At 41.9% G+C, this 144179-nt stretch overlaps 1 protein-coding gene across 1 annotated transcript; it reads left to right on the top strand.

The window, feature by feature from the left end:
- The first annotated feature begins 51108 nt into the window (after positions 1-51108).
- Positions 51109-124681, top strand: LOC117208632 (homeobox protein homothorax-like). The gene is made up of 6 exons (XM_033449892.1): positions 51109-53302; positions 65755-66014; positions 75532-75673; positions 84509-84559; positions 108543-108593; positions 117667-124681. The coding sequence occupies exons 1-6, from the start codon at positions 53288-53290 to the stop codon at positions 118279-118281; spliced, it is 1134 nt and encodes a 377-aa protein (XP_033305783.1). The 5' UTR covers positions 51109-53287; the 3' UTR covers positions 118282-124681.
- Positions 124682-144179: the final 19498 nt, after the last annotated feature.

Below are 144179 nucleotides of genomic sequence, written 5' to 3'. Positions count from 1 at the left end.
TTTCAAGTTGCTTGAGTTCGGATAATTTGAGTAATCTGAACAAAACTTAGTGATAGGCACTTTTATACAGAACTATAAAATGGGGATAGAATTTTCACGTAGGTATAATCCGTAAATATTTTTCCATCATTTTATTTAAGTACCTATACCTGCTTGCGTTAAAATCGTATTTAATCATTGTGAAGATCGCAGAACAGCATTCGAACGATCGTCCTACAATTCAACCGTCTTTTCCGGTGGAAAACGCGGCGTCCGGCATGCGGATCCCCGGTGTTTGCGTAACCCGACAAAATATACAGATCGAATTCGGAGTGATTTGTTTTCTTTGCCGTTAGAAATTTTGTTCGGCCGTCCTAGATGGCTACCGGGTGAAAATAAACATTTTTCCGGGCTTTTTTGCCGGTGCACACACGCACACGTTATTCGCGTAGCGTCGACGCGCGCGTCAAATAGTTGGAAACGGCCGAGCATTCATCTTCCAACTATTATCTCCAACATAACTCATCTGTTTTCCCCATCAGCCAAATTGCCGTTCTCTCTCGAAATCGACCAATCTCCTCCCTTTCATCCTGTTCTCTCTCTATTCTGTCAAACACTGCCCGCTTTTACATCGGTGACTTACGATTCGCGAAAAAGTATCAACCTGAAATCCCATCCAGTTTTGTGATTTACTGAAAAAGACAAATTTTCACCTAGATGTATGGTACAAAAATTCGAAAGTTGTTGCGGAAATCAAACCTATTCGGAGAAAAGTCTATCGTTATTTTTGACTGGCGATCAATGTAGTTTCAGTCTGAATAATTCTATGATCGTTAGATTTCGGATATTTATGTGCAATCATATTGTTCATCTATTACATATTGTAACTAATATCATACTTTACTTTGGATATTTTATAGATCTGTTTTTAAATTTCCTATAAATGCCTAAGAATGCACAGTGCAATTATCATCCCTCAATTTTGTCAGGCTTCTAGCGTCTGCCCTAGGTATCTGGGACAGCGATTTAACGATATCGCGTTATTTCACGTTACTACTTGACTTTCTTCCATTGGGGCATCGAATTTCAGGGTTCTGGGGGTTCTAGAAGCCAGGACATCCCGCGGACGAGACCTAGCTATCCACGGGGGTCAGAAACGTAGAAAGATAGATAGATAGAGAGAGAAAGAGAGAGAGAGAGAGAGAGAGAGAGAGAGAGAGAGATCGTGCTCGATCCGTTCTCGGCGGGGATGCTCCGAATTCCGAAAACGAGACCGTGCTCCTCTCGTGGGCGGATCGTGGCCCATAAATACTTGCGGTGTAAACACGAGTCGCCGAATGTTTGGCCAGCCCGAGCTCGGCCAACCGTGCCACGGATTCGATCGTCTGATGTAAACCCTTTGGTTAAATAAACCGGCCGGCAGCGTACGAGCCACGTTTCGTACGCACACATCCAACGATCGTTGTCTGACGGTGTTAGTGAGCAATAACGCGAGTGAATTAATTATTAATTCCACCCCTGGCCTGGCTATCCTTGCCTGGACCGAATGGCCTGGTACTGCGTTGAAACCAGACGAGATTTGCGACGATCTTCGGTTAGAAGAAACGTGTTTACGATACATAGAAAATATCGGTTTTATGGAGTATCGAAATTCGTAACATAAGGGAAGGAAATTTAATCGGTCGAAGTAAGATCCGCGTCTCGAGGAGCGAGGATTTTATCTTCACAATCGCGAGCTCTTATCTGATTCGGCAAAATACCGTCGGAGGAAGCAATAAATCATTTTGCCCCGGGAACAATCGAAATTCAGGTATTGTCACGTGACGGTCATGAGATCCGTCGTTGCGACATAGAGCTCGAACGTTCGATCTACGTTTCATGCACCGATTTCTCGGAAACTTGAAACACTCGTATCATAATATGATCGTAACCGAGATATTTTTATACCTCTGAATAATTTTGTAACATCATGGCATGCAGCTACGTGATATAAGGCACTATTTACAGAAGTAGCAAATATTGTAGATAACGTATGGTTAATTAATTAAAATATTTAACAAATTGTACATACATATATTTGAGAGTTTATAAGTATTTGGTCATGCACGAAAAAATATACCTGCCATTGCATTGTATCGATATAAAACGAGGATTTTATTAAGAAATACTATATCCTTGTCATCTTATCTATGCAATTATTTAACACAAAGTACGGTTTGCTTCTCTTTTTTAACAAATTTATCGCGTCTTTAAATAAAATAAATGAGATTGATATATATTTCGACGCCGATCTCTATTAGCCGCAAGCCTCAACGAAAACCGTGTATTTACAGTAGTAGCACCAAAATTAACCTCATTTGCGTCACCAAAAATTATCTCGCTCTTACTTTAAACACCCATATTTTTGCAAAATCGAAAACCTATAAACTCATCGATGAAAGTAATAAAAACTTCTACCAATACGTTAGCAATAAATATACCTAACCATTATAATGTGAAATAATGTGAAAAAGAAAAAATCTCGACTCGACCCATCAATTAAATCGTCCAACAAAATAAAAAACAGCAATTGATCCTCAACCCACCGGGAGAGCAGGCATTCCACCCGAATACCTCGTTCGTAAACGCGAATATTACAGAACTACCCTCAAACGGACGTGTTGCGTACGCGCCGATATACGAGCGAGTATTAAAACGCGTTATCGCGGCAAATAGCCGTCGTTTTTCGACGTGGGTAACAGGGAAAGAAGGGTCGCGAGTTTCGTCGTCAAGGCTTATTCATAACGCGCGCGAATGGACGCGCGAGTAGTGCACGTGTAGCCGCGAGGCGAGAGGCGCGTTTATCGCGCGATGCAACGTGCAATGTGCGTCGGGTGGGCTGCGCCACGGGGGTCTCTCGTCCTGGACGTGTATTTATGGCCGAAAAAATATTTTATCATAATAATACGGAGATACGTAGCCACGGTAGACTCTACCTTTCTCTCTTTCTCCTTCTGCTTCTCCTTTTCCTTCTCCTTATCCCTCGTTCGTGGGATCGTGGTGCAAATGAGCAGCTCGCGTATCCACCGTATAAAAGAGAACTCGAATCTCCACCGTGTTCTCTCAATGTTGCCTCGTTTCCTCGTAAGGACTCGAAGGTAGTAGATACGTGGTACGTAACCGACGCGATAGGTTCGCGCGATTACCAGAAAAGTTATTAGGATATCGATCGGGATCGAGGATTTTTCGTTGGTTTTTACGCCACTTTGTCCGTGCACGGGGCACGGGGGTGCCACCGTGTGCTGCTGGAACCGGTGTCGGCTTGCATGGCGAAACCGAGCCGCGCTATAATGCACGCTAACGAAGCATAAAATGTGAGAACGAGCGGAACGTATTACACTCCCTAGTACACCGTTCGTTTTGCTTGCTTCGTACGCGCGAGTGCACTCAAGAGTGGTCGAGAGGCTCGTCGTTATTACGCTCGATGGGGGTGGCGGGTGGAAAAAGAGGAGAAAAACGAGCCAGCGCGAACTCCGCGATACGTTACATGCATCGCGACGATCTCGCCGCCGGTGGATCGTCACTGGGGTTCAAAGGGTCGAAGTTTCGCGGGCTCCGACGTTCTCACGACCCTCGATTCACGTCGGGTGCTTCTTAATCGTCTCTAAATCTCGGAGGTGTTTCTCGATGTCCGAGCAAGCTTCATCAGAGTCAACTAAATCGATGATAAAAGCGCACGCTTCCTCTCCCGCTGGCTGGCCTGACTCGCGCGTACAACCACTTAACACATTAGCCGAGGCGTATACGCGGGGTGCAAAGTATCCTCGTTTAAAGAAAGTCCTGGAGAAATCGTGGTATCGTGTTCGGTTGGTTACTCGCTGCGACGTATGTTCAGACGAGTTACGAGGCGGCCGCGCGAGCAGTTGCAGCTGCGACTCTAATTGCACTACCGACTCGTATTTGCATACGCGAAAAATATCCTCTGCTTCGTAGCTATGATTATTATTAACTTCTCGACGGCGGGATACTGGTATTATTGAACCTTCGTTGCGCAGCTGAATTTTGTGACGGCCATTTTACCGTCGTTGTTATTATTGTTTTGTGTTTATTGCGCGTCATAATCGACTCATTATGATCGACTCGACGAGGGAAGAGAAAATATGTAGGTAGTTGAATAACATATATTGGGTGCGGGAAAGAATTTTGTATACTTTATAATTTTAGTTTTACGGTCCATAACGTTACTTCAAATTGAGATATCTTGTTGCTTTTTGCCGTGTCTATGGAGGTGATATTGGAGTTTTTAGATAGCGTTTACCATTCTGTTTGGAATATAAATTGAAAAAATAGCCGTAAATGTATGAAAAGTATATTCAATAGATGTTATGTTTTCGTTATGCATTAAGTTAATAAAAATGTTGCTTAAGTTACGGAAATGATTTATTCTGCTTTTGATAAAAATCAACATCAAGATCGTGTAAAAGATTTTAATTTTAAAAGCTCGATGAGACGTACATCGAAATTATATCCATTGTTAAAAACAAAGATACATTTTATTCAGAAGAATACAGAATACGATGTTATTCAATGGTTTTTGTAACTTTTTATCATGATGTTTAAAATACTATGCAATATATTCACGAATCATCGATGTATATATCTCTTCTGTTATATATTTGTATATATATAGATGTAGTAACACTTATCTATATGGGTAAGTAATGCAGACAGTTGGGTAGGTTCGTAATAACAATATACAAGTGGTTAAAATAATGACTAAAAGCAATATTTATCATTTTATAAGATCAACAGATTATAAATTCGTGTAGTTTATTTAAAAACTTACCAACAGTATATTGGAATTAAATAGACAATTCATTGACGTGTTCACAGGCTTGAAACGTCACTGTTTATTAATCAAACATGATAGCATTTCTCTCTTCCTATGGTATACAACGATTTAGTACATCCGATCCGTAATGTAGAAACAAAACAATCCGAGGATAAAGAACTTTTGGAACAACATAATTGTTATATAACGTTTGGTACTTATAGATTTTATTATTGCATATTAGTTTTCGAGAATCAGGTTTATTACGTGGTATAATAGCTGTAATAGTAAAAAAGGATAAAATCGTCACTAGTATGTTTACTTGTAGCTTCCTGTAATTACATCTCATCGTGTTAAAAATAAATAACATAATTGCAATGGCAATATAGTAAAAAATAATAGTAATAGTAAAAAAAGATAAAATCGTCACTAGTATGTTTACTTGTAGCTTCCTGTAATTAAATCTCATCGTGTTAAAAATAAGTAACAAGTATAACATAACAAAATAAGTAACAGTAATTGCAATGGCAATATATGCGCATGTATGTATGAGGATAACATAATCATAACATAATAATAAGTAACATAATCGCAATGGCAATATATGCGCATGTATGTATGAGGATAATTTATGAACTTAATGCTAGTAACTGCTGCAACAGTTAACATCAACAACTAAAATTAACGAAGGATATAATAGCCGACGAGTAGAACGCTAGATGCAATTTTTCTAATCAGTCTTTCATCAAACGAATTATATATGTAACATTTTGTGTTGCGTTCATGTTACATAAATGCATAGAGTTTATCGTTAACCTAGACGCTAGACCTACTAAATTCGTTAAAATGATGTTCCAGACCTTTGGTCTTTACGATTATTAAAAACATGTATTATACAAGTATTTCTAATTTTTAATGTAGAACCATGATTCTATCTATTCATTTTCATTCATAATTTTAGTTATAATAGTTTGTGTGTTACTTATTGTAGTACATTATAAGTCAGAAGTTTTAGCGTTAAAGAATACAATTGCTTAATTATTAGTTCTCGCAGTCTATTTCACAAATGTTTCCCATTCATCTTAAGCTCATCACTGGACTCCAAATATTATCGATCGTAATAACACGACGATCGCAGTCGGCAATTTCTAACGACGACTTTTTGACAGGAGTCGCGGGTACATCGTAAGCAGCCCCGCTGGCGATCGTTAAACTTCCATTTATAACCCAGCAAGTAGTTTACAGTTTGGCGAAACGCGATGAATAGAGTTGTTTGGGCTGATCCTCGAGGATCCGATGACACGGCACTGCCCGCTGAATCGTGGGTGTATCATTAATCATCGTTCAGTGAAAAAAACAGATCGCGTCGCTTCGATGACGTCACAAGTTTCGCGGATTGCCAGGTCACGTATCATCATCGCTGAGTTTCTTATTGTTTTTTCTAGATTAAAATAGCTTGAAGAAAGTATTTTTATAGCTGTATTATGATCAGTAGAATGACTACGTTAAATATAATAAGTGGACTGTTAAGAAGAAACGCTCAATTGGTGTCTAGCACGTGGGACTTTGAAATAGGTATCGATGATCTTAAAAATCAATAAAATCTTTCGAATAAGTAATTCAATTATTCTAGTTATGAACTCTGACTATGAGATTAGATGGTAATTGAATTATCCATCCCAGTCAATCATACTTGGAGAATTTACATTGATATAAATTGACACAACTACTTTATATACTTTTCCTGGTATATATTCTACAAAACAGATACAGTTAGATAATTATTTTTCCTACAACTAATGCCAACAACACCAGCGTTCCTTATACCACAATGATTCTCAGCGCACCAATTCTCTCAAAACCTTTAAATCCACATTACAGATCTAATAGAATCGTTAGCGAGAAAATTCAGTTCTATCCTTCGTGTCTCCACAATATTTTCTTTATCAACTTTACACATTATGCCAGGCTATTGCAAGTAAATACATACTCGTACTTATATTCATTGTCACGAGATCAGCTTAGTAGCCGAGGGAAAATACTACGAGTTTCGAGCTCTTAACCGGTACATCTGACGCAGGCAGCGAATGGAGAGTGAGAAAGAGAATTTCGAAAGAATCGGTGAAACCCAAGGGCTACAGGGGAAATTTCACCCTGACAGCAGGTGAAACGCCCGCCGCGTCCGCCCACATTTGACGGCTGCGGGTTACCTCTGGGCACTTAAACTGAAATCTTGACCGTTCCCCGCCCTTCGCTTCCCCTCTAAACTGGTGGAGATCGGTCGTCCGGGTCGGTCGATCTCGCGCGCTTTTAAAAAGCGTGGCAAGGGGTGGCCCACCGCATTTTGCCGGGCATTATTCGTCCCTGCGGGTGATCCCCACGGCGCGCTGCTTTCTCTTCTCCTGACCCTTCCATCTTTTCTTTCTGGCCCCGCGAAGCTTTTTGTTTCTTTTTCTTTCCCTTTTGTCTCCCCTCCATTCGCCCAACTTTTTCCTTCTCGTAGGTCGCATTGTATCCTTTTATGAAGTCGTGCGCCCGTCTCGGATCGGCTGGACGCGATCTTTCGACGTATCGGTGTATCTCTGCCTCTCGTACCTTTCCCTCGTACCTTCTATTTGACGCGACTCTGCTCGAAAATAGTTTCTACTTTAGATGGATTTTTGTAGCTGGAGTAATCGAAACGGCTATTCGCAATCTCTCATAGGAATTTTATGGATTTGTAATGTTCTTTATATCTTTAGTTTCGTGATATGATATTGCACACTTTATATTTAGGTAATAATTTCACGTGTTGTTTAATTAAAAAATATAGTAACCAAACGTGTTATTTACGTTAGATGAAAGATTCTTTAGTACTATGAAATTGCAAATGTTTGTGATCCAAGGCTTAAAAATTTATCTATGGTCATTCTGAACTCTTCTTCGATATAAAATTGCAGAGTTGGAAGAGTTAAAATGGTAAATGATACAGGTGTCGAAAAAGTAAAAAATTATTCTTTTAATGAAGGGGAATTTAGCGAAAGTAAAAGGTTATAAGTGCTAGAATAATCTGCTTTAACTTTTAAGTCTAAGTATTCCAAGATGGTACGTACTAGAATCGTGCCTGGATTTTGCGTAGATTGTCGTCGAAACAGACAAAAATACATATAATGTATAAATACATAAATTTAACCAAACCGATATTTTCTTTTTTTATCATTTACTCAGAAGAGTTTTAAAAGAATTAAATGGATAAACAAGTAGTAAAAATCCATATCGTTCATGAATGATAGCTATAAATACGATAATTAACAGAATTGCATTTTTCGTTTCCATCAGAAGCCTTAAGTTCGAACACAACCGTTTACCATTCCAATCTGCAATTCAATTCTCTCGATATCGATTCATCGTTTCGAGATACCTACACGAATGAAGCGAGCCGATTCTAAACTTCTGTATGTCGGCTCGGTCTGTGGAATCCGTGAAACGATTGAAAATCTAAAAACGAGTCGTATAATAAGATAAGTCGGAACGATCGGACGGCTCCGGGGATCCTCATTTCGAACAGAGTCCGAAGGAAACCTATAATTACCGATTACTTTAACCGAGACTTCATAATTCCACGGCCGACGAACCAGGCACACCTGTTGAAAACACATCGTCGCGGTGTCTAGGAATTCCTCGAGTTTCAACTGGCGGAAACGGGTACCTGGCCGAGAGAGAGAGAGAGAGACCAACAAATTATATTCGGCCAGTCACGGCGAAAAATTAATGCAGCAGTCCGATCACGACGCGTAAACAACCGTAGTTCCACGCCAGTTATCGAGGATATCAGCAATTTCCATATGTAATTTCGAGAACTATTAATTACAATGGATAGAAAATAACGAGGGAGATCAATAATCGACAGAGAAATTTCGTTTGGAGAAACAAAAATCGATTAATCCGGAGGTAACTTCTGCGTTTAACGAAATCTGTGCAAAACTATGATTTATATACCATATTTATTTCCATAATTCATTCAAAAGCCCGACGAGATCATTTGATAGTTGCTTTCAAACATATTGACGTATCTATTAATAAAAATTCGTTATAAGAAAATGTTTTAATGAATTATCGAATTTATTTTGTTCTGAAATGTTCGTGTCATTGCCGGTCAATATATTGGTGGAAAATATTGCTGGTCATTTTCCTGCTCCTGCATAGTTGAAAACTGTGATATGGTTGCAAAAGTCAAATCTGTACATGCCAGGATACATTAGTATGGGGTAGTAAAACTGGCATATGAAAGGTTATATCCTGGACACTACTGTCTATAAATTATTGTCTAATTTTTTAGCAAATAACAATTATAAAATAATGCATTTATGCAATAAGCATAAAACAAACGAACTGAGAAAAAGTAGATAACAATGAAAATGACGTTTGTTGTATATTTTCACGAACAATATGTTTTGAATTCATTGAATTCAATAAGTGCAAAGTGCAAAATGTGCTAGATAGATATACAAATTTAAATGACACTGTTTTCAGTTCAGATTAAGATCAATGCGGGAAAATTAGAAATACGAAAAATTTTATAATTCGAGTATTATATTTAATCTCTGGAATTTTATTTCCTTCATATCGATTATGAAATCACTTAATATGTAAATATAATCCTAAATGCACAATTTATTTTCTAAATGAAACAGTTATAAGATCCAGAAGCTTAAGTATTCGGTTACATTATAACATTCCATTCTCCCGAAGCGCATTCCTTGTTAATATTTCTTACATTACGACAGTCCTCCTAGATTCATAGTCTGTCATGTTCTGAGCGACGGCACATGTTTCATCGATTGTTGAAATTCGTCAAAGATAGCCAGAGGCAAAGAGAACGATTTGAATTTCGGCATCCTGTGAATTTGAGAATGAAATAAATAGCAGGAGGGGCAGAGGTTAGTATTTGTAAACGGTAGGTAAAGTTACATTTTGTCCCAGGTAAATCCTTGTAAATCCTTGATTTTATGTCAGGGATGGTTAGCCTTTTCCCTGGACCAGGTAAAAGTGTCGGAAGCGAAAGTTTGCAATAAGAGGAGAATTGTGCGTTTACAATAGCCAGTGATACTGTGATGAAGGAGTTTAAAGCGATTAATAGTACCATGTAATCAAATTCATAATCCAAATTGCAAACCGCATAATCCTTTTATAAAGCCGCATTTTCGAGGGACCTGGATACGTTTTTTTTTTTATTTAGTTGTTTACATTCACAATTTGTCCGATTTGGACATTTGGTAGAATTTTGGATACGTGTCACCTGGACATTGAATCCGGGTTACGCTTCGGTATATCGCGGGAATATTGGAATTCCTTTCCATGTATTGTCCCTATGCTTCCCAAGCAATCGATCATTTTCAGCAATTATTACTGTCTTGAAGTGCTTTCCAACCATTTTGTTTCAGAATTTCATTTTTTAAGATTTATATAAATTAAATCATGTGAAATAGTAAGTAAATAATGAGTAATATTTTGTCGAAATTGAATCTTTTAAATTGATCACGATACTAATGCAAAGACGGGGACGTATTGAAGATTTTCTTACTATTATTACGCTTCTACTTCTATTCATTTTCATTCAAGTTACATGTAGGTATTACTTGAAATATTTATATCTCGTGTTTACACATTGCAATATATATAATATATACTTATATTACAATATAATAATTATCTTATACAAGGTGGTAATTTTGGCGTGTCTTCGTTATTAAAATCTTCTTGAGTAATCAATTGTATACGAATTATTGCATGAAACTATCGAATATTTAATTCAATTCGTATTTCAAGTATTCAATTCAACTGCAGCGACCCATACCTCACTATTCACGAATCTGGTGATTCACTTCGTTGAAATAAAATATTTCGACGAGGGTTGTCGAATGACTTTTTCATTATTGAACGAGCCGATACACAGTGTGTTTAGTTGTGCACACGTTGCTATATTCGGAGCCCTTGGGTTTCGGGGATCGGAAGAAAAAACGCTTTCGCCATTACTCATTCTTGCTCTTGTTTAAAAATACCATGCGCGTGAAACATGGACCGAATTGAAAGTCTTCCGTAGTGGAGGACAAGGAAAGCAGGCTAGGAGGGGTTCTCGTGTTTAAAAGAGAAAAGAAGGAGAGGGAAAGGAAAAAGGAGAAGAGTAAGCAACCCCTGGCGTACGAGTCATGCCTCGGCTAACAGGGAGAGCTCCTGTAGACGCATGACCCCCAGAATATTTGAAGACAATTAATCATAAGATAGCTGGGAGAAACGCGCGTGAGAAATACGAGACAGGGATGTCGCTTCTTGTATCTAGTCTATCAGCTGCGTGCCACGCTTCTCCAAGAGCCGATACGGCGACTAAAAATAGTAATCAAGTTTTGCGACGATTTATAAAAGGATAATTAAAATGTTGTTGATCTAGTCGTCATTACATTATAATTTACCTATCGATTGATAATATCGGCAAATCGAGAAGTTACAATCTGTACGTTATAGAAACATGTTTTTTACAATTGTATAATTTTATATCAAATGTAAAGATTCTGCAATTTATAAAATTTATTTAGAAAGATCCGTTTATTTTTTATCGCGAAATTTGTTACTGTTACATAAGAGAATTTAGTACTGGTAACTTATAACTTGTGATTCATAAGATTGAATCAATAATAATTCTATTTTTCTGATTCAATTGCGCAAGAGCTTTTTACGGTATTCTTTGGTTTGTTAGCTTTTGACTCGAGAAAAGTTCTATCCTTTTTCAGCTTCAAAGAAAACATACATTTCAACAACTGTACAAAATTCTAGTACGTAAATCTCACATTCGTACTAGTATATTTTCATTCTAAGCACCTGCCATTTAGTCCAAACTAACTATTCCGGGAGTGCTCGATTAAACGCGCGAAATCCGCGCGGAGAATTCAGCGGCTGTCAAGAAAAGCGTGGAACGCCATGTATCTCGAGAGCAGGATTTCCTCTCAGAATTGATTAGTCGCACCGTAGTCTCCATCCCCTTTTTTTAACTTGGTAATCTGAGCACCGAGTACCGGAAACGAATCTTATCTGCGGAAGGCGAAAGAGCAAACAACAGAATCGGCGAACGCGTTTCCCTCTACCGTCCAAACAAACCAGGTTTCTCCGTGCTCTAGTGTCATGAATAATCGGGGATCCACAACGTGGCTCTCCTTTTCTCCTTTTCGTTAGCTCCTTCTACCAAGGACCAACTTTAATCCCGTATGAATATGTAGAAGACCCAGACCTCGACCTGGTCTGTCCCTTTTTCCCTCGAATACCTCCCTTGCCTTTTCGTCGGTGCAATGTCGGTGACTCTTTGGCACCGATCACTAGCCGACACTCCTTTATCTGTGATTTGTAATTAACATAAATTCGAACCAGACATTCCAGGACAGAGTGCCGGTTATGCGAAAATAAGAAACTCGGTGAAACTTTGTTGAAATTTGGATTTATTGTATGGTTCTAAAAATGTCTTTATATTGTGTCTAGTGGGAATGATTTACAAGCGTTACGAATGCAAGTGAAAAGGTACTAGGAGCTACTTAGTTTCTTTCATATTGTAAAAACATTTGTGTACGAAGTTGGATCATCCAGCTAAATATCCATTACGGATCATATTTTCTATAATACCTTCGTATAGCATATTTGACTTTCACTGTAAAATGTAAGTGTTTCAGATTTGTTCTTCTGTTAATACATCAGTTGTATATTCATTTATTTCGTAATTGAATGTTACAATTGAATTACTTCGTAAAATAAAATATAAATCGATCTTAAAGTATAATATACATAGTAGCAAATGTTTAACAGATCAATGCCATTATTACTTATATAATATCGTTAGATCAATGTTTATCCGTTTACGATAAATTAATACGAGAATATATATGTCGGGTTATCATTAGGATTTAAGTCGCGTAATGTTTCTTCATTTGAATTAGCCATTGTTTTACAAAACAGAGAATATATTTACACGAATAAACAAGATTTTACAAAATATTATGAATAATGAATTTTATAAATGATATGATTAATTAACAAATGATAAGTTAAATTATTAATTAGATTAAAGAATAATAAGTTTTATCGAACAATAAGAGGAACGAATAATATATCTTACGAATAACAAATTTAACGAATAATGAAAATTAACGATTGATAAATTTTACAAATAATGAATTTAATTTACGCTATTAACAATGATCCGGGGTTCAAACGAATCCACGGTCAACGGGATAACTTTAAATAATTTTATAACACAAAAATACGTTTGCTGAATCACTCGGTAAATTACTTGATGTATCACTTTCCAAGGCGATCACACGAATGAATATCTGATTAAAATCTTTTTCGTTATACGACTGCATTTGTTTGTTATATTCTCGCTGGAGACATCGAGAAGGTTCCAATCGTTGTTGCTAGGCAATATCTGTCAAAAGTTTGTTGTATACTCTTTGGAAACATCGAGAAAGATCCAAACGCCGATACTAGGCAATTTCTGTCTGGAGATTGATTCCAAATACAACGTGTCCCATTATATCAGCATCTCTAAAGTACAATTCTATGTGATTTCTAGGGAGAACAATACAACCGATCCACACCTTCATCAAGCAAAACGTATATCCCGTGACCGTGGCTACGTTCAGCGACCAATTGTCACCTCGAACCCATTTTTGCTTTTTCACAAATGTCAAACAATTACAGATAACAATTGCTTAATTACAGTTATGATAAAATCTAGGCTAAAGCATTAGAAGGCTTCCTCAAAATTGCATAGGGAAGGCTCCGGTTTTCATTTCATCTCCGACATATATATATATAACAAAATAATGTAATATACAAAAATATTCAAAATATTCAACCTAAAGTACACGTTACACCATCAGAGGGTTAGGCACAATATTCAGGTCCATGAAAAACATAAATCTGCATAAATATCCAGACTCCAAACATCGCTTCTATCATAAAAGTAACTGAATCAACCACAGCGTATAGTTCATTCGTCAAAGCATAGAAAGGCATTTATACTTTTGCTCCTCGAGCAAGTTTTCGAGCAAGCATCAGGTGATGCTCACAGTGTTCCCCGAATCGCAAATCAATTTACCGTTTCCTTGTGAGGAAGCGCGCGTACTCGTACGTATCCCCTGTTCCTTCTTCGCGTTCTAATACGAAATGTGTTGCATGCGGCACAAAGAGAGCAAGAGTCGATCCTCGGCTCGGGGGCAAAATTTATGGACGCGTGGTCCCTTAATAGAGACTTTGAAAGTCAGGTCGGTGCTGTGCGGTGGAGCTTTCGTCGTAATGGGAGGTATAAGCAGGCATTATGCACTTAGCGAACCGCTATAGTCACGCGTAAATACACGAACGTGGCGATCTCTACGTGGCACGAACCGGCGTAACGAAAGAGAAGTGACGCGAAACGGTTTCGAACGGTGCGTCGGTTCCTGGCGTTGTGTCATAAAAGGGTTGACGGTTGTATATCACTTCCAGAAGACGGAGAGACAGTATAGACAGATAGAAAGAGAGAAAGAATACGAACCATCGTGGTCGTGTTCGACGAGGATCAGTGGCGCGATTTCTCATGTCTCGAATGCTACAGGTGTACCTGCGGGGACAAGATAATAATTAGTCCCGATGTCGGGACACCGATACTCCTTTCTGCCCTTCTTCCTCCCTCTTTCTTCTTCCTTCTGCCAGTTTTTTCACTCCTACTCTCTGGTCTTTTCCTTCTCCAACCAACGAACGGGGATAATAAAGCGGAACAACTATGCGCAGTCCATAAATAATTCGGACCACGCATTTCAGTGGTTGCCGCGCGCGATAGCCCGCGCTCGATAATTGTTTTTATTCGTTGAACCGGCTAATTTCACGTGGCCCGTTATCGTTTCCATTAGCTGGCCATTTTTTACAGGCTGCGTTTATCCGCGACGAAAATCTGGGATAAATCGTTTAGGTATACTCGAATTGGAGGGGTTTGTTACGTTTTCTGGTTGCGGTTCGTGCGCAACATTCTGTCCTCGTAGAACATAGAGCAGAGGAGAGGGATCGACATCTACTGACCGATGTATCTACTTATTAATCGGACGGAATCGATTGAAAAAGCTCGCTGCATCTGGACAACTGATCTTTCAATTTCCGACTGGAAGCTTGGCTGCTTTATTAACTTTATTGATTCGCGTCTACGTTGGCTATGCGTTGTGTTCGACTTGCTTCCACTACTATGCTACTCGTCCCAGTGGCAGATCCAACTGTGGTACAAGATAATTCATGAATGTAAATAAGTTGGAAGTATACGTGTGCGAAGTTTGAAGTTGTCGGTAATTTCAGTGATTTTATGAACATCGTTTTACATATTATTCGAGAAATGCGTTTTTATGACCCTAAAGAATACAGGATGTAAAATAATTTTTGTCACTTGGCTACAGATGATTCTACGCCTTGAACTTGTTATGGCGTACTTTTGTAAAAGTTATTATTGTGTATAATAAAACACAGAAACTTACGAATCGAATTTTTCAATTCCACTAGATGCCCTCTTGCAGAAACTTGAAAGCTTTCGAGCATTAAAATATCTCCATAACAGTTGAGTTGCTCAGAAGCCATATATTGATTAACACCGTAAATTGAAAAATAAAAAGAAGTATGCTAACGTTACAGTTTTTTGATATTTAGCTTTACTTGCAGTTTTTCTTGCAGCAAAAAAAAACATATACAAGGAAATAGTTTATTTCTTCGAGAACATGTGCAGATAATGAAATTAGAAAACTTACAAGAAGTGGAGTTGATCAGTTCGCATTTTTAGAGGCTCGTTCACAAAATTTCGTATTTCCAATATACTTTCACCAGCAAGAAGTACCTTTTTGACGAATGACTCGAACAAAGGCGGACGCCAATTACCTCCAGCTGTATCCAATATTGTCACCAGGTGAAGAAATGCCGCCGTTTACGATCACGGTGACAGAAGTCCAGAATTGCAGACACTTAGGGTTGCATCTTGTCGGCTTTATGTTTGGTCGAAGGCATTCGGCCGGTCGTGTCTTCGCCTGTGTCCGTGACGAGATATTGCACTACCTGAAAGAGTGACAAAAGTGTGTAGTTCGGTTTTATTGCACTAACGACGGACGAAGGTTAAGGAGGAGGTGCCGTTTTTATAGAGGTCTACCATTTTACAATGTTTGCATACAAGATTTGTCACGGCTATTGCAACATCGTAAATTATCACAGCCAACAATCCGCTGTCAGAATACAGTGGAAAAGCAGCGCAGAAAAGGGGTAATTTTCCTCTCTTGTGACGTACCATTGCATCCTTGTCCCTTCGCAATTCGATTTCTGACCTTTCCGTTCCGTTTCGTTCAACATATCATAACGTATTCTAATCTTTTTCACTTTCGAATTTTGTGGTATCTATTATGTATATGCAGATCGAGGCATGGAAAAATCGTTCGAACAAATTAGATTAAAGAGTTGTCTTTCTCTCTTATACAATAATTTATTAATTAATAATGTTAGTAATTCATAAGCGACGGTAGTATAATATGATTGATAATAAATATTCTTTAGATTTCTATTTATTTTAAATAGACTATCCAGTCGATTTAAAAAGTACTCGTAAAATTCTATTAATAAAACTATTAATAAAATTTACATGTAAAACCAGTTTTATTATCAAACTTGTTACTACATGTGATGTAAGCAAAGACTTTAGTAATATGCAACTTGGTAGCATGCAGGTTATAACTCACAGGTTTGGGTAAATTGTAGACTGTGTAACTTGCAAAATTCTATCAATAACATTAGTTCAATGTTGCATGAAGGAACAGTAACTTGATTTTATCTGGTTAATATATCTTGATCAATTTAAATTATCTCGTAACTATCGTTTTAGAAACTAATACTTTGCATACTTGAAAATTATTTGAAGTAACACTATAGAGGTAGAATCGCAAACATTTGCAACGTAGTAATACTCCAAAAATCCCATTTTTCCTCTTTCCCTACGTAATGGCCTAAATCACGTGTCTTGTACTCAAACTGTCCGTTATTTAATCGTTCATCGATATTGCTACGGTTGTCAAGGCAATTAAAATAAAGACATATTTCCTTGAAAATATATATCTATGTAAATCCGTGCAAAATTGTAGTCCGCGGTTGAATTCATTAGAATAAACTCCGCCGTCGCGTTCAGTCCTGCGCAGAGCCTGGTAAAATAGTGTTTCAGATAGGAAAGACCAGAAAGTTTATCTCGACCGTACTCCAGCCTCTATAAATAATATTCTGTTGCAACGTATACGTGCCGGCGAAATAAATCCCCGGAAATATTTGCTACTTACTATTTAAAACTATATTCATGATTCTACTTCACTGCTCGCGAAACCTTGAATCGACGGTTCTCACGTAATCCCGTGAAAAAATTTATTTCATTTGCAACTTTTTTCAGCCAATTTACATTATCGAATTTTGCTTTTTAACATTGCCATTTTTAAAGGAAACTCTCATATTTTGCTGAATATTTCCTCTTTAATCTTCTTACATTCTACATTTTTATGAAATTTGAAGAAACATAGTATCTAATAACGTTATGTTTCGTACCATTTCACTATTCGACTTCTAATGACTCAACTTAACATTCATCACAACGTAATTATCCGAGATCCGTCAGAAAAGAATCGAAAGAGAGAATACGGCGATCGTAACGTTTAACGATTAATAAAGATTGTTTCTGGCTACAAATAAAAAGGATGGAAGAGATCCAAGGGAAAAGGTTCCCCCTTTTAATTCTTCGATCGAAAAGAAAAGGAAAAAAGGTACAGAAAAAGAAGACATTGGCCCGTGTCCCTGCAACAATGGCGTGAAAGATTTGAATATCGAGAGACCGACCGGGTAGCATCAAGTTTCCAACGGCACAACTATTCGAAGAATATGTAAATGCCTTTTTTATCTAGACATCGTCCTTTCGCGATCCGTTCGACGGGTTAAGCCGTTCGTCGCGTCCTACGCATCGCGTCGTTTATCCTGTTCCTGATAAAAAAGAAGGAACAAACAGGAGATCCGTGAGGCGCGTGAAAAAACGATGTCGCGACAATACAGCGGAGTTACCAGAGTCCTCTGCCCCCAAACTTTTTCCCCATCGTTTGGTATCCATAGACTCTCGTAACGAAACGAAATTTCAAAAGTAGACTTTCTCGAGAAAGAGAGAAAATTCAAGAGAACAGTGAGACGAATAAGAAGGCAACTCGAACGAACGGCAGAAAGAAAGCCGAAAAGCAAAGGAAATCTAAATGGAAAGGAAATCTAGGGGGAGAGGTACGAGAGGATAGCCTTATGGGCAACTACGGAACGCCATGGGTATGGGATCGCACGCATGCGTCTCGTCCAACCCAGCGGGTGGTGGTGCGTGCTCCTTTTTTTCTTTTCCCTCCTTTCTCTCCTTCTTTCCGCTCTTATCCCTCTTACGGACTGGAACCGATCTCTCCTCTCTTCGGCTTGCTGCTTCCCCTGGTACCTCGCTGCCAGTCAGAAAACTCCTCGTTTTGCCTCCACGAGGCCCTTCTTCCTCCAGTTGGTTCCCCGCTCGCGCACACACGGCTTCGTCCTTCGTTTCGTCTCGTTTCGCCTTTGGATTTCGGCCTCCCCTTTAAATAATTGTCCGCCACGGGGAAGACGAGACGCGCGGCTTCGAACCAGAGGCCATCCTCCACTCCGGGGGGATTCAGAGATGCATCGGGAGATGCATGCGATGTAGTCCTCTTCCACGAACATGTGGATCGCGTTTTGGCCCCCGTGGAACACGCCGATCGCATAAGTTCCTTGGAATTCCTTCACCGTTGCGATGTATTTCACTAGAAGTCGCCTAACATTTTTACTGTTATCGGAATCTCGGTTTTCTTCCCTAGCAAGGGATGATTTTTCAATCTGAAATTATTTGTACGAAATATGTCATATACCTGTCGTTGCCAATATAATAATCTTCTATTAAGTAAAAACACGAGAGGAATAAAGTAGCTTGATCGAAGTTTAAAATTAATGATTGCAATGTTTCCATGTTCCAATAATTTCTAAATTCTGTTTCTATCAAACATTCTCTACTGAAGAAAACAAACTTGAAAGTCAATGCTTATACCGAAACAAGGATTATTACCAAAACATCGAAGATGATGGGAAGCGTCGCGCCATCAAGTCGCGGTCCATATTTATCGCTTGAAATACCACGATCATCGCCGTTGCTCCTTCACTGATTTCCAAAAATATTCGACCGTTAACTCGAACGATACCGAAGAAGGAGCATCGAAGATCGACGAGGCGCATTCTTCGGAAACGAATCGAGAACGGACGGATCGAAACATGGAAGACGTAGGAAGAATGGTGACCCGAATGGTCCCGGGTGCGAGGGCTGACAAAGGCGAAAGAGGCTAGCAGCTCGCGCGATTCACTGGAAGCGGCGGAATAGACGAGGACAAACATAATTCAGAATTATCCCGCGAGGCGGTCCCGTCTCACATATTTCATTTCTGGAAAGGGGTTTTGTCGGGGCCAAGGGGTGGAGACGCAGAGATCCCCGAGATCCCGCGGGCCGGCCGCTCTCCCGCGTGTATACTGCTGTACACACACGGCCGTGCGTAATCTCGTGATTGTCGAGCATGCAACGAGCGCGTTACGCGCGTGTACGCGATCAGTTCGAGCCAGAGTAAACTTTCGTTGGAGCAGAAAAGCGCTGGCCAGTGTAAATACGCTGGCGATTCGCGTGCGCGTTCGACCTGTCCGGATCTGGATTTCTCGCCATGAGGCACCGGACCCGCGTAATTTATCGAGCAAACTCGCGGCACGTTGGTAACGCGAGCTGCGGCGTCGTAAAAAGCCTATAAATTTGTGCCACCATCTATGGAAAATATTCGCTTTCGTTCTTTGGTCGTGTTGATCAAGTTCATCGAGGTGTTCACCGTGAAACATGATCAGTTGGAATCATCGTTCGATTCGATCAATCTTACCGAGCAAAATTAATTAAAGGAAACACTTTCGGTAGTAAGGAATGTGTCGCCCCCAGCTAGATTATGATACCGATAGCACACACATAGAATGCAAACACGACTTATCATTGCATGCGACTTCTTTAGGTAGGTCGACGTCGATCGATGGGTGGCGCGTCTTAAATCCTGGCAGGTGTCGCTCGCACCTGTCACCCGGCTACGTTGTCTCTGATGTCCCCTCGCGACAACATCCACTTTGACCTTTTCGCCCATTTTTTTCGCCTCGACGCGCAGCTGACCTTCGTTGACTGACGATCAGATACACGCTCGGTGCAGTAACATTGTGCCGGACGTACGGCCGAGATAAAAGATCCGCTGTATGTCCGACTCCAAAAGGGCATAGGGTTTATACGTTTCCCCTTGCACGAATTCGACTTCGTTCCCAAGGAGTTAACGACGACGATAACGCGATTCATTCGTTTCGCTAGAACGTATTAACCTCGTCTGTGCTCCGATCACGATCATGGAGTTTCACCTGTGAGGATACCGATGTTAAAGAGGCGTGTTGGTTTCGAGTTGAAACAGCTCGTTTTTACAAATGACACATACTCGTCGTGGCCGCGCACCATCTGCATTCGAGGCGTAGGCGGCCACGCCAATGTTTGCCTTCGACAGACGTGTCGACGTGGCTCAACCCTTGCGCCACACGTCTATTTTCTTTGCTTCTTAATTGTGTTTTCTCAGTTGTGAAATAACCTTCTAGCTCTCGTCCACTGATATACTTTTATGCCATGGCTTTAGCGTCGAACCTGCTCGCGAGCTCTGATCGCGAAAAACGAAACCGCTAGTGCGAGGTACGCGACGTTGATATCATCTATCGAGTTTAACATGTTTCATGACCTGTGGAGTTTTGGTACAAAGAGATAAAACGATAGATAGAGACGAAACTCTCGTCGAGGAAATGAAGATACAGAGTTCTTGCCATACTGTTTTGAAGATTGATGTTATTATATCTTAAAATATACACTTCCCTTCGTGAATTTAGATTTGCCCTAAAGTGTTTATACGTTAGGTTGTCTCATGTAAAACAACCGATTTTAGAACCACTTAAAATATTTCCGAATTTATAGTAATTAAACATGCAAACTAACTTAATACAATACGATTTGTATTTCGTGAATTGTTTTATTATAAAATTGCGAGACTGTGTATACATTACTCAAACCGAACCATGCATCAACGTCTAATTTGATTACTTTTCTTATATGAATTTCAACACGAGCATAATGCGAGGAAATCTGTTCGCAATGTTAATACAGCTTTTGGAGAATAAATAACCTGTCGTTTGTGTGAAAAATTTCGATCGAAAATTATGAAGATAAAACAATAAACCATGTAGTTAAATAGTACCAATAACGATCAACTAAAAATACTAATCTGAACGACGACTTTGTTTTACAATAGCTAGGGTCTATTGCACCTGACCATGCTTTGATTAATATTGTTTCATTGATTGTAATCAGGAACTCGATCATTTCGCCCGTAACAACCTGATATTCTCCTCGATCAATGGACTCGTTAACCGAAGCTTCACACAGTACATTGAAAACAATATTCTAAACTGCATCAGAGAACAGTCGATTAATCTAGGTTGTAGATTCTAGAACGTCGCTGGTTAATTAGATAAAACAGAATTATTGAGCACAGTCGTCCGCGTTAACGACAAACGTTTATACGAATAAAACCGGAGAGCAGCGCGTATAGGTGTCGAGGTTCGTAACTGCTCTCCGTATAAAATCTAGAATCTTAACGGCAGATAAAGGTGCAGTAAAATTTACAGATGGAACAAACAAGGTTTCAAAGGCCGGGCTATCTGTAGGGCAGCTGAGACGGTGTACCTGAAAAGATACTATCCAGGATGTAAACGTTGATTCAGAGCTCGAACGAGCTCGTTCAACGATGTGGCTTAAGCAGGGCGCGAGTTTAAATACGGCAGCGGAGTTCGCGACAGCTTTACCGCTCGCTGTAAAACAAATCCTAATCTCTTGACGTTGCTACCGTGCCACTATCTGCTCCACTTGTTTGCGCTGTGCCGAGGCAGACGATGGCGCGTATAGGCACACGCGTGAACTCACGAGGTTTTCGAGCGACTTTGATAAAAACGATCCGCGCGCTTCGTACCCGTTACAACGGGGCGATGTTTAATCTTCGCGGTGGAAGCGAGGTGGGCGGGCGAAACGATGAAAGGAATCGAAAGAAGGCTGGCAAACAGTCTCGAAACAGGTATCAAGTGGGCGAACTCTTTGGAAAAGCTATCTTGAATATACGGAATTCGTCATCCTCTCTTCGTTTACAAGTGGAGTGACTCGGCCTCGATATCGGGAGGATTCTCTTGAACGAATTTGGATTGAAGTTTGAAACTGAAAATAGAATATCGAATTAAGGTTTAATTGGCCAAAACTTTGGTTTTTGATTGATTTGTCCCTTGTTTTGTTGGAATGGAGTTCAATCGCGTTAGACAAGCTATCTCGAATATCTATGATATTCATCACGAGGTATTCAAATATTTGCAAAAATCTTTTATAAATATATCGTGTGTGCTATACGGGACATTTTCAAATTTCATTAACACTATAATGAGATTGATTTATGATTTATGATTCTCGGCTTATCGTATAAATATATATAAGAATCTATTAAACCTATATAGAACTTCCTTACGTTTGCTGAACTGAAGCAATAAAATCGGTCATGGTCCTTTCCTTATGGTATCGAGTCACATTTGTGGTAAATACCGTTGCTCAACAAAGACTCCTAACAAAACTTAATTTCGATTCTAATTTAAATTTCAGTCCTTCGATAGAGATCACCAACTTCAAGTTACATACAATATTTCAATACTGTGTGTCTGATATGACGTTACAGTAGCGAATACATAACGTTCGAGTAATTAGATATTTAAAAAATTATAGAATAAGAGATTGAAGCGTTAAAAATTGAATAAACGTAATAGGAAGATCAATTCGATCCAGCCATATTTCAAAGTCGCTTTCGCAAACTCCTCAGAAGAATCGATCGTTGTGTAGGAGAATATATCGAGGTTTAGACGAGTCGAACCGACAAAGAGCCGGCTAGTTGCATCGGATGGACTCATGCAGATGAGCATAAGCGATGCCTGAAACAGCGTGCACGAGCTCGAACAGGAGAATGGGAGGGGCCATTCTCTTGTTCCAAGTTCCCTTCCACGTTGCATCGGCTACCAAGATGTTTATGTAGATGAGCGAACCTGGTTGCCGAGCCGTCCTCGTCGTCGACGACGAGACGTGGATTCTGGGCGCGAATCGGCGAACCGATGGAAGAAAAAGAAAAAAGGAAAAAGGAACACACGGTGCCCGTTTCGCATAAATATCGAAAGGGCCGAGAAACGAAACGTTGGCGAACGAGGAAAGAAGATTAAACCCAGGCGGAAATTAACGTTCGATTCCAGCGGATGTCTTTAAACGCGAATAATTTCGTAAATCAACGAAATCGGCCAAGAAATCGAGGTATCGTGGGTTTACAATCGTCCGTGAAATTAGTAGAGCAACGTTATCGTATTTTTTCGTCGCGATAACGGCTGCGTTTTCAAGCACACACTTTAGGAATTATATTGTGTTTACGACTTCGGTTTCGTCGTGTTCTTTCGATCGTATAGCCTTTTCGTTTCGTTACGGTCGTTCATGGAAAAGGATGCGAGAACATGGTTGAGAACATTCGTTTTTCGAAAGTAGCCTCTCTATGGCCGCGTTGAGCAGCTATAGTGCAATAATCGTCATGGTAGACATTGTAGAGTTTTTGAGTTATTCGACGAGACTTAGTTATCCTTCAGAATCGAATCGTTTGTAAGAAATATAAAATCGAGATTTTTTTAGAAATCGAGTGGTTCGCGTTCCGATGATGCTTAATGTTAACGAGTTAACACTTATCCCATAATATTTATTGTACGCGCAAAATACAAAATCTATTATTTACTGGATTGTGAGTTGTAGTGTAAATTTCGATTTCTAGAGACTCTTCGTCTGTGACGTTCATTTTAAATGGGAACGGTGTATAATTTAATGTCATCTATCTATTCACTAATTCGGAATATATTTATTCGGAATATTATTTATTAATAATTCATTGAAAGTTTCTATTCCTTTATAAATTGCGTAGTGTGTTTACCAACTGTAAACGACATATCTATTTATTGCAATTACATTCCTCGTTAAAGAGATAGCCCATGTGAGCTATCTTTCATTTCTCAATGACACGTGTAAAGTTTTTCGTCTGCAACGTATTAGGTGAAGTAAAAAGTTCTGAGCGCTTTTTCGCTTTATTTCGACGATGAAATTAACATAGTCAAGATTATTCGATTTAGATTAAATATGCGCCGTTTTGTTCGATTACTTTTGTCCATTTTGAAGGCAATTTCATAATTCCGCGGTTGAAGAAGTCCTCGTCCCTATTGGTAAAAAACTTGACCAGCTCATTTTCACAAGCCTCTCTTGAGGCCAGTTTTGTACCATCAAGAAAATTTTGCAAAAACTTAAAAAGGTGATAATCGCTTGGTGCCAGGTCTGGACTGTACGGCGGATGCGATAGAACCTCCCAGCCAAGCTCTCGGAGCTTCTGACGCGTCGTTAAAGATGTGTGCGGCCTGGCGTTGTCTTGATGGAACACAACACCTTTCCTATTGGCCAATTCTGGCCGCTTCTGGTCGATCGCCTGCTTCAGTCTGGTCAGTTGTTGACAATAGAGGTCCGAATTAAGTGTTTGCCCCGATGGGAGCAGCTCATAATGGATGATTCCCTTCCAATCCCACCAAACACACAATAAAACCTTCTTGGCCGTTAATCCACGCTTGGCGATCGTTTGGGCCGGCCCACCGCGATTGGACCACGATCTTTTTCGGCTGTTGTTCTCGTATGTGACCCATTTTTCATCGCCAGTCACCATCCGCTTCAAAAATGGGTCGATTTCGTTACGTCTCAACAAAGAATCGCAGGCATCAATTCGGTCCAAAAGGTTCTTTTGCGTCAATTCATGTGGCACCCATACGTCGAGCTTCTTCTTGAGACCAGCCTTATGCAAATGGTTCCAAACGGTTTTCTGGCTAATCTTCAGTTCCTGGGCAATGGAATAAGTGCTCACATGCCGGTCCGACTCGACGATTTCCATGATTTTATCCACATTTTCGACGATTGGCCTACCAGAGCGTGCCTCATCTTCGACGTCCATATTACCAGAACGGAATCGTTGGAACCACCGCTTTGCTGTTGCATTCGATACTGTACTGGGTCCATAAACAGCACAAATTTTTTTGGCCGCCTGCTCCGCCTTTTCACCTTGGTCGTAGTGGTACTGAAGAATGTATCGAATTTTCTCTTTTTTTATCTCCATTTTCGAACGCTGTAACACACAACTGGCTTCACCGAACACAAAACTGACAAAGAACCTTTTTGATGCGTAATATCACCTTGAAATCGGTGTATACTATGACTCGATGCGATGTGCACATCGTGAGATATGGCTCACTAAAGACATCTAGCGAAAAACGCTCAGAACTTTTTACTTAACCTAATATAATATCAAAACACTAGCTCAGGATATGCGGTTCGTTGAAAATAATTAAAAATATTATGAGATTTAGTGTGTAACAAAAAAAATTATTTTATTTTAAGAACGAAATGATAGCACATGTACAATAAGAAAATAATAATCAACATAAATTGTAACTAACAATAATTACTTATCAAACGTATATACTTATTTAATAATGGGTACATCCCCCTTATTTTCTATTACTCCTATTGTACGATTTGGTATCGATTTATATAGTTTCTGGATGTAATTTTGACTTAACGTATCCCATTCGCGTACAATTGCATTTTTTAATTGTTGTACGTATTGATACTGCTTTCCACTCGAGTAACTAAACATATTAATAGAGTGTGCTATCATTTCGACCTTAGATTGGAATAGTTTTTCTTGGTTGTATAAAAACATCTACGGCATTGTGACTTATTTCCAGCAAGCCGCATGTTCTGAGTTCATAATGTTTTGATATTATACGTTACAGACGAAAAACTTTACACGCGTCATTGAGAAATTAAAGATAGTTCACATGGGCTATCCCTTTGACGAGGAGTGTATATTTAATTATATTAATTTACGTTACAGATCAATAATTCTGATGCTCATTCATAAAGATAATAGCAATCTTTCAGAAATTTCTATTCCCTTATTAAATGCATACACATTCAACGTCACTAGGAGAAATCTTGTAAATTTCATATTTTTCCATCAAAGAAAATATTCTTGATCTTTCTTGATCAATTTACAATATGAAATTTACAAGATTTCTCCTAGTGACGTTGAATGTGTATGCATTTAATAAGGGAATAGAAATTTCTGAAAGATTGTTATTATCTTTATCTACCATCTTCTAAATAATATTTTCACCGGCTACCATTCAATAAAATCAGCAAGTAGATATAGATTCTTACACTTGTCAATGAAAGGGACCACCAGGCGATCCGCATGCTCGGCATCGTGCCTTACACCCGTCGACCGACCCCGTTAAGTGATTCGGCTAATTGCGTCGTCCCAGTGACTCGATCCCTCGCCCTTAATCACCCTAATCGCCGTCCGCTAATTATTCGCGGCGCGATTGAAGAAGCCAACGTGGTCTACGGGCTGTGTGTAGGTCGGCCGTCGCGGTGTTTTGCTCGAATTTAAAACACAGGGACATAGGTTTCTTTGTTTTCATCCGATCGCACCTTTTTTCAAAATTTCACTGCTCGTTAAAACACAGTCGCTGTAAGATAGAATAAGATAGGATTATTTGAACCAGCTAAATTCAATCTTGAACTTTGCACAGGATAATAAATTTTATAATATACGTATTATAAAACGTTATTGGTCTAATAAGAGAGGAATGAGAAAATATCGTGTACTTTAGATTCGACGAGATAAAATATTGAAAATGAGAAAATGATTCTACGATAGGATTATTTCAGACCATGAGGAGTTTAGGCGAATGAAGTAAGAATTTCAGGCTTAAATGAAAAACGAATAAACGAAGATAAAAGTATTGACAAAACAATAAAAATAATATGATAATAATATTACGTTAACTCTGCACAACTCGATTCTTTCAAACTTTGTTTCTCCGAACTCTTCCTACAATCGATCTCTATCCCCTTTTTCAAAATAAATCGTTTAATCACGCGAAATAAACAAGCGTTGATGGTTCAAGTTGTTAAATTTAAATCGTGGACCGGGGAGATCGCTCGTAATTTCACCGTAAAGAGATGGATGAACTAATTGCAGGAATTTCGTTCCTACGTCGAGATACACGGGGAAGCAGGCAATTAGGAACAATAACGAGTGCCGTTGTTCCATGCATGAGCGGTACGTAGCCCTATAAATCGTGCTACGAGGCGTGTCTTATTTTTAATCGGCTTTTAATTTGTCCGTGGCGAACCTTTGTGTTCGCCGACACCAAGTGTTATCTTACTGCTAGTTCCTGGTGTCTGAAAATTTTCTATATTAATCGTATCACGTAATTATATTAATTTTAACGAATGCAAATCCGTCGCGCTTTCTAAAATATTTTCTATGGCCGCGATACTTTCAATTCTTTCATGCAACACGACAGCAGAAAGTCAAGAAGGAAGCGATGAACACGGATAAATAACTCCTACGGAGCAATGAAGAGATTGAATTGCAAAGGTTTAATTTATCTTCATGAATTATAGATAGTATAGAATTAAAATAGAATTTTCTTAATTCAATCGTGCGATCGAAAGTTATGAATTTACAATTGCTCCTCAACCGTATAGAATCTCCAATGCACTGACCCCACCGATAGTAAGTATGATATTGAAGCAACACACGAAATACTATCACGCATTCCTTCGAAGTTTACTTACCTACTTACTTAAAAATCTACCTTAGAGATTTTACTAATTCGTCTCTTATGCTCACGGGCAGGGGATTAACGCGTTTTTCGTTGCACGTCCAACGATCCAGCTACGATGCGAGGATCCTTGAACGACGAGACTGGATCCTTCGGTGATATCGCAAAATCGCGTGAGAGATCAGCCAAGGGGGATATTTGAAAAACAAAAATCTTGACGGGCGAGTGTCAACGGAACGATAGCCTTCATCGTAGGCGCGAACAGGATACGATTAGCATTTTCCATTTGCATATTGACGGGATTTCGAAAAGTTATGAATATTTTACGACCCTCGTTGCCGCAAAGCGGGCCACGACGTCGACGACAATGTCGACGACGTGTGTACGCTCGTTGGTCCATTGATAACGTTATCGTACGATCGCGTGATGAGTTTAACGAGATGTGGATACGTCAGGATGATCGTGTGATTCACGGAAGTCGAGGAACGTCTAGAGTGAATTATAATCGAGTACCTATCGTTGGATTCGCGTATCGTTGGTGGATGAAGGTTGTAACGAAGAGCAGTCGCCCCGTGATGGACGTACGATAAGGTTGAATTCTAAGCGAGGAACGATGACCTTAGAACAGTTTGAGCTGATAAGGGTACTGGAAGTATCGGCCGAGTGTGAATAGTTACGCTCTTGGTCGAGAGGTGGCAGCGCTTGGCCCTTTGCACTCTTCATCGAACAGAAATTATCTGATTCTTAATACAATATGATTTTGATTGTAGGAGTAAGATAATATTTTGAGGTGTAATCAATACTGAAATGGTTTAATGTCGGAATAGTATTTCTGAATATCCTAAATTATTGAACAAGCGGTAGTTAGAAATTATTTGTCTTCTAATTAAATATCAGTTCCATTATGAAAGTTAATAATAATATATTAATATAGTTAACGAGTTATATAATATAATAAACTTAATAAGTAATAAATAGTAAAATGATAAGTTAAAGTTAATAAAATATCTCAATGTTAAAATTTTAATATCAATTCGTTAATACTATATGCTGTAGAGGAAGAGAAGGAACTTTTGCTTATGAATTAAATATTCCATTTATTGGAAAATAAATCGTTATATAATAATCGAAAGTATATAACGAATGTATAGAAAATTATTATATAAAAATATGATTTATATGTAAAAATAATAACCAGAGTATCGTACGAAACGATCGGCGATGGGGTATTTTCGATAAATATGACATTAATTCATACAATATTGATCATAATACCTATCGTAATGTAATCGTAATATTTTGCAACGTCGATCTTTCTAGGAAACAGAAGGGTTACAAATCACTTCGATGTCTACAGAACATCAGTTTCATTGCGGAAATTGTGTAATTTTTAAGATACTATCGACGATGCAATATTTTCTTGTCAAAATACTGTTATTTAAATACTATATTCTAGGTATTATTGGATTGGTAATTACGTAATTGTTGAACACTTAGTTTCCAACCCTATAAATTAGCTCAAATTTGTCTAGTTTGTAATTAATCATTGATATTGCTGAAAAAATTATATAATATTTTAGGGTGTAATCAAAGGAAAAGTTGTTTCGTGATTAAATATCATGATATTATAACTTTTACGTCTAACTATTGCATCATAGAAAATAAAAATTCAAAATGTGAAACTTCAAAAAAAAAAAAAAAAAAAAGGAAAGAAAATTTCCAAAAAGGAATCTCTCTGGGAAAACTATGTTTGAATTGAAATTGATAATTATAACGACTCCGAAAGAACATCTCGTCTCGTGTATCTACGGACGAAATAAAAATGTCACAGTAGCTAATTCAATTATTTGAGTAAGAAACACATTCGATACCTCTTTATTTTTCCAGGAATGCTGTTTCAATAATCGGCTATCTAAAATATAGTACACATTGTACTATTTAATAGCGGAAATAAATCTTCGAATAAGTTTTATTACTTCAGTTATGTTCATAAATCTATGAATTTGTATAAACATGCGCAGTCTGTTAGAAGACTTTTTAGCTTCCATTTCTTCTAGAACCTCTTTGCTCACAAAAAGAACAGACATTTACAATATCTATTTCTCCAAATCGAACCAACAATATCATATTCGTCGTATCACGTATCTACCCCTAGAATTTGCCATACCATCCGCAATACCTTTGTGACACGGCCGCGCGTATCCGTGGAACCGAACTAGCTCGTTAGTCAGAGAGCAAGTTCAGTCGAACCGTATAAAATTCTGATTTCGTCGCGACGGAATTCGAGCTATTTGAAATTGACATTGAACCGCTTGCAGGTACGCGTTTCGCTTCCGGTACATAAGTTACGCGGCAGCAGTCGTGACTGCCACCAATCAATGTCCCGATTATCGATAGTTTCGGAATTTCATTATCACCGAGCATAAAACGGTCGTTATTTAGAAAACTTCCGAGCGATGTGACAAATAGAGACGCGAGAAGACGTAGAATATTTTTGCGAACCACTGCGCGCGGTTGAATCACGAAGAACGATATAATAAGGTAGGATTATCTGAGACAGCCAGGCCTTAACATGTAAAAAGTCGATCTTGAATTTTATACAGAGTAATTAAACTTCCTGTACACTATGAGCAGACCACTGACTTTTATGTAAATTTACATTTTTATGAATATGCATTAGTATAGTTATAGAGTTTAAAGAGAGGGACCTGTTTCAAATACTAAAAATTATAACAAGTGCTGTACATTGTACACTTGATATTTCACGTACTTTTGCAAATTATATATGTATATGCATTCTATGAGCATTCGCGTTTTTAAATTTTGTATAAATGTATAAAAATCCGCGGCTTAATTACGTGGCATCACTAGTCTTTAAAGTAATAACGGAGGAGTGAAGAAACTTTAGGCGTGCTTTAGGCCTAGCGAAAAGAAAAACTGCAAAACAAAACGAGAAAATGATTCGAAGAACTCTAAGGTAGAGTTATTTATGACAACGATAAGGTATTATGTATATAAGCTCTGATTAAATAAACAATAAAACAACTTTGTCACTAATAACCAGGAACCTACATAGTATATTTTCAAATCTATGCTGCTTAAAAATTATTCATAACCAAATTAGATAAATTACAAGAAAAATTACTTAACTTGGCTTACATATTCCAGTGACTCAACGACCCTATCTTATCTTAATAATTAATGGAAACTTGACCGGTGGTTGATACGTATCTGGCACGTGGTTCTGGCGATAACGATTCATCATTTCGGACGCGTCGGGATGAATTTACTCGGTCGATGTATCGGTCCATTGGTTCGAATCGTCACCAAGAGGAGAGGAACAACGATTTAATAAGGCGTTATCAACGGAACTCGTTGAAAATAGGCTTTTCAATTGGCAGCCGACGGAAATGACCGGGTGATCGATGGCGCTAGCAATGTTTTCGCGCACGGTGAAAAGAAGTCGCAAGACACATCAAAATAATCTCCTCTTCTCTCACTGGCTCTTTCTTGAATTAAAAGATAACCTGAACAAATCCGAATCGCCTAGCCACGACGTCGAAAAGGATGTCGCTCCAAAACAAGCGATTTATCTTTTCCAGTGACTCATAGCGAGAAGATATCGCGTTGAATATCGTCGAGAGAAAGGTCCAGAACGTGTGGGAAAAAGTCGTGGAATAGTGGATGACTGACTCTAATCGAAGAAACCAAAGCAGCCACGAATGGACCGTGAGGTGCTGCCTTCTGGTAGGGAGACCCGACGTAGATCCAATCACGACGAGTCCTTGAACTTTGACTTTTTCCAACGAGAGCGAACCGGTACGTGTTATGCAACCCGTCTTGGAAGCTACTGTCCGATCGTTGATGCGACACGAGTCGGTTTCAACGAAAAACAGCGCGTAATTGGTAGCTATAGCGCCAGCGATAAATTTTCGTTTCGTGTTACTCTTCCACGAGAGTTCACCCTGGGTGCCTCGTCACTTCGTCGATTCCTCGCGTCTTCTGCCTTCGCACAAGGCACCGGCGATAAGATCGTGCCATCCAGATAGAGGGATTTTACTCATTGGAGCGGTGCGGAGCTCGTCATATTCTTCTCGATTAACCGCGATAATGTCGCCTAACTAAGGAACGCGCGCGACAAATCAGCGCGTAACCAGAAACCCGATGTAAAAGTCAACGACGAGCGCGGTCGGACGAGAGCCTGCAAACCCGTTTCCCCGAAAATAATTCCCAAGACGCGGTGTGTCCCCATGGTGTTCGTAACCCGTCCCGGTCTCGGGACAGTCGGTTGATTCTCATCCAGGAATTCCTCAGGTAGAAGAGAGACAGGTCATGAGAGGAGCACGAGTTGCAGCCTGGCTGCATAGGGCTCCTTTTTTCTCTTCTGGGGCGGAGCACTGTCCATCTACCTGCCCGCGACCGGAGCACAAACGCGCATTCTAATAATAATCTATGGGAACCCTGCTCAAAGGCACGCTCTGAAGGGAGAGAGGCGAGGGCAAGCGCACGGGATGGAAGGAGCAAGAGGAACAGAGATCAGAGGTTAGAGGAGGACCGACGAGGACGATACAACGCGAGGATACGGTCAGGTGAAGGTACGCGGTGGGACGGGAGGGGGGGGGGAGAAGCGAGGTATTAGAGGAGCTTAGCTTCGTAGAGCCTATTATGAACGCAGCGGGTGTGGGTGGACACGGATTGCGGTGGATGCGACTGAACCTCGATCCATGGAGGGGAACCCAGAATGGATTCAGGCATTTTTCTCCTGATTTCGCTGCTCGTCTCTCTGCTGAAAGCCGGCTGTCGATATTTAATGCGATAATGTCCCGTCGCGTGTGACCAAACGTCCCCGTTGACTGACTGTTCGACCGACTGACTGACTGACTGATGTCCCGACTTTCGTGCTCACGGCCGTCGACATGGCCGACTTGTCTTCGAGAAACCCTCCCTTGGGCTTCCGGGACGAGCAGCTTCTCTTTCGCTGTTCAGCGCCCCGTTTTTCTGGACCAACCTCTCCGCTCTTCCGTTCACGGCCCACGTCTCCTCTCTTCCTTCTGCCGCGGTCTATTTCTTTCGTCGTACGTCCGACGGTTTAACGATTTTATTACCGTTGCGATTAGATTTCGTGCGGTTTTTGCGGGGCACGGGGCTCGACGAAAGAGTAACGGGGTCTTATTGTTGCTTTGTTTCGCCGGATTTATGAACCGGCGGCTTTTTCGTTGGTCCTTCGTTGGCTCGAATTGTTCAATGAACTAGCCACGATCTTTGATCGATGATCACATTATCTGCAATTAATTCTTCATTGGACTACTACACTTTCTATTGCACAAGGAATCCAAATCGATCACCCTGCTTCCATTATTCACACTTTCGCTGTCAATGCGCTATTAAGACATAAGGAACCTGTCTAGATCTTTTGATTCACCGAAGTACGTCGTTTCGGTCGAGAGTAAACAAGAACGATACGACTTCGATGGGAGTAAAATAGTTTCGGCCGATATCTCTAACGGAGGGTGGCGTCAGTAGTTCATCTTCCAGGAGTTCGTGGAGGCGTTTTTACTGGCCGAGGTGGGCCGTGGTTGCAACGAAAGGGCTGCACGAGATGTGTGCGGGATTCTAAAGAATGGTTTCCCGCGGCGCATCACTCTTCCCCGCCGGTTAAGGCTCCGGATCTCTCTTCGTCGTTTTATCGGCTGTGTTTACACCGGGACTCGAATGGATCTTTTTCGGGAAGAGAACTTCCGCGACGTGTCCGTGTCCAAGAAGAACGATCGTCCTACAGCGGCAGATAACTCACTTGTCCGACCGCGTCAAAACAAAGGATCGTGTCACAGGATCCACCGAGGCCTGGCAAAAAATTCCGTTTTCAACAGCTCCCTCGGCCTCGTGCGTACGTCACAACGAAGCAGGATTTCGCGCAAATCACCGTGTCCCAAACTCGGTTACCTTCTATCCCCAAGGACGCTTGAAGACACTCCGATGGAGTGGTTCCCTGGCTGTGTCCTAAATTTCAATACGTGAAATTGCTTGCGACTTTTTCTCACACTCACTGATCGATTCAAAATTTATCGCGCGAATGTTCCATACGACTTCTTTTTATATCCATTCATTATATGTACGTGTAATAAAATTTCAGTAGGTACACTTTAAAGGTCACTAAAAGTCACGTCAAATCTATCTGGATGGTATGCATAGTAATTTAAAAAGATTGTCAAATGTCGTTTAAGGTAACTTGAAAAAAATCAAGGTTACACTAAGATCATTTAAAGGTCATTGAGAGTATGTCAAGGTAGTTTGAAGATAAATCAAATTTGAGGAAATGCGGTTTATTGGTAATTCAGAAATAAATTGAAGCCTTGCAAGAACTTATCGAGTTATTGAAGAACATTCAAGGATCGATCAAGGACTGAATTATTGAAAGATTATCTGAAGTCGAATAAAGATTATTGAAGGTTTGAGATAAATCGTTTACAATTATCCATCGAAGATCGTGCAATATAAGACCATTTAAAAATCATTGGTTATGTCAAAGTCTTTCATCATCAGGGTTACATTTTGGTTTGTGCATTCTAGTTTTTGCAGAAGTATATTGAATTTTTCTAATAGCAGTGTCGAGAAGAATATCAAATTTTGGTGAACCTAATCTTTCTCGAAATTTAAAATACAGAGGCTTTAAATGCGTTCCAATGTTTATCCTTTCCCTGGTCGAAGCGATGTTATCCTCCAGTGTCATCTACTGGAAAGGTATCCTCCGTTCCCCGGGTCGCGAAGTAACCACGGCAGTCTTACCGCCATAACTCACCCTCGCGTAATTACAGGGTGTCTATCGCACTCCTCCCCCTTTTCTCTTCATTCTTTCTCTCTCTCTCTCTTTCTCTCCCTCGCTCGTTTTCTTTCTATTTCGCTTCGTTTCACGTTCGGCAGTGGTCAGTGAAGCGTGGCTGCGAGGCCGTTTACCCGGTACAGGTATGGGACGCGTGTCACCTGTTCCGAGACATCTCGTAAATAACTGAAATAACATCTTAAGTCTGCTACGCGATGCCGATCCTTATTGCGAACATCGGTGTTTGTAAACACGCTCGATGTTACTCTGTCTCGATCGACTGTGCAACGGCTACGCCAGCGATCAAACGAGCAACGTCGCCACCAGCGATTTACGACGTTAGTATGTATTTTGCGTTACCAGAACAAGCACGATACCGCTTCTTAATTTTTGCCTTCGAGGGATACTACCTATCGAGCGAGAAATAAAAGAAAAGCGTTGCGTGAATGCGGCGCTCTATAATCCGATCTGATGATACGTTATCGGTTCGACCAAGTGTTAGGTATTCCGTAACTGATTATCATCTCGTGAAGTGGTAGGTAAGTATAACTTTGTGAAACGATAGCCAGTATACGATCTATGACACGCGTCGTGTATAAGATCATACACATACATACATGCTTTCCATCGTTCAACATCTCCGTTGAAATTACCTATCGCAGATAGTCCCCGATTTCCTTTGCTCGAAGAATTCGATGCAATGCTTCTCTCGTCAATGTCAACGCGAGTCACAAGCGACAGCAGCGCGTGTACTCTTTTCACAGTAATTTACGCGATTAATAACGAGACGTTGTCGCGCGTCGAATGCGTCGAATAAATTTTCGCGACGAGCGCAGTTCGAGCAGAAATGATAAATAGGTCCTGGCGAATACTGTGGCGCGAGTCGTTCGGTGAAACCGCTCCTCGAGTACACACAGCGTTGACAAGTCGACTGGAACTGCAGTCGAGAAGGATAGAATTGGCGCGGGGCGACAATTGAGTCGTTATTATTATTGATTTCTCAATGGATAATTAATAACGTCCGTAGAGGCGGAGCGCACGGGTCGATTGAAACATTGTGAAGTCTCACCTACGCGGATCTCTGATCTCTCCGACGTCGAACGACAGTGTCAGATCGATGGATCTGTAAATGCCGCGTCGGATTGTCTAGGAGAGAATCGGACTGGTCTCAATAACCATGGCAGCATACTAGTCAGGATGAGTCCGCGCTTTCGAGACGCTCGAGCGGAGCGTTAAGTGGTTGTCGAATGGGGATCGAACATTTCCAAATAAAAGGGGTACCATGGATCATCCGGAGAGTTCGTTCTCGGTGGATCGTGATCTCGAATCGCAGCCACGCTCTGACATCGCAATTTTTTCGTCGGGGTGCACGCATCGTTCATCTTAATTATTCGTTCCTATATCTCTGTCCGTTCTTCGATCTTATTATTCGTATGGAACCGCTTCTTTTCTTCCTACATTATTCTTTATTCGTTATATTCTATAGAACGTGCAATATGAGATACGAATGTGATATTTATTTTGGATATATCTGTACGATTCGAGATTTTGGAATTGATTGATTGTTTTTTCTATTTAATTAATTAATATCTCGAACATGAGCGAAGACCAGTCGCCTCCTTTACTTTTTGCCCTGATACACGTTGGCTTTGGTTTTCCACGTCGTGGCTGTAGATTCGATGAAACTCCTTTCACGATTTCATTTCGTCGGTATTAGGTTAGTTGACGCGGAATAGGAAAAATTGGATCGTGTTATAGAAATTAAAAAAAGAGATACTATTGGTGAAACGTTCTTCTGGCCAGTGAAGCTTGAAATATTAAGCAAACTTTGGAAACTTGTTTCTCGGTAGATAGTCGCGTTAACCTGATTGGAGAAAACAGAGAATCATGGAGAAAAAAAAGCTTCCGGTCGTAGAAACCGGAGAAGAATCCGTTCATCTTGCGTTTAGTTATTTACGAGGAAAAGTGCACAATTGCGTTTATTATTCTCCGTCACCCCGTCGCACGTAGAATTTCTATGCATTTGCAAGTGACGACAGGGAGATGCAACGGGGGTTGGGATTTCTCGCATGTCATCGCCCGCCTGTGTTATGTATATGTATGGAGATGTGTATGGCGTTCTCCATTGTGAGGCAAACGCCATTCGATTTTCCACTCCGGAAAGAAGCCTGCACGGTTTCCCCGACGAATTCATTTCAAGTTTGTCCGCGCGTTGCCTCGCCAATACGCTTGCCTTTAATTTTCCATTACTTCGATATTTTACATTCACGTGGGATACTCCAGTTTCAAATTAACGCAACGCTAGCAGCCTCGCGTACAATCTTTGACGGCAACTTTGAAAATTCAACTAGGGATATGTCCATCCTCTAACTCAACAAAAAGAAAAAAAAAAGAAATAAAAGAAAGAATCGACATAGGAAAGATGTATGCTTGGATTTCTCCGATTTTTGATTGAATTTTAACAAATATCTGTTCAACAAGCTACAGCGTTATTCTCTCACAATATCTTTCGCAAAAATTAAGGAAACGGACACAGAGATGATTGATATGCGAATTTTTTCGACAAGTAGCACGAAGCTAGATATCGCGACACGGATTCAAAATTTGTTATCAAGTAGTCGGCGATGTGACGGCCGCGGTTAAGATAAACTATACAAATATGCCTATTTCACGGTGGGAAAGGCGGTGGCCGGTGGGCGAACAGGCAAGGGGTCAGGTAATTCGGTCATTTTAGAAAATGTATGGGCCGACCTTACACGAAATGCATCTAACCAGTCCGTGCGCTCGACGGCCTCCAGTCGAGATAAGGTAGCCTACGAACGAGCATTACCGTCACCAGAAACGAACAGAATGACCGAAAGTGGCGTGGAAGGACCGACGGGGGATCCTTCTCTTCTCTTTCTGTCCTGCGGCCTCCTTTTCCTTCGACTCCGGGATAGAGAAAGAGCCCGGTACACCGTTGCCCGCTTTGACAGCGGCCCAACAGACGTAATGAGAGTGCCGGCTTGCATACTGAACGATCCTCGAGCGTGCATCGAGATTCTGATCTCGCGGTGTGTACAAACAATAACGTCGCCGCCGGATCGTTCGTCATTTTCTGTCGTAAATCAGGCTGCGCGTGTGCTCCCGTTGTAACGCTGACGAATGTCCCGCCGTCATAGTTGACTGACGTCATTTGCCGAGAGCAAAAGCCAAGGTCTGAAACGTGGAATATCGGAGAAGAGAGTCGACTTTCAAAATTCGAGAGGTATCCTCTAAGAAACCTCTATCCTAAGATGTTGCAATGCAAGTGGACCCCACGTACAACGGCAATACGCATGAGAAACCACGCTTTTGTATCTGTTCGGCTGGAAGAAACGAAGCTTTTTAAATTCTTCCAGACCTGTTAACTTTCTCGCGCATGCATAAACAAGAGATAAATGTTATGTTTTACAAAAGGAAGATTGGAAATTATGCCAAATCCGTTTGATATGATATACACAATCGGTTGTTCGTTATATTAATAAACCACAATATTTAATGGTACTATCTTTCACATTTATTACATGTTTCGTATATTCTAAGCACTACTTTTATTACCGCATAAATGTCTTATAACTTTTATGTATATACGTTTGTAAATTATTTCAAATTTCACTGCTATAAGCATAACAGTCGTCTCTCGTTACAACGCTGATGAAATTTCAAAATGTTATATCCGCATAAAAGTTTTTTATGGTAAGCGTCTAACTATTTCCTAAGCTACTATGTATGATTCATAAAAATTGACTGTGGTAAACATCCAAGTACTTTCACGAGCCACCAAACTCGCCACTCGCGCGAAATTAATATCTCACGCCGATACTCTCATCCCACGATTCAATGATTCGACGTGGTCAATGGCTATCGTTCGGTAGACAGTTCCTCGAACGATCTTCGTTTCGATGCATCATCTCTCCGCCGCTCTTTTCCTGTTTTCCCCCTTACTCCTCCCTTTGGCTCGACCAAAATCTTTTTAAGTTAGCAGAGAGAGAGAGAGCGAGAGAGAGAGAGAGAGAGAAAGGGAGAAAAAGAGAGGCAAAAAGAGAAAGAAGAGATGTTCCGATGGCAATACCCGGGTCGACCCCAACCCCTCCGGCTGCATCCCGTATGCAGCCGGCCTGCCAGTCATCCACGGGGGTTTAGTCACACTGGAATTTCGTTGGAGGATTTCTGCTGGGCTGTCCTTTGCTCGATCGAGCCGCGTCTCCTGCTGCCGTGCGAGCAAGGCGCTTCGGAACGCAGCGAGCGACGAAATTCCTTGTCCATCCGGCGCTCCGTGGAATTCGCTGAGTTCCACACGACGGCCTCTTCCGAGTCGTCGATGCTGGTATTCGGGACTCGTTAGACCAAACTATTCCGTTTTGATGCGCATCGCGGCTGTTACTCGGTCCGGATCGGACCGAGGGAAAATGAAACGAGGGTTGTGCTACGTGTCGCCTCGATATTTGATTTACCTTTCGGTATTCCAAGTTCGGCTCGCAATTGTCTCTCTGTGGCATTCAACGCGTTACCTTCAGCTCGTCTTAGGATATTTCTCGGTTGGATGTGTTTGACTATTCTATTTTATTGTGTTTAGATAAATTATCGGTTTCCGAAAAGACTTTTCATATATCATGGTTACTATGATTAGATCGAGGAGGCGAAGATATCCAAGGATGAAATAAATTCTATTTATGTTCTATTACTTAATTGTGTTCGTAAAGTTATGACTTCAAACAACCGTAATATTATTCAATTGTCGTTATCAATATCATATTCTATATTTACTTGTCATCTTAAAGCGTTTGTGAGCAAGAGGATGGAATATAATTACAAGTTGGAAGAACTCACGGCTGTGTTTATGTGGTGTTCGACGTACAACGTTGGACTAATCCTTAGATATTTCGAAGATGGATCCATCGGATATTCAATTTCAACAAACTACCGGCCTCGGAAAATTTCTCCAGTATACCAAACTTATTGCCATTGCTAATATTACGATACATAATTGGAAATTATACAAAAAAAAAAAAAAAAAACAAAAATACGGGTACAAGTAGCAATAATCGACGCAACTTCAACGTCGATTCGCCTCGGCATTGCAACAAAATACCCTAAATTGAAGATCGCTTGACACTAACACGCCTGTCAATCGTGCTAGCAATGAGCAACTTCACCTTTGCTACAATTTTTATCCGAACGTGATCGACGTACCAATTATGTATGCACGATAGAATTTTCCATGGAATGTCATTTAAGTCGATACTACCCACGAGTAGGATTTACAGTCTTTATCCCCCTTCGTACGTCATTGGCACAGAAAAAAAAGGAATATAGATATGAATCGTGCACATATGTAGCATCCTATTCGTTTCTTCGCGTTTCTATCATCGTTCCTCACTCTTACCGTTCTTTTTTCCAAATATTCAAATTTATCGAATCTGCCTACGAACGTAACAAAAATCGTATGAAGACTACAGCAAAGAAATATGAAATATTATACATCATTGAACTTTCAAACTGCTTTTACAATAAAATATAAATGCATAAACATCGTACATCCACGAATCAGCCACACTCGAAACTAGCCGCGATTAGTTAAAAGGCCACAAGAATAACACGAAATGGAAATTGACGAAGCCGCGTTTTATCCGCGTGTGAGGTTTGGACAGCGTTGATTTAAATTTCAGCTGTCGGAATCGAAGTACATAGATCATGGTAGCCGGTAATCTATAAAAATCGCGAGTGTAACAAGGAAACAATTAGCTGTCCGTTGATAAGAAAACACGCGATTATTGGCCGGAGCGCGATGCGGAACGAGAAACGAGACGGTCGCCGTTTTGTACGCTCGTTACCGACAGTCTCGGAGACCCTCCTCGAGTGCTCGCGTTTTTACGGGCGGCGCGGTCTCGTTTTAACGCTCGCCGCAATTACGGCCTATCGAGGGAACTTCAGTATCGCGGAGGAGCGTTTAATGACGAGATCAGATTCCCTTTTGCTTCATTCACGATGGTAATTTATGCCTGGGCCCCGGTACTCTCGCGCGCCTTCTCGCTAAGACGCCCACGTTAACTTCGTTGCCTGTCTATCACTATTATCGCTAACGCAACGACCGTAAGAGGTACATTCGGCTAGATTCCGCGGATAGCGGGGAAAAAGACTTGTAATTATTTCACTGTTCAACGTCGAGCTCGTTTGTCCATATACAACGAGCAGATCCCTCGATTTCATGGAGATCATTGCCATTTAAAAACCGTGAAACACGCGATATAAAGCCACCCTCTTTGTAGCGAGGCAGCGCGATGCTAAGCAGTTTAGCGTATCGCGATAATTGCTGCTCAAGAAGCGATTATTTTACGATCTTCGCTCTTTTATTGTCCGTTAATTTTCTTATCGATTTCTGGCTCTTTTAATACGATCAAGGTCGTGTGTCTAGTGTCCAGAACAAGAATTTCCGTTCTTTCATGATCTTTACTTCAGATGTATCAACATATTTCTCGTCATTCTTCATTTAGGTAGTTGCAATATTTCATTTAACTATCCCTTATATATAAAAAAAAACACTCATGTAATTTAATGATAAACATGCACAAGCTTTAATAATCACACCTACATATCTATCTCTTCATTCTCCATACTCACTAACACATCATCATCCCCAATAGATGTAATCAAAGACAAGCAATTTAGTGCTCAAATCAAGAACTATTCAGCACCTTTGATCAGCGACTCTCACGTACTTCCCACATGAGCTTCCAAAACATGTTTAAACATACCAGCCCCCTTCATCCCCCCATCACTTGTCACCTAGCCTCCGAACCTAAACCTAACCCATTACTTAATAACGTATCCGACAACAGCGGTCAAACATCAACTAGCATCATCGACTTCGATCGATCGCTGACGAATCGCAGGGGACCACCGGACTAAAATATCGAGCGTGGCCATTTCGTTCAATTATTTAGCTCTCGAGAGGCAAAAGACTGACGATTCCATCGCGCGAATAGAATGGTTTTAGGGCTGGAAGGTTTCGACTCGCGATAGAAGCGCGCGGTTCGCAAGGGCGGGCTTAATGGGGCGCGGATACGCGTTCCTAGGGGTGTCGCATTCACGTCGAGTGATCGATCACTGGGTTATCCGGCCTTAGTCCTGTTATAATACGGCACCCCGTATAACGTGTATACGCTTTCGGGGCTCCAGGACGAGATCACGCGTACGAGATGATAAATTCCTGAAAGGCGTCCGTCACGGTGCATCGGGTCACTGTGTTTACCATGAATAAAATTTGTATCGCGATGCGGAGGGTGGCCTCCGTCGTGACTTGGTTCGAAGCCGCGCATCTGCATAAGAAACGTGCGAAACAATGTAGCCGGAGTGTGTGGCGAATCGTGTGCGCGCACCGAAGATTATCAGTTGGTCCTTTAATACGATTGAGAGCAATTGAACGCTTAACCTGCTTCAGAATCGTGTACGTAGGTGTGTCGTGATTGTGGGAAGGAGCTTTAATTGTTTAACGGGAATAATCGGTCATACGAGATTAAAAACTACGTTCGACGACTTTAACACGTGAGCTGATGTACGATCGAATTTTCATTACCATACAAATAATCTTTGTAGCATTTTTTTATTGTAGAGGTCTAGCTACGGTATACGTAGAGTAGCTTACGGAAGTATTCGAACACATACGGAATTTCGTAAGCTCTATAATTAGACTGTTGTCGTAATTACGTCAGTAAGGTTTGAAACCAGTCGGAAAATTTATACAGAAGCAACAAGATATTTATTGCGAATATATCATTTTTTTGTAGAAAGTGTAAATACAAATACTTTCGCAAACTACTGCACATATCTGGTTTACGCGAATTATTGTAGGTATGCATATGGAGCAAAGTGTTTGAATATGGTAATTTATGAATATATTAAGCTTAGAGTTGTGAATATTAATGAAGAAACGGACGTGAAAGAATAAAAAAGAAGGAAGGCTGGGATTAGATATCCTCTCTTACATGTTAATTTAATTACTCCAAATAAATTTCTACTATATATGTCTCAATTATAGATGCGAAAAGATTTTTAATCGATTAGTGAGAGTAATTAGCGATACAGTATTGAATTTGATTTATGACTGTAAAATAACCAAGTTTAAATTCGATGATACTTTTTCACCTTAATTCTCTTGCTTTGACCAAGTTTTGGACAAACGATTACGTGCAACGCAAAGTTATATATTCAGTTGTTGATAACCAAGTCACGTGACTCGATGAACACAGTTAAGTCACCTTGGTTAGCATACTTATCAGTCTGAATTATGCGCATGAATGCGCCACCGTATCGCGACTAAGTGGTACAGTGCGTTAGAAAAAAGCAACGCTTTGAAATATCCTTGCAAAGAACAAAATCACAAGCCCACGTAAGAACAATTCCACGATAACGATAAAAGGAAATCCTAGCGAAATGGAGCAAATATAAATAAGTATACTACACCATACCGTACATAGTACAAACAGCAATTCATAAACTCGCAAGTCGTTACCAGCACACGTTGAGTCTCGTCACGTAAGTGGAAACCCGATCCACTATTACAACGACCATTTACGCGATCATTACCCCAACGAGAGGAAAAAAAAGAATAACGTCGAACTTCTAGTCGAACAGCGTATCGACAAAAAACCAGTGGTTTCTTCGTGTCTCGCGAATACTTCCCAGAATGGTCTCGACCAAACGACTGGTAAAAAAGGGGCGAGGAAAAGAAGAAGAAAAAAAAATGGGACAAAACAGGGAATCTGCAAGATGTTCACGAGTCAGGAGGAAAAAACTTGGTTGTTCGAAATATACGCACAAATGGTCAATGAATACAGGAAGATCGGCGGGAGGGAAAGAGAGGCAAAGCAAGCGACACGGTTTGCTCTGGTTCTTGCGCTCGAGGCTGCTTACGCCGAACCGTGTGGTCCGTGTTTACTAACAGACCTTTTTTCTCACGGACTTCAGCGTGTCTCCCGGATGGTGGGACGCTCGCAAACCCACAAATTCTCGCCGTGCGCACTCGTTGAAAAACCATAAACACGATTACAAGCGAGTCGAGTGTGCCTCGAGTGCGACTACTCTCACGAAAGAAAGAGAAGGGGTGGCTGTAGTGTCGCGTTTAGGAAACAGAGAAAGCCTGGGGAATTCGGTAATTTGAGAAACATAATCGGATCGGTGTCGCGTTTCGCGAGCCTGACGAACCACGCTGGTTCGAATCCTCCTGGCCTCGTTGCAATCGGGGATCAGCTGTTTTTATCCATCCTCCTCTCGCCCGTTTTTTCGATGGTCCCTAGAGGGGGTTGGAAAATTGGCGCGACGACGACTCGCGTCGTTACCGTTCCCATCGGACAGCTGCTAATTAGGCATCTATGTAATTGGCGAAACGAGACGGGAAATCGGTACGATCGTGGTTCGTTGATCGAGTTGAAAGATCATCACGATCATTAATCATATTAAACCGAATAATGGTTAGAGAAAATTTATTTAAATTTTGGAGAGAGGTACGTTTGATACTTTGGATAGATTACTTATTTTTAGTACTAGCTTGCGGATATTTATACATTTATCGGAAATTTAAAGGCGCGAAAGTGTACACATCGCAAGCATATAAAAATATCCAAAGTAATGTCGTAATAATATTTAATAAGTGAAATAAATTTCTATTTAGATTTAATTTATTTAATTGTCTTCATAAAAATATGAATTTGTATAAATATACAACTATCAAATGAATCATCATGAATATTGATAAAAAAATATTTTTAATTTTCGGAAACGAATATTTAATATTCCGAGAAGATTACTTATTGTACTCTTAGTTATCGATGATCAGATAAAATATCTTTAATTCTTACAGATAAAAAGGCATATATTATACTTCGAGTATAGAAATTATTTTATCTATTTATAGATATGCAGTGCCTACTTCTCATTGTAGTGTATTTCAATTTTAATTGCTTCAATGTTGTAACTTGTACTTGCTATTCAACGATTTAATGTATTCTATTATGTCTTCTTTTTTTATTCTTACAAGAGACACGCCTTACTTCAGGTAATTGTTGCTTGTTACTAGTGTACGTATGAATAATTTATTCTTATTGTGCAATTTATCAATGGCACTAATTGTTGTTACCGTACTAGTTTCCTCCGTATAATTATTCATGCGATTTAATTCAATACAATGCGATATTTATTACTAATTCAGTTCATAAAATTTATTCATAATTCAATAATTCGATTCGATGGAATATTTATAACATAGATCTGTGTATAAATGGTTCTTACAAGATAAATGAGTCTACACACGTCGAAATAAATAAATAAGATCTTTGACTTGTTTCCTCATCGGTTCGAAAGTAATCGAATCGTATTTTAATTTAATTTCTTCTTTGAGTGGAAAGTTTAAGCGCTGTAAATACGAAGCACGAGTTTATCCTTTCGTCAGTAAGATGAATTATAGGAAACGTTGGGATGATTCCAATTTTCTTGAATCAAATATTGGACGCTTGCATTGAGTGCCAACATCAGAAATCACTATCAGATGGTCGCGTAAATATATTAAGACTGTCAGAATGGAGAAGATAATTTTAGTTGCACGACTTGGTACATTAAATGGATAGATATAAAAAAGAAAATTTCCAGAAAATTGTAGTGCCTTTCCGATAACGCTATTCGTCGATGTTGTAAAATTTTTCGTATCGTAAAAGGAAACACCTACACATACATTCGATATAACAACTGAATAATAGAATAGGAAGCCAAGATGCAAGATGAACTTAATTCAAAGGTCAGCTGTCTGGTGCTAAAAGTCATAATTCGTTTTCTTGCATAAAACTCGAAATATCAAGAGGCGAAGTTTCGATTCACAATGGTTTTCTTCCAGTCGTTCAAAGTTCGTCTTATTCTTGCTCAACCAATTTGGCTGCGTTCCTCGTTCGTCGCAAATACGTTGAAGAAACCAAAAGAAAGCCCTGGAAGAGGCTAGCTTTTCCCCGTGGAGTCGAGTTTTGGCTCGTTGCCGGCGGATCGGGCGAGAATCGCCTTGGATCCGCGGTTTAACACCGCCCGTACGTATCCTCGGGCACGTGAAAAACCGGCTGATAGTTTACAAGGGCTACCAGTCCCGATAATCCACGCTGGACGCGACGAACCCATTTATTTCGATCGAGCTGAAAAATCATTTCATACTTGACTATAAAGTTTCATATACTACCAAAATCTTTGACTTAATTTATGTAGTATATATGTTCGAACCTGCAAATTGTAAAATATAAAATTTCTGTACATTCAGGCGACACATTGAATTTTCATTGGTCGTGTCGTTGTAATTCTAGTTTTTCTGGCTTTTTTTTACGTCTATTTCAAGTATAGCTTACGTTCCTCTAAATAACTGGTTTGCAGCAACAAGAAGGTAGCTCCGATATTTAAATTGTACTTATTGGGAGAGAAAGACAAGCATATGTTTCGTATTCAAAAGCGTAGAAGTTTATTATCACGAATATTAATTAACTACAAATTCATATCACGTTCGAAACAGTCGTTTGATTTTGATTGATCTTTTACGTTGGTCGTTATTGGTTTACTCAAATAACTGGAAAGCGTTCGAACTTAGATCTCTTTCTCTCGAGTGCCTACTCACGAGAAATTCAAAATCTTCCAGTCAGATTCCACCAATATTTGTAATATACTGTATCCCATCCGAAGAAAAAAATGCAGAGGCTGTATAATTGATGAGGTTGAGCGATACGATACATCGTTGTGGAACCCATTACGAATCCTTAATTTCAACCATCAGACATAGTCTGGATTACTCGTTATACGGTTACGAACTTTCTCGAGGAACGGCTCGTACCTGGATCGATCGATCGTTATGTAACCTCGAACGAAGCGAGCAACGCGCGCTTCATGGAAATAGAGTTATATTAAGATGGAAGGCATTTCCGAACGATACACCGGGTATAATACAGCAACGTAGCGTTCATACAATGGGTCTACGCGACCTAACTCGTCCACTGTCCCTGCGTAATTCTGCGAAACACCCCTACTGTCTCCTCTATTGTGCCTCCGGGCATAACAATGTCAATGTCTATACCGTTAAGCCGTCGACGAAACGTGTACTATGCGATGTACCCCAATTATTCCACTTCCGCAAAACATTTTCCTAACCCCGACTGTCGGCGATCCTCGCCTCCTTCTTCGCCTCCTGTAATTCCTTAATCCCTTAAACTGACCCTTTATCGACAAACTAAAATCCAACGTACCTCAAGGACAAGGTTTCGAAACGTGTATAGAAATGGCGAATCATATTTTCTTTCCGAATGAATTCTCTGTTCTGTGTACGTATGTATTTTTTACATTTATTTAGAGGTAATGAGGCGTATTGAATTATAAGCGACTATCTAAACTGTTATTTAATCGGTTCCAAGATTAAATTGCAGGTGTTTGATTGAACGTTGAAACTATATAAACAGTTATATAGGTGTGTAGTCAATTAGAGTTAAAGCGATATCACGAAAATAAATAAATATACCTACGTAATTATGTTTTCATTTTAATACAACATTAATATTGGCAATAGCGTACTAATTTCTAATAATCGCGCGAATAAAAAGCCTGATAACATCGACTTCGTGTTTCGTTTCAACGATTAAGGTTTGGTTTAAGTTTTATGAAAAATTATTTTACGTAACTTTCATCCGTTCCTCGTCTAAATTTCTTTGTGTATTTTATCCTAGCAACGTTATAACGTTATAACGTACAATAAAATTGCATATTTTATTATGGAAATTTTTATGAATAATTTGATGGACTAACGGACATGTCGAAGGTCGATTTTGGTAGTTTCCCAAAGAATATAAGCCTGGGCTTTCGTGTTACGTAAGAATCGATCATCTTCGGGTATTACGCGCAGTTTAATGGCTCGTGGCTGTTTACTCCGCGAGGGGCCAAATCGCACGGGGGAGAATCCCTCGTTACTATCGACAAGCTCGGTTCCATCTCGCAGTGTGATTTATTGCGAAATAACAGGCTCGAAGTGTCCCGTGCCAGGTAAACCCCCGACAATGTCCGGAACACCTACGAATTAACCGGATAAATGGTGTTTCGACCGGCGAGAGATCCGCTCTCACAGTGATCGTGCGATTTTCATCGTCGCTGCGTGTGGCGTCGAAGGTCCGTGCTAGTTTCCTGCGCTTTCAGCTTTCATAACTGCTGAAAATATCGCGCGCCTCGAACATGCAGAATATTTTACAAATTCGATAGAACTCCAATTTCTAAAGCTGGACGCTTCAATTCAGAAAATAGAAAGATAACAAAAAAGACGATGAAATTTGCAAGCGCGTCACCGAATAACTTGCAGAAGCGTGTAACGATATCAATCGCAGAGTAGAATCAAAAGCAGATCCCCGTAGAATAATCGACTGCTGCGGGTAAACTTGCGATTTCGTTCAGATGCGATTTGAAATATGAAATGCCTGCGTCGCTTCGTGGCTCGTAAATATTTTTACTGCAACTGGAGAAAACCGGCGTTACACATGAAGTAACGCGATGTTGGCGAACGAAATTTAATAGCTGAAAATTTACAATACAAATGTTTAGTCGTGGCAAATAGGTTTATTATACCGGTGACTTTATAATAATTAGCGTTTGCGGGTGTTTTCATAAAAAGCGTGGTACAAAGTATTACTTATTTATGCTCACGAAGGAATTAAGATTACTTAACGCTGTCTTTGAAGGCGGGCTTATAAATCGCGAGAACCGCTGCCCGCTCGTTGCCTCGCACCCTGGCTAAATGAATAGTCGTTCTCACTCCCGTGCATAAAACGTGTAATTATCCTATTTTCATCGAGACGCGTACTCGTTTAGATAATGAAGAATGCACGGTCTGATATTTCAGAATCAATTTAGTCATTCGATATTTATGGCACTTTCTTCTGGCCACTTCGTTTCGTTCCTTTTGCATAAATTCACGCCAGCTTAAAAGGCGTAACCACGCACAGTCGTTTAATTCATTGCGTTCGCTCGAGACGCAGAAACATATCGCGTATATATTACACGCGGTAATTAATCGATCGCGAAACGTTGAATAACGGATGGAGAAAAATAGTAGAGAGGAACCGAAAAGTGGTGAACAGCTTTTGGTTAAAACGATAGACCAGTTTTTGCTCGCGAGCGTTGGTTTATTAATGCAACGGATGATCGTTCTTCGCTTCGTTAAAACGTAATCACGTTCAATTATCCGAACAAAGTGTCCGCCATTTCGGTCGGATAATCGAGGTCGCGCTGTAATTTGAATAAACCACCGCGCGAAAAATCCGCAGATGCGTATCGCTAGTAAAAACGAAACGTTAAACGAGCGGCTGCATTCATCGACGACGAAAAATATTTCAATCTAACGAACGTTGCATATACGCTAGTATACGACTTTCTTTGTACGAGGAAGCTTCAAAGCGCGACGCTTTAAATTTTTAACGGGACGATTTAGTGTTCGTGCGATCGGGCATCGTCTTCCTAAAAAATCTCATGAATAATCACTTAAAAAAAGAAGGAAGAAGAAAAAAAAGGAAAAAACGAAAGAAAGAATATAAGACGAAAGAAATCGAAGGAATAAGATAAAAAACAGAAATCCACGAGCATAGTCAAAGACGAAAAAAGGCCAACGGAAGAGGAGAAGCGCGCCCGATGTTCGGGGCCGAGGATTAAGCGCGAAAGCAACGACGTCTGGCCCATCCTTTAATCCGGCCGAATATTAACCAGATTCGCGGCTCTGGTCCTTTCATATTTCGCCGGTGACGGCATTCTTCGACCGACTGTTGAACGACTGTCTCCGATCGAACCAAGAAGAACGACTGACTGGACGAGGCAGACGAAGAGAAACCGAACGAACAGAAACGAAGAAAAAAGAAGCTACTTACTCGAAACGTAGAAAATAAATGGCGGAAAAAAAGTCTGACCAAAAACGAGAGACAGACCGAGAGGAGGGATACAGAGGAGAAGATGGAAGGAAACGGATACACGTCGATTCGCGATATTATGCAAACGCGAGGGGACACGCGTGTACGCGGCACTGTCGCGAACGCAACGGGGGCAGAACCGTAGGGGTCTGGGGGGTGGAAGTATACGCGCGGGATGAGAGAGAGTCATAAAATCGAGCGAAGTGAACGCCAGGAGGGAGACACTGAGTGATGTCGGTGACAGCCGCCTCTCTGCCCTCCGCCGCCTCCGCCGCCTCCTGTCGCTATTACTCACCCAACGCCGAATACCATTCAAAGTTCGAAACCGCACGTTCGCGACCCAATTCCTGCGTGGAGTCAGCTGTTCGTTCGGTTCATTCAAAGCTCGATCGACCGCCGCCGCCGGCTGGCCGTCCCGCGACCAGACGCGTTGAATTAATAACCAGGGAATAATAAAAAGGAAAAAAACAGAGAAGAAAAGAGAAAAAAAGTAGCGAGAGAGAAAAAAAGAAAGGAAAAGAAAAGAGAAAAAAGAAGAACGATAAAACGAAACGATGTTTAACGCGCGAAAGTCGAGGGCTTTCCAACCTCTCGCCCTACTGCGGCTCTAACACCCCTTCTGCCCGAGCAATGAAATATGGCATCGAGCCGAGAATGACAGCGTCGATACGCGCTGGTCGATTCTGTAAATTCGTCGAGTCTTCGAACGCGTTCCAACGGGTCCGTCCGACGGCCGGCATTTAGCCGAGCCTCGTTATTTGTCAGGATCATCGGCTGCGTTATTTAAGACGTCGAGCTAGCGCGACGAATTCCTTGCCAAGAGACGCGCTCCTATCTCCGCGGCTATTCTACTATTTCTGGCGCGATATACGCGCACCGGCTTCCTCGCCTTGGCAGAGTCGAACGAGAAATGTCGAGTGTTCCTCGACTGTCCGTTAGAACAATACGAAGAGCGCGCGGAAGTTGAGCGATGGCGTTAAGATTCGTAGGACTCTCCGGCAAGCGATTAGAAGAAACTGCCTAGCTCGCCTCGACACTCTCGTTTACTGGTGGTAACCATAGGTTAGTCGTGGAATATATTCTTTATCACACACGGTTGGATTCGTTCAACGTCAATGATACAGTCGCGATTCCTACAAACGAATGCAGGAACATACATAGAAGGCTATCACTTGTTCGTCGTTTCACGGACACGGGTAGAACGGTACGCTTGTTCCGTTGGCTTCGTACAATCTTCGTGCATCACATCGAACGCGTAACAAGATTCTACCGTGAACGATAGAAACCTGGATACAGAGCGGAGAGCGTGATAGAAGCGTCTAGTTTAACCGATACGGGCTTTCCTCTGTGCGAGAAGGTAAAAGCGGAACAACGCATTCTCGTGTACGACAGCGTCGTCCTCGTCCTCGTGTTCGTCGGCCTCTCGTCTCGTTCGTCGTCGTCGTCGTCCGTCGGCGGTCTCGTTGGTAGTGGTGTAGCGATGGCGGAGAATCCCGTGGTTCACGGTTTCGCCGGCGCGGCGCTACTTTCGTGGGCCGGTGGTAGGGAGATGGGCGGGACCAGAGGACGCATTGGCCGCGTTCGATGGGCGTGACTGCGCGCCTCCCACTCCTTCGTGTAGCACGGCGCTGATTGACAGTTAGCGAACGACTGCGGACGGCGCAGGATCTAAAACCGCGCTAGGCGCTGCTCTCCACGCTCGCTCGCTCGCTCTGCTCTTCTCTTACCCGTGGATCTACCCGGTGCTTTTTCGTGGGGGAAGAACTCGAAACACGCATATTCCCGTGGTTGCCTTTGCCTGCCGGCCCGCGCGCAACATATACACCAACCTTCCACCTTCTGTCCGCCGGAGTTACGAGTGGCACACGCAGTAGTAGTTACGGTAAGGGAGGTGGGTCGGACGCCGTCTCGCGGACAGCTCTCTCGCGCGTCACCTCTTCTCTCACTCCTCTGCGTGACCGGTTCGTTCGTTCAGTAATCGCCGCGAGGAGGAACGCGCTTCTTCTTCCGCCGCGAACTCTCCGTCGACAACGCGTATTCCGCACCGTTTCTCCACCTTGTCGCGTGGAGAATATTGCCGCTGGTACGAACCGCGAATCGCTCGGTGTGTCTATTCGTTTATCATCGTAAAACAACGGGCAACCACAGATATGTAATTTGGCGCGCGGTATCGCAATATTCGCAAACAAAGAGAGAGAGAGATACATCGTTGCAACGCCGATACCGCCGCACCACCGACGCTCGACTTTTCGTTCGTGTCGCGCGAATACGCGACGACGAACGAACTCGGCTACCACGAATCATCCGATTTAACCACAGTGGACTGTTGTTTGTCGCGCTTGTGCGATCTATGCACGGGAACCTTTCTGCTTGACCAATTCAACGACAGCCCGTCGTCATCGTCCGACAGAATTATCGCGAAAGTAATATTATCCGTATATCGGGCAGATATCTTGATTTCTTTGTTTCGTGCACAAGTTTTGAAGCAACAGTGTGACGCGCGCGCGATCAACGGCCACGCGAGTTAAGCCGTCCGCTCGTGTGCTCCGCTCGATTTCCCTATCTCCTTTCGTTGGAATGAAACTCCAACGACAGCCTTGATTTCGCGCCAATACTCCAACGACTACATCGTAACGAAGGATGTAAACGTGTTCCGGCAGTGACGTATGCAAATCTTTCCGGTGTTTACCCGTGTCGTTTTATCTGTGAAAACAATAATAATCAGTGCAGCCGAGAATTGCTGTCCGACGGCCGACGTGATAAACCGTGTGTCGATTCTGAGCAGACAGCAGCGACGCAGCAGCAACAGCGATAATATCCGTGACAACTAGAGATCAAGTGATACGTCGTGGTGATACAAATCAGTTTTCAGTAGAAACGTGATCGTGAATCTTTGTCCGTCGGGAAACAGAAATAATCTGTTGTTTCGTGTCGTATATCGGTGAAGTTTCATTTATCCGTCTTTGATATCGTCGACCAAGAGAAACTTATTCCACACTATCGTCGAATATCCGCAAACTTAACATAAATAATAGCGTCGAACAGAGAATCTATGAAAGACCACGTGTTGGAAAAAGCGGACTAACTCGAGCGTATAATGTGGCGAAACTGACGCTACGAAGAGACACGCTCCGTGGGTGCTTGTTTTGGTTTGTGAGTATCAACGGAACATCCGGCGGTGTGACCGCGACGATGAGGAAGCACGTGTGTCCGGCCGTAGCCGTAGTCCTGCTGCAGCGTTCAATCGCGCGTGCTGAGCTCTGCTGACGCTCGCCCCGATTTCTCGCCATCATACAGTTTCTCGTGTCGCCGGTCGACTCGGATCCGGGGATCGTCGAGGACCGACGGAGCCAACAGCACACGTTAATAGTGGTTCAAGTGCAGTAGAACAATCGCCAAGTGCTGTGGGCCCGTTTTATTGCAAACCGTCGGCCGCGTTTCACCGTTGGACAATACTACGATCCATTATCGTGACGTGACGAAGCTAAGAAACAGAAATTTGGAAGCCGATAGCGAATTACTCGAGAACGGACGTTTGCTGGCGACGGTCTAGCGTCGTTCTCTCTTGGTCGTTCTGTGCGTTCGACGAAGGCAATAATCCGCGAGTCCTCTGAGTGTGACGAACGGGAAACGGGCAAACCGATCGCCCCGATAAGGCGAATCGAAAAGTGGGGAAACCAGTGTGTGTGAAGTGTTCGAGGTTACTTGCTTATACTGTGGGAAAATACAGCCGCTACGGTGGCTCAGCACGCAGAGTTCCCCGGCGCGGCCAGGGCGTTCATGGCGCAGCCAAGGGTACGTCGATTTATCGATGATTTTACTATGTTCAGATCACGCGTATTTACCTACTCGATCAGAACTCGATGAAAAACTTAGGTGCGTGGTTAGGAATAAAAAGAGCTCGCGAGTGAACCGCGGTACGCGATTCGTGGATAATTGTTGCCTTGCGTAATGTGATTTATAGTTCCGTACGATTCTAGGTGTTCGCTATGTAGGTATCTAAATAATAGCCGCAATACGCATGAACTTGAAAATCGTTGGCCGCCAATAGGTGCGCGGCTACGACCTTACCCTAGCGATCGACCGGAGATTTCGACGCTCAAGGGACTATAAATCTTTCGTATAGCGTAGCGTCCAGATAAATTTACCTTGTGACGTAACCGTTTGGGCATAGGATATTCGTTTGTAAGAGACGTGACAGTGTAGGTTTCGAGGTGCACTCGCAGAATCCCGTGAAAGTGGTCCATAGATCGGGTTAAAACGAGTTCGTAACCGGCAACAGGACGCGTCGTATCGTACGCGTCGTATCGTACGCGTCGTATCGTACGCGTCGTATCGTACGCGTCGATACTCTGGCCAGACGATTCCTGCGCTACTCGAACTGGTCTCCATAGGACTTTGTTGTTTAACTGGGGCTTCGGTGTAATCGAGCAACTTCGAAGCTCGAGGCTCAGTAGGTTCACGTAGGCAAAATCGTGGTAGGTAGCAGCACTCGAAGGGCGTCTCGAGGGATCGATTCATAAGCGTGTAATTTTATTCCCGACTCTTTCCACCTATATCTCCGTTGTAGCAGTGAAATCGACAAAATTTTTTCTGACGGAGTAGAAAATCGTAATTGCTTAGAAATTGGTAATACTCGCGAGACAAACAGTATATTTAGGAGAAACTAGGAAAATCTGTCGTTTGTCGAGCAAAACGGGTCGCGTGCAAGTGTAGTGTCGTCGATCCGGAATCCGTGTTCAAGTGGTCCGTTCCAGAGAAACTCTCTCGAGGTAGACAACCCGAAATTATCATTTTACGTGAATATCGTGCACGGCTGGATTGACATGCCATCGAGATGCACGAATCGATATGTGAGAGCGTCTGTTGGACGCCCGCGGATAGCCGCCGTTCGAGGAATTGATTACGATTCTTGTCGTCGACTGGAATTTTGTTCACGCGACGATCATTCCGACCCATTGCTCGCTGTGGATAGTATTCCCCTTGATTTTCACTTGGCGGCAGTCTCGAAACTGGCTGGCGCTGGTCTTCACTGTCCGTCGGACGTGAAACTGCGTCCACTCTGCCAGATGTCCTCTCCTTTTATACCTCGACTTTTATGTCTCCCTATGGGAAACCTCTCGAACCTTTTCAACGAACGTAGGAATTTCCTTCGCTATAGAACCGTATTTTTAGGGAAAATCAGTGAAAACCTTAGGATTTTTGGAGTAAAATTTCCACCGTGATTTACGAGAAGTTTCTTCTATCGTGAGATCTTATTTTTAGTGAAAATTAGTGGAAATAATTAGTGGAATTTTCGCGACAAAGTTTTAACCAATCTGATAGAACCTTCCATCGTTGTGACATTTTATTTTCAAGGAAAATTAGTGGAGATAATCGGTAGAATTTTTCCTGCGAGATTTAAACCTATATGATAGAACTTTGTTTGATAGCGAAATTTTATTTTGAGTGAAAATTAGAGAAAATAACGTGGAGAATTTTTGAGCTAGAGTTTAAAGTATCGTTCCGTGGCCTATAATTGGTAGAAATTTCTTTCATCATGAAATATTACTTTTAGTGAGAATACCGGAAAATAACCAGTAGGATACCTGGAGCAAAATCTGAATCGTGGTTTAATCTATTCCATAAATTCCCATTTGTTGAAATGAATATTCCGAGATAATAGTACAATTTGAAGAACTCTTTGGAAGAAAGACATCCAAGTTCGTCTGCGAGTATTTCATTAACGTTCCATTCATGCAGCGTTTAACGCACGAAAATGGCTATCGTTAAGAAAGAAAAGGTTTCCCTTAGAACGATAGCACCAGATGTCGAGATAAAATTTATCAGCGGGTACGTCTAGTCGATCATCGTGTCATGATTTCGTCTAGCATAATGTTACTACTTTTGTAAAGGGTTAATCGGTCAGATTTTCTCTGACGTTTCTCAAATTCCAGCGACGATTACGGTTTTATCGGACACGGCCAAGTGAAAACGGTATCGGTGTCGATAAAGAGCTTTACGAGATCGTCGATAAGCGACGATTGCTCGCGTGCCGGTCGATTTTCAAGTGACGGAACTTACCTCTCGTTCAGATTCTACCGTCGGTCTCCTCTTCCCTGTCAGTATCGTATCTCGACAAAGTGCTTCTGTCGATTTTCCATGTGTCCAATCAGTAGACGTTGCTTATCGAGCTAAATATTTCCTTTTTAACGCTATCGCTCCATAATTTCCCCCTTTTATCCAGCGTTTTTGCGCAAAATTGCTTTGTACGAAATATCGTCTTACGTAAAAGTGGTTCAGAAATCGGACGTCTTCGAGACATTCGACACGTTTCGAATATTTGAAACGGCGATCGATATTTATTGTGTAATATTTGTGTGGCTCGCTTTGTGAATGCCAGGGTTCTTCGAAAAGTGAATATTAATCAAAAATTTGTGCCACGTTTCGATAATAGATCATAGTTTGAACAGTGGCGTTTGGAAAAAGCGGCAGTGAGTCGTCTCGAATGCATAATTCGAAATTCGACATCGGACACAGCCGGTTGTGTCTGAGCAATTTCGTGGACGAGGAGACGAATGAATTCTCATGTATACGCGAGCAAGGTGAGGTTAGTTTCCGTAAAGTACGAGCGAACGATTTGTTAATATTGCAAATGTTACCTTGAGGCGTTTCGATTAGTCGTACATTATTCAGAAATATTATTTGAGCAAAAGTATGTTTGATGTGTTCCGGTCTGAATTATGTATCCAGCATTCTAATATATTAATTCGATAGAAAACTTCACCTAGAAGGCGCACCGATATTCCAAGTACGAGTAGAAGGAACGTTCTTTATTAATCTCTCTGACGCATTCGTGCTTCATAAACCTTTCATAACCCGTAATATGATCACAGCTTGGAACATTTAGTAAAAATTCAAGTCGATTCGAGTCAAAATTCAATTCGACATTTGTATTACTGTATTCGTCTTTCGTTTCAAACACTGTTAAAAGGAAATATATATTTTCGACTTGTCCGCCGCCATCTTGGTCATCACTGACCGCCTCCACTAACTTTAATTAAGCCGTACACACCACGTTGCCACTTATATCCGTCAAACCGCGACCCTGATCGATACCAGAAAAAAACTACCCTAGCATCGAGTGTACACGAGAGAGTACACTCTAGCTCAAACATCATTGCAACTCTGTTACGCAATCTGTTTGTCTTTCGAATCGCGAAAAATGATCCACTTCGAACTAGCGATCGAAACATTCGATGAAATCTCTTCTTCCATCAGCCATCGACTTTTGCTACACAACCGACGACCCAAATATCTTTGAAATTCAAAAAAATGTCGACAAAAAATGCTAAAAGATGCATCGAATTCACGGTATCCGAATGTCTAATCAGATGTTTTACGTATTGTTAAAGTACGATTGTAACGGTTAAACTAACTTTGCCATCGAGAAGAACGCAAGAAACGATAAAAATCGCGATGGTGATGTCGACACGGAGGACGGAAGCAGAAGGGGAGGCTTCTGTGCGTTTAATTGCGAGTCGGGCGAGCGTGGAAATAATGAGAGCCGCGGATTGGCTGGTTGTACGAAATAATACGGTGCATCGACGTGGCGTCTCAATCGCTTATCTTATGGCTGTGCACGTTTTACCGCTCAATTTTCCTTCACTGCTCCTTGCTCGAAATTGCCAAGATACCAAGATGCGTGCATGCACAGGTTTCGCGTGCGAATCGCTCTTTTCGTTCCATCGCCGAGCTCCGAATACCGCGTAAACGCAATTCGTGCGTTGCATCCGGGTCTATCGAGCTTATCCTGTCATATTAAACCAGTTCGTCGGTAATTTTATTGCGTATGCTTCCTCAAGTCGTGGCAGCGACGCTGTTGCCGTGATTAATGCGCACGAGACTTACAACGTTCCGACGAAATGAATTCTCTTTTTTTTTTTTTTCCTTTCTTTCTCTTTCCCCTTTTGGTTGTTTCTGGAAAAAATCGCCAGCCAGAGGGGAATTTCGAAAGTGTTTCGTCAATATGTTCGTGAATTTCGTGTTTTGGCGAATCGGTGCGCGCCGGTGTGCCGAGCGTTTTCGGGATTAAAAATTCCAAGGTTCGGTGAATAGCTGCGACGAGCGCGGATTTTTGTCCACGCGGTGGCGAACGAACCGTGATTATGTATTTATGGGTATCCATCAATCACTTTCGCTCTCCCGATCGCCGCGGATATCGGCCTTTAGCCTGTGGATTAAAGTCGTATCGATTTCTCGCGCGTTCCATTCGCTGCCCTCGACCAGGCGATATTTTTTTGTCCTCCTTTTTTCTTTTTTCGCCAGGTTTCTGTAGGTTTTTCGACGGACCCCCTTCTGGTAACGGTATACGGGTCGGAGGAAAACGTTCGGCTGTTGAAAAAGAAAGTTATCGAGGGATTTCTGTCGCCTGACTGGTTATTTCGGAGTGAAATTTAGTGGGGGTCTCTAAATATCGTCTGCTTCCATGTGTCTTGCTTGGATGCCAGAAAATATTCCAGCAGATGTATACACCGTCCTGTCGTTTGTTTTCACCGTCGAAAAAATATTCAGGTCGCGGGAAAATTAAGAATATTGCGTTCTGTAGCATGTTCGGTTCTAAACATCAACGGGCGTCAGCTTGAATAATGCCCCTTCCTTGGAATTGTACCTGTACGTACTTGTAATTCTAATCCAGTTCTTGCTTCATTCTCAATTTCAGTTCTCTACTGATATATGTCAAAATTTCTTAATCGTAGGTACTGATTACTTTCGAGTAATCAGCCATTTTTTTTTCATTATGCCACAATCTTCGTTGCGAGATAGACATGCTTCATTGCTATCTCAAAGCGAGACGAAATTGCTCCACTTTTATTCTGCAATCTTTTCATTACAGACGGTATTCTTGAAATTGGAAGCGTTCATAATTTATAGAATATTTAGGCCAGTCTTTATTGCCATGAAATACGCATATAAAAATTTAGATATTTTGCTTAATTGTCTAAACTGTATCGTCGGAGAAAGCGCATCCTACACTTTTTTACATATAATTATTCGATTCTTAAGAACGTATCTGTACGTATTCCGCAGAGAAAAAAACCAATGTCTCGCGATAGTCGTCTCTATGACAAAGACAAAAAGCTCGATTAATCGATTTCCAATTTACCGCACTCTTTCGCGCTTCCAATTATTTCGAGCATCTTCGTAAGACGTTTTAATCTAAGCCCAGTTTCGTCCAGCAGGGTCGTAGTGGTGGTATCGCCGAATCTTGGAGCGATTCGAGGGCTAAAATCGACGAGCTCGTCGAAAAAGAGCGCGCGATAAAGCGGACGATGCACGATGCGCCCTTAAGATAGGCGAGGCACATGGCGTTGTCCCGATGCGTGCTTGTACGTCGCAATGTTTTCCAAATGTCGACATCAATCAGAAAGTAACGAACAGTCGCCGGGCCCTTTCTCTCTCTTTCTTTCTCCTCGCCTCCCTCCTCTCCTCACGACTTCTTTCTCCGTCCTGGAATCTCAGCCATGTTTCTGCGAGCCAAACGTACTCGATAACCGCGTCCTTTAGGCTCTATTCACAACTGGTTTCTGGCCCCGTATAAATTTCTCCGAGAGCGTGGCGCGATTAATAATCGATTTACTTGTGGAACGTGGCCCGAGCCGCTATCGATTTGAGCAAATTGCCCGAACGATCGCGCTCTGAAATCTGTCGTTTCGCCACGCGTTGCAAAGTTAGGCTACGTCGCGAATATCCGCAACTTGCAAACCTCTCGATTTTTAAGATTTCTTAGAATAATCCTGTTGTGCGTGAAAGTATTAGATTTAACTATCAAGAGTTTTGAAAATCGTACGTTTAGTGGTTGTTTTTATTTCGTTTCTTTCTGTCGCGTGGATTTTTTTTATATTTCTTCGTGCGATTAGAAGACGAATGAAATTTAAATTGGATTGGTGGAAGTAAAAGTGTTGGAAAACCTCACTCATCGGCCATGATTCGATTAATCCACCGCGCCATCATCGTCGCGAACTACAGCCACTTCTCCGAGGCGTTCGAATATCTATTTTACATTACGTTTCATCGCATTAGCGTCGGCCAGAAGTTTATACAAGCATTGCAACTAAGCCTGTAAGCTCATGTCATGTCGACGACCCGCAGGGTAGCCTGCACGTTAATATAGGACACCAGCACACCATACGACCACCTTTCGAAATGTTTCCGTCCAACGGAACCCGTTTTTATCTTTTTTCAATTCTGACTAAACTTCAGCAACGTGCAAACATTTTCAGTCGGACAAACTTTTCTTTCTTGCATTTTCATATTATCAACAATTTCATAGCGCATACATAATGGTTACTGATAATGATTATTGATATCGTAACGGTGTGTATAATACTCTAATTCACTATTTATACGAAAACGTATTTATGGGAACAGTAACTTTCTTCTACGAATACATCTTCATTTCTAACGTAACTAAAAATACACTTTTTATCCGTCATTAAAATTTTAAGTTCAAAGTTTAACGTTTATTTCCACGTACTGTTCGTTTAAACAAATTATTGTTTCTTCTTATTATTAAGCCTTTTTATCGCACACAAGCTCGAAAGCATAACATTTGCGTGAACAGAAATATTTAAATAATTGAATGAACTTAACAGCGAGTACACTGAAGAAAGCTTGGAGCGTTACGTTATTATCCAGAGTTCTCAAAATCCCTCCGCTTACTGGCGATGAAAATTTTTTTCACGGCCATACGAGATTAATAGCCAAATGGGAATGGCTTCGATGTTTCTTGCCGGCGCGTTTATACCATTTTGAAATTGATTTCGACATGAAGGGTATGAAACCATACAGAGAGAAGGGCGAGGGAAGTAAGAGGGGGAGAAGGACCGCGATCGGGTTATTGGTGTTTACCTCGTCGGTTCGAAAAATTCGCCGGCGGCTGCTCGTCGATCACCGGCTAATTTTCGGGGTCCTCTGGCTGGGTGATCCGCCATTCCCGATGGATTTTCGTCGATTTATATTTCCGGTCGTGTCTATAATCGCGAGCAGCCGCGCGCGCGCGTTCACCGTATTGATCGTGAAAGAGAGGGTGCACACGCGTCTTCCGCGTCGTGCCCCTGCTCGCCCCCTTACTTCGTCCCCGGTGATTTATACCGTGGCGTTTAAGCACACTCGCCTTGACCTATCCGCTTGCAAATGAGCCACGTTTCTCGGACCACGGTGAATCCTCGAACCGGTCGATCCGATCGATCGGTTCCGTATGCCTCGTATCGACCATTCTAATGTGAATTCCATACTCGATGTGTTTGCCAGTCGAAACCAGTCGATTTTTGCAATTCCTTATGTATCCGTTTATGTATCTGCTCCCATTCTATAAAATAAACAAATGTATTTCAGTATCTACTTCCTAACGTATCATCTATTTTCTTACATGTCAATATTTGTCGGTTTCTCGTAATTATAAATTTCGATCAAATTTAATAACATTACACGTACGATATAGCGGTGTATTATGTTTTTAGGTGTACACGACGTTTTCTTCCTAAATTCCAACGGTGAAATCCTGTCTAATGATTCTTGCATGTAAGAGCGATCGTTTCTTCCGAATTTCTTAGGAATTTCAAGTACTTACAAAGGAGAAAATTTTTGCGTTTTGTTATCTTTGTCGAATTTCTAACGACACGTAGGCTATATTAACGTTATTCATTGGTGTACGTGATATTCTTTTGATAGATTCTTGCGGTGAAATCGTCTCTACGTTTCCGATCCAAGGATTCTTATTTTTTAGAATTTCTCGGGAATCTAACATATTCGAGAATCTCTTCATGCTTCTAAATGTTTCATCGAGTTTCCTAATATGTAATGCGTATGATATGTTAGTGTACGCTGTTTCGCGTTCCCAGTGTTCTTCTGTCTATCAAGAACTAATGATGATTTGATGTATTTCTTCGATCATATTTTTAGACATTTTAGTAATATCTACTTACTATAACACGTGTTTATAGAGATTCTACCGTTTAGTATAGGTACGCGATAGTCATCTATGTACTAAGAAAATTACGTCACCCTCGAAAGACGTTTTGATCCGGGAAACAAAGAAATATGCAAATGCCTATCCTCAATCAACGCTGTCGCAACGCAAACGTAGTGCACTAATAACGAGCATCGGGCAGCCTTTACCCATTTGCAATAACTCGTCTTATTTTCTTATTTTTCTACCTCTCTTATCGAGTATCGTTAAAATTTCCCGCTATGCGCATTTGTCGAATCGAGCGCGGCTCAGAAAAGTAAGCTCTTCAATCGCGTTATGAATATTTCATCGCGGCTGCAGCTGCGCACCGTGGAAATTCATGCCAAATAATTCGCCTCCAGGCATTCAGCGTCGTTTTACATCGGCGGAATTACCGCGTGAAAACATTTCTACGTTAACGCCAGATAAACTTCTGCATCTCGAGTCGCGAATCGACTCGCAGCGTTTTTTTCTTTCACGCTAACAATCGCCAACCAAGAAATTATCGTTTCAATTTTATTACGAAAAAATAAAGGAACAAGCGTTGATCATAACAGCGGGTAATTTAGCTAAAAAGTTGTGCTATCTTTCAAGTTCTTCGTAGGAAATAAAATCGTGGAACCCGGTATTGCTCCATTGCGATCAAGGCTTGAAGTTACCGCGTCCTCCGTTGCTCTCTCTCCCGTTTAAGATATTCTATACGATCGACTAGTGATATCTTCATAGCTTTGCTCTCCATGCTGTATTATTAGACGTTAGTCGTTTTTTCTTTATCCTTTTCTGACGATCGAATTCATTTTCCTTTGCAGCTTGCCGTATTTCATGAATTTCGGCGAGAATGGAAAGCTACGTATAGATCGATTCAGATTCGTTTTCCTCATATTTTATGTAGTTTCTTTTATGAAACGGGATTCTTGGTGCTGCTAACAGAGTCCTCGTAACATTTTACGATCAACGACGTAGTAATTATGCATATCTTTAACTTCGATTAAAAAATCCAACTTCGAAGATGGATAAATCATGCATCTATGACGTAGTATGCGTAGGAATTCTTCTTACGAATGGAAATATCAAAATATATTATACGTATCACTCTTATATCAAAAATGCACTTAAGGAAACGGTCAAGGAACTAAGGAAATATCGTTTCGAGTTTGCTCCACTCGATCGCAAACCGGACGACTGGCGTTGTTTTTACGATAATGCGGTGAAATCAGATGGCTCGTTCCGTCCTGCACGAAATATTTTGTACTCCAGTCTGTAACACATTCGATCGATAGTACTAGTCAAATTGAAAGCGCACGAAATAGAACTTTTTCAACGTTTCCATGTCATTTTTGCTAACGCTTACGATCAAAGATTCGCGATTTACCGTGTAAACTATATTCCTTTTGAAATCACGATAGCCGAAGAACAACCGTCGTTCATCCCCTCTTTCATTTTCTCTTTAACCTTCCTTCTTTCTTCTTTTCCATCTTCTTCTTCTTTCCTTTCTTCCTTTATTTCGTCGTTTTTCTTTCCGTCGCGAAATTACCAGCTCTCAAACTTGACGGTCGAGCCACGTAATTAGCAATAATAATCGCCTTGCTTTCGTTTCCGCGATATCGTGACAAGGTACATGCCGCGACGAGTCAAGAAAAATCATTGGCTTCCTTGTTCCTGATCGTTCCACGATCGAGATATCTTCGATACAAACTCGAGGAAACTTGCTGGCCGACGTTTCGCTGTCTCGTCCGTTTCACGTTCGTTTCTCGCACAAGCTCGTTTGCCGATATTCAGAAACTTCCTCGATTTTTTGCGCTCGAATAGCACGTCATTTACTGGCAAGTTAAGTAATTCCCTCGCACGATTCTCCGTTTAACGTTCAACGCTGATCTTCCCCGTAATCGACTCCGACTTCTGGAAGCTCCATTATGTTTCAGCGGCCAGGTTTCTAAATTCCCTTTGATTTATTTGATCGTTAATTTATTTTAGCGAACGGAATCTTTAATTCATGCTAACGTCCCGATCTCGCCATGTCTTAATTTTCTCCGCGAATTCCTCTCAAAATACGATTCCAGCGAAGCGCCTTCCACTCGATCAAATTTCAACGATTCCGCACACGCCACGTACCACGCACGCTTACGAAATTCATATTTCACGCGCGTCGCTATCGTCTAAAGGTTCGCTCCACTCATTCCACTTGCACCTCGAATTGCTTGATCGTGCGTTGCTTTCGCTTTCTAGCCATCTTGTACTATCCCCTACTCTATCACCTCTCTTCTTGGTCCATCAATATTGATTACTCATTCTACTTACGTATATTCTACTTACGTCCAGTCCAATGATAAGCTAAAAGAGAAAGAAAAAAAGGTGATAAAATAGATAGATGTAAGGAGAATAAAAAGAAGAGTAAAAAAAGACGCAGACAGAAACGCAGAAGAGGTTTCGCAATAAATTCCCAAGTGTCCCCCTCGGTATTTCTGTAACTCGGTGTATTTTCGATTGCGCGTACACCTCCCCGTTTGACGACGGTTGTCTCGCGGAGAGCGGAAATAAATTCCGCCTATTTTTGCGCGGAACAACCAGCATTCCATGGCTATGGCACTCGGAACAAGGACGGTCGAGTCTTCTATATTTAATGCATTAATAGCGCGAAATCGATGGATCCGGTTCGTTAAAGTTTACGACCGCCTTAACCTGTGACATTCGACTTTATCCTTCAATTATTTGTCACTGACACTCGTCGAATCGTAAGTTTCATAAAACTGTATCAAAGTCGAGCGTTGCTTAGATAAGCCAGAGATAAAGGTGTCTCGCTGTTGCTGTTCATTCGTGCCCTTGCTAATTAAAAGCGTATTAACAAACAATGTTGCTCGTTTTTCGTTAGAAGGTTCACTTACGTTCGTCTCGATATCTTAATCTACGCGAACTTATCGCGATTATCGCGAGCCGCTAAGGCGGGATAATAATGATGGCTGATAATGGAGGAGTAGCCGCTTCCGCGAAGTGGTATTTCAAAGCTCGCGTACGCGCTTCCGACGAAACAGAAACAGTCCATGAGTATATTAAACGACCTGCACACGATGATACGTACTGCAGTACCATCATCGATTTCTATCGATCCTGCGATAGTTGGATGATTATGTTTGGGTGTAATGGTATCGATGTATCGGTAGTAAAAATTACTTACATCGATAGAGGAATGAGTATGTAGTACATCTTTAATTGACTATCAGGGGAGACTTTATCGGGTCAGTTATCGCAGGTGACACGGAAATCTCGAGTATAGTAAACTTCTACTTATTTTTAGTTATCATCAAAATAAGTAGTTTATATAATAGAAATTTATTGGTCCTCTCTATTGTTTAGAATTTGTCGTTCACATACAGTCGATACGCTAAAATATCCATGCGTGCTTGATGTTTCGTATTTGCTTGAAATATAATTTTCCAATGTATAATTTTCCAATCTGTGGTCACAGTCATCTAACGGGTGATAATAAGGAATATTTATCAAAAATAAATTTTGGCTTATTCTTTCTTTCCTATTTGTATATTATAGCGTCACATAAAATCTACCGATCGCGAATATATAACGTAGCCTGGGTACATTTATGATTAACTAACAGAAGTTCACGTTCGGATACATGAATTCAATCGGCAGAAATTCATTGAATTGGACACGAATAGTTAATTGCGCTGTGTCTCTGTTTCCTATTAAATGGAAATAAAATATATACGAGTCTCGTTGCACGAAATCAATTCTAAGAATCGATTGGGATAGAAACGGTCAGTTATCGAAGTACTGCTATATCTAGCTAACGAACGACATCTAATTCCGATATAGTTTCAGGAAACCTCGTAAAACTAGAGAAGTCAATAAGAACAATATGCATCAGCGTGCGAAGGCTGCTTTAAACTGCGCGAGCACGTGATACCAACTAGTCTCGTAATTACGTTCGATTAACAACTTTTTCGAGCTGAATGAAACCGAGCGTCGCCTGTTTTAACCTCGTAACGCGTAAAACGATTCACTCGAGTTAAGAACGATGGTAAATTTCCTTCTGGTCGATACTGTTTGGCCGATGTAATTTTTTCGGTCGCCTCGAACATCTGCCAGCAGTCAAGGTGTGGGTCTCGCGCTAATTACGAGCACTGCGTTACGCGTTTACATATATACATATAGGGATATTCACACATATATACGTGTGTATAGGCGAATACATACGATCGATAATTCGTACTAATTTTTTTTTCTCGCTTTCTGGTGGTTTCAGTATGACGACGGCGGGCTGCACGGGAGTTACCTCGAGGGCGGAGGTGGCGGAGGTGGCGCAGGGCTGTACGATCCGCACGGGAGCGCCCGAGGTGTACCAGGTCTCCATCACAGTCCACACCTCGGAAGTATGGGACCTGCACATCCCCAGTATCCACCGCCTCCGCCGCAACCACCCCAACACGTTCTCGCGGCGGCAGCCGCGGCTGCAGCATCTGCGGTACCCGATGTCCACAAACGCGACAAGGACGCGATTTATGGGTGAGTTTGCCTCTTTACTCTCTGTTTTCTTTCTCTCGTCTCCACATTTTTCTATCTCTTTTCCCGGCTTGAAGATTTTTATTCTCATTATCCTTCTATTCGTTAGTGTTATGGAGTAGCGAAATACAAGTGGAAAATACAGACAGAAAGCGACGAATATTTTTATCATTATTATTGTCCACTTTCTGTACCTGTCATAAGATCCAGAATAGTAAAATATAAAGAGCATGGTAAGGTAATTCCATGTGACGAGTAGACGAAACTTCTTATTCTTTTATGTATATCATCGGTGTTTTCATTTTTCACTGAAATAAAATGGAATACGGAGAGCAAACAACAAATAAGTATTGATTTTTTATTTACTTTTATCGAGGCATAGGGCAGGTAGTAATAAAATGAAGTAAAAAGAGTGTAAAGTGTAAATGATTTTTCTCAGTCTCGAATATTTATACTTCTTTATTTTTTAATTTTTCGCGAGATATAGAATTATAAAACGAACTGTAAGAATAAATGACAAGGTGTATTGCGGCCGCAATGATGAAATCTAACCATATAGTATAGAGTATAATAACAGGCGAGTTAACGAATTACGTATAACGTTCAAGGATAATACACGTGACGGTGTGTTTGAATGATACGTATAGTTCTGTTACACGTATGGCTAGATGCAATAATATGCGTAAGTAATATGAAAAAGATGCTTACATGATATAATAATCTTCGTTACTTGGACAAGTATAAGATACATAAGTATAAGAGTGTAATGAAAGAAGAACGGTGAACATGTAGAAACCAAACAATTATGCTGTAACATGTACAAATCGTTAAGTTCAGTACTAACGTTAAGTACTAACACATAGACGCGTTTATAAGTATTTAAAAAGGAAGAAATTTGTCGACAATAGTTAAATTAATCAAATTAATTTCCATTTAGAGTAATCATTTGATTTCCGAAAAGTTACACATATATCGTACATATTGCTATTAAAATTAAGAACTTCTCGGACAGTATGATCTACTAGCAGACTGTGAATTTTTACGCAAATTGATATTTTTATGGACACAAATAGAAAAGTAGGATCTAAGTGGGAATTCGTTTCGTTTACTTTACTTCGGATATTTTACACTTTATTTTTATCTTCGTCTATTATTTGCGATCTATGTACTGTCTATGTACATTTTCTACATCTTTAAATTTCTTATAAACATAAAAATTTGCAATCTATCGATCATTTTGCAAGCCCATTCATTGGTACTCGCCCCCAAAAGTCTCATTTTCTCAAAAAATAAAGAAGATTTTGTAATCCCCCCCCCCCCTAAAAGTATATAAATACCTAAATACTTGAATTATCGTTCGATAAGGATTTTCGTTATCAACCGGTAGAATTACAGGCAATTTGAAAACGTCTAGCAGGGAAGAGTGGTATTGCGTACGATTGCAACGATAAGAGTTCGAAGTCCATCGACGTGCACGAACCTTGGAGCGTCGCGCAATTAAAACGCGCGTTTAAAATCGGTCGAATTAAAATCCATTATCAGAAGGGGGTCGGTTAATACTTAGAGGCGACCGTTTAACGCCGGCACTCGTGTTAATACGCCCCTATCGGCATTAATCTGCTCGTAATTTCGCTATACATCGGCTGACATGGAGGAATGCAGCGTTACAATGGGGTTTGATAAATCGTAATGGACACGTGATTTACATGAAAATTCATGACGCGTTACGTGTTTATTTCTTTATTGCAACACCTTCTTCCCCTTCCTCTCTTTCTCTTTGCATATTCCTTGTCGTGTGTGCTTCTCACCGTGTTACTATCAAGAAACAAAACCTTCGTGCCGGTGTCAACTTTTAATATTCAACGCGTTCGGGTTTCTTGTCGCGTCGTGGAAGTTTCTTCTTCCATTGAACTTTCCTCCCCTCCTTCGACTACACGAATAAAATAAATTTCGAATGTGCACACGTACACGAGTCCCCGACCGATGATTCATGATCCAGCCAGCCAAATTCAGAGGATCCAGCGCCAGCGTCGTTCTTTTTCGTTCGCGAAACGAGGTCCAACTTTCGATCTTTCGCCATGCTGTCCGCTTTTCTCTTCGATATTACTTCTTACCGTGAGCGAAATTATCTTACGATCCTGCATTTCTTTCGCATTATACGCGTTTAATAGTTCGCGTGGCAAAGCGGCGTGGCCTAAAATTCTAGTCGCGTGTTTTCAATACGCACCAGCCCATTTTCCAGTAATAACATAATTCAGCATATAGTAATCGACATTCCTACTAAGGTATGCGCGTACGTGAATTTTTATACTCTCGGTAAAATTCCAAGCTGCTCTGAATCTCAAAGTTCAAGATTTCCCTCGATCTAAAATCTTGCAGATAAAAAACGTCGAAGCGAGTACGTTGATAAATGAAAGTAACGGAACGCGTAACGACAGAATACGATTTATGAAAGGTACTCGATATCAACTTTGGGAAGCGAGTGTAAAATAACTTTAGCTTTAGCTCGTATCGAGAGACGCTTTCTACGACTCTCCCACCGAATGATTTCCCGTTTTTTCGTATCAACCGCGTTGGATTCGCAGCTCAGAAAAATAATAGCTAACCTTAATGGATTGCGCTTCGACTCTGGCAATGTATCGACGTATTTCAACAAAAAATAAATGAGAAGATTAATAAAAAGAGAAAAACATAGATCTACGCGTGAAAGGTGATTGAGGGAAACGATGGCGGAAGGTGGATATGGTGAGCAAACGCGTTTCGAGACTGTGCCTCGTGCCACGCTCCCAGCAGGCTCTGAAACTCGTCAATTGGCCGTTTTACGAAGCGGCTCGGTCGTGTTCCGTGTGATTTATAGCCGCGAGATGGCCCGATTTCTGGTATACATCCTAGAACGGGAGCCTCATTATTTCGTGTACCCTGTAATTTGTCCACTCGTCGTGTGCCCTGGCCGCCGATCCCGAATGGATTCCAGCGCTTTCTCGCAACCGTCTCGGAGGGCCGTTACGGAGCGGCGTTTAGCCCCTTCTAAGCCGTTCATTTCCTTGCTCGTTGATAAACTCGTGTTTACAAACTGATCGTGTACGCTCGTCCAAGCCGATTGAGTCGTTCAGGTGAAATCGACCTGCTGCTGTTGTCTATACCGCTCTCATTCGCTACCGCGACTCGTCTCTGTCTTCGTTTAGACGTGGAAATTGTGGACGATTTATTTGGACATTGCGAAGACAGCGACCGGATCGTTGCCTTATTTGATAGTCTGTCTATTTTGGATGGACAGCGCGAGATTACAGAGGATAGTGGTGATTTAGGATGTAAAGTCGCGGAAAGCAATTGGTTAACCCTTTCGAGATTAACGCGAGAATACGTCACGCAAATTACCGGCCATGGTTAACGATAAAACATCTAATCCACGGCGCGTTAACGTACGTTCTCTGACAGGATATTAGAAATCTAATACGTTACAGTAGATAGTAAATCTAACACCTTGTCTCCACTTATTAAAATAAATTATTAATGCCCAATTAAATGCACTTTGCCGATCGAATCTACTTATCCGAACTTGAACGCCAATCATGTAATTTCCAACTATGCACATGAATTGTTTTTTACTCATTTGCACTCAAACAAGCGATCACCTGATAGTGCCAAATTAACAAACTACTCTCCCTTTGTTAATCTCCGATCGACGAAATTTCTATCAAATTTCTATCAAAAATTCTATTCGTTGAAGATGTTATCATGAACGGATCAACAGCGAATAAGAAGGGGGAAATGCAAAAAATTTATTCGAAACGAGCGTTGATTTTTGCTATGGTTTTACGGCTGCACGGCGATCGCACGAAAGAGTTTTACGTAAGTCTGGCAGGCAGACGTAACGCACAAGCGAATCTGCCAATCACGGCTGGGCTCGGATCCTTATGCAAGGAGCATGATTGGCCGAGTCATTTATGGATTAGACGTCTTACGCAAATCTCTCGTTCTCTCTCTTCGGCAGCACACCGCGGAACACACGTTTGGCGTTTGTCCGTCCCATGTTCGCTCAAAGTGCTTCGTGATTTCGTACGCTGAAGCACGGGACTGTGGTCCTGTTTAATATTCCATTTTTCTGATTGACGATAATTAGTGCATTAGAGTGACGTTTCAGCAGATGAGCGGCTAATGAATATTAATGCACTGTTTAATGGAATTGATCGGTGCGCGTCGGCTCTATGATTACATCACACGCGTTGCAGTTAGACAGCCACCCGGTAAAACAGGATCCCGAGGTTTTATTTCGGCGTCTAGCGTACGTGTCTGGCTTTTTTCCCTTGGCAAACGGTTAAAACACTTTTCGTGTTCGGAAAAATCCAGGTTTATTTATTTACCTGGTTATTAGCAATTATTACATTTATTTGGTTACATAGAAGTCCGTCAGTTTGATATCAGATACCAGTAGTGAAAAGTAGTGAACGGAGAGGCACAGGAGAGTTAAGAGGAATAGAAAAGACAAAAATGTGGACCATTAGTTTCTCGCTACATTAAAATCGATTTTAAATTCGATTTTAATATCGACAAGCGATAGTGTTTCATTAGAAAATGTTCGACGCTTGATAGCAGTTTCTTTTGAGGGAGCAAGGAAACAGCTGCAAAAACCACCTGTGGACATTTCGATGAACCACATTGAATAAGATCGCGGTTTTCGGGAAATATAATATCGCGATTGATTTTCAACCCGCCACCTTTATCTCTTATTATCGGCAACGCGCATTTCCGTTGTTTTTATTTAAGCTGCGATAAAATCAGCGTACAAGAGCAGATATGCGAAGCAGAGTTCACTTTCACCGGCGACGGTTTGCCGCCGCTTCGCTTTGTCGTGTTGCGAGGGTTGCATTTCGATATTTCAATTCGCCGTTGATGTTGATTAATACGTGTTGATAAACTTTCCTCGACGCGTAGGAATGCTAAACCATTAGGATACGTATATTCCTATTCAGTTTTCTCACGCGTTGCACGCGTCTAAAACTTTAAGGCCAGCTAGTGTTTGGAATATCGGAATGATAGAATTCTCAACCCTCTCTAATTACAAATTAATACGTTTACATGTAATCTTCTTCTAAAAAAATTTTTTCTGTACTCGGATATTTTCAATCCGCCATTCTATTGTCCAGTTTTATATACTGGAAAACACCGAATAACCAAATAACAATTCTTTTCCAAGTTTAATTCCTTCGTAGCTAGATAAAACTATCATCCAATTATCCAATATCATTCGCTGAAACCATACGAACTGAAAATAATTCGAAATGAATGTAACATCAAACGAAGAAACTTTTAATTTGCCACAGAAAATCTCCGTGATCCTCTCCATGGATTCACCTTTTACGCCCAATTAATACCGCGATTCGCCACGCTTAATAATAATCATGCTGCCTTAACCACTGTTACAGACGTTCCACAGAAAAACATGGGCGTAAAAAGCACGATGTTGACGAATCCCGGAATCGCTGTACCACCGAATAGTGTGTATCGTAACCGGCCGAATCACAGCGTGAAATTGCCGATGGCCGCATATAAAAAAGGGCTGGGTCGGCAAGGGCAAAAGGGGGTTCGGCGGGGACTAGGAATCGAGGGCGGAAACCACAAAACCGCAAATATCCTCCGCGTTCAACGGACAATCATATCATTACGTTCTGCGGTTCCGTCATTCTGACACCTCGTTCCGACCCGTCATTTGTCATCGACGTTGCACTTTGCTGCACCGCGACCGCTTAAGAAGCGTGCACCTCCATTCATAGCGGCGGTTTTCCTGATTGCACGAAAGACAAACCGCACGCCCCTTTTTAGAACCTGCTGAAACCGCTTTTAATTTTCCCCCGTACAAAAAAGAGGACGCTACTTTTATAATTCCTTTTTTTTCATGTTACAGTGGTTAGTACCTTTACTTTGTTATCTTTATGCTTTGGAGTATAAGCGTAATTGTTCGCGGATGTTCCAAGGTTGTTGTCCGTTAAACGGCTCGTTGTTCGATCGGATAAAAGTAGGAGTAGGTTTTATTGTTAGGTATTTGTGGTTGATCGGTGCGGCGAGATTGAACCTGTGACGATCAGGCCATATATGTGGTGAAAGTGATCGTTTATGTTGGTCCTTTTTGCGCTGCTTCGGTGTTTGTTAGGTTGTACGTTTATAACAGGTGGAAACCCGATATTTTTTTCCCAATACGCATTCAGAAGTAGACGTTTATTGAGCAATTACGCACAGTGCGGGCACGGTCTTGTATTAAGAATTACGCTTTTAATTAGCACGTTGTAAGTAGACCTGCTTCACGGTTCATTAAAATTCATAATACCCACCCTTCTGCGATCGTACAACGATCAAACTTCCAATTACGGAAACGACTGGTCCTAGGAAGTTCGACAGCCACGTATTTATGCATATACTTATGCATGTACGATATCATAAATCGCGAATACCACGATAATCGTTCTATCCATAATATCGCAAAACCGAGTGAGCTTCTTCAACCACACGGCACTAATTAAATCGATACAATCTTCCAGAGACGAAAAGAACGCCACTCTTTTCCCTCGGCGTCAATAAACACGCACATAGTTTAATTCCACTGTTTCACGAGTGACGGTAATGGTTCGTTGATACATGTTACGCAATAATTAAGCACGGCCGAGACAAGCCAACTTTTAACTTTGCTTTTCCTTCTGCGATTTACCAGTGTTCGTTCGGCCGTTTTGTTGGTATCCGTTGCGGTTAGGCTAATAGGTGAAAATAGAAATCCCTTTCGGGATACGATAGAAAACGCAGAACGAGTCGACAAATGGAGAGAAAATGGAGGGGTTTTTCTCTGTTTTTTCTCCGGTTTGGAATTAAAAACAGGATGGGACCGGGGTTTGAAAATACACGGAGGGCTTCGTGGTGGACGGAAGAAAAGAGAACGAAAGAGGGCACGAGGGAAGCTCGTTTTTTTTTGTCGGCTAGACGGTTCAGCTCGGCTCGGCTCGGCTCGCAGAGTCGTTGCTCGCGGCGGCTCCGCGTCAATTTGTCGAAATTCGTTCCGATTCGTTTTATGTCTGCCACGCCGCGAGACGCGACCCGCTACCATGCGTACACAATGCCTCTGCCCATAGTGCTACCACGTATCTTGGTTCCACCGTGTAGCCGTTTCGTCGACGATTCGTCTCGAGACCTCCCGAGGCCGCGTAAAAATTCGTTCATCTCTCTTTCGTTGGTAAGAAAGGTGGTAAGAAAGAGAAGAAGGTCGTTTTCGTGCTTTTCCCTTTTCTCTTCCTCTTTTTTCTTTTCTCTTCGCTATCCTTTGCCTGTGACCGCACCACCGAGAAATTGTTCGTTTCCCGCTGGGAATTGTTTGGCGATTAGAGCACGATAATTGAGCGATTAAGGCTGCTGCACGTTGTCAGGGTTTTCGGAAGAAATGCGGGCCCGTATCGTGCCTTCTGTGAAATTCTACTTGCTGGTAGGATATCGAACAATAACCATTCATATAATCTAGAAAATAATATCGTATATACTTGTATAGTTTTTGATAGCTATATACCTGATTAAGAAAGATATATACACGACGCGAGGAAACTCGCCGTCTTTTCAAATCAGAAAGAATTGTAAGTAATTAAAGAAGAACAGAAAATAATAAAAAAATAAATAATTTACGAGCGCACACATCAATAACTTAGCAAACGAGGTAGCATTATCCTTAGACTAACTCAGCGGTCATTTCCTTTTCCTCCGCTTTATTCATTTATTACGCACTACGTTTAAAAATACTAATAAGCCTTTCTTGCCTTAAGCTCGATCTTGCAATCAACTATTTACATATACGTTGTAAATCATAAGCCGAAAGGCTGTAAATCGTCACGGGTATATCTGTTTCTATTTTTTTCCTTCTCTTTTTTTTTATACAGATACACTCGTGTTGCGCGCACTTTAAATCAAGAGCTCGGTCCCTTCCCGGTTGCAACGTGTGGTTGCACCAGCATCGACTAATCTTATCTTATCCGGTGATCCTCCTAATGCCGCGGTTAACCGCGCTCGGTACGCAACACGCTTGAGAACACCATGGAAATATTCTTTTCGCCCCTTGATTCGAAATAAAAGCGTTTAGTGCAAGTACAACTTGCGGCGGATGTTCACGATCGCGTCGATACAAGAAACGGGATAATTAAGGCGCGAAATAGAAAACCTAAGGCGAGACTTTATGGCAACACGTCGATCGAACACCTTCGTTAATTGACGCGTTCTTCCATTCTCTTTTCTCTTTTCTTCGGTTTCTTTCAACGAGCGCGACGACGACATTCGTTTGCTCGCGGAGCAATCACTCAATTAGAAAAGCGTCGCCGGGAGAAGAAAAATATCGTCGCCCCTGGCGAAAAACCACGTGAATCGGCCACGAGCTACGTGTAAACGTCGATGGACTTATCGGACAACGCTCGTAAGAACGCTGGCCGTCGGACAGCGAAAGGATTCACCTTACGACTTTAACACGAACGAACGATTGTTATTTTTTGGTGAACGTTGATTGGCCTGCGAATCGAGTCGTTCTATAATCGGGAACTTCTATGTAATGAAATTAAAAATATTGATACAGGGCGATCAATTTTAGTCGTTTGTAGTTTCTGCAAATGTAAATATTGCCACCTAATGACAAAATCCGGAATCACTTAGTTGCCAAGTCAATATGAGACAACTTATTAAAAAAAAAAAAGAAAAGAGAAAGAAGAAACGATATATCTGTGGCAGGTAAAATGTTTCTCTTTATTATTATATTACTTTTTAATTTTATTTTTAATTTTATTTTAATTTTATTTTAATTTTATTTTAATTTTAAGATTTGAAATTCTTCGTGCATATTCGCGATGTTTTTATAAAGTATGTAAATAAAGTATTTTTTCATATACTTTTACTTCCTTTGTTACAAATTTTTCACCTTAGTCGTCGATAGTTATACCCGCGTAGTGTTAATCGCTAGTGTATTACGCTTACGTACAGTTTATTACGCTGATATCGCAAGTAAATAATTTAGATAAACAGAAAAAACACTCTAATCTCTATTATTTTATTACACAACGAAATACTTGTATTCCAGAAGTTATAGCTATTTTTGCCACCGAGGACAACACATTTTTCGTTTTTATCTAGTGACGCATTCAATAAGCGCCGCTTTCACCATTTCGTCGTTGTTTTCGCGGCTCTTATCTGCATCTTCGATAGTATTTAATCGCGTTTTAATCAAAGATATCGTTTTCCGTTCTACGGATAAATTTATTAGACGTTAAATACATGTCCATCTCCGTGTTCCTTCCTTTTACCAAAAGAAAGTCGACCAAATGAAAAGTCAAGCAGGAGTATTCAAAAGAAAAAAAAAGTCGCTCGAGAAATGAAACGAGTTTGTCGACAGTCATGGAGTTAATTAATACTTCGAAATCCTCTCATGAAATACATTTGCTTGAGTTCTGGTTGAATTGGTAGGTTGCAGGCATTTATCTCACCGTGGCTTTCTCTTGCTGTGTTACAGACACCCCTTGTTCCCGCTTCTTGCGTTGATTTTCGAGAAGTGCGAGCTGGCGACGTGTACGCCGCGTGAACCCGGCGTCGCGGGCGGTGACGTATGCTCGTCAGAAAGCTTCAACGAGGACATCGCTGTCTTCTCTAAACAGGTACGTGTCTCCAATTTATATTTTGAATATCCGACCGACATCGTATTGATAGCGTGGGGAAGTATATTTCTATTTTAAAGGTTCTATCCTTCTATCTATCTCTATTTTATTTATTTTATTTTAAATTTCTATTTTATTTCAAATTTCTATTTTATATAACAGAATTACGATATTGAAGTTCGTTTATTAATTACAAATCTCGATCTTATAATAGGTAACTTTATAAAACGTAATATAAATCAGTTTGGTTCCGAGTACAAAAACAGTAGAAAATCGAATAATCGTTTTCCTTTAAATTAAAGCTTCTCAAGAATAGTTGGACTTAGTTCGACAACATAAAGAATTAAAGTCAGTATAGACGAATTTCACGGGACTCCGAAATACTCTCGTCCTTCGTAATTCGAAAACTAGAAACAGCGGTCCACTCCCCTGGCTTCCTCAATCCTACCCAACAACATCGTCGTCGCTCAGATGCTTCGTGAGAGAATGTTCAAATGTAACCTCTCCTAGGTCTCTGAAAAGAGAAAGAAAAAGAAAGGGAGGAAGATTTGAAGCCGCTCTAAATGAGTCACGACTCTCTCGACACGTCCTTTCCTCTCCGACAACGAAATAGCGTTGCGCGGCCATGGATGTAACCCGTGGGATGTTTAGGGTCCAAAACAGCGCTGGCTCTCATCGTTGGGACTTATTTTTAGGAATTCCAGCGAGCCAGTCGACGACGAGTATCGAGCGAAGGATCGTTCAGAACCGCGTTCTTCGTGGTTGGCCGCGGCCAACCAACCGGAAGAAGACTCGTATTCACGTTGTTGTTCGCGCGGCATGCTCCTTTCCTCCTGCTTTCTCACTCTTCGTTCCTAGTTTTTCTCCCTTGGGTATTTCTGTCTTCGTCGACGTTTCTCACTCTGGTAACTCACCTGAGGCGAGTCCTGTCAAGGACACACGCGTAGGTAACCGGAGAACCTATACGCGAAATCATTTCGGCCTTTTAAAAACACACCGTTTCGCCATCTACGTTCCTTAGCCCAGGCCGACGAGAAAGGTGTTCGTAGATCGGTCTTCAAGCACGTTCAGCCGTACACATCCGTAATTGTATCTGGATGGTATACGTTCTGGGATGTCGATGGATTTGTCGTCCCGAATAAATTATCGATTTTCCGTGCTTAGAAAAACGAAGATTCGTAGCAAAGAAACGGAAAAGATAGTGTTTCTCATAGGTAATGATAGAACGGTTTCGCAAAGACACGGAATAGTCATGGATAGTTCGCTGGTGCAAAACAAAGCGGAGGCGATTAAGTCGAGCCGACAGTACGAACGATAAAAATGTTGCCTTGGTGGTTCTTTGCGCGTTTAGTCGATGCAAACGAATGCAGCACATTTAGATTGAGGGATATCGACGCCTATGTATATCGTAGAGCTAGATAGCCACGTTGTTCGTGGGTTATCTTTGCATAAAATTGCACTTCTGCCTTCGACGAGACGTTCCTCGGTTTCTCTTGCCTGGCACGGTTGGCTAATTATTCCAGACGAGCGCCGTGCGAGCGCGGTTCTCGATGGCTTTAAACGTTCGAGAGCGTACGAAGGGTTACGTGCGATTTCATTGAGCGCGTCACAGATGGAAAAATCAGCTGATAGGTCGTAACGTTCAAATATAGAGCGTCGGTAACACGGTAGCAACGGACTCGAGCTACGGATACGCACAGATAACGATAAGAGTTAAACCTGGCCGCAAGGTAGGATAAGGAGTGAGCCTGGTTCTTCGCGTTAATTCCATGCTGCGTCATTGTTTCGGCGTCGTGTATGTAATTTGAAAACAAACTACGCGCTTTTTTTTTTTTTGAAGACCGAGTTTATGAATGCCTGCGATTCTTCTTTATCCTCGATCGCCTAGTATTCTCGTTAAATCGTTCACCCGTTCTATTATTTATCCGCGGCATGTCGACATTATACCGAGCGACACAACAGCGCGTACTATTCTCGAAGAAGTCCGTTAGGATTGCGAAATTGACATGACATTTGCATCTTAATAAGGTGCATAGTATTACGCGGTTGGTCGAGGGACGGAGCGGGAGCGGAACAGAGAAAAGGAAAAAAATGTTGAAAGAAGGATAGCCGAAGGCTCCGTCGCGTTTCTCTCAACGCGGTCGCGTATTGCGAATCGTCGTTGTGCCGCGTGTAGTAAATTGCGCGCCGCCTTTTGCTCGTTTGCCTTCCTATCCGCGGCGATCCACGCCGTGCAAACGTATCTCTTTTTCTCGTTGACGCTCTTTCACGCAGGGACCTCGTATTTCAACCGTGCTATCGACGCAATTAATTTCCCTTTCTGTCCGTTGGAAGCGCGCAACGTCGCGAAAAGACGTCGTTATACCTCGCGCGCCTCTGTCACTATCTTCTCGAGAAGATGAAGAAGATTGCGCGACGCCGTGAAAAACTTTCGAAACGAGGAAGTGGTGTCACAGTGTATGCCCTCGCCCATGGGACGTGTCTCGCTAATTCAGAGATTACGCCGCGGTCCCCACAGAGCGGATAAACAAATTGTCGAGGGGGACAGCCGGTTACCCTGTTGTCGCGATCGTGTTCCCCCATTTCTTCCCAGTACAGATAATGAATTTTGATATCGAGTCAACACGGTCGTTATGAAAGTTTTTGTACATTCATCTTCTCGTTTCTTCTTGGTTGCTCGTAAGCACGATACTGAGAGTTAAATTCATTTCGCTAGTCTATGGTCGTCGACGGGAAGATTACACCGGCGATTATAGCGAAATCCGCGCCGCCTCGCCCATTCGTTCTTTACTTGCCATCGATCTGTCGTCGCCGATGTCTAGGCAGGTCGTTTTATAATGTCAGAGGTGGAGGGGTCAGGGAGGTGAGATTATGTACACGCACATCGGCGGTACACGTGAAAAGATAAGCAGGTGACAATCCTCTTGCGGTGGTTTTCGAGGCGTGTCGTTCGAGCCCTTTTACACTCCGTCGATACTTGGATGGAGAGAGATATAGTAGGGCCGGTGCGCGTGACAAAAGGGCCGCGCGCGCCTCGCGTACACGGGATTATTCGTCCGCGTTTCGTTTTCGTTGCGTGCGCGGCACAGGAGCGGGCGCATGCGTCGTAGCTCGGCGGTGGCGGTCGGCGCATGCGCAGTCTCAGTTGCGGCACGACCACCGCCGCCGCCAAGTCGTGAGAAGCGACGAACCGTGGCGAGAGCACAGCACGTTGGAGGGGGCAGAGAGAAGGGGTGCTCCGCAGCCGCTGGAGAGAGCGCTGCTCATTTTCTGCCATTGTAAATTGATCTATTCAATGGGGCCTGGCATTATCCCGTGCGGTCCACGCATCGTGCGTGCCCTATGGGGCCCCGATACATTCCACACGCAACCCAGTTCCCCGTGGTCCGCGCGCTCCCTTTTTGCGCTCGCGTTGCCTCCGAGCTATTCGGTTTTGGCCTCTCCGCGTTCAGCCCAGGCTGGTAGCTGCCTGCGACGTAGCAGCGCGCACCGCAGGAGCGTCCCGCTGCGCCACGTTACGCGCATTGTTGTGCCCTTTTTTACCAGATGGATCGGCTGTCCCAGTTTTCGTGCCCACCGTGGGCGCTCCGCTGTGAAAATTTCGCTTTCGTCGGCGTCCCGTTGCGACGTGTTGCGCTTCGCCGCGCCCAAATTAATCGCGCGTCCAAGGGAGCATCGACGCTCTTTTATTGCGCGACCGAAAAACTCGTTCGACGAAATTCTTCGCCTTAGCACCGAAAAGGGGATTTATTCGCGTGGCCTGCGGCAACGACTTAAAGTTTAAACCACGTCACGAGGTAGTCACACTACCTGGAACGCATACGTCATTACTCTTTCAGACACTCGAACTGTGGTGATCTGCAACGTCAGTACAACGTCAGTCACTGCATTGACCCAATTCGTAAAGGCAGTAACGGTATAGAAAGGAGACGTACGGAAAAGTGCCGCATAAGGATCCGTTGTGATTTATCGTTGCAATTAGATTTCACCTCCGGGGACATTAAACCCTTGTAAAACGTTAGCCCCCGCATTTAGACGGCTTGACTAATGCGACCACAAAACAGGCACGTCCGCCGTGCACGCTACTTGCTTTACCGTCCCGAAGGTGCGGACACCGTTCCCCAGGAATTTATGTATTTGCCTCTTTTCTTTTCCTCTGGTGGAAGCATTTATAGGCATTTACATAGAATCATGCAATCTGTATGATTAAAGAATTTTCGAAGGGTTTACCAGACTTAAGTCAATTAGGAACGAATCAACGAATTGTTTACGCGTATAATTTTTAACGATCGGCGTCTCGATAACCGCATCGATGACGTGTAGCATTCGAGGACGCTTCATTCCCTCTGCCCCGAGCACGAGGGGTAGTGTAAACAAGCGCAAAGCCGGATTATCATAATCGCGATAACGGCATCCGCGACATCTCTTTTGTCGCGCAGCCAGAGGCGTGATCGTCGCTTCCAAAGATCGATGATGCATCATCGAGTTATCTACGCTACCGGTCTTTCCATGCGAAGGTCGGTTCGTTTGTTCAACAGTAATCATACGATTTTACGAATCCTTCTGTCTCTCTCTCATTTTGTGGAATGGAAAAATTTAATAGACTCGCACTTTATTGCTCGCTTTATTGGCCGCTTATAAAACGATGCAATTAAACGCGATTACACAGAATTCCAGAGCGTTGAACGATCGCAGGTTCCATTCCTGGCTTATCGATGCTTTGTGAACGGCGCGGCGTGCTGATCGATTCGAAGGTAATTAACCAAACGCACCTCACCTGCGAAAGCGGAGTAAGATTTTTCAAGCTCATTGCTTAGTACAATACTTCTCATTGGCTTTCGTATTATTCTTCCATTTTATCGTGGAAGAATTATTTTCTTCGTTATTCAACCACAAACGGTATTTAAGGCTGTTACATATTACTACATATGTTTTGCACTCACCTGGCTCCCCTCTGTTATCTTTACTAATCGCTCAATTGTTATCTTTTCGTTCGAAGACCAATCGATTATCCTATGGTCTATTTTAAATACACACATAATTTTATAACTACTTCGATCAAGGAAGTGGAATTTTACAATGATCAATTTAAATAGTGTAATATCATAAAGTAATTTAAAGTAGAAGTCGGTTGAAATTAAAAAAAAAAAATCGTGTACGTCGTCCTTCTGTGGTTCGTTTACATTTAAGAGCGCCTATGTGACTAAAGTCACCTAGTTCTTACATAGGTATGAGAAAAACAATAGACAACGTTAGATCAGAAGGACGGTTTCGTGTTTCAAGGTGGGACAACCGAAAGATCAGAATGTGCGAGTCGAAAAGTGTGTGTGTCGCGAGAGTCAGAGCTAATCGAGTCGTCGAAGAGTAGAGTCGTTAGAATTAATCGAGACACCGAAGAGTAGAGTCGAGAGAATTGATCGAGTTGCTAGAGAGAGAGAGAGAGAGAGTGTGTGTTAGATTCGTTGTGACGAGAGTGGCCAAATAACTGTAAAGTTATTTGATATAGATACGAGTATTGCATTTAGTTTCCGTTAAACAAACATCCTTTCTGTCCAATTTATATTTGTATATTCAATTTAATATTAATAAATTGTAAGCAATCGAAGAAAAAATTTATATCTTTGTTTTCCGATTTTACAATAGTAGATAATTCTATAGGACACTTTAATAAATTTAGAAGAGTATTTTATCTTCTATAATGGCAATTAAATAATCATAATTTCTTAAATATAAAATAATTTCCTTTTACAGTCTCCTGTGTCGTGTTCGTCAGGGTAACTCCAATTCCATTTCGAATCGGCACTCGTTCAAATAATAAGTTGGACAATTATTTTAAATTTCTTTACGATCGCCAAGTAAAACTAGGAAGGATGACCATCAGAATCAAGGCCTCCGGGAGAAGTTAACAAGCATTGAAGTTTAGGTTTACGTTACGTGAAAAGGGACGAATATATATCTTCTCGTCCAGTCAGGTTCGACAGGCTTTTGTCTATTGCTTTATTGCGGCAACGTGCCTTTTGCCTAGCCACTTTGGAACGTGCTACGCTTGCTATTTCCACCAGACATTTCAGGCAAGGTACAAAGGTCTCGTAAAATTTACCTAGAGTGCAATTTGTTTTATCGTGCTAAGACAGTTAAAGTCTACCGGTTTCGGAGCACAAACACTATTTTTCCGAAACAGCCCTTTTATTTAAATTTCTCGTCGATTTTAGTAGAATACCGACAAATTCATACAAATGGCTTGACAAATCGTCCCAAATTCCTGTCATTTGCGTTTCATGGTCGAAGATGGAAATTTAGGATACAAGGAAGGTACGTTTTTGGTGGCTCTAAAGCGATGGCCAAGGAAACAGAAGTAACAGGCAGACGGATGAGCAGCTGCTTCGTATATCTCTCGACGGGATCGTCGTACACCACGAATGGCTACGTGCATACCAGCTAGTCCTAAATAGACGTGCCGGAGCGAGAACATTTTCTAAATATTATCGCGCAATACATATTTTTATCTCGTGGTCGATGGAGATGTTGTATAGGTCCCGCGGAATTTCTCTGACGTACTCTATATTTATTATTTTTCACTAGCAGGCTGTCCGTCAACAGCTTCCCCTGTTGTCTACAGCGAAGAAAAGAAAAACGAAGGTGTTCAGATATACTTCGTTCATGTTTTTAACGGTAATATTTTGCTTCGCCGTCGAAATTTCCACGTGGTTAGAGAAAGTTTACCTCAACGCCGCCTTCGTCGAAGTCGGATGTGTCTTCGTTTCATTCACGAGTTGGCGTGCGATAAATATGGACGATCTCAGATATTTAACGGCAAACAACGTCACATTAATAGCTTTCGTATTGCTTTATACATATGTATGCATGGGCTCAATTAGCTGTCACTCGCAGCCCCTCTACCTCTAATCGCCGTGATACAGTCGTCTCAATCATTCACGATAGAAGGCGCAAACTTTCATGTAGATTTTACTTTATCTTTACACCGAAACGATTAACCTCAATACTATCTCTATTTCTTACATGTTCTACGTAAAATTCTACGGTAGAACGATAAATTATACGTTTATTCGTGACCAGTGGTCGAATAGTTGATGATAAGGAACGAAATTCGAAAGGATGGGAAAGAGAAAGAGAGACAAGAGACGAAACTGCTTACAATTTGTAATCGTCGTGGCTACCTGAACGGGCGTTTAGTTTGCCGCTTGGGGATCGCCGAAAAACTACAGTGACAGGACCTTGCAAGAACTAGTTTCCCCACTACGAACAGTTGACAGTATTTTTGTGAAGCGTACGAGACGCCTTCATTATCCATACACCCAATGCGAGAGGAACTCCCATTCAGAATTCAGACTCATGAATACGCTTCTCGAACCCGTTCCCAGAATTCTCGCGATTGCGTTTCGTACGTCGATCTCCGTCGTCGACCGGTAATTCGATTTTAACGTTCGACCCGTTTTTTTCATCTGGATTCCCCTTTTCGGTCGCTCGACTCTGTATATCTGAATTATTCGGGGGAAATTTTTTATTCGCCGAAGACACGATTTTATAAATTGTTATGCCATAGGAAACACAGAGAGATGAATTTCGATGGGGAATTTAAGAATTATGTGTGGCGCTTTGGGAAACTATACCTGTTCATTACGCTTTAATGCGATTACTAAAATTCTTCAAGCATTTCTAATAGCCGCTTTCTTCATCCATCATGTATAGTTCCAAATTGATTTGTCCTTCGATGTCAAATTGGCGACGAGAAAAAGTCGATATGACGAAAATCCAATCAAATTTTGTTATCAAATTTATACATTCGAGCAATAAGTTCGTCCGCATCACGCGTCATTAACGAAGCAACGTTAAATTGAAACAAGAAATGGACGAAGGTTAAACGTCGAACCTATATCAAAGAAAATTGAGAAAACTTAATGTTCTTCCACGTCATGGAGCAATTTTCGACCCTCTTAATTCCTTTCTCCCATAGAAAACCGCGGGAACTGATTACGAAACTTCATTGGGTATCCTATTTCGATATACCGATCAGAGAAACAATATCGAGGACCGTGGCGGCGCGGGAAGAATGTTAACGATATTCATCCGAGAGTCGGGGACGAGCGATCTAATCAGATGGCGCGGTTCGGTGTCGAGAGAGCATAATCTGCTGCGGTCCGTCGGTGGATTCCACGAGATTAACCGGTACTTCCATCAAGATTTGTCGTTCGTCTTGTTCCTTCTTTTTTCCCTTGGATCCCGGCTCGCTTCCTTTCAGTAAGAACACCGTGGGTCCAATTAAGAGCGGGCCCCGAGCATCGAGCGCTCTCGGGCATCGAGCTCTCTCCCCCGTGCATTCTGTTTCCATTCTGATCGGCACTATGCGGCGCCATGAAAATGCTTGAGAATCTCCTCGTCTCGTTCCTCTCTCGTTTTTCACCGTTTCCCCTCTTTTACGCATCCCCAATGGTCGGAACTGTTCTCTTGCGCGCTTCAGAGAATTCCATCGCGTTCACCGACGCGTTTCCGTTTCTATACGTACGAATTGAACCGTAGGGGTCCAATTAAGAGAAAGCACGCGGAGGAAATCACTTGGAGAGAGACACTAGGCTGGAACAGTGAATCCCATGGCCAGCCACGAGGTGCACGGGAATAGAATAAAATGATGGTAAAAAGGGGATATGGAACGAAGGATCGATCTAAGAGAAGGAGAACCAGGACGTACAAGATAAAGGAACGCGCGTGTGCGCATATATAACTGGGCGAGATACGATCGTCTCTATAGTTTTAATATAGCAATTACCACCGAACCTAATTGTTAAAGATTCTTACGTGTCTGCTTGTGTGTTACAGATCAGACAAGAAAAACCTTACTACATCGCAGATCCGGAGGTCGATTCGCTGGTGAGTACATTCGTGTTATATATATATCGTTCACAGCGATATAGATTTTTCCACTAGCCATGAATGACAATTTCCTTACCGATAGACGTTTTCTTTCTTTATCGTTGGTGTTTCTTTATTTCGTTCCGTACGCTCGACTCATTCAAAGGCTAATCGTTCTGTTTTATCTGACGATCGCTACTGGCCACCCGGCGCGTTCCTTTTGAAGAATGACGATGGAAAAGATCGTCGCCTTATATACGGGAAACGTTTAATCGTCGGTGGAAATTAAGGGAGGGGAAAACAAACTGCTGGAAAAATCAAACCGGACGTTGCTACGAAGCTTCCGTAAACTCAGCTTGTAACTGGATTGTAACTTGCATATCTGATAATTGAAAAAAAGTTTGAAAATTACTTCCCCTTCTACGAACTGAGAGTAAATTAGTTTTTTTACATCGCTGTAGAAAGAAACATCCTGGCTGCGCAGAGTTATTGTTATTACTCCCTACGAAATTCATAACTTACGAGACTTATGGAAAATTCAGTATGAACAGCTCGTAAAGCAAAACGCGTGTGAAGCCAGGGAAGGGTGATAATTAAAAAAGAAACGAGACACGAGGACACGTTGCTGGTGCGCCTTTGTTTTCTCGTGTGCTGGCCGGCAGCCATTCGAATGGCAGACCTTCGAAACACCGGAGGAAGAAATATTTCAAACGACCCTTCGCGTTCTCCGATCGAGATAACGGATAGTGGCCTTTTTAAATATCTCGGATGTATTCCTTGCTAGTCGAGGACGTGTATGAGGCCCATCGATGCTCGGACCAGCTCAACGTCGACCTGCCATTATGGATTCCTTCTTCCAGACAGCGCTGTCCCTGTTCTGGTCATTTAGTTTCGATTTTCTTTTCTTTCGATTTTCGCGTATATACGGCCGCACATGAATTCTTATTAATACAACAGAATGTTGTTCGATAATAAAATTTACACACACGCTTACGTTCGATGTTTTCAAAATGCTTATGTCTTTTGACGCTGCATACGAAAACAAACATAGATATTTCGATTACTTCGCTCTAATGCTTCGATAAAACCATATAAAATGCATCGTCGAGAACAATTGTCGTAAAAATGTTGAGGTGCGAAGAAAAGTAGCGTATTAGACATTTATGGCTATATTCGTTTCCAGATCTGATTTCTAACCATCCTTGAAAGAGCGACACCGAACCGCCACTACGATATTTCATCATAAAGTTCATTCAACGAAGTGAAGGCCTTATAGAGGCGCGTCGTCTGCTCGGAAAAAGGTGTCGCGCGTTTTCGAATATTCGCTCGTAATTCAAAATTGGATATATCGAGCGTGTTAATGGTGAACCGGTGTACGTTGTTTCACGTTGGCTCTCTTTTTTTGTTGTTCTGTTTTGTTGCATTTTTTCCTGCTTTTTTCGCGGAGCCAACGCTCGTGGTGGTGCAGCGGTGGAAAAAAAGGGGGAGAAGGAAAACGGACGACGAGGATGCATTTCGTTGACGTTGTTCGCATCGTTGGCCTCAATTTTTCAAAATGTCACGCCCGTTATCTGAGCTGTCAGGACGGCATCGGTCCGCGCGCAAACATCCACGCAAGGTGTACCGACTCGCATCTCGCGCCGCTGTTGTCACAACTGTCGCTCGGTCTCGATCTGCTGAAACAGAAAACGAACGAAATCAAACAAAAAAAAAAAAAAAAAAAAAATACGAAAAAAAATCGAAACAGAATGGAACAAAAATAAAAAATAGAAGGGAAAACGCAGAACCGCGTGAAAAAGGACGGGAAAAGCACGCGAGAGGAAAAAAACGAGCAAGATATATTTTACTATAGTTACCGATGGTATTGTGTGCCTCTGTAGCTTCGTATCATCGAAAGGGCCGCGTCGAATTATGCATCCGTGATATTAAATAAATGTAAGCATGAAACGGCCAGATACGCGTTTCATCTAAATTTTAAAAGGAAATGAGACTGAACGCTTCGATGATTTCGCAGTGACGCGTTGGAATTAACTGTTACTACGTGCTTTCGAATGTTTTTTACCTCTATATTTGGTAGCTCGAGTACATATTATTGCATTCAACGAACGTATAAAGTCCCTTTTAGGCTTTATGCAGTTCTGTCTTCTTTTCACGTAGATTCTTTGATATGTTCATTGAACATATGGTTTGCTGAAGTTTATTATTTATTAAAGAAATATTAGGAAGAAGATATGTAGTTTGAAATTGAATTAAAATTTCAAATTTGTAATTTCCAGCCAAATTTAATCAAAGAACGAAGCGATAGTTAACGCGGTTCTTTGAGATCACTTTTTTATTCCCTTTTGAGCGCTCAAGTTTCTCTCCACGGACATTATTGCTCCAGTTACGCCATTATTACACCTGTTATTACAAATGCAATAATTCAAAGCGTTTCGTACAAGAAACCCCAATCATAACAAACCAGTTTAATCATCAATTACTAAATCGTCGCCCAAATCATTTTCAAATCTCGTATATCTTTCATCACCATGCACACCGTTTCTCTATCTTCCCGGTCGTGGAATTTCCCCCCCAAAAATGACCATTGCCTCTCTGATTTCTTCGAAAGTAACGCCATTACAGACCCACGGATCGAATTCAATAAAAAATTCGAGAAGTGCAGGAAGGTCGAAGAGAATCGAAAAATCGTAGTCGTGGATCGGCGTAGCTCGTTCGCCGGCAAAAGCCAGTAGCGTGGCTTCATTAAGTCCGTGGCAAATCGCAATCTACGAGCAATGAGCTTCTATCGTAAAGAACAGGCACGTAACGTCCGCGGTTTTTGCTGTCCGCGCCCTTTGCCCGCCTCCTCTCGTTCCCCTTCTTTTCATCCTTTCTCGGGGTCCTTTTTTCTTCCCTCCCCTTTCTCGCCGACACACGGGTCCTCTCTTCTCTCTGCTCTGTCTCGCGAGAGATGGCCGTCGATCGACAGAAGCCCGGTTTTTGCCGCGATTATTTCGCCGAACGGAAAGTGCTTCGCCACGAGTACTCCGTTACAGAGGTCCGGATCTACACACGCGAGAAACGACGACCTGTGTCTGTTGATTGGAAAGGTCGCCTGGAAACGACGTGGTGACACGGTCGAGGGAACAGCCACGAAAGGGCTCGAGATGGCAGAAAATGCGACACAGCTGTGGTGGTCCCCAGGAAAGCCCCGGGAAAGCGTAGAAAAGGAGCCTCGCTTCAGCTGGGCTCAGCTCGGTGCAACACAAAGGAAATTGTTGCGCTGTTCCTGAGTGTTTCCGAGCTTCAGAATCGTTCTGTCGTGTAGTGCGATTTGTGGTTGAATCGATCCTTTCGGATTATTCTTTATTTCGAAAGACTCGTTGGACCGCACAGTGAAGAAATTGGAGGAGATTTCTGAAAAAAATGGACTTATTAATCTGTGAGAAGTGATAGAATTATCGAGCGTATTTCCTAGTCAAATAGTTGGACTACTTTATAAAGTATTTTTACTCATTTCGTAAATCGAAGAAAACAAAATTCTGTTTCAATCTTATTATTAATTTTCCAAACGAAAAGAGCTTAAGGTGTTTTAAAAAGATGTTTAACATAAAATTGAAATGTCAAACCTGTCGCACCAATAAGAATTTTTTCATATTCTGTTCAAATTCAAAACGCTTTTCTAAAAAAGACGTTTCATTAGAAAAATATCAGTGAATCGAAAATGATCGAAAGAACCTAACGGTATTAAGTCCTTACGAAAAATAAAAATTAAAACCTCATACATAGTTTGTTCGATTATCATTTTTTCTTCCTCCCCGAGGTTCCTCGATATCAAAACGAAATAATTCTCGTGCAGTCAGCTGTCTTGGCAGTATGGTTGTTTCTTCGTCCTTAGGACGCGAATGACGCCCCAGAACAGGACAAACGATACTTGTATCGCGAGTACGTCGAATGTCGAGCAGTCCTCTTCTTTCATTCCTTCTACCTTTAACCTTCGACAACGGCATGCAAAACGGAGTCGGGGAGTTGTTCCACGCCGGAAGAGGCACGTACATACAATGGCGGACAAGGTAAGGCGTGTAGCGAGCTCGTTCTCTCAATTCAACGAAGGTCAAGGGTTTCCTTCGGGGTTAAAAACGAGAATCCACGTTCGCCCTCTGCGAATTCTTTGACCGCGAAGAAAGCGTGCTCTCCATTCGTCCCGCTGGAATCCATGTTTTCCAGCTGGCATGCGGATCTTATCTGAGGCGTTCCGATGGCACGAAAATATCCAGCGTAGCCTTCGAAAACTCTCTTTTTAAGTCGCCCCTCCTGTTCCTCTAATTCCATCGAACCTTATCTTTCGTGTATTTTCTCTTTCCCTTGTTTCGTGTTATCTGGATGGGTGTTAGTAGGCTTATTTTCGCCAATCTTGATGGAGATCGGAAGCTTTTCGATGGTTAGAGACCCCTCAGTTTATAATGATTTTTGACAAATACCTCTCGTGCTGAGGGGAATTTTAACTTACCAAGGCTTAACGTTGTGCCAATGTAATACTTGCAAGTTTTTCTCCAGTCAATTTATAGCTTTAAATTTTGCTTTTTTGTTTTTAACAAAGTGATTATGAACGGAAATTCCAAAGACTTGCTTATTTTAACAATTTTATGAAATTCGAGGCAAATTTTTAACTTGCTTTTCTCATAATAATATTACGTTTACGCAACTTCTCCGCTCAGCTCTTAAAGAATCAGCTAATTTCTGCTCTTTACAAAAATATTTCTCACGTGTTGTCCTCTCGTAACTGATAAAAATGAATTCTCCACACCTCGATATAACTTTTAAAAAATCTTTCAAAATCATTGCTATCCATCGCTCGAATGTTCAAATTCGTGGCTAATTTTTCCCGCTGTTTCCATCATCTTCACGAAGAAGCAACGCGGTGGAGTCGCGCTAGTGGTCGAAATTTCGTCTCGTGGGCGGAGGAAACGGTGGTCAAAACATCTTCCACGGCGTCGTAAATGAAACGAGGAATGGTCTTATGCTGTTTCGACCGCGGAAGAGAGCAAAGCAAGCATACGAGAGTTTGAGCAACGTTTGTGAGAGGACCTCTGTGAAGGGATCTGCCCTCGCACACGCGCTTTAAATAATACTCCCATTAGCATAAGCGAGAAATGAGCCAATGAGATGCTAATTGCCGCTCTCGCGTTTCGAGAATAATTATTACCACGAGGATACTTAACTCGCTCGGACGTTAGCCACCGGTTGACGACGTTCTCCATGTTGCTTCTTCGGAGGGGGAACCGATTCGTGTGGAGCCACTTTTTACATGCGCCAATACTTGCACGATTTTGGATTTGTTTCGTTTCCGTCCGGATTGAAACGTGGAACAACTACGATTTGGAGGTTTCTGGATTTTTAGAAGCAGAAAATAAGAAATATGCTGAGAATGATTTATTATTATTACGTTTTTACGTTATTACGTCTCACAAAGAAAAACACGACGCCAATGACGTACACATATCTTTTTACGGCAATAAAGATAGTGCCATTTATTTATAGCGCTATCATCTATCTATATTTTTTTAATAGCATTACTCAGTAGCATTATTTTCCGTAGATTTCTTATGGCAATTTATGATATTCATTAGTTGTTGATTCTTTCATTGACATGAAAAATTATGAGAAATCCGGTTACGGGAAGTTAATGGCTGTTCTACCCTCTAATCCAAATATAATTCCAAATAGACCGGAGACATTAAAATGATCCAGTCGAGCTTGGTAGCTTCTCGCCTGTGTTTTGACTTATCGAATACAATCGACGATACATTGCACCATAGTTTGAGAAGAATCTTAAATATTGGATTCCTATCGCTTTGGAACGACTACAGAATTTTAAACAATTTTCCTGCATCATTGAGACATCGCTACAAGAATATAAAATTCTGGTATAAACGAAGCTTCTCTTTAATTTACTTTTCTTAAATTATCTTAAATACTTGTCTTAAATTTCAGCGTATTGTAGTTCGCGTTACTATATCATTGAATTCATCGTCAAAAACGAATTCACCTCGAAAGGGGTAAAAAACAAGAGCGAAATTATTGGAGGAGCTGTATAAAATTCGTAATTGACGTTCGTTAAAAAGTGAAAGTCAAAGAACGAGTAATCCACGAACGAAGTCATTGGAACCTGAAAGTATATTGGCCGAGGATCGTCTTGTAATGAGAGGGCGACCTCGAATGGGTTAAAGTCGTTCGTTTCCGCGTGGAATTGGTGTCCTTCTAGTCCGCTCCAGACAGTTATCGACAACGAACTCGAAGAGGAAGAAGCTATAAATTCTCGGCGAGTCGTTATTTTCTTCCCATAGGAGGCATCAGAAATTGTACAGCGGTCGCAGGGCTGTTTTTACCGACGCGTTGCAAAATGGAGAAGTATCGTGGTATCTATAGGTCGGCCAACGTCTATCACGGACAAGGTACACAAAGAAGCTAATTACGTGGCGGGAAAAACGCGTATCGTTTGAATGGATGTTAGACGAAAAAATGAGACGAAGTGCAGCGTCAATGATTAATGGATAAATCGAGAGGATGCACGAGTGTAATAACACGTAGACAGAGGAAAACAAGAAGATTGACTAATCCTCACGACGCATATTTACTATGATAGTACAAAGAAAATATCGCGTGTTAATGAGAATCGAGGATCTAAGTTATATAAATATAAACATCTATTTTCTTCGTTGTATCTCATCTGTCATATCAGAAATTACATTTTCCGTTTCTTTCTTGATGATTTTCATATCCGACACTAAATTTCTTCGCAAGTTTTGGACCGTTTCCAATTCCACCATCTGTTCTATGAAACATTTCTCATTAGCTGGTTCAGTCTTTGTAATTGATATATCGAAAAACTGAAGTTTCGTTTTTTCATCGAGATAAACCATTTAATAAAATAACAGAAAGTGGAATTATTGCGTGAAATTGCAGAGATTGAGGAAACGAAAGTCGATTAACGAGGTGATCTCAAGCATGTAATAATCTGTGATGTTCGATTAATAAGAGGATGCGAAAGGTTCGTCCGAGTACTTACACGTGGTGGAATCGATGTGTGAAAAGTGGGCGCGTAATGGCGCGAAAAAGAAGGCGGCAGATTTTCAATTGGAATGCATTTAATATGTCTGGAATTATTCCTTGACACGTTGAACGAGAACCGATGATTTCCAGCAGGGATATTTTATTCGTGCGTGCCCTGGTATACCGTCTATCAATTTGTTACACACCAATTTGTGCCGATCAAATATTTATTAATTGACCCTCGTTCGCCAAACCACTGTTAATATTACACGCGAAATTAGAGATTTTTTCTCACGAGATATTTTCTTACCTGCACGTTGCCAAGATTCAATTCGATGCTGTATTTCTGGACGTTTACTTAGGAACGTTTGGCCTTACAAAATAAGAGAACATTGTGAAGTACGCACAGAGAAAAAGGTCTCTTGAAAAAACGAGAGTATCGAAGTTAGTGACTAGACGAAGTTTCTTCAAATGTATTACCCATTCCTATGTTAATCAGTGGAAATTGTTGGTAATAGATTCGAATAACTTACACGTCCGTAAGAATTCTTTCTTGCTTCGGAAACACGTACGAGGAATGATCAGTTCGACGTTGATTATTTATAAACTGTCTCGGAACCTGTCTGCAGTCTGAGCTCAATCTCTCGATATTTTCTTTATTACTTTTTTCACAAAGTTGTAAATAAAATTAATCCTACATTTACAACATTGACAATATTTCTTACATTCTTACGTTTCTAGAACTGCACCAAATCGTGCTCTATAAATCTTTCTCAAAGGAGAGGATCAAAAAAGGGAGGGTAAAACGATTAATTTGTTTATTTACCTCCCATTATCTACTTCTTGGGATGTCGGAAGAAAGGAACACGGAAGAGAAGAAAGTTCAGGCGAGGAAACATTAGAAGCCTCTTTTTCATCGGCTAGTAAAACTATACCCTCTCGTTTTGTTGCGTATCTGCTCCATTTCCATGAATAAACTGCGCGCGCTGGACACATCGGCGACGACGCGACGCTACGGTCGCAGGCGGTTGCAACCTTGCGTCGAAGCGAGCCCAATAAAAGCGACAAAACGCGCTGCTGCTCTCTGAGAGCCGGTACAAGAAGAGAAGCGGCATGGTAACGGTACCCGGGAAGCCAAGGATACCCGAAGCTGTGCCGCAAGGATCAGGAGAACGAAATCTTTGCGTCTTTTTTTCATCGGTCTCTCGATCGCAAAGCGCGCGTGTCTCCTTCAAAACGGAATCATCGCGAGTTTCTTCGCTTTTCATTCTCTCGATATCATTCACTTTGCACTTTATCCAACATTTAATGAATTTTATTGTAATTTGCGAATCGTGGATAAGGAGAAATTATATAATAGGAAAATCGTTGCATCGGTCGCTCGATCATCATGCGTGACACGTTTGTCGCATTCATTGTGCAGTCATCGCGAAGTTTCTCGTTCGTTACTCTCTCACCATCCGCTTTTTTCTTATTATTCAAAGATCTATTTCTATAAATTTCTGTGAATATAAATATCAAATGTAAATGATTCTAAACGTAAACCTTTATAAAATGTCCCTAAATTTCATCAATCGAAGCTAACACTAAAAGTTGAGTGAATCGCCTAAACTCTAACACACGTGTGTCGTGTTCGCCGTGGAATCGCCGCAAATTTCTTCATTCTTCACTCCCTCGTTCCATCACACTTTTCACACTACCCAAAAATCAAGGAAAAAATTTCATCATAAATTTCCCATAAATTTCACCAATGGAAATTAGGAAATGTTTCTTGCTTTTTATGTTATCGTATTTCTTCTCATGCTAGGTAAAGGGTTGATCGTTTCGAACGAACGATGATTTACATGGTCGATCGCGTGCCCGGATGCTCCTCAGATCTAATGAGCGACGCTGGTAACGAGCTACGTGACAGAACGGTAGTTACGCGGATCTCGAAGGTACGCGATGCGCAGCTTGTTATTCGAACCAGGTTCTGCGCGAATAATTGCCCGTCTTGGAGACAACGATGTTGGCCCTGGTTGCGTGTTTGATTATATGTATGATTGGAAAATCGAAATCGTTGGGTGGCTAACTCGTAGCACGTACACGGAATTTTCGTGTCTAAAGACGATTTTATCCTGAACGATGTAGAGGGTTGTTTATTGACTTTCTTATATATCCATGTGACAAACATAATTGAGTAATTGAATGACTCGTTTCTTGCTTTACCAGTATCATTTTCTCAGATATCTATATTTACTCACTTTCTTTTTGTAGAAAATTCCAAGAACTGGCTGGAAATCTTAACAAATGACTGAATACTCGAATAAATCATCTTACTTTATTTATTGACGTCATTTACTTAGAAAATTCTTCTCGTTTTTGTACACAAAAGTATCAAGTATGTACCGGCGAAATGTTTTCGTTAATGAAATAGAAATATATGAAATAGAAATTTTATTCAAAGTAAACGATAAATTGCTTTCTAAGGTTTACACTCCAAATGTCAGTTAATTATCGCGATGATTTTTAGATTAAGCTTCGAATCTGCTTTAAATACTGTGAGTAAAGAACGAATGATTTCTGCGAAAGACTGCACGTTGTTTCGAAGAGTTTCACGTCGATTTCGAGCAACTTTCGGAGCAGCTGGCTACGCCGAAACTCTTTACGCCCACGCCACTGTCGTTCTGCCAGCGATGCACCGCTTCGCTCGTGCGTCGTCTGGTTTCTTTTGGAGGCCGGTTCGCGAATTAGAAATAAAAAGCTGTCCGCGAGCTCGTAGGAGGTGTGCCTCGTGGAGATTCTGTTGGACGAGTCGGGAGTTAAAGAAGCGTTCTCCAAGGGGTGGGGAGCAGAGAAGCATGTGTAAAGTATAACGTAACAGAGGAACTGGCGAACGCGCTGCCACGCTGGTGGTCCATTATACCGGTCTTCCTGGCGACGAGGACAGGGCACTTTCTCGCAACTTTGTGTGACGCAAGATGTGTCCCCGTCTAAATTATCGAAATATTTGCTCTCCGATGGCTGGCAATTTTTGCCTGCAAGCTTTGCACCATGTATCCGACGGCGTGACTTTTCATCTGTCCCGTTATATTTTATTTATGCACATCGTTGGATACAAATCGGTGTAACGTATATATAACGAATAGTGGAAAGCAGTCTAAAATGTACACGGTCATTTGTAGGTTTACGAATATGGCATGATAGTGGACGGAAGTTACTTTATAAAGCTGCAAGATTTATTGGTTCATTCGTTCGCTCATTAATGGAGTGGCGCGCTAAACATGCAAACGCGAGAGGGAAAATAAAGTCGTAGAAAATTACAAACTCCCGATGGTATCGCGGAAACGCGGGTATTATTATGGAGAAGAGAAGCGTCGAGAAGCAACGGACAATTGAGACAACAGAGCGAACTGGCAAGATAAAGCGTAATAGCAGCTATTAGAGGACTTCCTATAAAACAATCTGATAGGTGGCTAAAAAAAAAAAAAAAAAAAGAAAAAGAGGAAGAAAAAATACGAATAGAGAAACTACGAAGCAAACAGTACAGATGACAGAAGCACTTTGCAAAGCCGTTTTAGCCATGCTTGCACTTATCACGAGTAACTTCAAACATGCTTTACATGTTATTAAACGAAACTGTGTGTTTTAATGATTTTTAAACGGTTAAGTAGCAATGAAACGGGAATGGCAACGATATCGAGGGAAATATCTGAATACAAAATTATTTCGCGCGGTTATATCGATTAAACTGCGGTTGATCGTGCACGAGACGGTTCGATAATGACCGATAAGCGGGAGCTGGCTGATTCTCCGTGTTTCTGCGTGAGTTGTTTACCTTGGCGCAGGTGACGTTGAAAAATAGGTTCACGAGGTACGATCGACGCCTGTTGCGAATCGCTGTGAAAAATGCGCCAGGAATTCCACGGCCTCGATCGCATGCAAATGGATGCGCTGACGCGTTTTTCTTTCGAGAACGACGCCAGGCACCGCTGCTCGTCGGGAGAGCTATACGTTCTCCGCAAATTTTATAAAGAATCTTGCGTAACCTCATTTCCCTATGCAGAATTGTGCAAATGAGAAATTAATATGTTAGAGTTATAGAATTCTGATCTACATAAAATTGTACGATTCTACTCTATCATGATGTTGCTTAATTCTATTATTCTATATTTCAATGAATATAATTATTATGCAATGTAATAATGTAGCGTTTCAGAGTAATAAGAACTAATAATACATTGAAATTTTATATGTTCGCACTCGATATCGAATCAGATTCTTCTTTTTCAAAGGAATTTCTTTTCAGGGTACAGGATTTTTCACAAAATTTGACCCTGTTGAGGTCAAGTGACGAGACCTTGTTAGAACGTTAATAGCCTCGAAAATGTTTCGTAAAACGCAGGTGGCGGTGGCACGAGAAGCCACGCGTGCTCGTTACACGTATTCTCGGTCGGTTATCGTAAATCAAACGCCGATTAACGTAATTGCCGGCTCGGATCGACGCTCGTTCCTCCCGCCCGTATCTCTATGGTCTAATCTGTACGAATGTAAAATTGAAAATTTGCGGAATCGACGAAAAAACGGCGCCTAACGATGTTGTTTCCTGTTCGGCCGCCGAATAAATTTCTATGCCGATCCTCTCGATTCTCTGTTTTTGTTCGTTTCGCCAAATATGGCGATACGTCGCGAAAGCAAGTGTCGTTCTGCTATCGTTTAAAGCGGGAAGAAACGACAAACAGATGCTATATAAAACACGCTAAGTTAATAATCACCGGGAGTTTCGACGATGTTCTAATAGCGTTACGTTTAAAAGATTTATCGTGGAAATGTTAACAATCGGGCTTTGAAAAGATATAAATTACTGATCTACTGGTAAGAAGATTTATATGCAGGGATATTTATCATTTCTATGAGCTATTCGTCTAACGTCAGTTAAATATTCAGCATTCGTATTCACGACGATTAAACGATCGCTTATTTCATTAGAATGAGAAATCCCGTAAATGATGTTCGTGATGCAATGATCTTAATACAATACACGACGGTACATATCGCGTTACATATTGTACCATGAAAGGTCGTTGGATATTATCTATATGTTTCCTCTTTTTAAACGTATCAATCAAGAACAATTATAATTCAAAAATTAGTAACAATTGAAACATATGTAATGAAAAAAACGTAACTAACTGGTAACATTGTTGGCAACATGTTCGTCTTGATTCTGCTATGATTCTCGAGTCCTTGTAATAATTAACAACCGTTTCTTTAATCGTAATCGTTTTGAGCCCTTCCATTAAACTTAAGAAATTGTCTTTAACGGTATCTCACGTGGATACTTTTCGCGACACACAGACCTGTTTCTAAAATCAGCATCTATAAATGTCTGAGAAATTCGTTTGAAAACAACGACCAACGATTCCATTCCATCAAAAATTATTATTCGCCTGGAAAAGCGGCAAACCGAGTAAGTTTGAACAGGGAACTGAATGCGTGCAACCCTTGGCACAGTGTTGGCGGGTATAACGAAGAATACATATTAAGATGACAGTGCGTCCTGGCACGGGCCATCAAAACGGCGGACTACCGTCTTAATAGCCGGAGATTTATAGTCCCGACGAGTCGACGGGAACGTCACAGCCGAAGCAGTAAGAGAGGCAGGCCCAGCCTCGTCGTAACCTAATCCAGTCCATAGTCTCGAGCGCAGAAAGAACGACCGCGAGGTGTAGGTATATATAGGGACACGGCCAGGAAGAAACACGAGGAGATCCGTGGAGGACGGGGAAAGGTCTCTCTTGCCACCGCGAGAGAGCTGCAGCCAAAAGAGAAGAGAGCAGAAGAGACGGGGGAAAGAGGAAAAAAATGAAGGAAAGGGAAGAAAGAAGTTATCGCCTAGCCTGGGTGGTCCGCGAGGGAAGAAAGAAAGAGAAAAGGCCAAAGGACGATTCTTTGGGAAAAGGGAAGCGACCTATTCAAAAATACTAACCTCGAACGTCGAACTTTCGGATAATTGGAAGATTTTTGTTTCTGGAACGTATCTAGGATCGAATTCCTTCGCAAGCAATTCCCCAAATTTTATTTCCATCGAATCGAGGACGAATGAATCGACACATTGTCGACAGACTGGTTCAGAATGGAATCGACAGGGTGTATTTTCATCGCGGTATGTTTATCGATGGTAAGTATCACGCTGCTTAGCAATATTTAAATATTGTCACGTCGAGTATGTTGGCCCGTCGAACGTGCCGGAGGGTCATATATAAACCGTCCTTTGCTTGCACAACGTTCTTGACTACCGTGTACCGCAGCTTCCTCGACAGTTTCCTCCTGTATACACAGCCAGGGAAACGAAGTCCATCGTTTTAGTCGAAAGTGCCTCGTCGGCCTCGAGGCGATCGTTTCCTCCATCGCTCCTGTTTCACGCCTCCTCTTACGTTTCTCTGAAAGATTTCCTCAAACCCCGAAAACACAGTCCTTCAAATTCCTTCTTAATTAAGTGTCAACGCTTCCGAAAGGAAATATGGAATAGAAAAACACTTTAAACGAAAATCGTCGAATATCGATAGATATTACATGATTCTTTCTATTTCGAAGATCTTCCTATTCCAATTTCCAGGTTCTTTCTGCGAAGCGTTAAATGTCAATAAATATCGACAAATATTAAACATATCTATAGATATTCGACGAATATCCATTAAAAAGTTTTCTAATATTTGTAAATATACATTCACTGACGGATGAATGTCATAATCTTTTGCAAAATAGGGCATTCCAACTCTCGTGTTGTCGTAAACTCTCTTTTTCATTGATACCTTGCGGTATTCGTCGCGCAACGGAATAAACTCCTCACAATGAGGAAACATTCTCAAAAACAGAAACTATAAACAGAAAGGTAGAAGGAAGAAATGAGAAAATCGCGCAGGCAGAGAAGTAAACGGAGTAGACGAGGACAACGAGAAAGCGGTTGGAGCAAATGGTCAATGAATAAGTCACACGCGATCGTGACAGTGGCCGGGATCGGTGGTTGGAAATTAATTACCAGGAAATAAGGGTGCGGCAGGGGGCGACGTCGGCGGTGGCAGGGCGTCGCGCGGTATTTTCGACGTCGGGCACACGAGGCACGACCGATAATGAAGCGGTCGCGAATCGGCCAAGTGTTGAGTCGAATCAAGGTTTACATGTCGGAAGAAGACGAACGTATACGCGATAGAGACGAATAGAAGGAGAGAGGAGAAGCAGAACGAAGTGAAGAGAAGGAGGCTCGGCTCGTAAATCACTGGACATCGATAAGAGTCGTCGCGGCGTTCGCGCGATGTCCCTCGTTAATAATTGATACAATTAACGACCATTCATTAGAGACGCCGCTCGTGCACGTATATAGATAGACGAAAGACGAAAGCAAAGGATTCGACAGCGAGGTGCGCCGTCACGTGATTCGCTTTGTTGTTAGCGCGTCTCGTGGTTGCGCTTCGAGATAACTGACTATCGGTTCTTCCTTATATTGAATGCTTAACAATGTTATCGGAATTGTTTGGTCTATGGATATTCTTGGACAGAATCGTTGTCGTCTATTTTTCTACGATAAACCGCACGATAGTGTGTCAAGTTGCTGTATATGTTCTCCCTCTACGTTTCGTAAGGTACATCACCTTGTAAACTTTACAAGAATGGTATATTAAAATTATCCTTTTTTAGCTAATATTATTACAATATATTATATTATTATATTATAGGTAATATAATCTTAGGTATGTTAAAATATTAATTCTGTATTAGATAATTATCAGATCGCGAATGTTTATGCAAATTTACAGTTATGAATACAACGGAAGAAACAAATCGTTCGTAGAAATATGTATCTATTGGTCTATTTGGTAAGATATGAAAAGTTTGTTAGAAGATAGTATTTTATTATTTGAAATTACACCGTCGTACCTGTTAAGATCTTGTCGGTTGCGCTACGCTACGAAAAATAATTTGTCTACTCGCTCGAACAAGAATAACATTGTGTAATCGCTTGTAATAGTTTTTAGATAAAGGTAGTATAACCGTATGGATCATTTAATTACTGATAGTAATACTCATTATCTTCTGATGAGATTGATATTCGTATTATGGATTTAGCGCACACGTTATAGGACGGTATGTGAAATCTGTTCGTTTATACATGTAGTCGTTTTAAATTAACGGCGGTGGTCTTTCTATCAGTTTCAAAGAATCTTTTTTTATCAGTCCTGTAACTCAGAAATTAAGCAGCTCCCAGATAAAGAACTTTTATAATAACTAAGTAGTTTCGTCTGGTTTAAAAAGCTAATACACAAATTAAACAAAATTAATCTTATCACGATATAATATTTTACGATCGTTGTACTAATAATATAAAACAAATCTACTGTAACTCGTTCTGTCTATAACTTTCCAGTTAAATTACATGTTATCATCTTTATCTTGGGATTCTTTAATTATGGTCAATACCATCTAATGACAAAACCCGCAGTCACTTAGTTGCCAACCCAATAGTAAATTACAGGTTAGATTAAGAAGGTACTTGCAAACTGATACAAACACTCTCGACATTAATGCATGCAGTTTGCATAGTATTCTAATCAGTAATTAGACACTTTCAATTTGTACTCCTTGTTAATAGATATTGATCAAAATGCTCGAATACTTATAAACTATAGTAGTATTATAAGTTATAGTAATAGTCATCGATATTGACGGTTTTCTTTCTCAATACATCACGATCGATTGATACGTTGAAAAGAATCAGACGAATAGGGATCGAGGAACTCTTCATCGATTCGCTGACGTAGAATCGCGGCGCAATTCAATTAGCAATGGCCGGTGATTCGTTTATCGGTTACAATTATTAAATCATCGAGGCTCGTTCCGGTGGTCGCGCGGCGACGACGCGACAGGAGGAGGCCGCGCGGCCAGCGTAATTTATTTCGCTTCTTTCGCCTCGCGCGCCGCTTATCCATATTTCTATTTAGTATCACAACGGACCGCGCCGCGTCAACCGCGAGATTTACGACGTCGTAGATCCTCTCGACCAGTTGGAAATTCCGTTGAATATCGGCCGTTGAAGCACAGAGCCTGACCTTCCCTTTTCCACCTTTCGTCGTCGTACAAAGTCCTTGGCTCTTCTTCCGCTTCCGTCAGTCAACTCCTTACATGTTGTTAGAATTCATTGGTTTTTTTTTCTATTAACAAGCAGAATTACTAGCTTCTAATTTTCTATTAGAAATTTCCTAAATTTTGTGATTTGAAGGAAATATAGAAATACGGGAGTTTTATTGCTTTACTGATTTTATAATTGTTTTATAGACTTATTATAAAGTTATCTTTGGACGATATGTTATAGATTTGTTTTTAGGGATTGCAACGATTTTTTGCAAAGAATATGAACGAAGATTTGTTTCTTGCTTTGCGTCGCGTATTTGTTTATGTAGGTACCATCCATTTTGATCTTTTTGGTTGCAAGTTCCATAGTTTAATTGTCGATAGTTCTAGTGTTAATGTTGCAATAGTGAAATGCGTAATATAGAAACATTCAATGTCTTAAGTCATATTAGTGGTATATATAATTCTATTATAGTTATAATACTAAATCCGCAAAAATATATCAACCTTCATTTCAGTTCCATTTCGTGAGATTTGGAATGATTAAGTAGAAACTGCAATTAACATTTTGTATCATCGATGTTACAACAATGTATTGCGAGTACTTATACTTCTGAATGATATCCTAACACGTACCATTAATTAGCTACTTCAACTCGATAACGAGCTATCTCATCGTTTCTCACAGCTACTCCATGAATCGACTTTATTCATATGCAACGCAACTTTATAAATTCTTTTGGTGTCTCTTTCTTTTATAATTGGCGTTGGTGTCGTCCGTCTGGCTCGTTTCTGACTTTTTCTCTTCCTAAACGAGGATCAATTAATACGAGGACGACTTGGCGAGCGACTTGGTATGATCGAAACTGAGCAGGCAGACGAGAAATCGCGCGGTTTATAGGTGTCGAGGATGACGGGGTTCATTGGCGCAGATTAATGGGCGTCGTTGTCGCGTTAGCTAATTTGCGGCTTGGTCTCAAGATGGCTTTTAATTAGATTGCTACATAGTGCCAGTAATTCGAAGCTTTCTTGTCTGGCTGTTTTCCTTTTCTTATTTCCTTATAATCAGAAATAATCAATTATTACGTTCTTGATATATTACGTGAAATATTATGCATATTTTATGTGGAACGAAAAGTTTGGATGTATTAGTTTGGAGAAGTAGAATTCTAACAAATGTAGTATTACAGCCAATCCTCAATTATTTCAAGCGGCGTGTCTAATTCTGAAGTCTCGCGATCCGTCTCGTTCTCTTTAATTCGGGCAAATTAGTTGGCATTGAAGGAGTACACTGGCCGCCAAAAGTTGCCGAACACGACGCAATCGACGCGGAAACGAGCTCTCCGCTTACCAAAAACATATTCCTATCTATTTTCACGTATTAAATCAATCGGCAGTGTATGGTAATTATCAAAGGTAAAATCTTCGTCAGACGCAGAAACGTGTCTTATAAATCATCAGCAGATACGACTTACATCAAAGGAAGCATGAAAATTCTCAGAACATTGAATACCACGTTTATTCTCCTACATTTTATACAACTGTACTTATATCATATTACAGAGTTGTATATTCTAACTATAAAAATAATTCAAATGGAATTTAAATGTTCGATGCACTAGATCAAAAGTGTATAAATCTATTGGCTACTGAATAGTCTCCGTCTTTCAATTGTCAGAGATCTCATACACAATAGGACTAATACTGCTACTGAAATTCCACGAGTTATTAGTATCAATACAACGTCTTGCATAACGATAACAAGTTTAGTAACAAAGCGAATGAAACTCCAGAAATAAATTTTACGAGCTACAAGTCAGCAGATAATCCCATTTCGCCCAAATTTGTAAAGTTCTAATAGTGAAACGTGAAACACACAATATACACATAACTTTTCACTTCACCAATACATACTATTTAAGTAAATTACTATGCAAGAGGATTCAGAAAATGTGAACAACGAAAAATTAGTACCTTTCAAAAGCAATCGAAATGAAAACGAGTGACGACTGCATCAACCCATTATAGTACACTCGCGAATAAAATTTCTTCGAAAACCTGACATTCATTTGTCATGTATATCTCGCATCGCAGATTTTCCACAACATGATCGCGTCATAAATTTCCCACCAATGTTTAAAACATATAAAAAATGCAACACATACATTACGTTTCTTCGCGAAGGCTTCGTTAAAGCGGAATGAAGCCGGACAAGGATGTAAAAAACAGTGGAAATCAGCGTGCATGAATCGCTGGGCCCCGACACGGCGCTCATTTACGCGCGTACGCGTTTCGTATCTTGGGCATCCATCAAATACGCTTGCGTATACACGGCAGCGTGCGCGTCGAACGCCGCCGGAAAACGTGCAAGAGCGAAGAGGATCGACAGGCGTTTCGAGCAGGCAGCGAGCGTAGGGCGGAGGCCGCATCATCGGGCGTCGCTTCCGACTGCGTCGTCCCTGTCTGCTTATAAATAACACCATCTCCTCGTTTCTTCGCGCATTTCGCAGTTTTTCTCGTCCTCCTCTTCCGATTCTCCTCGAGGCCCTCTTCATCCTTACAGCATGCTGCTGCAAGGCTAATTAATATCACGTGATGAGCGATCGTGGCAAAACCTCGCCGCCGAGATCGCGAAGGAAGAATGCACATCGAGAATGGCATAACGGGACGGAGGCGGTTAACACTCGTGAATTACGATGACTCGATCATTTGCGATCTATGCTTCTTACGTATTGCGTGTCCGTTGTCTTGCTCGGTTGCATCTTTGTGATTTTGTTCTTTGAAGTAGAAATGGAGAAATGATAAATCGACGAAATGGAAATAGAGAAACGAGAAATTCTAATTATGTTATATTATGCAATTGTATAATATAATGTAACTGTAATTGATACATAAAATAATATAATTGTAGTTAATTACAATTGGTATTAAAAAGGATGGATTCATTTGTTTTTATTGCTGTTCGTTTACTGGAAGCTTATGGGAGATTTGAACTATGGAATTGATAGAAAGTATGAAAATTTCACTATGTAATGAGAAGTATAGAATCCTAAACACAAGAAGAAATAATATAAGTTAGGTATATTTTGCAGAGTAAAAGTTAAGTTATTATAAACGCTTTTTCTCGAAATATTAGAATATACTGCATAGAATATTAATCGTTTCAAGATCGAATGTCTCTTAAGTTGTGGCTAGAAATTTATTGTTATTAATTGCTGGCGATAGAAACATATTTTTCTTTTTTTTATCTTCTCGCGAGGATGACACAGTACACTAAAACAGTTTTATCAAACACAAACTCAATTATCAACTAATTAATTATTGACAATTTAAAACGTAATATTGTTTATACTCAACGTGTCAAACGTGAAATTGTTAGAAAACGTATTCTCTTATTCCATTTAGAGCTCAAATCATAAACGATCGAATCACAGTGAGCCAAAAGTGATATGTAGTCTATAAGAGCATAGAGATGATATTGTGCTTTCAGAGGAAGTTCAAGAAAACTTCGATGCATCTGGCATTCGTTTCGATAATTCTCGAATTCATGCACGGGATCATCGTACATATATACGCTACACATATTTGCGATGGCGTTCGATCGAGGCGAGAGAAACGCGCGAGAACATCGAGCTGGCCGGAGCAGATAACGTGCGGCGAGGAACGAGGCAGCGGGTGCTGCTTTCGCTGGTCGAGAAGCAACAAAACCGCAGCTCGGATATAGAGGACACATTGTGCGCGCGCGGACAGAGAGCGGAGGAACGCGTCGCAGCGAATCGACTGCTCGCCTCGCACCATCTCGTCAACTCGAGCACTCGCAGCCCCTGCGAGTGTTGCGCGTCCGTTCGTTACCACCGCGATACCATCTTCTCTTTTTCTCTTGAAGCGCATTCTGCTTGCTGCGGCGTGCCTGCGCGTCTTTTTTCACCTCGCCTTCTTCGACGCCCTTCGCTTGTTCCTCGTCGACGAACGTCCAGTCGTTGCAAACCGTTTGAGATTCGATTCTCGATCACAGATTTTCCTTCCTCTCGCGATTTTCTTCTTCATTCAACTAGTGGTGGGAAATTAAGGAATTACGTTGATTTAAAATTTCTGTCGCGTGTCGGTAATAATGCGAGGTTGATAGAAGGGATGAGATATGCGATGTGAGTTTACTGGGCAGAATATGAAGTGCGCTAGTTTAATAGAGAAAGTAGAGATATACGGAGCTGAAATATTGCGACTTTCTTGATTGTATTAATCAGATATGTGGCTAGAAATTATCGTGTTTATTGAAATCCATAATGTTTGTTGCATAGTAGGACGAAATTTGTACCTACGAAATAATTATTCTTTCTGTTTGTCTCCTGTTTAAGCTGCTTAGAAGCGATAACCTGCAATTAATTGCATAAGTTAAAAAGTGGAAGAATGATGGTTTTTAATCATTTTCTCCAATTCAATTTTTAATCATTATTTCGTCAAAAAAGTAATAACTCATACGCTTGTAAAAAAGAGAGCGTGAATTTTACCTCATACCTATGAATACACGATAGATTTTAGCGCATGCTAAACATTTGACAGATGCTACGAAAATTATTAAACCTTCATAGATAAAATACATCAAAAAAGATTTTAAACGATAAAAAAACTCCTCATCGTTTATTATCATGTACAATCTGCTTGCATCTTGATAAGCAAAAGCTTAGGGCGCGACAAAATCCAGTCGCGACGATATTCTAATAACGGTTTACTACGTTCGAACATGCATCAATTAACCCTTCATTTCCAATTACGTGGCTCGGTAATTGCGAATAACGAGCGCCTCGATGATCATCGGTTTTCCCTCGCTTGGTTTACTCTCCTTCGACGGGGAAGAAAACAAGAGATAGTAAACGCGAACAAGACACTAAGATCATGCATTTAATTATGTCGATCCGATCTGCTGTGATTCTCGCTTTAACGCGCCGTTTTAGCGAACTGGACCTCGATTTTATAACCCAATGCGCTGGTTCGGTGTGATATTTACGGGACTCGTAACCGTGGCCACTTTTCACTTCGTTATCCGACTGTCGGCATCCAATCGGAGGTTCTTTATTATTCGACGAATCGGTGTTATCGCATCGAGAGACGCGTTGACGACGTCCTTTCATTGTGGCCTCTTCTTCTTTATTATCTCGCAGAAAGCTCCGATACGAGGCTCTCGTCACGGAAGTTAGTAAAGTGTGCTACCTCCATTATAAAAATTCCTTCGTGTACCGCGCCAAATTTTTGTCTTACTTACGCTCGGGAATCTCATGGGGAAAGCTTTCATTTCTAAAACGCTTAAACAAATTTCCATTAGCATTTATTCTCGTTATATAAAGATAGAACTTGTATTAGGGTGGTTATCTGCCTTCAAGCTCCTCGAGGATATCCACAAATAAATTAGATAACCAGATTAGTAAGAAATAGTAGATTATATAAATAAATGTAAGGTATTATTTTATATCGTATCTACACTTTTCTGTGAAATTTCGAAAAAAATTAATTATTTCATTATATGAGTCAATATTACTAACGGGCTAGAATCCTTTCTATTATATTTAATGAGGCCAACTTCTGCATAAAAGTACGTGTGTACATTGCTCAAAATAATTAGCGGATTATTTAGACATTCGTTACATCCGAACATTTTTTTTCTCTTTTACAACTGTTTTAAATACCGTCTTTAACGCAATGTCATACGAATAGCGTATTACTCAAGTCTATAGAGTTTCTTCTTTCCCTCTGTTCATTTAGTTGATACGATAAAATCATCCATGCTAACAATTCTCTAATTATATTGACTAGTATATAATTTCTCCATACTAATTTCTTTTTCTAAACTCTATATCGTTCCCACAAAACAACATTTATTACCAATCTTCTGCTGTAAAATCCGTACTTTCATCGGAAGATTCGTATCAAAACGAGCTCTCTCCGATACAATAATTTCTCCAAACCGCCTTCCTTACGGCACCTCTTTCAAAAACCTTCACCTACGATTGCAAAGACTCTCCTCGAGGTTGACCACCTTCACTCCATTAAAAGCTAATTGCGGATTGTCGGTATCGCGAGGACTCGCATCGGGAGGCACACGTGCGTCCTGTGGATCTCGTTGATCGGTGGCGGTACCGAAAGGGCCGGTAGGAAGAAGGTGGAGACGACGAAGGTGCGTCGAGAAGGATGGCGAAGAAGAAAGAGGTAAGGTAGCTCTCGAAGCAGTCACTATCTGAGGGAGCACTCATCGCGGCCGCTTCGTTATCGGCCGCGCGGAATCATAATGGGCCATAATTGCATAAATATAATGTTAATTAACAATTAAGATTGCCGCTTTGCCTAATTGAATCGCCGCTCCTGCTAGCTGAGCGGAGAAGAGGGAGGACACCCCGTTTCCTCGTTCGATCGGTCGCCAAGTGGTCGGTAAAAGAGGGACAGGAGGGGACGTGGATCCGGAGAGGGCTTCGAGGTGGCTTTAAACGTAACGCCGTATCGGAAAATTATGCCGATGGTCGTACCTCGAGTATGCACAATGCACACGTTCGATACGAAACGCCCTCGGAGAAGCGTGACCGTGTGTCGCTTTAGAAAAACGCGTATTTATATATACACGGCCGATGCCGATTCGAAGAAATAAAGAAGGAAGAGTGGAAGGTTAGTCGGAGAAGAAACTGCCCGCGATGAGCACAGTCCATTCGCGCGGACCTGATAGCGAAGGCACGACGACGATCGGGCAACGTGAAATCGTGCCGAGAGAAAATTACGAGATATCGTTATTTTTAGCAATTATCCAGAGGAAGAGGGTGGAAAAGGAGAAAAAGGAGAAAAGGGAAGAAGTAAGCTGGTCAGTATTAAGGCGTCTAAATATATATATATATATATATATATATATTTGTTACCTTTTATTGATAAGCTGCGACAAGTTCTAAGAGTTAAACACGTATTTAACTAGTTACGCGTAAATATTTAAATATCGTAAATATTTATTAACGGAGAACATGCTAAATACATATTTTGGCACATTTAATACAAACAAGACGTGACGAACGAAACAGATGGAAGACAAAGGCAAAAAGATAAGACAAAGAATAATAATTGATAAACTAGTTATTACAAGTAATAACTGTTGGCGATGACTCACTCGGTTCAAGGCTGTTATAGAATCATGAAAAATATCGATTTCGTCATCGAGCTTGTTGACCGATATACACATTCGGTTAATAGAATTAAATTTATCGAAAGGAATACGGTGTTATTATATAAAAAGAGTAAATAGGAATTAAGAGCTAGATGCGATGCGGATAAAGTAACAGATTTATCGTAAAATAGATAGAAAATAAAAGCAATGGGAAAAATTGAATTCGTACTAAATATCAGCAAGTATCTTAATACTTATATACGTAGGCTGAAGCAAGAAATCGTGTACGAAGATCTTCTAATGGTCTCTCTTCGCTGTGTTTCTTCTTACTCGAGAGGTCTGCACGTCGTTACATACACGATATCGACATACACGGTCGTTGAACCGGTACCATCTATGCCCGATGCGTATCGATCGCTCGATGGAGCACACGGAATTTCGGGGACGCAATTAGCGGCGTGCAGATGCAATAATAATTAATTCCCGTTAATCCTCGCGGAGTGAATCGACCGATAGTCCGCGGAGCTTTCCATGTACGAGGGAAATAAATGGAATCGCTCGCGATACGCCAGTCTCGAAATCTTTGATTGTGGATTCTGTGAGATCGTCGAAGCTTCGTATTCCACCTTCCCTTTGGTTCGATCCCCTTTTACTCCTTTGTGTCGATCCGGTGCACAGCCTCTGGCGAACAAATTTTATTCGGTTCCTTTTATTTTCTTGTTTCAGATGGTACAGGCGATCCAGGTCCTCCGGTTTCACCTCCTCGAGCTCGAAAAGGTGAGCACTTTTCAGATTCCACGTTTTCTTACCATTTCCAAGGCTATATAAAATGTTGGGAAGAATTATGATTTTTTGTCTGATGTAGTTATGTTTCTTACAACATTTTATATAGCTTCATAAATTGGTTAAGATCGATTAAAAAATAATATACTTAGTAATATACCCAGTAGTGTAATAATAGATATAATAATATCGTAACGTATGAAATTTCCTACTTTGTGCTATCAAGTTTCTAAATCTTAATTAGTTTTACCTTTTTCATAGATTACTTTATTATCGTTTTATCATTCCCGTATGTTTCTAATCCTTTAATTGTTAGATACATTAACAATAGTTGATGGACATTTCTTGAAACAAAACGGTATTCATTCTCGATAAAGAACCGCATAAAAACACCTTCCACGTCCACGTTTCTTAATTCTCTAAATTTTATATTACTTATCGTTTGAAAGGAAGTATTTTACAACTACTACATGTAGAAGCTCCTCAGGTTTCAGAAAAGAGGAGGATGCCAAAGACAATTCATTTCGAAATTGTGTGAAAGTATATACTTATAAATTTTATAAAAATATGATTTATCATGTTGTCTTCATACTCTACGGCCTACGATATAAGTGTAACGATGACTAGCATAAACCAAAGGGTATAGTTCCATTAACAACTGAACAAGTAGGTAAAACTGTAGAGTAAGCGCGAGGTTGACGCGTTTAGGTGAACTTTCAAGCGTACTAGCGAACGTCAGCGAGCGGCGTGTTCTCTCGTCCGCTCCAATTGTCGGGGATTACCGGGTGTCGCGGTAGATAAGCCGTTCGTAACGCTTGAAAAACAACTGTTACGGGCGGAGCGCAATTTTCCGTAATTGTAGTGAAAGCTCGGCACCACCCGTCCTCGGTCGTCGGTCAGCTATGGTGCACACCTTGGCGGTTTGCTCGGCTCGGGCCGAGTTCCAGCCGTAAGTGGCGTCATTTAGCTGTCCAATGGCCGCTAGACGTACGAACACGGTGCACGCTCCAAGTTGTTTGCATTGGAACGGCCATCTTTCTCCACCGAGATCGTGATTTTTTCCCTTGCCCCTCTCGTAAACCGGAAACCTGTAAATCGGAGTACATGTCTCGTATTAGATCGTATAAAATGGTACGAAGTGTGTTATACCGAGAAGCCGAACATAGAGGACATGTATTAGCATATTCATTCTTAATACAAAAGGTAGTTAGTAAAATATAAATATAAATATTAATTACTAAGATCGAGTGATTAAATTATTCATCGAGCTTTGCATTAATCAGAACCTCTTTTAGTCATGGTGTTGAAAACGAATGTAGACGAGACAATTTTTATTACGTCAGTTTTAAATCCTGCAATCGTACAAAGGATTATTGGATAATTAAATTAGTTGAAATAGTTTATAAATATTATAGACGCATAAAATATCGACGGTCCATAACGAGTGACATAAACGAAACTCATTCACAAGTCTTCGATAATCCACAACGACATTGCTTCGTAAAGCTAGTACAGGTATTACGATTAAAGATTCTATCGGCAGCAACTTTCGATTTTCCCCGAATTCTAATTAAGACAGGGTCGGAAGATACCGCGGCCGCGATCGGTCCCAGCGGACGTCGAAAAAGTTGCAGGTTGGTTCGTGTCACGGTTCAATCGACGACACGAGAGGAACAGCGGTCGGGATTAATTGAACCGGGCAGCCGGTTAATATTCCGCGTGCGTTCTCGCGTTGTTACTTCGGGACCAGGGTAAATAAATATTGCATTAGAAGGCCGGCATGTTTCGGCCCGTTTTTCCCCCGCTAACGATTGATAACCGTTCGACCGGTAAAGCCGGTGTACGCAACAGAAAAGAGAAAGGGAGAAGGAAAGAGAGTGCAAGTTTTCAGGAGGAGCTGTTTGCGTGGCCGCAGAATACCGGGGCGGGCCCCGTTCGGCCTGGCTACGCCGTTTTTGCGCCGATATTTTATCATACGAAATAGCGGACATCCATCGCATTTCCATCGAAATGGCAGCTGACGTGGCGGCAGCCATTGGCCAAGGGAGACCAGGCCGTCTCGATGCGCCCCTCGTGTATGTTGCTCCCTCTCGACAGGCCCGCCTGGATCGACCGGTCGATCCTGCAATTTTATACCAATTTTCCTCATTTGCCGCGATTACATTATTATAAAGGCCGGGGCTACCTACCGGCGAATCCACGTTGGCCTGGAGTACACGCGGGCCAACCCTTCTTCCTCTCTTTCTTCTTTAAGCATCCTGAGTAGGTACTTTTTCTTATGCACGTCGATTACTCGTGCAAAGAAATTCTGATGGTCGTGCCTGGTCCGTTACATGCAAAATCGTAATCACTATCGTCGTTCGTTTATTTAAGAAGTCTTGGCAAAAAGGATGATAAGAAAGATGCGTTAAGAAGACTGGAAATATAGCCAACTGGACGATAGGCGAGATTAAAACTAAAAGAAATAAATATGTATATACGAATTGTAACATAAACGTTCAGGTTCTGTTGCGTTCTATTCGCTCAAACATAAATAACTTCCGCATCTTCCCACTGTATTAACAAGACGACTAGAAAACTGGACTCTAGAAATTGGAAGAACAGTAATATTTCTCTAGCTTCGTCAATTTTTATACATCGAAAGAATTACACGTACACTCCCACGAAAGATATCAATCGATTCTTCTACTGGAACGTCGAAAGTACAGATCGGAGTTGCAAGAAATCGGCGTACAGTCATCCTCCAATGGAAGACCGCTAAGAGATAAGAAACCGTCTCACCAGGATCAAGACGCCAAACCGATATTCGATCCCGATCGTAGCTTTTTCCTCCCACAAGTCCAGGCTCCTACGATTCCAATACGCCAACCGGTGGATTTATTTCAGCGAGATTGTCGGTCGCGATATCGGGGCGGGTCTCGAAAAGCCGCGACAAAACCTGGCCGCAATTTGGCACGGTGTGCGCCGCACTGGCATCGACGGTAATGAAGATTGAAACGTTCTTGGTCCCCGGAGTCCTCCGGGGACGAGCAGAGCCGGGACATGGAGGACGCGGAGCGAGCGAGCAAAGCGGAATGCAGCGAACGCGCGATCAAGAAGATTCCATAAATATCTGGAGCTCCGAGCAGCGAACGACAGACAGAGGACGAGAAAGTGATAGATGAAGAGAGAAACGAGACGAGAGAGGAAGAGGTGTATCGAGAGGGACGAGGATGTTTGACCAATAGGGAGAAGCATGGTAGCCCGCGGTGCTGCGCTTCGTGCATTTAACATTTTCGAGCCAATCGCGTATTAGCATAATTACGTTTTGCAGGGGCCCGGTGCGTGGAAGGAAGGTTTCTTCTTCTTTATTGCTCTTTCTCTCGTTTCGTTCAACTTTCTTGTTCGCTCTATACAACCTCTCTGCCTCCCTCCATCGCGAGTCGACCTCTCTTTCCACATCGATCTTTCCTTGAGTTGCAGCCTAGTTCGTCGTCTTCGTTCAGCTACCATGTTTTCCTCCGTTCGTCTTCGTCGTTCGTTCTTCTCCCTTGGACCTGTATACTCGTGGCACACACCACCGTATATACACGCTATCACCGGTTAGAGAGCGGTAAATTTCTTATGGGGTATTATGGCGCACCGTGCATACCAACCGGGATTCATACCGGCGCAACACGCGGACACAACCCTCTCCTCCAGCTGCCCTACCTTAGAAACTGGTTCTAAGTTATACCTAGTCCTGTAGGGACATCCGCGTGCCTCCTTTCTCCGTTGTTCGGGTTATGTGTTTTCGTGGACATCTCGACGGCCAGGACATCCGGGTTGCTCCGCAGGCTGTTACCCTCTGCCTCCATTTCAGCGCCTTTTCGATCGTGAAGAATAACGTAGCCGTGGCCCTTAAAAAGGATTCACCTATCTGGATCTCAATTGTTTATTTCGAAATTAATAGAGTCGGTTGTAAAATTAAAATTGGGGCAAAAAACTGTGAAAATTGAAAATAACTTTTTAAAAGTGCAGACTATAAGTAATCAATCTTCTTTAACATGGACTGCAAGGTTTTGACTACAAATGCGTCTCCATTAGCGAATGTGTTGGCGAACACTGTTCGCGAATTAAACGTTCGAAAACCAGAATGACTCCCCACTCCGTCCGTTCGCCAGGACCAAGATGTCATCTATAGCCGAATGGAACGCATAGTACGAGTCGTTCGTAGGCGTACACCCGGTATATAGGTATCGTGCGTGCCGTAAGGGGTGGTCAGGTTGTGAATCGGGGCACGGTAGAGGAACTGAGACAGACACCCCGAAACCTTCATTACCTTCGGCTTCAAAGGAACCCATTGTGCCGTAAATGGGGTTCGCTCTGCGCTCCTCTTTCCTTCTTTCTTTCTTTTTTTCCTCCTCTTCTTTCTTTCTTTCCCTCCTTTCCTCGCTGTGTTCCTGCGCGTACCCCGGATCCGTTCCATTCTTCGAGCCGTTTGCCTTTCCGAGAGGCCGTCGACAGAAAGGGATGAGGTACAAGGAGAGAGAGTACAAAGAGGGAGAGACACTTGCTCGTTCGTTTCTTCGTTTACGTAAATTCTCGAGTAATTTCGGGGGTCGAATGAAAGGAGGAACGAGGGGGAGGCTGGGGGTACGCGAAGTTCTTGGGGGCGGAGAGGGCACGTCGCGATGGTATAATGTCGCCTCGTGCGGAACCTCCCCTCGCACGATCCAAGGGGAGGAGAAAGGAGGCAGAGAAAGGAAGAAGGGACAACGGGCCGTTTAAGAAGTCTTTGAATCGAGAACTCGTTTCGAATGGAGGGCCCGCTGCTCTCCGTTCGTTGGCGACACGCTTCTTCTCGCTGTCGCTGTCCCTTTTCAGCCGGAACATCGACGGTCACCGCGGACTGGTTGAACTCTCTCAAACGGAAACTCGCGGGGATCTATCTGGGCGTGAACACCCGTAAGCAAGGGAATTTTCTTCTTTCCCTAGATAATCTAACAAATGCAATTTTAGTTCTTAGAAGTATTACTTAGTCGATCGTAATATAATTTTGAAAATATCACGTGGGTTTACGGAATAGCGCGTTTACTCCAAGCTTCTTTCTGTTTATTTGCTGTTTATATCTTTGGACGTAGGTACGTGTTACGATCTTTATTTTTATGTATTTGTGTAACGATAACGAGGAAGATGGAATGTTGACGGAAAAATCTCTGACGCGCAATAGGGACGAAATCCGGCGGTTTGGACAACTGGCGAGCCATCGAATCGACACCCCTATCCGCTCGCAACTTGTTAAATCGGCCATAAAATGGGAATAATCTCGAGTTACAGGCGACGTTGTCGCTGTAGCTGGTATCGTGCTCGGTCATCGCGAACCAGCCTCGATTTTTCGTCTCCTTCTGTGGCGTTTCTTCTACACGCGCAGAGGAGAGCCACCTTCCGGTAATGGCGTTGCCTCCGGTGTCGCATGTACCTTACGGAGGAACACGAGAAGCGTTCGCGGGGACGCGATGAAAGCGATACCCCTCGCTGTTTGCAAGTGTATACGCTCTCTCTTTTTATTCCTATTCGTGGCTTTTATTTCGGCCTCGGAGTGGCACGTGAAAGTTTACGCCCGCGGTTCATCGCAGAAATTAAATACCACCGCGCTTCGCCGGATAATTCCATCGATAGGACGAAGAGGAGAAGAGCTTTCACCTTCTTCGATGGAACCAGAAAGTTGACGAGGAGAGAAGGAAATAGCGATCCTTTGAGACACTCGATATTTTCCGTGCCATGTTCTTCTACCACCGCGAACCGTTCGCCGTATCAGAAAATCCGAGAAGCTAGTACCCGCTTGGATGAATTAGATACCAAAGAAGTGCTGCGCTTCCTAGCATATCCTTGGCTTTAGGACAGGGGGATACTGTGTCAACCATGCGGCAGTGCGAGCGGTGAAAGGATATGATATTGTAAGTGGAACGGCAGAAGAATCGTCCAAAGCCTCAAATTTGAATATTTATCATTATGTCATGGTAGTTCTCGAATCTTCTAGTTAAATTTGAACAACATTTTTTTAAGGGGGTTTCTATTTGGTTTTCTTCTTTACGTATATCTTTGTTCACTAGCATCGAAACACTTGCTGGTCTTGTATAAAACACGATATTGGATGCAGTCTATCACAGAAACGATTGAACCTTGTACCTGCGCAAAATATGGTTCCGAAATGTACTATAGCGACACATGGTCATAAGATGATTCGAATCGAGGATGACTCATGTTGTTGTTTTGCCTCGGAGTGTTAACACCGTTTTGATATACGAAATGTAATAATAAACAAACTCCGGACAAGACAATATGGCCGCTACACGCAACCGTCAACCGAAGTCGAATTTAAACTTTCTGGTACTCTCCCCACTAATATAAATAAACGAACACGATCAAGTGAGTTAGTATCACAATCAGTGAGTTAGTATCGAGCAATCTTATAGCGATTAATATCGAGCGAACGTACTGATTACCGTGTATAACACTGAGCGAACGACGACTAAATCTGCACTACAAATAATTTTAAATACATTGACTACACTAAGCATTAACCCGTCTCGTCACTACATACACCAACACGTACAATCGTACACCACAGTACGATGAAAATTGGCAGAAACCGTTTGCTAGAGAAGTAGAGGAATAATAAATTAACAATTATATGTTATCCTCACAATCTCCGAGGTAAAATTCATTAAAGAAATTTGCAGTGAAATTAAATGGGGAACTCGTGGAACGTATAATTTATCTGAGATAGCAATCTTTAATGATTTTAACAATTTCTCGTAAGTAATCTAGTATTCATGAGTGGGGATGTAAATTTCTCGACATATCATCTGTTATACCTGTGATAGATATTTAAAAAAACCCGCAGGCAGATCACCAGGCCCTTTTACTCGTGACAAGAAGTCGGAGCAGAAAATGGTCACGCCGTTTCTAATAAAAGTCGAGAGCGGTCAATGTCGTAGAGGATCCGTTGGATCCTGTGTCAGTGCCGGTTGGACCGATCGTCTGCGGTATAGGGTGACGCGATTCAGAGGGCCGATAGATGGCAAAAATTCGTGTCCGCGATGCATCGTATCATGTTCTAGATCATGAGCCGAATACTGGAGAGGTTTTTGGTGAACGCGGAGTACGGTATCAACTTCGAGCATCCACTCACGCGAGCCGATACAAACTATCCGCGGCACGGTCTCTTTTGGGCCGGAAGTTAGAGCGGTTAAAAGCGATTATAGAGACGGGAGATTCGAGTTTCACGCGATGCCAAGTTCGAAAAACGATTTTTGCTCAGTGATGGGGTCGGGGTGTGTTCCGAGCTCGTGTACGAGCGGTAAAAAATGGCTCGATAACCGTGTTCTGTGCTCGCCACGTATACAGAGAAAGGCGTACGGTGTAGGTGAACGCTTCTCAGCGTTCAGGCCGTGGCTCCTTTCGGCGATCCGTCCCGGGGAGGAGAGAAAGAGAGAAGAAGAGAGAAGGAAAGACGGAACCCCGTTTCTTTTCTTCGGTGAGCATTGTCGGCCGGTTCGACTCGACTCCCGGCGGATCAAATTCTAACCAGTCCAGCATTATAGCTGCTGTCCTTCGAGCTCTCTCTCCACCGCCCCCCTCGCCGCCCTTTTGGTCCCGCGTTAAAGAGAGTCTAGTCATCTCGAGGAGGCATTGTGTTACCGTGCTCCGTAGCATAGTTGGTACTTGGAAGAAAATTCTGGAGAACCTCGTGCGCGCCACCATGAGAACCACGATCTCGCTGACCCAGTGTATATACGTATAGCCAACGCGGCCGTCTTTATCGATCTTCGATGTTCTTCATGAAGAAGCATTACAGAATGGAGGAAAAAAGAGGAAAAGAATCTCGGAGCAAGAAGTATAAAATACCGTACTATGTAACGTACTAAACGTGACAACATACGGTATGGTACGATCTATGAAAAGAGGATCGACTGCGGATCGGTTTCGCGTCCGATCAAGCGTTCTCTCGCATACGTTTAACGCATGATAAACGCGTGCATTGTCTACGGTGGTCGGTGTCGGCCACGGCCTTCCACCATTGGACGGTGCCGCCTACGGCAAAGATGGCCGTCTTCTCTATTACATATAAATGCCTAATAAGAAGAACGTCGTATAAGTATCTACTAGGTGGATATGTTGCCGAGAGGCAGCCAGGCAGAGCCTGTTGGAGAAGTCCGTCGAGAAGGGAAAAGAAGAGAAGAGAAGAGGAGAGAAGAGAGAGGCCAGGAAGAAAGCGCGTGTACGCGCTTGCAACGAGAGAAGACACGCCGCCTCGTAATGCGCCTGGCTTCTCTCCGTTCCTCCTCCCTGTCGATTTACATATAACAAGATAAGCGTTTTTATTTGCTTTTGCTTATATAATACATTTTTTCTAAACCGAATCGAGCGACCAGGCAGAGGCGAAGTCGGTCCAAGGACCGGGGGGTAGGGAAAGGGGAGCGGGAGGAGGATGAACCGTGAGGAGGACGCTGGAGGACCGGGTATCCTATAGGCCTGTCAGACCTCATTTGCATACATAACATTCTGGTCGACTGGACACCGGTCAGACCTCCTCGCTCCCTCTCGCTTCGACTCGCTATCGACGATACAACGGGTCTCGTTGCTCGCTGCCGGACCGCTTCCACGGCCTCGAGATGCAACGAGCTCTTCGCCGGCCTCCTCCATCTTTGTGTATCGATACCAGCGTTCGTATCGGCCTCGCCATCCCGCGCGCGGCCCTTTCGGAACCGTGGCTTCGATGGTGAAAATACCGGGTGAACGTTTTACCCGAAGCCCATATGATCGTGGGTCCATTCCGATTCGACCAAACGAAATCATTGCCAATTTAGCCGATGTTTATAGCGGTTATAAGAATATTGAAATTACGGAATTAACCGAAGAGACGAGAGAGAGAGAGAGAGAGAAAGTGAAAGTCTCGGTTTAAATAACTCGTCTCGACGGTTCCTAGAATAGGTCAAGACTCGTTTGTACCATTTCGAATATCTATATTACGTGACATTCAAACGTCCATCAAAGATGTCCAATGTTTAATTCAATTCGTTCTTTCTTTATGCAATCGTAGGTCCATGAACTATGCGACAATTTCTGCCACCGGTACATCAGCTGCTTAAAAGGAAAGATGCCGATCGACCTAGTGATCGACGATAGGGAGAGCTCGAAACCGCCGGAGATCGGGAACGGTTTGGACGGTGGCGGACCAAGGAGCACCGCTGACAGCACCAGTCACACAGACGGAGCGAGCACGCCGGACGTCGTGAGTACCTCACCATCGTCAACGTCTTATTATCCGCACGACGCGATCACCCCCCACCATCACCACCACCACCATCACCACCACCACCACCAGAGCCAGAATAATAATAACAATAATAATAATCACGCCGGTATCGGCAGTACCGCCACTACCACCCCCTTGCAACTGAGCCAAAACCAAAGCCAAAACCACCACCCTGCGCCGCAGTCGAACACCACCACTACTACTGCTATTACCCCAAGTAGCGCCGCCACAACTCCCAACTCCCTAAAGCGTACGCACCAACAGATGATGATGGCAGCCGCGGCGGCATCCGCGATGGCCACCTCGCCGCACGCAGCCGCATCCGCGCCCCCTGCGCACGCGCACGCCGCCCTCGCCGCCTACCACAGCATCAGCTCGGCCGTTTATCCGTGCTCGTAATAGACGACGCGACTTCCGTGTCGATACCGCGAGACCTTTTCTCTTTCTATCCCTCTGTTACCCTCTTCTATTAAGTCTTTTTCCAATTCTATCGTCATTGCGCGTTATTCTGTTTCAACCTCTACTACTATCACTACTTCTTTTTTTTCTTCTCCATCTTCTTCTTTTTCTTCTTCTTACGATCCTTTATCCAATTTATACGCTGTCTGGCTATTCTTCGTCATCTAGACGTTTCGGTCATTCGTACTCCCCTCTGGTGACAATCTTTTTTCGAGATCTACTTCCTCTTTGTCAGCTGTGAAAATTAAAGGAGTTCGAACGTTCTTTTTATCTTGCGATCAGCCTCGTGGTTATATCCCGTCGCGTCTTAGTCATTTGAAATGAGAAATTTGATGAGATCGCTGGTGACCCATGCGTCAGGATGGTTCGATCGCGACTGACCGTAGCGGGAACTACCGCGAACGCGCACGGCGCCCTCTTGATTCGTCCTCGTGGCTCGAGGTCACGTGTGTACACGTCTGGGCAGAAGTGCCATCCGAATGAACCACGCGAGCCGCTCGAAGAAAGATGTGTACCTAGACACGTTTTGCTCGTAACGCTTTCTCTTTCCTCTTCTTTTTCTTCTTCTTCCAGTTCTTCTTTTTCTTCTTCTTCGACTTTCCTCTTGTACTTCGTTTCTTCGTCCAAATCTTACGAACCAAGTTTCGACGATGAAAAAAATCGAGGGTTGCAGGGGTGTCACGTACGGGTCGTTAGGTTACGGTAACGCACACGATAGGTCGCGAATTGTTGGACTGGCGCTACTTGTCGGAATTTCCAGTACGTTGCTAGCGAGTGTCTCGTACTGCTCCAAGCAAAGGACGAGTGTTATTCTGTTTGGCACTTGGCTGGCTTTTGAGTTCATTCACGTTCCGTTTTTTTTTCTCTCTTTTACTTCCGTTCTCTTCCATTCTGTCACTACCTTTCTGTCTTTCTCTCTGTTAAACGTTGCTCAATCCGTAGAGAAAAACCGTTCAGTTCACATCGTATGTACATAATTTTACACACGGTCTCAAAACATTCTCCGAATTCTTCCTTCGAGGGCTTCCTCGCGTTGATTCAGGTCGCTAAAGGAAACCACTGGATCTCAAAGATTCCACTCTACCTCCTTCGTCTAGAAGCTACAGACGGTGCAATGAAATTTATCGCAGGAATTTCTCCACAAATGGTTCTATACGGAAATACCATGTGTCAGCCAAAGTTCGGGCAAGTTCGCTCTTACGGTCGATTACGTAAGATCGCGACGTGCTAAGCGAGGAAGAACGCTTCTAAATTCGTCCCGAGTCAGAGACACCAGCCGTCCGATGACATCGATTTTCGGCTAGTGTTCCGCTTTCAAAACACGTCCGGAGATGTCCTCGTCTCTCCGAGACCGCCGTTTCGAGGTCCAACCAGTCACGATGAGCCATTATAGCCAAACGGGACCTCATGCAATCAATTCTACGTTTCGAACCTGTTGTTCTCAGGCGCTTATGCTTCTTCTTCTTCGTCTTCTTCTTCTTCTTCTTCTTCTTCTTCCTTCCTTGGTTTCGGTCTTGAGCATCGTCGTGGTAGCACGTGGTACACGCGCCACGTGCTCTGCCGAAGAAACGACTGATGCGTCCACCCTTTCTCTTTTTGTCTTTCTCTACCCCCTTTTTCCTTCTGTTCTCCAAAAACGAAAGGTCTGTAGCGGTGCGGCACAGTGCACGGAATTTCGTGAACAAACACGGGCATTATAGTGAAGAAACGGCCGCGTACGGCGACTCGATGTGCTAGAGAAGGTCGTTAGGCGAGGATCAGGCATTCGAGGGGCACACGAACGAGAGCGATAGTCGTTTAGGTAGGTCGTTTCTTAGGTTTCGCGCGATTCGTTGCCACCTATAGCGTTTCTTTTAGTCACCCGAACTAATAATATTTACGATAGTTGACTTGCAACTTTTTACACTTTCGATATGGAAGATTATTTTAATTCGTTTCTCTTATTTTAGGACATAACTCGATTCGAACATCGATATATTGAATTTATTTTAAACGACTGACAATATCTCTCGTTCTTTGAACGCGATGAACGAGAGCAGCAGATCGCGCGTGTCTGTCGAAACCGGGGAACCCTAAATCGTTCTTCTTGCTCTAGTTTTGTCTTCTTTCGTTTGTCCCCCTCGATTGTTCCCCGTTTGGATACTCCAGAGCCGGGGAAACGCGCTCAGCGTCGCGGATCGCGCGATCGATAGTATCGCGAGCGGTAGGCGTGTTTATGACAGGCGTTATATCGTCTACGCGGCGTCTGCTTTCTGAATGGTCCTGGCTCGTGGGCATGTGGAAGGTCGCGCGTGTCGTGGACCATAGTATCGTGTTTGGGTAGAAGAAAAAAAGAAAACGAGCGAGAAAAGAAGAAAATAGATCAGAAACAAGCGCGAAAGAGAGGAGAATATGAAAGAGAGGACGAGTGAAAACGACGAGACGGTCGTTCGTGGACATCGCGTCGGGGCGTGAGCGATGCGAATTCATTGCTGAACCGAACTATTAATCGTGATCAGAATATACGTAATAGGATGTAAGGCTTATAACGCGTAACAAAATGAATTTTGTGTCTATTTTTAAACGGGAAAACTTGTTCAAGTTATTTCTAATTTAAGAATGAAGTACGTGTGCAACGGAGAGTGGAAACGATGAGAGTGCGAATGAGAGCGAGTGCTAGAGAAAAAGGTGAGAATGGGAACGCTCGTTCAGCGGTGGTAGACGTAAAATAGTTTTTAACTTATTAGTAGCTTTCGATTAATGGTTACCGGGCGGAACAAGCGTAACTGACGTTGATCTGATTGAAAAAAGGACACGAAGGAATAGCGTTGTTAATTGTACAGCGATAGAGCGGTCTCGACGATTTCACCCTGCTTAAAGTACATCGATAGATCTTCAGCAAGCATATTCCTATATCTCTGAACACTGAATGGATACGAAACTCGATCATTTTAAATTATAAATTTAAGAATGTGGTAGTCTAGGAATCTATCAAGGGTATATTAAGCAGGGTGTCTCGTAACGATCTACGGAAAAATCGAGACTCGATCTCGGAGGTGCACGCGATCGAAAGAGAACAAAAACGGAGACACCCACGGTGAAGCGCGTGCAAAACAGCGACGAGAGCAGAGAACTGAGCGAGATGCCCAGAAGTCGTACGCGATCGAACTATCATCACCAGAACACTAGGTCTCGGTACTCGTAACTAGGGAGTTGTGTGAGGTACAAGTCCTGGCCGGCAGGGCGCGCGAGGTCCACCCCCAATCCCCGTACTTAATAACCCTTGATTTATGCTGCAGTAAAAATAAAACAAAAAAGAGAAATAATAATAAAGAACAATAAAAAAAAAAACAACGAAACGATGAAACTTTCTGCATATACACTGATAGGAAGGGGTATCGAGAGAAGCAAGAGGCAGAAGGAGCCGAACGAGCCCCTCAGCTGGTGCCCGTCGTAGAAAACGAGCCTCGAGAGCTCCTTGACCCTGGAAATTAGCATTTTCTACACGCGAACCGATACATATGCGATTCGCTGACACTCACTTATACGAATACATACATACACACATCTATAGACTAATACACAGAACACGATCGTTATGAATCACAGGAGCACACGAGAGACTTATACAAGCGGACACACGCGAACATTTGAACCAAATCGTCTCGCGGGTGTACGCTGCCAGGTACATGATGTACTGGTATACGCGACGATACACATTTACTATCAGAGGGAAATATAAACACAATTACCATGCAAGTATATAATGTATATACATATAGAGTAGAGTTTATGGGGAACAAACGTTGATCACTGACGGTAGGTACGTAACGCGGAAATAGGGTACAGGGCGCAGGGCACCAGACGAGGGAGGAACGTTCTCCAAGGCTCCTCGTGTTTCAATGTTCTCCCTTTGCTCCTTTTACATGACCAACCCCAAATTATGGTCTGAAATGAATAACGAAATGCAAGAACCAAAAGACGAAAAAATATGACGAAACAAAAATATAATGACGAAAGATTTCAATAATAAACATATATTATGCAACGATTGAAAAAAGAAAGACAAATGCAAGGGTGTGTACGGAGGTTGGAAGGTGGGCTCCGGCACCAGTCGGTCGGAACCCTAGTTACGAGTGCCGAACCTAGGGTCGAGAGACCTCGAACACGGGTCTCTCGGCTTTTCTTTCTTTCTCCCCCTGAAAGAAAATAACGCTATGGATCCTGGGAAACGACACACGGTGGAGTGTCGAACGGAACACAGACAGCGCGATGGAAGTTGCCATGTTTGAAGAGACCGGGCTGAAGGAATGGAGAACCGCGCTACCGGTGTTCTCCGACGTGTCTTCTATTCGATCATTACATTGTATGTATCCATAACGACGCTCAATTTTTACATATTTCGCTCTGGAGGATAAGCTGCGTTTTCCTATTATAAGTCTCGTTTGTTCATCTTTTTTTTTTTTTTTTGTTCACCGCGCGGATTTGTACATTTTTTTACGCCTATTTTTGTGATTATTCAATTCTCGTTTGTTGCGTCTTCCAGTTGAGAATCGTTGGAATTTGTATATTTTTTGATTACCGCAACTTTATAGTAGAAGATAGAGAATATATAATTGATCGTTGCATCGCGATATTTACGTGATATTCTTCCTTTGTCTTTTTTAATAATTTCTTTTCGTACTATTGTTCTCGACACATAGAACTTGATCGAAAAGTTCTGTACTTACTACGATTACTAGAAGTTTACGCAAAAACAGATTTGCTCCAATTTACGCTTATCGAACGAACGACCGGATCCACGTCACACGCGGAGCGTCTTCTCGAGCGCGTTCACGAGATGAACCACGCATAGGTGATGATAAAACTGATGTGAATACATAGTGCCATAGGTGCAGGGCAGGCGCTCACGCGTGCGCTCAGACTGTGTACTTAATTATCATTAATCAAAATCTTACTAACTAATGGCTTCGACGCGAATGAAGCATGTGTCGATTGACCACGATCGCTTGACAGTCGATGCTGTGACACGAGAGACAAATCGGGACGAATCTACTTGTTTTTATTTGTACACGATTCATTTCCTGATTGAAGATCGCGAGCCACGTTTGTTGTTTTTCCTTCGATTTTAATATGATTTCGGTGGAAAAGTTCATTTTATTCGAATAAGTTGTTGATCAATTGTCACATTTGTTATTCATTGCGACAGTTTCCTACTTAAGGTATAACGAGAGACTGACAGTTAGGGATCAGTTGTTACGAAGATGTATCGTATTACAATCTAACGCGTATATCAGTTTAGTGCATCGATAGAACGAGCTCTTCCACCGATCTAATGTTTTCAATTTCGCGATAATGCATGGATCTCTCTGCGATCGTGGTCGAATCGTTTCACGGAGATGTTCGGTCGATATGGCTTGCGTCTCACGTGCTCTGTACACTTATTATTTTTGGGCGGGCGAGGCTGGCCTCGACGAACATTGAGGAAGCTCTCGTAAAGGCGAGAGGAGGCGAGCGATCGCTGTTCGATCGATTCCTCCTTCTATCAAGTGAAAAACTATCGTTTGTCGAGGATGTCGCCTTTTATATATTTCTTCTTTTATTCTTATTCTTTTCTTTCGTCGAATAACATTGTACGTACTTCGTTCTTCGTTTTTAGATTTTGTTCGTTTCGTATCTTGTTTCGTGCGATTGTTAACGTTTAGTCGAGACGAGATTTTACTCTTTCACCGTGCAAAGTCACATATGTATACGCGCGTGAGTAGTTGAATGAGTTTACGAAACGCATACGGACACTTAGAGGGTCACACGACACGCACGCGCGCGCACACACGGAACACTCAAGCAGTCACAACTATAGGGAGAGACATACGCGGCACACTCGCACACGTAGATCATACACGTATACTCAGCGGCAAAGAGAAGACACACGTGTACACGCTGTTTCGATTAACCGACGGTACATAATTATTGACGCGCGTCGGGAGAGACGCTCTCTTTCTCTCTCTTGTACACATCGACGGACATTGTGCATGTATGTGTGTTTACGATTACATCTTTTACCTAAACGTAGGCTTAAGGAACGATTGGATGAGATTTGATACGGAGAGGGATCGGGCGTAGTATCGAAAAGAAAAGAGATGAAGGAAAAAGAAGAAGCGACGAGAAAATAAAAAGAAGGCGGACTCACCCGAACAATTGTATACGACTAGCATTACATAGCGATAATATATTACCGATAATGATAAACTTGTTTAAACTATTGTCTCAATCAACGTATTTTCATTATAAATAAATGTTAGCCTTTTGTTGAGTTAAAAGAAGAAAAAGAATATGAATGAATTACGAGAGATGAACAATACATTCACTTGCCTGATAATTTCCATTAAGAGAAAAAACACCGATACCAATGAGATCTTCGCTCGAGATAAAAAAAACGAAGCCTCCAGCTCCTATCCCTGTGCATGCAGAACACCTTCGTGTCTTTTTTAATTAAAGCGTCAACGCACGGCTGTGCGTCGTCATCGTACTATGTTGAATAACGCGCTCCGATCGTCGCTGTTCCTCGTCGTCTATATCGTCGTCATCGTCGTCGTCTTCGTCATGCTCGTAGTCGTCGTTGGTTGTGTAATTGCGATCGGCTTAATTAAATTCCCTCGACTCATCGTCGAACGCTTGAGCGTATGGGAAGACGTCTTCGTCCTCTCGACGTGTGACAATAATGGCGAATACACGACGAATCGCGAGGATAGAGACGATTCCTGGAACGATTCCTGGAACGATAAACTCGTCCATCGAGATCGTGGGAATTAATTAAGACATGAGTCAGGGAAACGCGTTCGGCGTGGTAAAGATTTCGCTGGATTCGCCTCGATTTTGGCTCAAGGACGATGCGGATCGTTTTCGAGAGAGCGGGAGGATATCGATCATCAAATTGCGAAGACGAGGCTGCAGAGAGGAACAACGTGGACGATATTCCCTGGAGGAACGACACACACCGGACGCGACGAGGGAATATTAGCAGAAGCTTGGCCATAAATCTCGGTTAACCCTCCGCTAATAAATATTTAACCCTTTAAATTTGCAACAACCCTCGGCGCGTGTAGCGATTTGCATAAGACTTCTATTTCATTTACACATCGCATAATTGAATATTTAAATTCAATTGCCTGCCGTTACGCGCTCGCTGTTCCGAGCCGCAAAACTGCAGTAAAACTTGTAACAGGGCCACTTTCCATCCCCCGAAAACCCACCCCCGTTTCGAGGCTGGCCTCTTCCGTGGCGAGAGGAACGGCCTCCTAACCTACCCTTCGCGATCCACGCTGCGATCAACCCTTGGAAACTGCTTCGAGAATATTTCGTCGCCCCCGGGGAACCAAGAGGGACGGACAGATTCTTACCTCGGCGAACGTAACGCCTAAGAAGTCTTCTTCGCTCCCTTGATCGTACCTTTATATCCCCGATAGTCACTCGCCCCCAAAGAATACCTCTCTTACGACGAATTGCGATAATTCGTCTCTTGTGGTGGTAAAATAATTTTTAGAATTGTTTTCAGGATGATTATCGCGGGGTTTAACGCGTTAATATTTATGGCATCAGTTGTCATAGTGATATGTTGATAGATTAAATTAGATCGAAACAAATGACAAAGCGTACAATTAATTTTGTGTCTATAGAAAATGTTTTAACTCATTCGCTCACAAATTATTCAGGAGCTACAAACATATAATTTTTCTGCCTGTTATATGTCAAAAAAGTAATTTAAACGAGCAGTTTGACATTTCGAAAATCGAATGATTTACGATACTATTCGCGAAGAACGAAAGATTTAACAAAGCCTTTTTTAATATTAGACCAAAGATTATGACATGATCTAAGACACGTTTGATCTTTCCGGAAGGGACGCAGAATGGCAATCACGTGGGCGATACTCGCGTCGCGTCGCGAAACTTTGCGTTCCACTAGCCAAATTAAAACCGAACCCTCCGGTCCTCTTGTTTTCCTCATTTTTTCTCGGTGCTCGTCCCGCCGCTAAATATTTTTAGAAGCGTTTCATCGAGTGACGAACGCGTATATACGCGCCACGTGTCGAGGCCCGTTCGTGCTTCGTGGTGAATGTCCTCGCGCCTTCTCCTCCTCTTCTCCTCCTCCATATTCTTCTTCTTCTTCTTCTTCTTCGTCGGGGTTCGCAACAACGATCTCTTCTACATTCTCATAGCGACATCTGGTGTCGCGGCACGTATATGGCCGTTAGCACTTTCACGAAAGGGATTACCATTGTCACGTTATTCATGCTAACGATGATCGGCTGAGATCGGTTGCGACGATAATCGCCATGTCACTAAAATCGAGGAGGCGGTCATTGTGAGCGACATACTGACAGCATAATAAATTATCCTTTCCTTCTCCCTCCTTTCGCCTTTCGTCTGTCCTCGCTCTTTCTTGCTCGCTCTTCGACATCCTCGCGTTCTCCAGACTTTTGCCCGGTTGTCGTACGGATCTTCCTCTTTCCCTTTTGCGAGATGATGCGCGTACCGGTACGTGTAGCGTTGTAACGCGATACAAGACGGTCCGGCACACCCGTCCCCCGACAATAATCGCGAGGACAGCCAGCGATTATATCGCGAGAACAGTGCCATTCTTTGGTCGCTGTTTATCGGACCCGTTTGACCAGTCGCCATCGTTCCAATTGCGACCGTGGAGAAATTAGCGCCGCTATGAGGCTCTCGGAAGAGTTCAGATTAAATTTTATCGTGTACCTACTACATTGCCTGAATCTCTTTCGATGTAACTGCTCGATTTGGACGGCCGGTAATTAAGCATTTTTCTTTTTAACGCGATTATTCATCTTTTTCCTTGAGAAAAGTATTAAAGATAATTATATAATTTCTACCATGGGAAAATTTTGTTCTTGGATACACACTGATACTCGTAATTATTCGAGCAATTTCACTAGTCGATTGACTGTTTTAATGGTTTAGATTGAAGTCGCGTACAATCTTTAATTGACGATACAATCAAAGCAGCGTTCATTCTTCCAAAAGAAGATCGAGTGCGTTAATAATGGGGAGAAACACTTAATTGACTTTTATAGTAGAAGTGAAGTATACAAGTACGTATGAACGAAGAAAAATCGAAATAGTGTCTTTGTCAATGGGTCAGTTGATAATATTCTCATTATGAGTAGAATGAGGGATGAATCTAAAATGTATAATACATATATTCCCGTTTGCATATTAATTAAGTTACAACGTTGCGTCGTCCTGGGTATGAAAGCCATGATGCTCATTTCTCATCCGTGATACGCAACACTACACATATACACATCACTTGGCACCTACCACTTAAGCAATTTTTCACAACGATATATGTGCCGAGACCGACGATTATTCAAAATATTCCCGAAGCAACTATGGTGCATGCCACATAACTCCGTTTCTTAGACCTCGTTTCTTTTTTCTTCATGCCGAACTATTTCTTAAACTTTAAGGTTGATTCCTGAATTACACTTTAATAAAATACTTTAAATATACTGTTGAAATATTTACTTCTATTGGAATATTTAATTAAAAACGATTTAATTAAGAACACTAGATTGCTATTTACTTTTTTATTCTACTTTACAATTTTTCACCATGAACGAAATATATTTAATTCGTGTCTTATCCACGAGAATATATCGAAAATTTTTCATCACCATTGAAGGGGCAGAAATAGTTTCCGAAAGTTGATGCTGTATCTTCTATAATATCATGGAAACTAGACGTTCTGTAGTTTGTTTTCTCCAATTACGTATTACTGAATTTTGGAAATTTACAAAAAATTTATGAAGAAGATAATACTATCTACCCTCGAATTTCAAATTCTATTAATAGAACATTCATAGTTTCACTTAGATATACTTTCATAAGTAACTTTTGAAAATTATATGCTCATTTGATAGAAAAATACAAAAATTGAATAATACAACAGAGAACACCCCAATTTCGTTAACAAAAATTTTATCCCGCCATCAATGTCTACCTGTCTGTTCAACCCAAGTACGTAATAAGGAACGTGCTCACGAGGTAATATTCATAAATCCTGAACGAAAGCGAGGCTGCTGATGGCCGCGTCGTCGTTTTTTCCTCGCATCCCGACCGCACCAGCCACAAAGGAAAATCCGCTTGGATCGCCGCAAAACCGCGCGATACAAACGTCCGGAGAGCCGCGTTCCCACACCCACGCGACCATAGAGACCTTCCTAAAGATGTGTAATCATCACACGCTTATTTCAGACCCATGCTCGCGATAAGTATAACGAGTAAACGGATCAATTGCGTTACGTGACATTAGAACCGACTGTCTATACTAGTAAACATGCTAAACTATACGTATAGTAAACATACGTTTTGATGTCATCATGTAACATCGTCTTCTTCGTCAACGACACGCGTGTACGAATAGGTAAAGACGTCATGTGATGTCACTCGTAAATCTTCTCATCTCGTGGAAAATTCCCTATCGAGACGTTAAGCAATTTCTGTGTACACGTGCCTCTTACCTAAGATAGATAAATCCGCGGTAATTTGCTCGTGACGGTAGTTTCAACTCAATTTTGTCTGTGAGTTTACGTTATGTTATTCGTCTGTGACTCGAGTTTATACACGAATCGTGTGTAGACGATTTTTGGTGACGAATGTTTTGGCTCCTTCCTCGATAATTTTTGTATATATAAAGATTTCGTAAAGAACACCATTACATTGGTGTTTTAGGCTTTCGAGACTGGTTTTCGAGATTCTAATAGTTATCCGGATTACACGATTATTATGAAACGGTGTTTCTAATTGATTCTATACAACGAATCGGTAATCGTAGTCATAGATAGTGACGTAATATATTCCGTCGAATATCGAAACTGTCCCCGATTAAACGTCTCTATAATTAACGAACAAATGTCCATCGTAATATATGCACTATCAACCATAAACATTTGGAAACATAGAAAAGCAGTTATAAAATTCAATTCATTGTCGATTGGTTTCGTATCACTGAAATCTTTTCATTTATTTTTTTGAAGCTAAGCGTGTGTTCTTTTCAAATCCTTTTTCAAATCTTCCAACTATCGAAGTTATTAAAATTCGCAACTTGTCAGCGACTTTTTAGACATTTACATCTTCAGATCTAATAAATCGTTTACATTTTCATTTACGCCATATTAAAATTCTCCTGTTTTATTGTAAAGCGACATTAATATCAGGTAAGGCTCCAACAACAGAGAAACGTAACTCCCAACGTAACTTTAAAAATATTACGAAAATCTAACGTAATATATAACAATAATAATACAATATATAACATTAACGTAATAAAAATAACGGAAAGTCTTTTGATTGAATTGCATCAGGTGTTCAAACAGCTATCCACAGTACTGTATATACGATTATATCGCACCAGTAACATCAACCACTCGCACCAGTTTCCACTTAAACTTCCCTAACGCGGAAGAACAGAGGACCTCGTCTTTCCAACCTTGTCTTTCTAACCTTGTCTTTCCAAAACTCGTGGTCGTGGTGCAAAACTGCGAGGCAGCCGATAATAACATCGTCGGGGCGACTAGCTACGTCAGCTGGGGATGTATATTTTCATAATGTAATATCGTTGCGCCACTTAGGGGTGGACTTTCTTTTCTGGAGGGTGGTTTCGTGGAGCGGATGCCACGCACAGCGGGCGTCAACGCTTCAGGGAGAACAGAGAGAGAGAGGGGGGGAGGGGGAAGTAGATGGGGGTGGAAAGTGCGCGGAGGGTGTTTTGCTGGTAATTGGTGCCAATTTAAACCTGCCCTTCGCTCGACGTAGCCTGTATTAACGGTAAGGGAGGCGCACGGGAGTCTCGTCGTCGACGACGAGGGAGACCAAGCACGGGAGTTCGTGCACACCCTTCCCACGCAGTTCGTAGGGGCCACCCCACGTTCCATAGCGAAAACACGCACGCACACGAGCGCCACGCCACGTGCTCGCAGACGAGGACGAGGGATGAGTAGCGGGTACGCGCAAACACAGGCCTGCGTGCTGGTGAGAGGCCAGGAAAATATAATTAACGGTAATCGCTCGCGTATATGGCTCGGATTAACTCCGAAGGGGAAGCTCCGTGGAGCGGGAGACCCGCGTCAAATTCTTCGGGGTTACCGGATCGAATGAGTTTTCCTACGGGATTACGGCTCGCCGACTTTTGTTCGCTGTGGTCGCCAGCCACTTCCGGGAAATTGGACCGACTCTACATATTGTTGACGAATGGACCAAGACATATAAAATGACATTCGAATTTGAAATGTTTCGTCGTTGACTGATAGGCGAAATTTTGACTAATGTACGAATCTGTCACTTAGATGTGCGTCTTGGCTTCATTTATGTGTCATGTTCCTAGCTCGTGATTCGTGGCAAGTCAGGCTTGGAAGGTGGTGAATGAACAAGTACAAATTGTCACACTTCGGGTTCTCCGTGTAAAACACGTCTGATGGAAATTATACATACTTTGTAGTTACGCTTCGTAAATGTTGCTGCTAGCTTCTTTAAGGATCAAGTGATTTAGTAATTAATTTCATCTTCCATAACTTGATAGACGCGCTTGACATATTTTCTACGTTTAAAATCACTGTACGATATCTCCCGAATACGCGTGAAAAATTTCCAAATTTCATCAACCACGCGTCTTAAGATTTAAACTCTTCTAAATTCTTTAGTCCCCAAGGTCGTCGCTTACCTTGAATTCGAATGGACGGTCTCGCCCATTGTTCCCTACTGAATCCCTTTTCGACCGCGAGGTTCTGCCCTCACAGAAAGCGGCGTATATACAAAGTTACCCGCGAGTCGCATTCGAAGGGACGAGTTTCTCGATCGAGAGGATGAAAAGGAGAGGTGAAACCGAAAGAGCCGAAGCGGGAATAGCGGGAAGCGGGTCGCGACAGCGACGGCGACGACGAAAAGGATACTGCATCTTCTACCCTTGGAGCAAAGAGGACGGAGTAGAGACTGTTCAGAAGAGAAGACTCGGTAGAAGGAGGAGAAGGGGAAGATGCCAGAAGATCTTGTATGCAAATTCTCTCGGTGCATCTCCGTGGGATCCTGGCGGGATCCGTGGAGGATTAACGGGCCGGCTCGCATGAAAGGAAAAGGACGACCAAAGGGAGGAAGTGGGGGAGGATCGGCACTCTCTGTCTCATCCCCCTCACCTTTGTGTATCTCTGCTCGGCCCAACTCTCTCGGTGTACATCTCTCGTTTCTCTTTCTCTACCCCGAAAGAGGATCGTCGATGCTGCCGGTTGCTCGTGTTCTTCGTCCTTCCATCCGCTCGGTTCGGCCAAGGACCGCCAAATAAGAGAAGCGTTTGCTCGCGCGCCGCTCGGCTAGAGTGGACCTCGAAAAAAAGAAGAGATCACGGCGTCCCGTCGCTTTCAGCCAGCGAAACGAAGCCCAGTGGACACGCATTCCGTCGTCGTAGCTGCGATTCAGCCTGTCTCTCGGTCGCCTTCCGATCGTACTCGCGCAGGAACTCAGAAAGCAGAAACCGAAAGGAGCGGGTGTAACGCGAGCCAGCAGGAGAAGCTTCTTTTGACTATTCTTCCTTCTTCCACGTCTTCCACTTTCTTTCGCTTCTTGTCTCGTCGTTATCTTTAACATCGCATGGTTCAGTTGAGAGTTTGTTCAGAAAAATCACACACGAGGCTTTAGGCACGAGGATTTTTGGTATCTGGACTGGTCTTTCCGATAAACCCTTAGGGGAGGTAACGAAGAGAGGAGGATACGTTGAAAGAGGTGCGAAGAAAACTATTTGACGAAGATTTTTGCTCGGGACGAGCCGTTAGATATACGATCGCGAAAGAACCGCGACGCTACGTGAGTCGCCTACGTGAACGGAAATCTCCCCCTCGTTTCGCGTCACCGCGCGTTGGCTTTATCGTTATTGCGGCAGTTGTGGTGGAAGATGAAGAGGAAGATGGAGAGAGGGCACGTGTTTCGCGCGATTTTCTTCCAAAAGAATAGTGTTTGGTGTTCCACGAACGCGTTAGTTTTTTGCTTGCGAGTAGATTCCGCTGCGACCAGATTCTCTTTCGGATATTTCTCATGAGCACTCCCACAGCTACGAAAGATTTCTCGCGCTTGCGGCACGCATTCCGTTCCTCTGCTCGTTCTCTTGTCCTTCGTGCCGCGCGATTTTTGCGTCCCTTCAAATCGAAACTCGCCACCTCTTTGCGTTTTCGGTTGTGTCCGATCGTGCTCGTCTGCGAGCTGCTTTTTCCCAGCTGATTAACCGATCGTGCGGTGAAATTAACGCGGTCAACACGCTTACGTCGTACTTCGAGCCCGGTGTTATCCTCTCGAGCGAGGGTAATCGAGCCCGAACGCATAAATCCTATTAGAGGATCAGAGGGACGAGCCCGCCGCACTGTACGTGCGAACACGCGCGTTACCGCTCCACTTCCGTCCTCGTCTGCGAAACTGTGCCCGTAAGGACGTCTCAACGACGATCCACACCGGATGCATTCGGGTAAATCGAGCGCGAGAACGACCCTCCGACTCGGGATCCTACGACTTCCCGACTGGAGCCCGAGCAATGGGACAGATACTCGATTCGTCGACTATAAAGTGGCTGTTTCGAGATTTCACCGATATCCTGGGGTGAATTTCGGTTCTTTACAAAGTTTTTTCTTCTGCCTTTTTCTTTCTTTATGGTACTTTTAGTACTCATTTTGCTTTCTTGGGAAACGTTTAATTCTGAGCACAGTTTTCTTGTGATATGTGACTATTTCGAGATTTCATTAATATCCTCGGATAGATTTTGGTTCTTCAGATCTATCGTTTTATATAATATTTATAAAATTTCTATTGCTATTTTGAAATAGAACATTCATACACTTTTCATAACCTGCTTATTATTGGCAATTTCATTATTCTATCAATATCTCCGAATATATTTCGATTCTTTCTTTGCGGTATTTTCCATTGATATTTTTCTTGTCTTCCTTTTTATAAAGTGTTTAAATACGAATGTGATTTTATAATGTTATAGATAGCAATTTCGTAGTGTCATTCAACATCCTGGGGTGGTTTTCGGTTCATTCATATCTTCTCATATCTTGCCATTTTATAATATTTATATTTATCTGCTTTTTGACATATATACATATGTTGTTACGAGTCTCTGGTTTTAAAGTTGGTAAAACGAGTATTCCAGATCTGTTCCAAAAAACGTTCCGTAGAACTTCTTAACTGATACTGCAGAACATGTCAGAGAAGTTTCATCTTCCAATTAAATCACTTGTGTATCACGAGCTATCATTTTTAAGCATGAAATTACACGAAGAATTCCCTTGTTTTTCACATAGTGTCATTTCTCAGTAATCAGATCAAATATCTTCAGCTTCACAGTCGAAAAATGAGTAGTATTAAACTTCGTAAATATTTCGCAACGTCATTTTCAACATTGCCTCCGTATCTTGGTCCGTACATCGTCGTCGAATAAGCCGTTCTCCCAAGATTTACATTCCAATCTCAATTAGTTTATACGCGTTGATCCTCTAACACATTGATTATTTATAAAAAATTGTGCGAGACATTCCACGTATGCAAACGATATTTCGATAATCTAGCGAGCCGTGAATTACTTTCGATAGCCCACCTCGGTTTTTCTTCTCGGTCGAGCGATAACCGTGTTCCCCTAGCCAGCTAACGCGAGTGGCTTCGAGAGTCACGATGAGTTCGTTTTTCGACCTCAGCCGGCTAAATTTAACCCAGTCGCCGCTTCAGAATTCGTTCGGCCTGAAAAAGGGAACGCACGCCGCGAGAATCTCGAAAAATCGACGTGCCTCCGATATTCTGTCCAAAAATTCACCATTCCCTCTCTTATACGATATAATTTCGCCTTAATAACGGAAATCATGTCGAATTTCCTTCTTTTTTCGACGTCGTCGAATTTCGTGCTTGAATTCGTCTCGTTTCATCGCGACTGTTTAATCGATCGGATTCCAAGCGAGTCGATCGTCGAGATAATCGGCGTGACTCGAGAGCCCGACGACGGGCTGGTGTTAAGTGCTACGTTTGCCCTCTGCGTGCGGCTGTCTTGTAACACGTCAGCGCAGCCTGATTTCACGGGTGGAGTTCAAGCCGAGTCGCGACGCCCGTGTGTCACTCGGGGACGTTCGACAGCGGCGCTCGTCCATTTGCATTACGAACCACCACGGCCAACCAAAACGAAATGATCGAACGATCGAACCGCGCGGCGATCGCGACCTTAGCCTTGTGCTCGCTTTCGCGAATAGATACGCTGCAATTAACCCTGTTGCTGTCGCCTTACCACCTTTTTAGTTTCTTATTTAGAATCGAGAGACTTATCGGTTGTTTTGAATAGTACCATGGCCAATTGGATATTACTTTTGAAATTTGATTGCATAAGATCGAGCGTCTTTAACCCTACGTAAATTGGGTCGTAAGGAACGAAAGATCTTCTTAGCTTTAGGGTCTTTTTAGCTTTTCATCTTTAACCTTCGATTTCTCTATCTCGAATTTTCATTTTTATCGGGTATATTTTGAAACATTTAATTTAACCGACAATCGTGCGATCTAACAGAGAAGTGTATGAATATCCCAGAATTTTTTTACATCTCCGAAAATACCGAAACATTAAACAAGAATTCACGTCGTGCACAAGGGAACAAATTGCCTAAGTAAATGAAAGAAAATTAAGTTAAATTAAATTTAATATAATCAAACAAAATGTTAAGCGTTTAAGTATACGAATGTTATTGTAAGTGCGTTCCAAGGCTATATTAAATTAAAGTGCCTCTATTTAAGTCATTCCAATTTCGGAACTATACTTTCAAATATTAATTTCCATTCTGAAAATGATCGAAACTTCCTCCACGTCGAAATTCTCATTTACCAATTTTGCTCAAAATACGTTCGAATGCGTTTGTTGCTACCAATTGTTATTTGATTCACATTTTTCCCCGATACTCGTGATTCCCTCGTCGTTGTCAAAGGAAGAGAAAGTTATTGCGTGAATTGACAGTGAAGTAATGGCGCGGTAGTCGCCGCGGGAGTCACGCGTAAACGTAGTTCTGGCGATTTGGCAACAAAAGGCGCAGACGAAACGCGTCGCAGTGAACGACGGCAATCAGCGTTGGTCCGCGGCCACGCGCGTATTGAAAGACGCGCCGCTGAGAGGATCAGTCAGTCGGTCTGGTGCGAACCACGTCCACATCGCGACACGATCTTTTTCTTTCTGTCAACGTCGCGTGTGGGCGTGGGCCTTCTCTCTTTCCTCTTCTGCCTTTCTCTGGAATCCCTCCCTTTGTCGAGATCACGGAAAAAGGACCTCTTTCTCTTCCTATCCGGCTTATCTCACTCGTCTTATCTACGCCTCTCTCCTTCTCTATGTTATCTATGCGAGTTTCATCATTCAACCAGATAGGACAAAGTGCTTTCCTCGGTGGATGATTTCTTGTCAGTGTTCAGAGATGAAGCACCGTGAAGTTCGATGTTGCAGACATGAAATATTTGAAATTTTTAGTTGACGCAACTTTTTACCTTGACGTAATATGTATCGTAGTTTTTATTCTTTCGGTTATTTATAGACTTCGCATGTTCGTGAATTTATGGAAAATTGCAAAAATCCACAGAGTGCGCGTAACAGGCAAAGATATACAAGATATCTGATAATTTCATTTCTCGAAATATCGATTTATATAAACCATATCCAGGGTTTTGTTTTATCTTTATCTATTTGTTTCAATCTGCTCCATTATTGATATTACTTATTTACCATACATTTAGAGGATCACTACCAACTGAACTGAACCAAATAACACAATAGAGTTAGATTCATTAAAAAATTTCGTTTCTATAGGTATATATATATTGATATAAAATTGCTCCTTAGATTAGACATAATATTTTATCTTTTGTGGTCAATCACGATTATATTTGTAAGGATTAAACCTTCTTTTCCCTTTCGTGGTGTCACTCGTTTCTCGTATTGGAATCCTATAGAATTATGGACGATAGTATATCTCGGGCGTTATCTTCTGGCAAGTTGTTCCCACAGCGGCCCGGATGTATCGCGAGGACGCATTTGTCATTCACGAATAGGCGCTAGATCTTGGGTGGTCATCGAGTTGAGGGACAGACAGGCGTCGAAACCTTTTGCCTTCGCTTATCTTCTTCGACAATGGTCTCAGCATCTTCGATTAGCCCGATAACTTCGGCCTGTCGAGTGCTCGTGACTCGTGACTCGTCGCGTCTCTGCACGAAGGGAAATTGAGGAATTTGTTCCTGACCCGTTTATCAACGATAATAATACAACGTTACTAAGGATATTGTAATGCTTAACCATTTTACACTCTAATATATACAATATTATACTTCAACAAGTAAACTGTGGTATAGTATGTCTTTTTTATCAACTTGTGAGAAATTTGGAAATTGGTGTTTCTATTGTTAGTAATTGATAAAAGAATATCTTGTCCCATAGCCTCAAAAAAAAGCTTAATTTTACAAGCGTTAATATAATTATAGAAGAATCTTTATTACAATTCTTGTTATGCTTATAGTAGTGGCAAGAATATTACACTCGAATATTTGCATATATATCTGTTATGACACCTAAAAATCTATCTCTATGGCCTTGCTGTAGATTTTTAACAATTCTAAATGTCATCGAACTTTGCAAACAGAGAAAGAAACTTCGCGTGACGAAAAGCTAACAATCAACATCTTCCACGTCCACCCGTGTACGGTTGCGTGTACTAAACATCCTATTATGAAATCTCTGTCTACCCGGCGAAGATAACGAGATAACGTCGAGCCGTGACAATAACCCGGTGAGACCTACGAGTTTGTTCTACGTGCTCCAAATATCGACTCAAGAATCTCTAGCAGGTAATCTTCTAATCAAAATAAAAAAAGAGTTTCTAATCGGTTACAAAATACCTGGATCGCTATCTAAACAAAGAATCCTCGCTTTTAACAAACCGCTTAAATCCAATTATTACGTCGAGTAACCGAATGACGTACCTTTTAGGCAACAAAAGACGAAACGCGAATGATAAAAATGACTTTATATCTCTAACTTAAGAAGTCTCTATGACTTTTTTTCGAGAACTCGATCAAAAGCTCGTAGTAAAAGTTTCCTTAATTGAATATCAGAAACCATTTTTCTTCTTACATTTAGCTTCTGTACGAATCGAGTTAATATCTTCAATGCAATTGTTTTTCCTTCAGGAAATTTATAAAACATATAATGTCGAAAATTCTCCTAATCTAGGCTTTTGATCGCCATTCACTTATCATTTCGTCGATCTTTTTGAAATGTATACTTAGTGTATAGATTAAATAATACTATCTAATTGGGAAATACGGAAATAGTTAAGAATTAAAATACAGTGTAATCTTGATATGTACGGTACAATGTTTCATTGATAACATATACGAAATGACACATACTGGATAAACTTTCAAACTCGACTTTGTTGAGTGATGAAATGAAAATTGTTCTTTAAAGCGTCTATATATTTTTGCATGAAGAACAACCTTCTATTTACATGTATTACATGTATTACAGGTCCTGTCACATTTTCTACATATACATAGATATTTACATAGGACGAGCGTTATTTTTTAATCTTTCACCAAGGTATGCAGTTCTCAATTTGGTAAAACGCTCGAGAAAAAATCGCTAGCCTGCATCGAGCTTAATGTTCGTCCAGGGCCAGATAATCGGTCTTGGGGCGGCAGGTGCTTGTCCAACATGCACGTCTTTCATCATTGGTTCGGGAACGAGGCGACGTATTGCTAAGTGCTCGTTCGCGTGACACCGAGCTTAGGATAAACTTAGTAACGCGAAACTTAGAATGCCCGGCCGTCTTGCCGACCCTTGTAGAGGAGACGCACGTGCATGCACGCGGACCTCTGATGCTACTTTTCGCAGCTCCTCTGCTTCTCTTCGTCCCTTTCGGCCTGTGTTCGATGCTGAATCCGCCGTGTCGGTTGCAGATCACGCGTGCGATTTCCCTTTTTCCGCGCCGCTTTCGCGCTACGCCCGTTGCCTACGAAGTTGCCGGCTCGTTTCATCGTCTCGTCACATCCCGTGAATCATAAGTTCTTGTTAATTGAGGATTTATAAGCGTAAGTCACCAGAAGCGTTGACCTGTGATCTAATGATCGTTCGCAGAGGCTGCTGCGTTCTCAGAGCGAGCTCCTTGTCCTTTTTTTTTTTTTTTTTGAAATTCCGCGATTTCTTTGGAGTATGGGAATGTTTCCAAGATCTATAATCGTCGTGTAATCGTCGAATGAAAATTAGAGCAATCTCTTTGCTTGCCATTGTAAAGAAAGCATTACCGATCTCATATTATTTAGAGCAACGCCAATGTTTTGAAATAAAAACTTTCTACTTATTTGAATGTATTTTTCTCTATCTTTCCTAATTCTGATGATACCGAAAAGAGATTGACCCTTAACTTTAAACAATCACTCATTTTCCACCTAAGTGCTGAATATATATAGTTGGCACTACACAATTGTCGCGAAAGAGATTTATACCACGAACGTTTAGTATCCGTCGTCTTCAAAGATCTTCGTCGTCCATTTGCTGACACGTTTAATGAAAATTTAAATGCACGATTAACGCCAATTGTTATACGTTCAACTGCTTTCTGTTCGAGCCATTAAATGGGCCGACTCGTAGATCGAGAAATTGCAAAGGAGGAACCCGAAGGTGTTACTTTTTTCATTCGCGAACCTTCGACTCCGAAAAGTCTGGATCGTACAATGGATGAAGGGAAAATATGAATCGTTGCTAAGATAAACACAACCGAGAACGCCGGTGTAGATTCATAAATCCCGGATTCATTCAGTGCTTCACGCAGTTCCATTCATCTTGGCCGCGTTGTTCAGCTACTCCCTGTGATCGATCGTTAAAGCTTGGATCCCCTATGTTAGAATCCCGAAAGTGATAAGGGTCGCTAATCTTTGTCGTCTTTTGGGATTATTCGACTTGCTCTCGTCCCGTCCAAATCTAGGTATCTAGTCTACTTTTAAATTTCTTTTCGACCTTTTGATACATTATATAGGACACCTTCAACAACGCTTTAACAAATGTCTCGTGTTACAAATCAATCAAGATCTTTCCAATATTACTTGTTATAAATTCCTATGAAAAATTGTTTATCGTTTTGAAATTTTATATCAAATTTTGACCTATGTTTGTTGGGATTTTCTTCCTGCATTTGGAGTGTACTATTCATTCTTTATCTACGAAGCTTTGAAGAATTTTCTACTTACTAGCCTGTACGCTTTTATAATACATAGATACATAATTTTTACCAATAATTCTTATTAATATACATATTATATATAATATAAATAATTACAAATAAATAAAAATATAATTAAAATAAAAAAGTAAATATATATATAACATATGTACATAATTTTGATCAATAATTCGTATCAACAACTGCACGTCCATTCTTAACTTAACGTCCCATATCTGCAACCCCATTTTTACCAATATCATGCTATACATCTACAATTCCATTTTTAGCAGTAATTACAAATGTGTATACGCCCGATTTTCATTAATAATCGTGAATAATCTTCCGTTTTCAAATTTTCATCCACGATTGCTAGCCTATTCACCAACTTCATGTCGACATTAGTGAACGCGAAACTTTTCCATGAAACGAGACGAGATACAAAATCAGGATCGTGTAGGAAGAGAACAAGAGAACGAAACAGCGAACGAGATCATCGAGCGAAACCGCTCGGCGTCGATGTCTATATGGAAGTGTGACATCCCGATGGTTATTCCTGGCCGCTTCGGCGTCTGCCCTCTATTAACGTGTGCGCGTTCTCTTGCGCGACTTTCCCCTTTCTCCCCTTTGGTTCGCTAAGGGGACACCGTCGTGGCTGGGAGGCGGCGGACCAGGGTCCGTGACGTGGGACAGGCCGAGAGGAGGCAAGAAGAAGCTTCTTGTCAGAAATAGTGGCAGTTCCCTGTCTCCGCGCCAGCCACCACCGATATCTATTCCGGCGCTGCAAAACAACATCTCTAGCCCTGTCCGACTAGCCTGCCCGCTATCTCTAGGCTGCTCGCGCCTCGCGAGACCGGCCACGTGGAAAAATATCGCGAATCCTTCCTTCGGATGGCCATTGAAAGTGGTAAAAAGTTCATTGTTAATTTGTGTTTCGTAGCGGAAGCGTCATCGTCTGTAAAATATTCGCTGTAGAATGCAGATCTGGAAGTCATGAAACTTTGAAGAAAGCTTCCAGAATAATTTAATAATATAACGTTATAATTTAACCGTATCTAAATTAGTCGTTTTATTAATCACAGAACTTAGACAAAATAAAACAGTAGAATGATACAAAATAATACATTAAGATATTTTCTGAGAACAAAATTAAGAAAGCTGATTGTTTTATCCTCTAAGTGACTCCATATAAATTTTTACGTCGAAACTGGTTCGGTAGGTTATTTTTGAGATACGAAACAGACGAAGAATTTCCAGTTACCTGATCCCGCGATTAATTAAAAACCATTGACAGGAAGAATTCCTGTATCATCGAGAAGAATATAAGCTCCATATACTTTATGTCGCGATATCCTCGGGATAAAAATCGTCCGGAAATTGGTAATAATCCGGGAATCAATTAAACAACGATACGGTGGTTAACAAAGTACCCAGATTGGTTAATTCTTTGAAAATTTGTCGGGCGATCGAGATAAAACGGCTTCAATCAACAAGCCATTCGATTCCTCTTAATTACGGTTAATGCACGTACGTACAACGCGCGAGAGCTCGTGCAATTAAGTTGTTATCCAGGGGTACAGGCGACGCAACTGTTTTACGACGACCATGCTCGTAATTCAGTCGTTTCGTAGCATCTGATTTGCCAAGGTATTTCCTCTTTTACGCGTGCGCCACTCTGACGCCGCAGCTGGCCTCTGCGTCCTCTAAAAAAGTGAACGCTGAAAGCCCGAGAAACTCAACCATACCGAGGGTTACGCTCTCTCTCTCTCTCTCTCTCACTCTCTTTCTCTCTTTTCTGCCTTTCTAGCAAACGCTGATGCACCTTTCGGTTTCCGTGTGCGGGCGCGCAGCTGTACTTCGTTGGAAGGAAAGGTTCCATTTCCAAGAGAAAAATAACAGCAAGCAACACTCGGTTCAACGCAGAAAATGAAACTCGTCAAACATGTTTGATGCAAATTGTAATTTTGTGATAGGGGTTGGCATTTTTTCACGAGGTTTAATTCGTTGGAAAATGGTATCTCTATGGAAGTCTTGAAAGGAGGTTGACGTTTCGTTTTGAACGCGTTGTGGTTCTGTCTGTTCCATGGGAATATTAGAGTTCATTAAATATGTAGCTAGAATTTATCTTTTTCTAAGAATTGAATGAGGATTGAAGAAACATTCAATGAGATATATATTTTGATCTTTCGTATTTCCTATTTTCCTTGCCTCTTTTCATACTTTGTCATTGATACCACTTACGATTTACGCTTACAATAGAACTGTATCGTGTCTGTATAAGATACAATAATTAAAAAATTAACAAATCTTGTGTAGATATTCAAACAAAAATATTCGTTTATTATTCTCAGCATTCGTAGCCTACGAAAGGTAGACTTTATTTATATATCTCCTTTCTATATCTAAGAGAAACCTCGAAGAAAGCTTCCAATACTTCAAATTCGTTGAATGCCACTCATTTAAAGTACTCCGTAAGATCACAAAAAAAAAAAAAAATTCACCGTCTACAACCAAACTAAAGCGACCATCTATAACCAACCCAAGATCACTCGAATCTTGCCACAACCCCATCGTTTGGGTGAGTTTTGCACAAAATTTGTTGCTCCGTGAGCGTGCACCATGCTAATGGTTCGATCGGTTGGAAGACAACAGTGCACGCCATTAGGCTTTGTGAGGTCGAGGTCGGCCTCGGGTTGCTCTCCGCTCGGTGGAGGCACGAGCAGCGCGTGTAAAGAGAAACCAGCGCGGGGGAAACAATGTAGGTAACGCGGCGAAGGTTAGGGGCGTCGTAAATCAAGAGAACGAGCATCGACGCCCGTAAAGTCATCGGCCACGATCACTTCTATCGACACTGGTGGGAGAAACGATTAGGCCGTGTGCGGCCACGAGGCAAGAGAGGAAGAGACTCAGAGGCCGAGCCTTCGTGTTCAAACATCCTCCTTTATTGCACCTCTAAACCCGCCACGACGATCCGTCGATTGGAGTCGAATGTAAATCTGATCGCTTCCTCTTCGCCTGTTATGCCTTTTCATTTGCTATATTACTCTGTGGAACTTTCTAATCGTGCAGCTTGACCCGAAACGAATGATAGCGTTTGGTAATATGCATTTATTAAATGGAAGCATTAATTAGCATGTTTAATAGAGATGATTTAATAGAGTTTACTCGAGAGATAGTTTACCGTGTAGTTATAGTGGCGAAGATACACATTGGAATTCTGGCTTCTAAAATAACTCCTTTGAGGTTCATGATGAATGATATTAATCATTTTTGCTTCAATGTTACATTATTATATAATTGGCCATCGTGGAAGATTTAATGCCGCTAAAAGTGAAGATTACGAGCATCCATGTTGTTGATAGTTCAATTCGTCGCTATGTTTAATGATTATAAAGAGTCATTTAAATGTTTGAAAACTAGAAAAATTTCAACCGAAACGAATGTGAAGACCTCAATTAGGAAAACGTTCGAGTGGAAAAATAATTTGAAAGATTAAATAATATTGCTTTTGAAGAGAAGGTATTTCGATAGGATAAATGTTAATGCTAAAATTTGAGAATATCCATTCAAAACTTCTGACCCTTCTGCTTAAACAGATTCTCTTACTGCAGCCTAAGAAACTTCTAAGAACAAATTATCAATAATATGAATAATTTTCATTGAAAATTCCCTTTTAGCCTAAATAAAGTACATTTGTTCCAACTTAAAAAGGACTAAAGAAAGATTCTAGCAAATATCGTATCACTATATATATGCCTATCACTATATATGCCAGCTATATAGCAGTCGTGTCACCGTTCAAATGTTAACTCCAGCCGGATGACTGTCATCGTTCGCTACTTTACGCATAAAGCGTAAACAGCGTCGAATTAATCGAGAACTCGCGCGGTTGTGCGTGCTCGCGAGGGTAAGAGGAGGCACGCGGCGAACCGACAGATACAAACGGGAACCTTGGTGCGCCAGAAATCGGCTCGTTTAATTTTATCGCCGGAAAAAGGGAGTTCCGCGGCTCCCGCGGCGAGATCTCTTGGAAACATCGTACGCCACCACGGGCACGGTAGTAAGTATGTTAATGACTCGTAGGCGACAGCCTTTAGATCTAGACGTCTCTCTGTGCCGTGCCTTTAAGCTCCCGCTACGCTGCCAGCGAATAGTTCAGCATCAATCCCGACGTCTTATTATAACGTTATTAAAATAACCGGCCCTCGCCAACTTAGTTCACGATTCCTCTGCCCCCCTGCCCCTCGCTTCTTCGACTTGGGCGTCTCTTGGCTCCTATGACGCGCTCATCCCCATTTCGAAAACGCTCCCATTCCCTTTGAATGATTTTCCTCGTCATCAATAGCGTAATCCCTTATGATTTCTCTTCTTTTTTTTTTTTTTTTTTTTTGAAATCTCGATTGAATGGGATTCCTTTGAATTGGTGTCATATGATGTTATATTTGAATCTTACGATTGGTATTTGATATCGTTGGAGTGATTTGTAAGATGGTTAGATTGACGATATAAACGGTAAGTGCAAATTACGTAGATATTGTTATAACTGATGCTTAAAGGTAAAATTTTTGATGAA

The sequence above is a fragment of the Bombus bifarius genome, unplaced genomic scaffold (genome assembly GCF_011952205.1).
Source record: "Bombus bifarius isolate JDL3187 unplaced genomic scaffold, Bbif_JDL3187 scf7180000008148, whole genome shotgun sequence".
In the NCBI taxonomy this organism is placed as follows: Eukaryota; Metazoa; Arthropoda; class Insecta; order Hymenoptera; family Apidae; genus Bombus; species Bombus bifarius.
The sequence above is the reverse complement of the archived record's forward strand: the minus strand, read 5'-3'. Positions and strand labels throughout refer to the sequence as shown.

What these genes read in the sequence shown, in the direction of transcription:
- LOC117208632 (XM_033449892.1), top strand. An exon ending in GACAAGGACGCGATTTATGG is followed by an intron (nt 66,015 to 75,531) that starts GTGAGTTTGCCT and finishes GCTGTGTTACAG; the next exon opens with ACACCCCTTGTTCCCGCTTC. An exon ending in ACCTCCTCGAGCTCGAAAAG is followed by an intron (nt 108,594 to 117,666) that starts GTGAGCACTTTT and finishes ATGCAATCGTAG; the next exon opens with GTCCATGAACTATGCGACAA.